Source organism: Salmo salar, chromosome ssa01 (genome assembly GCF_905237065.1).
Source record: "Salmo salar chromosome ssa01, Ssal_v3.1, whole genome shotgun sequence".
Classification (NCBI taxonomy): Eukaryota; Metazoa; Chordata; class Actinopteri; order Salmoniformes; family Salmonidae; genus Salmo; species Salmo salar.
This window is the reverse complement of record NC_059442.1, coordinates 155824320-155940542: the sequence shown is the minus strand read 5'-3', so window position 1 is coordinate 155940542 and position 116223 is coordinate 155824320. Positions and strand designations below refer to the sequence as shown.

General features: G+C 42.8%; 4 protein-coding genes across 7 annotated transcripts; 2 read left to right on the top strand and 2 right to left on the bottom strand.

Moving 5' to 3' along the window:
• Window positions 1-2968: 2968 nt before the first annotated feature.
• Window positions 2969-7236, bottom strand: LOC106569446 (dnaJ homolog subfamily B member 5). Its single transcript, XM_014140807.2, has 4 exons — window positions 6982-7236; window positions 5770-6025; window positions 4752-5320; window positions 2969-3896 (listed from the first exon to the last, which is right to left on the bottom strand). Exons 1-4 carry the CDS (start codon window positions 7078-7080, stop codon window positions 3663-3665), a joined length of 1158 nt encoding a protein of 385 aa, XP_013996282.1. The 5' UTR covers window positions 7081-7236; the 3' UTR covers window positions 2969-3662.
• A 7445-nt stretch (window positions 7237-14681) lies between these two features.
• LOC106569451 (urea transporter 2) lies at window positions 14682-30014 on the bottom strand. The gene is made up of 10 exons (XM_014140818.2): window positions 29844-30014; window positions 28401-28553; window positions 27902-28091; window positions 27293-27421; window positions 20278-20407; window positions 17725-17790; window positions 17163-17310; window positions 16507-16641; window positions 16360-16409; window positions 14682-15908 (listed from the first exon to the last, which is right to left on the bottom strand). The coding sequence occupies exons 2-10, from the start codon at window positions 28525-28527 to the stop codon at window positions 15660-15662; spliced, it is 1224 nt and encodes a 407-aa protein (XP_013996293.2). The 5' UTR covers window positions 28528-28553; window positions 29844-30014; the 3' UTR covers window positions 14682-15659.
• Window positions 30015-48962: 18948 nt separating this feature from the next.
• Window positions 48963-78932, top strand: LOC106569472 (KN motif and ankyrin repeat domain-containing protein 1). Of its 3 annotated transcripts, XM_014140853.2 has the most exons (14): window positions 48963-49251; window positions 65876-65994; window positions 66145-66269; window positions 67273-68108; window positions 68400-70308; window positions 70468-70629; window positions 71135-71243; window positions 74817-74981; window positions 75154-75241; window positions 76856-77075; window positions 77423-77565; window positions 77732-77932; window positions 78042-78140; window positions 78270-78932. In XM_014140853.2, the coding sequence occupies exons 3-14, from the start codon at window positions 66233-66235 to the stop codon at window positions 78330-78332; spliced, it is 4032 nt and encodes a 1343-aa protein (XP_013996328.2). In that variant the 5' UTR covers window positions 48963-49251; window positions 65876-65994; window positions 66145-66232; the 3' UTR covers window positions 78333-78932. The 3 variants fall into 3 exon arrangements, with proteins under 3 accessions (XP_013996328.2, XP_013996347.2, XP_045548672.1); XM_014140872.2 differs by lacking the exon at window positions 65876-65994; XM_045692716.1 differs by lacking the exons at window positions 48963-49251; window positions 65876-65994; window positions 66145-66269 and adding an exon at window positions 66321-66669.
• Window positions 78933-93825: 14893 nt separating this feature from the next.
• LOC106569485 (probable global transcription activator SNF2L2) lies at window positions 93826-104944 on the top strand. 2 transcript variants are annotated; one of them, XM_014140885.2, is made up of 8 exons: window positions 93826-94021; window positions 94114-94209; window positions 98340-98465; window positions 101200-101426; window positions 101846-101951; window positions 103496-103597; window positions 103760-103898; window positions 104189-104944. In XM_014140885.2, exons 1-8 carry the CDS (start codon window positions 93992-93994, stop codon window positions 104326-104328), a joined length of 966 nt encoding a protein of 321 aa, XP_013996360.2. In that variant the 5' UTR covers window positions 93826-93991; the 3' UTR covers window positions 104329-104944. The 2 variants fall into 2 exon arrangements, with proteins under 2 accessions (XP_013996360.2, XP_013996356.2); XM_014140881.2 differs by having other exon boundaries at window positions 93830-94021; window positions 101197-101426.
• The last annotated feature ends 11279 nt before the right edge of the window (window positions 104945-116223 follow it).

Sequence of the window (116223 nt, the reverse complement as noted above, 5' to 3'; positions counted from 1 at the left end):
TTTTCTGCCTTGTTTAAAAGTAATGCTGTCCATAGTGCAGGGGCGGAAATCCCGGGGGGGGGACACGACCCCCCCATCCTGGGAAAAATATGATTTGTCCCCCCCAATATATCACTGAAACATAACTATGTAATTTAAATTATATTAATAATACGCAATGAAAGCAATTGTGCTGATTATAGACACTTAATAGCGCGTTTTTAAGTTTCAAAAGATTTGCCTCACAATGGTTTGATCCACTGCCAGTTCCTTAGTTGGCAAGGTAACAGAGAGGTCGTATCCACTGTCTGAAAGACACTCAATGAACGTGACTGACGTGAGGTTAATCCAGTCAATCGCGCACACACACTAGCTGAATATGCAGAGCTAGCGCGCAAATATTAACTATTAAGCTAGCTAGTACCTATTCCATTTATGTGGCCTTGTCAAAGATGGAATCTTTGCTATCGTCAATTTATTCCAAGATCAGCATGCAGATGATGTAAGTTAGTGCTTCAAAGTCCCTGTGATAACGTTAGCGATAAACTGGAGTCAAAACTGAACAGAACTACACTCTCTTCTACCATTGTCTTAAATATATTTAATGGTCTCGTTGCAAAAGCTAAATTGTCGCAAGGGAACTTTTATTTATTTATTTTATTTCACCTTTATTTAACCCGGGTAGCAAAGATTATAGCAAACACCACTGAAACGGAATTGGTGCTCGCTAGCTTTGCAAATTCAGCTATTGTTGGAAGCCAGCCAATATGAATCAAACTATTAAAATTACAAAAGGTTGCAGCATATGTTGTGTAAATGGTGAACTCATACAGCTGTCAACTCTTGTAATTTTAATCCGTTTCACATTTGCTAGCTACCTTTTAGATCGGAGCCCAAATAGAATGATAAAAGATAAGATGATAGAAGCCCATCTCCTACTGTAAATAACCTACACACTGTGTGTGTGTGTAGCCAGCCAGCCAGGTAGAAAAATGGCAGAAAAATAAAAGACGGACATCAGAGTATTTTTCAGTACACCAAAACACAAAGTAAGAACCCTAGTAGCCTAATATCTCAAAGACTAGTTGATAAAATGTTCATAAGAAAGAAATGAAATTCTAATGGAAATGTTTCACAATGATGTCATTAGGCAGAGCAGGCAACAGATGGCACACAGACAGCAGAGTTGGGGACAGATATGCAGGGACAGACTGGCAGAGACAGGGAGTCTCAGGTAAGTTTGTTGAGTCTTTGTTTGGCAACATTATGAAAGGTTCTCAATTTTTTGGACTTGTAAAATAGGAACATAATTGGAAAATGCCATGGATACCCCCACTCTCAACTTAAACTGGTGACTGAACTAAGATTTGTTAAAGGCAATGGTATTGCTGTTGTGATTAGTTGTGTAGTTTTGGGTACCGTTAGTTACGAGTACGGCAAACACCTTATTTCTTTGGTTCCTCAATATACATTTACCATATTACAATGTAGGCTATGTTTTACAGCACTACTTTTGGTGTCCCCCTCAGGAATTGCTCTTGAGAAAATTTCATGTAATTGTCCCCTCCAAAGTTGATATCAGATTTTCGCCCCTGCCATAGTGCCATCTGTTTTTCAATATTCTACTCCAAATTTAAACAACTGAGTTAAAGCTTAAAAATGTTTCCTCCCCAAAGAAGGAAAGAGGGAAGGAAGGATTACATTCTTGCAAAAGGGGCTGCATCTCAATAGTGTAGGTCGCTTCCTCTCTGAAAGAGTTGAATAGGAAAATAAATATGCCCATACATAGTAGTACACATTGCATTAACCTATCCTGTGTTTAGAGCAGATGAAAAGAGAGGAGTTCAGGAAAGGAAGCTATTTTAGCGTATTGGGATGCACCTAGGGGCCCTAGAATGTGGTATCTGATGATTCCTTTTAGCATCTCTCTTACTAGCATTTTACACTGGGTGGCAGTAGTTAGCTCAGCTAGGGTGGATTGTAATGGTGCAGCACAGTACTGCTCAAAACCTACTGCAACCACTGAGGATCTGCAACAGTTTACCACAGTAATCTTTACTCAAGTACTTACATTGTATACTCTATTGCCCTTTCTAGCACGATATACACTTATTCCAGAAAGCACACCAGATACACCCTGGCATTATGTGGCTGAGCGATGAGGAGAAACAAATGTTTTTTGCAGAATATTTAGGTAAATCCTGGAATAAAAGAAAAAGGGCTACCTATAATTAATAGTAAAAATATTTAGCTTCTATGTGGTAAATGGCACGTGTGTATATAGATTGTGTATAGGCTTGTCTCCCATATGAATCTTCTCTTTGTGCCAGACTGGGTTCAAATGCCTTCTGTTTATTTTTTTCTGTATTTATCTGTATGTATGTATGTATGTATTTTTACTGCTCTATGGATATAATTATTGTTTGGATAACCTTATTTACTATTATGTATAGATTTTATGTTTTCACTCTTTATGCGATGTGCACTGCAGAGAACACCGGAAGAAGAATTATTATTTAATTACCACAGTGAATTATTGTAATGTTTGTTTGTGTCAATTAATCCCATAAGGGATGGGTTGCCAATTGGTGATTTGACACAAAAATGAAATTTCATTAATTCATTCACTTTTTATTTTTGGGTCAACCGCTTGATCTGCACTTGGATGTAGTCAGATAGCTCTCAGGCCTCATTGGTCTTCCATGTTTTTGTGGGAGGAGACTTTGTCTTGCCCAAGAGGTCTCTCCAACTCCTGCATCCATATTCAGATTTTTTGTGTTCAGCATTCCTATGAGGTTTATCTAATTTACTGTATTATACCTTTTCCTGTCTTCATAGTTCCACATCTTGTAGGCCGATTATCCATGTCCACCTAACATTTGGGAACGTTTTCATATTGCCTGTGGCAATATGGACATGCTCTGCATGAATTGTCATTCATGACCGCTGCTGCACATTTTATACGATAATCAAACACCAACACCATGAGTTAAAATTCTGGTATTTTCATTTATTTTACATGCTTTTCTTTGTGTCCATTTGTCAATTTAGAATAATACATTAACATCTGGTATAAGTTAAAGCACATATATACACAAACATTTCAAATGATTCAGTTGAACATTTGACAGAGGAATCTCTTTTAGAGACAAAGTTATAAATATTTTTGTACACAAGTACACTCTTGTACACAAGTACATATTTGTTATTGTAATAAATCAATGTAAAGGTGCAGTCATATGAAAACCATACAACCATAGCCTACAAGTGGTAGAATCATTTTGTCACGTGACTATCAACTACCTCAGGTTTCTGTAATAAGTCAAATGACTCGATTGGAATACCAAGTTCCTGATATAGGCAAGCAGTATACACAGTAACAGTACCTATTCCCTTTTCCTTCAAGAGAAAGTCAGTAGATGTGCCCAGACACTCAGGAGTCAATTTGCCAGTTAAACTGTAAACCTTTCTACTTGTGGCATTGTATCTGTTAAATATGCTTATGAAAAGTGCCTATAATCAAAAAAGCTTCCATCTGACCCTCTCCGGTGCCCTCTGCCATTGTCTCTAAACCGAGCACAGGGAGAAGCTGTGCTGGATTGACATAGCACCTGGCAAGGCTGTGATTTTATTGGCTCAAACAGTAGGTCGTTAGCACGATAGCATGCTAGGACCTTAACCCATTAGCACCCAGCGAGGCTGTGTTTGATGATCTCTTTGGACTGGGGAGGGATCCTGTCAGGGAAGACCACCTGGAACTCCACCACCAGGTCGCCACGTGTGGAGGGGGTCTTGGCGTGGGGCAGGCCCTCGCCCCTTAGCCGCCGGATGCCGCCGGGCTTGATGACGTCACTGCACGGCAGCGGCATCGTCCTGTTGTCCAGGGTGGGGACGTTGACTGTGCATCCACATAGAGCCTGGAAGGAAACAGAGAGGAAGATCGGATTTGTTAGTTTTCCGGTTCCTTGTTTTATGTTGAGAGCCTTTGGTTACATAATACAGTACATGCAGCAGACGCCATACCAAAATTAGCTGCAGTTGGTACTTCTGAATGAATGTATGAAACTCTTACCTAACCATGGCAATTTTCCAAGTGAATGTGTTATATCACAGACTTGAATGTGGAGCATTTGCCCCAAAAAGACAATGCTTTGCTCTGTTATGCAACGATAAGTGTTACAAATATCATACCGGTAATCTTGTCTCTATTCTGGCTGTGTGTGTGGGTGTCGGTACTCAACAGAGTGACTGAGTGGGGCCATGGGAAGATGGAGAGGAGCTCTTTGAAGAGGCTGCCATGTCTGTGAACGCTCTCATGCTAATCTGAGGAGCGTAGGACGTGGGAGTGAGTGATTGCGAGCCAGAGAGAGAGGGTGAGAGGAAGCTAAAGGCTGGCAGAGGAGTCAGTGAGGGAGCGAAGTGAAAGCACTGTAAGGGGGCGGCCGACACAGAGGCTATATTTAGCTACAGCTGCTGCTGCTCTCTGCAGGGTGCACTGCACTGTGTGTTTGTGGGGGTCTGTGAGCTGAGCTAAGGACAAGGTTGGGGCAGTGGTGGGTTAGCTGTGAGGGGCTCTGAATAGAACAGAATCTATTCTACAGCCACCAATTTGAGCCATTGTCCAAAGTATGGGAGTGGCATACTTCAGCCGTGCCTTGAAACTTCATGTAAACCTACCTAAACTAAAAGTATGGCAGTGCTGTAATTCTGCTAAGAATTACTGTGTTATATTCCCAAATAAATGTAGGGTTGACACACAAACACAAACTTACTTCTTTGAGGGTGATCTTGGCTGTATACACAATGTGGGACCCATCCCTCTTGTAGTGGGGGTGTTTCTTGTCCTTGAGAACGAAGGCCACGTCGGCGGGTATGTTGTTGGGCGTCTCGTCGCCCTCTCTGGGGAAGGTGATCTTGGTACCTTCCTTCCACCCCTTCTTTACCACCACGTTCAGGACCTTGTCCTCGGTGCGCAGGCTGCGGCCGTCCGGGTTGAGACGGCGCCGCGTGATCTTCATGTGCTTGGTGCAGCCATGGAACACCTCTTCCAGGGTCACCAGGAGGTCGTGCACCACCGCCATGCCCTGCAGACGCCGACGCCCGCGCCGAAGCTTCTCGCCAGTGGGGCCATAGTTACTGTGGTAACCGCCGACGTGGCTGAAGGTGAAGCGGCTGAAGGGGTTGAAGAGCTCCTCCTCGCCGTCGGGCCCGAAGAAGATGTCGAAGTGGTCGGAGCCTTGGAAGAAGGAGGAGAATGTGGCATGGGCGTCACCGTGGTAACTGTACTGATGGGTGTTGTTCTCCTTGCCTGCCATGGACACTCCGCCTCCGTTCTTAAGACCTAAGACGCAAAAGGAAAGAAGACAGTTAGTACAGTTTACCCAGACAGAAGATGTGTGATCTTCCATCTTGTCCAATCTTCTATTCTACTTCCACTCTGAGACAAAGTTCTTACTCATGTATATTTGGCTTAACACTTCTGGAGGGCTTACAAAATTTACATTTGTCAATTTTTTCAGTTTGAGGAAACATTTTCTTGGTGGATGGCTGAATAATTTATCAGCCTGCGGTTGTCTACACCGCACATGTTGGGCTGGCTCTCTGGTGGACCAGGTGCTGCAGATTTTTTGCTAGATGCAACAGCAATTGGCAAAGGTACTGCTGCTTACCATCAACCATACAACAATGCATCTGCCTGTGCTATAGTAACTACTTCTACTCAACTGACAAAGGCAAAGGGCCCTACAAGGCTACTGCTGGTTAAATGACAAGGGAAGGAAAGGCTCTCACCTTCTTCTCCAAACTGATCATAGATGACTCTCTTCTTGGGGTCGGTCAGTATCTCGTAAGCTTCTGCGATCTCCTTGAACTTGTCTGCGGCGTCAGCGGCACTGTTCTTGTCGGGGTGAAACTTTAGGGCCATCTTCCTGTATCCCTTCTTGATCTCATCTTCGTTGGAGTCTGTCTCGACGCCCAGGACCTTGTAGAAATCCTTCCCCATAGGCTTGATGGACATAACAGGCACCTCTTGGTCCTTTTGGTTCTCCTGGAGAAACAGGATGAGAGAAGTAACACGTTAGATCTCTATAGCCTACAGATGTCAACCCCCTTATAAAAGGACAAATGCCTGACTGAATTACACCCACCAATAGATCCACTTTGTCTAAAAGTCAGGTTTGAACTGTGCCTCAATGAAAAGATATGAAACCAGAGTTGGATAAGATGTGGTAGAAAGAGAACTATTTCCCTGGCCTGTGGGTTCTAAACCCTCCTTATAGTGCTCTCATTGCCATGCACATGATAATGCATTGCTAAGCATCCGGCATCTTTATGACACCCAGCAGGTGTGACATTCAACAGTTGATTGAGAATGACCAAGACAAATAGCACTGAGTCACCAATGATTATCAGGAAAGCCTACTGTGCTAGTTTGTACCAATATCAGAAGATGCATACTTGGAAATGTCAGTGTTTTGAATACAAATGACCACAATATCAATGTATTCTTTAATATTGCATTCAGCCCATGAAAACGGTGTTATGTTAAAACTAGCCCATGGCAAATGCAATTATGTCCATTTCAGTCTTACCGACTAAAATGCAGATATATATCTGCTCACCTATAATACAGACAATGTGAATATAGGGGGAGCTCGTGTGTATGAGCATGGTGAAGCAGATTGCAGCTCCTACCGCAGATCCTGGATGCACCCTGATTGTCTCAACTAGGCTACACTGTCTGCAGGATACTGGAGAACCCATTGCTCCCATACAAGTTGAACAGGCTATAGTTTGAAAGGAACATTCACTATTTGACATAAATCACTATGCTTAATCTCAAAGACCATTCTCAGCAATTAGCAAAATCTTTGAACTCACTGTCTTTTTAACGACACAACCATAAGGCACAATTAATGACTATATGCGTAAAATGAGCATTGATATAATTCATTACAATCAGTAAATTACTGAAATGAATACAATTGTAAAAATATAACTTACCCCTGATGAAGAGCCCGAGCTGTCATTCCTGTTCATAACGCGGACCTTGCACTTGACATTTTTGGTTTTCACTCCAAACTGTGTCCAGATCAGAACCATAGTGTTCGCTTATTGAGGAGCTGTCCGCTGTTCTGTGGTGCTGAACGTTTCTTAGCTGTTTTAGCTGTGCTTGAGCTGTTGGTTGACTGAACCGCTGACTGCAGACTGTGCTATATACTGCCGCGGCAGCCCTTTACTATACACTCACCACCCACGCAGCGTGACTGAGCTTTCCCAAAACCCGCCCATTTTCCTACGCACAAGAGGGAATACCGTGCCTACCGATTTCTCCTCGAGACCATTGGTGTTCGCAGCATTATCACGCGGATGTAACAGCCCCCTTCTCCTTCTTGAGGCTCGTTTCCGGAATTCTGAGCAGAAGCTGATGGAACAGTCACGACCAGTGAGGTGAATCCTCAGAGCTGTCGAGGGTTGCCGACTGAAGACTGACTGACAGATAGACATCCCTCGAGGCTATGTAACCCCCCTGACATGGACCATTGGATTGAACAATCCCTTGAAGCTATTTGATCAGAGAAATTCATCTTTATTGTTTTCTAGTCAAGTACTAATTTATATGACTATATATACTCTGAAGCTCAGTTGGTAGAGGATTGCGCTTGCAACGCCAGGATAGTGCGTTCGATTCCCAGGACCCCCCTTATTTAAAATGTGTGCATGCATGACTGTAAATCCCTTAAAATAAAAGTGTCTGCTAACTGGTTTATATTATTAAATTGAATAGGGGAACAGATAAGGACATACGATCCCAGTATGGTGACATCATGCATTCTCAATGTACTTCATAATAACAAAGTGTTTATTTTAGGTTCTGTAGGATGCTCCTCTGGTTGTTAGATATCTGGTTAGATTAGATGTGCTTCATATGAACAAAGTATAGAATAGAAATGAACTGATGATAGATTCAAAGAAACCATTTGAGTATCCTGCAAGACTTATTTTGTGTTGTTTCGTCTAGCAGTATGAATTGTATAACGTGGACATCCAGTACAGTTGAAGTAAGGACCTGTGTTGTTGTGTACAGCAGTATATGGTTATGGAACAAAAAGCGGACATACATGGCCATGTTTCCTCTTCTATGATGCTCACCACAGCCAATGGGAGAGATGGATTCTCCATCTTCCAGTGGAGTCTCCCATTCACTCCAACAGGAAATGGAGACAAATTTGGTCTGAACATGGGGAGTCAGGAGCGTCACTGACTGGCTGGATTGGAGCTCTTCTACAGCAGAGAGAGGGATGGTTCTAGAATGTAATGAATTAGGACATTCTGTTCTATTCACAGTATTCTCACTCTCCCATCCGCCCACGGGAACATTGGGACTGGTGGAAATCAGAGTTCGCTGTCTCTCTCGCCTTTTTTTCTCTCCTCGAATAGAAAATCACAGTTATTAATGTGTCGTGTCACACTGAGACTAAGGCTGGAGGGGGCGGCAGGGGGGACGGCTCACGTGCCAAAGTGTACCAATAATACACACAGACAAGCGTGCAGAATGGGCACACTCGCATGCGGTCACACTTCAGTACTTTATTTGAATCTAATTAAGCATTGTCATTGTCACATGCTAGGGGCTGTATTGTCACTGGTCTATTTATGGACTATGGAGCCGACTACAAAAGCTATCACACACAAAAATACATTGTTGTACAATACAGAATTGTTGTACAACTTTATTCTTGTCTATGTGATTTGCCTGAGGGCTGATACACTACATGTCCAAAAGTATGTGGACAACCATTCAAATTTGTGGATTCTGCTATTTCAGCCACACCCGTTGCTGACAGGAGTAGAAAATTGAGCATACAGCTATGCAATCTCCATAGACAAACATTGGCTGTAGAATAGCCTTACTGAAGAGCTCAGTGACTTTCAACGTGGCACAGACATAGGAATGCTACCTGTCCAACAAGTCAGTTGGTCAAATTTCTGCCCTGCTAGAGTTGCCCCGGTCAACTGTAAGTGCTGTTATTGTCAAGTGTAAACGTCTAGGAGCAACAACGGCTCAGTCGCGAAGTGGTAGGCCATGCAAGCTCAGAGAATGGGACCGCTGAGTGCTGAAGATCCTAAAAATCATCTGTCCTTGGTTGCAACACTCTACCGAGTTCCAAACTGCCTCTGGAAACAACATCAGCACAATAACTGTTTGTTGGGAGCTTCATGAAATGGGTTTCCATGGCCGAGCAGTTGCACACAAGCCTAAGATCACCATGTGCAATGCCAAGCGTTGGCTGGAGTGGTGTAAAGCTTTGGACTTTGGACTCTGGAGCAGTGGAAACGCATTCTCTGGAGTGATGAATCATGCTTCACCATCTGGCAGACAGACAGACGAATCTGAGTTTGGAGGATGCCAGGAGAACGCTACCTGCCCGAATGCATAGTGCCAACTGTAAAGTTTGGTGGAGGAGGAATAATAGTCTGAGGCTGTTTTTCATGGTTCGGGCTAGGACCCTTAGTTCCAGAGATGGGAAATCTTAACGCTACAGCATACAATGACATTCCAACTTTGTGGCAACAGTTTGGGGAAGGTCCTTTCCTGTTTCAGCATGACAATGCCCCTGTGCACAAAGCAAGGTCTATAAAGAAATGGTTTGTTGAGATCGGTGTGGAAGAACTTGACTGGCCTGCACAGAGCCCTCACCTCAACCCCATCAAAACATTTGGGATGAATTGGAACACCGACTGCGAGCCAGGCCTAATCTCCCAACATCAGTGCCCGACCTCAATGTTCTTGTGTCTGAATGGAAGTAAGTCCCTGCAGCAATGTTCAAACATCGAGTGGAAAGCCTTCCCAGAAGAGTGGAGGCTGTTATAGCAGCAGAGTGGGGACCAACTCCCTATTAATGCCCATGAGTTTGGAATGAAATGTTTGACAAGCAGCTGTCCACATACTTTTGGCCATGTGGTGTATATTGTGTTCAAATACTACTGAGGCAAGGCACCTGTAAGCAGTTTCAAAGAATCACTATTTTCAGATTTAGTCTCTTATATTTACAATTCAAAATGTTTAACAATTGTAATCAATATGACTAAATAGTCATGCATTGCGTCAGTGCTCTTCAGGGTTTTTGCTTCCTGTGTAGGCCTCCTCTTGCATAAATGTTTTTTCCCAGTGATTTTGGCTTCACTTGACACGACCACTGTGGTGCTGAAATCTCAGATTGCTGCTATTTGCCTGTTGTTTACATCAGAGTTGTTGTGGACTGAGTCACTACAGCACTCTTTGCTGTGGCACCCAAAATGATATGTATAACTCCTATTACATTTTTCGAAAATGTCTGACTTATACAGTGCCTTCAGAAAGTACTCAGACCCCTTCACCTTTTCCACATTTTGTTACGTTACAGCCTTATTCTAAAATTGATTAAATCGTTTTTTTCTCATCAATCTACTCACAATACCCCATAATGATAAAGCAAAAACAGTTTTATTTTATTTTTGCAAATGTAAATAAAAAATGTATATACACTGCTCAAAAAAATAAAGGCAACACTAAAATAACACATCCTAGATCTGAATGAATGAAATAATCTTATTAAATACTTTTTTCTTTACATAGTTGAATGTGTTGACAACAAAATCACCCAAAAATAATCAATGGAAATCCAATTTATCAACCCATGGAGGTCTGGATTTGGAGTCACACTCAAAATTAAAGTGGAAAACCACACTACAGGCTGATCCAACTTTGATGTAATGTCCTTAAAACAAGTCAAAATGAGGCTCAGTAGTGTGTGTGGCCTCCACGTGCCTGTATGACCTCCCTACAATGCCTGGGCATGCTCCTGATGAGGTGGCGGATGGTCTCCTGAGGGATCTCCTCCCAGACCTGGACTAAAGCATCCGCCAACTCCTGGACAGTCTGTGGTGCAACGTGGCGTTGGTGGATGGAGCGAGACATGATGTCCCAGATGTGCTCAATTGGATTCAGGTGTGGGGAACGGGCGGGCCATTCCATAGCATCAATGCCTTCCTCTTGCAGGAACTGCTGACACACTCCAGCCACATGAGGTCTAGCATTGTCTTGCATTAGGAGGAACCCAGGGCCAACCGCACCAGCATATGGTCTCACAAGGGGTCTGAGGATCTCATCTTGGTACCTAATGGCAGTCAGGCTACCTCTGGCGAGCACATGGAGGGCTGTGCGGCCCCCCAAAGAAATGCCACCCCACACCATGACTGACCCACCGCCAAACCGGTCATGCTGGAGGATGTTGCAGGCAGCAGAATGTTCTCCACGGCGTCTCCAGACTCTGTCACGTCTGTCACATGTGCTCAGTGTGAACCTGCTTTCATCTGTGAAGAGCACAGGGCGCCAGTGGCGAATTTGCCAATCTTGGTGTTCTCTGGCAAATGCCAAACGTCCTGCACGGTGTTAGGCTGTAAGCACAACCCCCACCTGTGGACGTCGGGCCCTCATACCACCCTCATGGAGTCTGTTTCTGACCGTTTGAGCAGACACATGCACATTTGTGGCCTGCTGGAGGTCATTTTGCAGGGCTCTGGCAGTGCTCCTCCTGCTCCTCCTTGCACAAAGGCAGAGGTAGCGGTCCTGCTGCTGGGTTGTTGCCCTCCTACGGCCTCCTCCACGTCTCCTGATGTACTGGCCTGTCTCCTGGTAGCGCCTCCATGCTCTGGACACTACGCTGACAGACACAGCAAACCTTCTTGCCACAGCTCGCATTGATGTGCCATCCTGGATGAGCTGCACTACCTGAGCCACTTGTGTGGGTTGTAGACTCCGTCTCATGCTACCACTAGAGTGAAAGCCCCGCCAGCATTCAAAAGTGACCAAAACATCAGCCAGGAAGCATAGGAACTGAGAAGTGGTCTGTGGTCACCACCTGCAGAACCACTCCTTTATTGGGGGTGTCTTGCTAATTGCCTATAATTTCCACCTGTTGTCTATTCCATTTGCACAACAGCATGTGAAATTTATTGTCAATCAGTGTTGCTTCCTAAGTGGACAGTTTGATTTCACAGAAGTGTGATTGACTTGAAGTTACATTGTGTTGTTTAAATGTTCCATTTATTTTTTTGAGCAGTGTATATAAAAACAACTGAAATATTACATTTACATAAGTGTTCAGACTTGGCTGTGTGCTTAGGGTCGTTGTCCTGTCGGAAGGTGAACCTTCGCCCCAGTCTGAGGTCATGAGCGCTCTGGAGCAGGTTTTCATCAAGGATCTCTCTGTACTTTGCTCCGTTCATCTTTGCCTTGATCCTGACTAGTCTCCCAATCCCTCCCGCTGAAAAACATCCCCACAGTATGATGCTGCCACCATCATGCTTCACCGTAGGGATGGTGCCAGGTTTCCTCCAGACGTGAGGCTTGGCATTCAGGCTAAAGTGTTCAACCTTGGTTTCATCAGACCAGAGAATCTTGTTTCTCATGGTCTGAGAGTCTTTAGGTGCCTTTTGGCAAAATCCAAGCGGGCTGTCATGTGTCTTTTACTAAGGTGTGGCTTCCATCTGGCCACTCTACCATAAAGGCCTAATTGGTGTAGTGCTGCAGAGATGGTTGTCCTTCTAGAAACTTCTCCCATCTCCACAGAGGAACTCTAGAGCTCTGTCAGAGTGACCATCAGGTTCTTGGTCACCTCCCTGACCAAGGCCCTTCTCCTCCGATTGCTCAGTTTGGCCGGGCAGCCAGTTCTAGGAAGAGTCTTGGGGTTTCCAAACTTCTTCCATTTAAGAATGATGGAGGCCACTGTGTTCTTGGGGATCTTCAATGCTGCACACATTTTTTGGTACCCTTCCCCTGATTGCCTCGACACAATCCTGTCTTGGAGCGCTACGGACAATTTCTTCGACCTGATGACAGGGTTTTTGCTCTGACATGCACTTTCAACTGTGGGACCTTATATAGACAGGTGTGTGCCTTTCCAAATCATGTCCAATCATTTGAATTCACCACAGGTGTTTTTTTTAACCACAGTTTTTTAAATTTTAAATACATTTTCAAAAAAAAAAAAAATGTTTTCGCTTTGTCATTATGGGGTATAGATTGCTGAGGATTTAATTTTTTTAATACATTTTAGAATAAGGCTGTAATGTAACAATGTGGAAAAGTCAAGGGGTCTGAACACTTTCTGAAGGCACTATATACCATGACCCATGGCTAATGAGAAACTGAAAGCATGAATATGAATGACAATATCCCATGAGTTAATCTTTCTTCCTCTGATCAAAGTGTTTGACCTATGACAGATGAACAGATTATGGTGTGTGGCAGTATGTGTGTGGTAAGTGCGATCCTTCACAGTCCAGTCCACCACCTTCCCCCATGTGGGAGTAGTAGGTGCTGCTCAGTCCTTGAGGTGGTGAGTCACATTGTGCTCTCAGCATTCACAAAGGACAGTGCATTCCCAAAGTAAGTGACACTAACCCACCACATCCCTCTTCATCCCACTCACACACTGTCTGTCACAGTCTATTCAGTCACTGAAAGGTTACAGAGCCCAGTGTAATTTAGTGTAGATCAGTAGTGGGTTGATCTGAGTAGAGCAGGGATAGACAACTCTAATCCTGAAGTACCTGTTCATCAGTTAATGTCACTGGGTTTGTTTATCCTAGCCACTGTGCTTCTGCATTGCTTGCTCTTTGGGGTTTTAGGGTGTAGATCTGTAAAGCACTTTGTGACAACTGCTGATGTAAAAAATAAAAATAAAAGGGCTTTATAAAATACATTTGATTTGTAGATTGAGTGCAGAGAGTTTGTCTGGTATTCCGAGTCTAAATCAGTCGCTGAGGTTGGCACGCGTGTGAGAAGTTAAAGCAGGAATCCCTGAGGAATCCGATCAGAATCACCCATCGCTAGAGTGATGGTGTGTTTGGAATAGTCCCCAGGGTTGTTACTAGTTACCACAGCCTCAAATTCAAAATTGGTGGCTCCAATCAAGTTGTAGAAACATCACAAGGATGATCAATGGAAACAGGATGGACCTGAGCTCAGTTTCGAGTCTCATCACAAAGGGTCTGAATACTTATGTAAATAAGGTATTTCTGTTTTTTCTAAAGGCCTGTTTGGCTTTGTCATTATGGGGTATTGTGTGTAGATTGCTGAGGAAAAAATAGATATTTTATCCATTTTAGAATAAGTCTGTAACTTAACAAAATGTGGAAACAGTCATGGGGTCTGAATACTTTCCAAAGGCACTGTAGTAGAAACTCATGAGAAAATTAAATTGCCTAGTTTTTTGGTCTTAATTTAAGGTTAGGCATAAGGTTAGCAGTGTGGTTAAGGTTAGATATAAAATCAGATTTTAAGAAGAGAAATTGTAGAAATAGGCAGGTTTAGCCATAATTATGACTATGTGGCTGTGGTAACTAGTGACGACCAGTTCCCAGAGCTGTTTTAATGAGTGTGGAGGATGTGAGGAAGAAGACTATCAAGAACGTGATTCAGTTCATTTTTAGTCGAGTAATCCTTTTTTTCAATCTCTTCGCCCAACCCCTCATCTTCTTTTTTCTGCTCTATTCCCCTCCCTCTCTCCTGTCTGCTTTTACTCTCACATGTCTGGGAGTGTGACTGTCACTGCAGCTGGACCGTGTGAACGTGTGTCACAGTTTAACACAGACACACTGAGAAAATATATACAGATATACATATGTACCCACGCACGAGCACACACACACACACACACACACACACACACACACACACACACACACACACACACACACACACACAGTATAGTTGCAGTCACTTCCCACCTGATGTTGGGAGGGGACTGGTGAGACAAAGAGAGGATCGTGGACACGTTTCAGAGAATATCTCTTACAAATGTGTCTTCTTCACATCCATCACTGTCCTCTCCAATAATATGAATCTACCTCCGAGTGCAGACGAGGCGAGGTCGTGATGTACAGTACCTGTCTGAAAATAGCCTGGTTTTGCTGGAAGAGCACATAATGAGAGCGCCCTTTAACAACTCACTGGCTGAACTGCTGTGATGATCTACTGCACTGTAAATTCCTCTCCACATCCAAAGAGAACAAATGTATTTCTGTTCAGGTGTGTCCCCCCTCACCTCTCTACTAATCTAATAAATAGAATAAGAAAACTTGTAACAGAAATTGTTTCATATTAACAGCGCTTATTTTGAGATTCCAAAAATGACTCCTTCAGACACAGCAGTAGCATCGGCTTCCTTTGGTGAGTGCTGCCCTCTACTGAGCAATAAAGTTATGACAAATTAGTGGTACAGCCTGAATCAAAGCCCACACGTAAAAAGGTGTACTAGCAAAACACAACTATAAATTCTACAATATAATATTGAGTCCAATGTAAGGATGCTAAAGTTGTTGTAGTCCAGAGACTATTAGGCTCATTGCAAAAATATTTGTAGAATATAGTGAAACTCCAGCCCGGAATCATATTCAGTGTGGATTCCAGGATAGAAAACTGCTTTTCGAAACAGTAGAAGAAGATGAAATTAAGTCAGAGGTTTCTTTGACTGTAAGACAATAGCTTTGATATCCTAGCCAATATGTTTTCAATGTCTCTAACGCCAGAGTTGACTTTACTATAATTTGCTAACATTTTCCTATAATTTTTCCATGGGCTACTAGCATTCACGGAGAGATAGGCTATTCACTTCATGTCCTCAGAATACACACTACTCTACTGACAGGCTGATATGAGGCTTTATCTCTTCTCTCTTCTCCAGCAGTTTCTCCTCTTTACTGATGATCTGCTGATCATCCTGGTGATTTTCTGGTGACCTCTCTTTGTTGTAGCGCCTGTTCTCATCAGGGTACATCACGGCCGACAGAGGCAGTCTGTGTATGGCTCTGATTTCAGTGGTGATGAGGAGGAAGGTGAGGGCGGACAGGCAGAAAGGCCAGGTGCATGCTGGTAGCCCAAACTGAAAACAACAGGTGATATGGTAGAAGTGGAGTTAAGAGATTGTATCAAGCATCTCAGAATAATAATTCTTATTTAGTATCATTTCTGTCTTTTACCTGGCACTCCTACTCAGAAATGCTTGATATGTACGACCCTAGGTATTGTTGATTGTCTACTGGGTGATGTAACAGACTCACTGACACTTCAGAAAATTGCCCTGGTTAGGTAAGAGTGTTTCATACATTAATTCAGAAGTACTGCAACTAATTATGGTATAGGGTCGGCTGCTTGTACTGCATTATGTAACCAAAAGCTCTCAACATAAAAGGAACCGGAACATAAAAATATTCACTCTTTATAGGCTGAAATGCATTTTTGTTTGACTTATTAGACAAGTACAGAGCATTGAAATTAGTGGCAGCAGTACATTAGATATTGACCAAGAATTAAATAAACATGTAAGTACTTACTATGGACATCAGATTTGAAATGGCCAAAGTCATGTACGCACAGAAAAAGGCTGAAAGTAGAAAAACAACAACTGGCTTCATTGAATGGATGGCCATGAAGTAGACTGACAGTACTGAGTAAGGTGAAGGTGTTGTTTCTGGACCTACCACAGGTAATAGCCAGTAGATGACTCTGCCATGTCAGTCCATAGAACACCCCTCCAATAGCGATGCAGGACAGACAACTGTTGTAGCCCCACAGTCCTGAGTAGATGTCCTCACGAGGAGCAGCCAGAACAAGACCTACATCGAACAGGACATACAATACAGCTAGGTCCAGATTTCCCTGCCCATGTGATTTGACCATGAAAAGCTCTGGGCCCTAGTACCTAGTTAAACTCCTGGCCCCAATTATAGCCTGTGATTAAAGAATTGCCAATATATGGCTTACATCTGCATTATTTTGCTTCATGTTGAATTTAACTTCAAAATTGACTAATGAACACGAGAACAATAGCATACTTCCGATGTTTCTAATTCGGTGTACATAAAAAAAAAGTCATGTTCACAACTGTTATGCTCCCCAGTTATTTATTGAGACGCACACATAAGACAGTTTTTTTTAAATAAGTACAGCTCCTATTGTGTTCTGTGATGCAACTTATACTACTCTCGGTTATATCGCTAAAGAGCATGTCCATTGGTATTGATAATGAGTATAGCCATTAAAACCAAACGTGTTTTGTATCCCAATCAGTATTTCCACAGTATGTGCTGGGGTTAGAGGTCAGGTGTACACAATTCTCTGAGAGGAAGTCTCTTACCTGACACTACACCAACAATAGAGCCCAGTACAGCGTGCATGCAGATGGTTGGGGAGGAGAGCAGCAGGGCTATGATGAAGATCCCTCCGGTCCAGGGGCAGTCACAGCCGTACACCTGACCCACGCCAACTGGCACCGCCATCAAGAGCTGCACCAGGAAGTAACCAACAAGCAGGCTATCACCAACCACTGATCCTGGGAAAGATCTATTTCCCTTCCTCACTTTGGGTTAGGATTGGGAGTAAGGTAATATGATCCTAGATCTGTGGTTACTAGTCACTTCTACCTCATGGTAGCTATCACCACTAGCTACCATAATCCTACATCCACTCAATACACTTTTGTTAGAAATCTAATTTCCTGCTCTTGGAAAGTTCAGTGAAATTGTTTATTTGGACTATATCTGTGAGGATTATGTGTTTGACCTATTTTTGTTTCTTAGTTGTTGAAGTGACAGAATCATCTAGAATATGTTGTAGAGGTTGTTTAGAAACACACAAGGTTACAGTGTAGTGACTCGGAGGCTGTCCTAATATGGACACCGTAAAGTGTACTGTCCTACCTGAGGTATGCTTTGTTCTGCCAAGGTGGTGTTCAGATGGAGGGAGGACTTTGGCTGCATTAGCACCTGGGGAAAGCAGAAACTGGGGGTATTAGGATATTGGGAGGTGTGCGTGTGTGTGCGTGGTATGTAAGTGTGTGTGAGTGCATATGTACACTACCGTTCAAAAGTTTGGGGACACTTACAAATGTCCTTGTTTTTGAAAGAAAATCAAAAAAATGTTGTCCATTAATATAACAAAATTGATCAGAAATACAGTGTAGACATTGTTAATGTTGTAAATGACTACTGTAGCTGGAAACGGCTGATAAAAAAAGAAGAAGGAATATCTACATAGGCGTCATTGGCGAAAATCTGATATCAACTTTGGAGGGGACAATTACATGAAATTTTCTCAAGAGCAATTCCTGTGGGGGACACCAAAAGTAGTGCTGTAAAACATAGCCTACATTGTAATATGGTAATTGTATATTGAGGAACCAAAGAAATAAGGTGTTTGCCGTACTCCTAACTACCGGTACCCAAAACTACACAACTAATCACAACAGCAATACCATTGCCTTTAACAAATCTTAGTTCAGTCACCAGTTTAAGTTGAGAGTGGGGGTATCCATGGCATTTTCCAATTATGTTCCTATTTTACAAGTCAAAAAATTGAGAACCTTTCATAATGTTGCCAAACAAAGACTCAACAAACTTACCTGAGACTCCCTGTCTCTGCCAGTCTGTCCCTGCATATCTGTCCCCAACTCTGCTGTCTGTGTGCCATCTGTTGCCTGCTCTGCCTAATGACATCATTGTGAAACATTTCCATTAGAATTTCATTTCTTTCTTATGAACATTTTATCAACTAGTCTTTGAGATATTAGGCTACTAGGGTTCTTACTATGCGTTTTGGTGTATTGAAAAATACTCTGATGTCCGTCTTTTATTTTTCTGCCATTTTTCTACCTGGCTGGCTGGCTGGCTACACACACAGGTTATTTACAGTAGGAGATGGGCTTCTATCATCTTCAATCATTGTATTTGGGCTTCGATCTAAAAGGTAGCTAGCAAATGTGAAACGGATTAAAATGACAAGAGTTGACAGCTGTATGAGTTCACCATTTACACAACATATGCTGCAACCTTTTGTAATTTTAATAGTTTGTTTCATATTGGCTGGCTTCCAACAATAGCTGAATTTGCAAAGCTAGCGAGCACCAATTCAGTTTCAGTGGTGTTAGCTATAATCTTTGCTACCCAGGTTAAATAAAGGTGAAATAAAATAAATATATAAAAGTTCACTTGCGACAATTTAGCTTTTGCAACGAGACCATTAAATATATTTAAGACAATGGTAGAAGAGTGTGTAGTTCTGTTCAGTTTGGATTTCAGTTTATCGCTAACCTTATCACAGGGACTTTGAAGCACTAACTTACATCATCTGCATGCTGATTCCATTTTTGACGACGCCACATAAATGGAATAGGTACTAGCTAGCTTAATAGTTAATATTTGCGCGCTAGCTCTGCATATTCAGCTAGTGTGTGTGCGCGATTGACTGGATTAACCTCACGTCAGTTACGTACATTGAGTGCCTTTCAGACAGTAGATACGACCTCTCTGTTACGGAGCAAGCTAAGGAACTGGCAATGGATCAAACCATTGTGAGGCAAAGGGTGGGGGGGTTGCAATCTTTTGAAACTTAAAAACGCGCTATTAAGTGTCTATAATCAGCACAATTGCTTTCATTGCGTGTTATTAATATTATTTAAATTACATAGTTATGTTTCAGTGATATATTGGGGAGGACAAATCATATTTGTCCCAGGATGGGGGGGTCGTGTCCCCCCCGTGTCCCCCGGGATTTCCGCCCCTGATAGGCGTACAGAGGCCCATTATCAGCAACCATCGCTCCTGTGTTCCAATGGCACGTTGTGTTAGCTAATCCAAGTTTATCATTTTAAAAGGATAATTGATCATTAGAAAACCCTTTTGCAATTATGTTAGCACAGCTGAAAACTGTTGTCCTCATTAAGGAAGCAATGAAACTGGTCTTCTTTAGACTAGTTGAGTATCTGGAGCATCAGCATTTGTGGGTTCGACTACAGACTCAAAATGGCTAGAAACAAAGACCTTTCTTCTGAAACTCATCAGTCTATTCTTGTTCTGAGAAATGAAAGCTATTCCATGTGAGAAATTGCCAAGAAACTGAAGACCTTGTACAACGCTGTGTTCTACTCCGTTCACAGAACAGGGCAAACTGTCTCTAACCAGAATAGAAAGGAGTGGGAGGCCCCGGTGCACAACTGAGCAAGAGGACAAGTACATTAGAGTGTCTAGTTTGAGAAACAGATGCCTCACAAGTCCTCAACTGGCAGCTTCATTAAATAGTGCACGCAAAACACCAGTCTCAACGTCAACAGTGAAGAGGCGACTCTGGGAATGTTATGTTATTTTAAATGGACAATTAAAAAAAAAATCTTTCAAAAACAAGGACATTTGTAAGTGACCCCAAACTTTTGAACGATAGTGTACCTCTGTGTGTACGTGAGTATATTTTGGGCCTACCTCTGGAAAGTAGGGGTGGTTAGACCCCATGGCAGCCATGTGCAAACACACAAGGATGTTGAATGGTAGAGTGAACACAGGGAGGTCCCATTTGCTGAACACTGAGCCCAGGGCACTGGAGACTATGGGACTGCACAGGAACAGGAAGTGAAGAACACACAACAAGAAGCTTGAAATATGATCATAATCAGGTAGAGGAAAAAAGGAAATGGAGGGTTGGATCATTATTTAGAAGTTAGGGTGTTTCAGTTGAATTCAATTTTGGCTTTGTTTCAGCTGGCTGTGAACACATTGGATAATAGTGCAATATTGCATACAGTGTTTTTAAGGAGATATACAAAACAGGTCAGCTGAAACTTTTGAGGCCTACATGGATATACCTTGCTACCATACTCTGCACTGGAGCCTGCACTGGGACATTATCTGAGCAGACACCTGCCTACTGTTGCTTTCATACTTCCACTTGACATTGTGTCTTGGATGTTTTTAGACTACTGCCAAACTTGAACTCCACTTGGTTTAGCCTACTTGGATTTACTCTCTTTGACTCTCCCGTGGCCCGGTGTAGCGCTTGCCTCCCTCCCATCTTCCACCGGCCTGTACTGGAAACTACAGTCGTGGCCAAAAGTTGAGAATGACACAAATATTAATTTTCACAAAGTCTGCTGCCTCAGTTTGTATGATGGCAATTTGCATATACTCTAGAATGTTATGAAGAGTGATCAGATTAATTGCAATTAATTGCAAAGTCCCTCTTTGCCATGCAAATGAACTGAATCCCCCCAAAACATTTCTACTGCATTTCAGCCCTGCCACAAAAGGACCAGCTGACATCATGTCAGTGATTCTCTCATTAACACAGGTGTGTGTTGATGAGGACAAGGCTGGAGATCACTCTGTCATGCTGATTGAGTTCGAATAACAGACTGGAAGCTTCAAAAGGAGGGTGGTGCTTGGAATCATTTTTCTTCCCCTGTCAACCATGGTTACCTGCAAGGAAACACGTGCCATCATCATTGCTTTGCACAAAAAGGGCTTCCGAGGCAAGGATATTGCTGCCAGTAAGATTGCACCTAAATCAACCATTTATCGGATCATCAAGAACTTCAAGGAGAGTGGTTCAATTGTTGTGAAGAAGGCTTCAGGGCGCCCAATAAAGTCCAGCAAGCGCCAGAACCGTCTCCTAAAGTTGATTCAGCTGCGGTATCGGGGCACCACCAGTACAGAGTTTGCTCAGGAATGGCAACAGGCAGGTGTGAGTGCATCTGCACGCACAGTGAGGCAAAGACTTTTGGAGGATGGCCTGGTGTCAAGAAGGGCAGCAAAGAAGCCACTTCTCTCCGGGAAAAACATCAGGGACAGACTGATATTCTGCAAAAGGTACAGGGATTGCACTGCTGAGGACTGGGGTAAAGTCATTTTCTCTGATGAATCCCCTTTCCGATTGTTTGGGGCATCCGGAAAAAAGCTTGTCCGGAGAAGACAAGGTGAGCGCTACCATCAGTCTTGTGTCATGCCAACAGTAAAGCATCCTGAGACCATTCATGTGTGGGGTTGCTTCTCAGCCAAGGGAGTGGGCTCACTCACAATTTTGCCTAAGAACACAGCCATGAATAAAGAATGGTACCAACACATCCTCCGAGAGCAACTTCTCCCAACCATCCAGGAACAGTTTGGTGACGAACAATGCCTTTTCCAGCTTGATGGAGCACCTTGCCATAAGGCAAAAGTAAGTGGCTCGGGGAACAAAACATCGATATTTTGGGTCCATGGCCAGGAAACTCCCCAGACCTTAATCCCATTGAGAACTTGTGGACAATCCTCAAGAGGCGGGTGGACAAACAAAAACCCACAAATTCTGACAAACTCCAAGCATTGATTATGCAAGAATGGGCTGCCATCAGTCAGGATGTGGCCCAGAAGTTAATTGACAGTATGCCAGCGCGGATTGAGGAGATCTTGAAAAAGAAGGGTCAACACTGCAATTATTGACTCTTTGCATCAACTTCACGTAATTGTCAATAAAAGCCTTTGACACTTATGAAATGCTTGTAATTATACTTCAGTATTCCATAGTAACATCTGACAAAAACATCTAAAGACACTGAGGCAGCAAACTTTGTGGAAATTAATATTTGTGTCATTCTCAAACCTTTTGGCCACGACTGAATATCCCCTCCAATGTGCTTCTCTCCTGGCTATCATACTGGAAACATTGCCTCCGTTGCGTTACTGTTTTGATGGGCCCCAGCATTTAATTGCATTGAGTACAGTGGCTTGCGAAAGTATTCACCCCCATGGCATTTTTCCTATTTTGTTGCCTTACAACCTAGAATTAAATTTTATTTTTGGGGGGGTGTGTATCATTTGATGTACACAACATGCCTACCACTTTGAAGATGCAAAATATTTTTCATTGTGAAACAAACAAGAAATAACACTAAAAAACTGAAAACTTGAGCTTGCATAACTATTCATCCCCCCAAAGTCCATTTTTTGTAGAGCCACCTGTTGCAGAAATTACAGCTGCAAGTCTCTTGGGGTAGGTCTCTATAAGCTTGGCACATCTAGCCACTGGGATTTTTGCCCATTCTTCAAGGAAAAACTGCTCCAGCTCCTTCAAGTTGGATGGGTTCCGCTGGTGTACAGCGATCTTTAAGTCATACCACAGATTCTCAAATGGATTGTGGTCTGGGCTTTGACTAGGCCATTCCAAGACATTTAAAAATATGTTTCCTTTTAAACCGCTTGAGTGTTGCTTTAGCAGTATGCTTAGGGTCCTTGTCCTGCTGGAAGGTGAACCTCAATCCTAGTCTAAAATCTCTTGACAACCCGGCCTTCTATCCAAGACCAATCTACCGAAGCGCAGCTCAGCTCAGAGTAAATATTTATTGCATTTTGCTTTTTCAAATGGGTGGTTATTTAGAATGCATAAGATACTGTATTTACGATAGCATAGCTGCCTACGGCCCGATAGAGACACAAAATATTTTTGTTCCTCAGTCTTCCCGCTCTTTCATTCAAAACCCAACCCCCTTTCTTTGTGTAACCAGCCGTCATATCTGTTCCGTCCGTTAGGGACGTTTTTCTTCATGACATAATTTGTAGTCAATGTATGATCCATTCTGTGTAGATGTAATTATGTGTGATTATTTAGGTATTTAGTAAATAAATAATTAAACCAAATGTTGTATTGCTGATTCAACTTGTTAACCAGGGTTCGTGAACATAACCAAGAATGTACAACTTTCAGATGAGACTGAATAAAGTGACGATTAAATATTGACTGCTACTGGTCTTTAAGAGTTTATTCGGAAGATAACAGCTCTATAAACATTATTTCGTGGTGCCCCGACTTTCTAGTTAATTACATTTTCCTGATTAGCTTAATCAGGTAATTTTAATTACAGAGAAATGATTTTATAGAATAGCATGTCATATCACTTAATCCGGCATAGCCAAAGACACGACACTGCAGAGGCCCCTACTAAACTAGCAAATATACAATTTTGTGTTCAAATTATATAAAAAAAGGTAAATGAGAGCTAACGAAACAGGATTTTATTGAGCTAATCAACACCCTGAAAGGCTCTGAAAAGCAGCCGATTATCTCTGGTCCCGTGCCATCGCTGGTTCAGCAGGCTCTTAGCACTTCATATCTGGCTTAAAAACTACTGCCACTGTTGGCATACATTTTATTGACAATTTCGACACTTTTTGGAAACAAAAAAGTTCTCTACCCAGAGATGATGGACTCCACCCAAACCATCTAAGAGCCTGGACTCTCTCTTCACATTTCAAGGCCGCATTAAGATATTAACTCAGGGACAGACCAAGCCCCGCTCAGGTAATACCTCCCATCCTTTCTAAGTATTATCATCGTACTTTTGTCTAAACTGCCAGGGGTGTATTCATTTGAACTCCACTCTTAGATCTGCTATTGTTAGCTCAAAAGAGAAAGCCCACTGGTCTGCTCACCCAGTGCCTTTAGTTCAAATATGAATTCCATAAACTTGAATACCAACTTGGTTTTCAAATCACGTAGAGGGCTTGGGCTGTTGCACTATAGCAACCAAATCCCATGTAAAGTCAGCTTATAACATTCCATCATTGGTTACTCTGGTATTGGATGCAGCCTTAGGCCCTATGGTGCTAACCTTAAAAAAGTAATTACAATTTCTACTCCTTCCTCTATTACTACTAGGGATAGACCAAATGATGCAGTTCTATGCGATATTATAGTCATACCAATTATAATCAATATCAACCATAAGACAGGGCCTGCAACCGCCTATTGAAGTAACTTCTTTGAGTTGGAGACTCAATGCAACTTTAAAAATCGTAAATGACTTGGGTTGATGCATTTGAACATTGGCAGCTTACTTCATAAACAGGACAACATCATGATCTGGGCTATGCAGACAAATCCAGACATTCTGGTATTGACTGAAACTTGGATCTCTGGGGAGATTCTAGACTCTGATATTAATATTGAGAGTTGTAATGTGTTCAGAGCTGACAGACAGGGTAGAGTTGGTGGAGTGGCCATTCTTATTAAAAATGATTTCTCTATCTCCTAACTGAAATCCATTTTCCTTGCCCAAAAATGTTAGCTACCATCTTTAAGGCTTTGTGTGGGGAAAAATGTATCTGTAACTGTTATAGGGGTCTACCGTCTTTTGTCTTATTTTATTAAATCAGAAGTTATTATCCTGGGTGTCTGCCCAAGACATTAGTGACCATTGCCCAGTTGTTTGTGTTAAAGATGTGAGAATACAAAAATCTAAGCCTCATTTCATCACAAAGAGGAACTTGAAAAACTTCAGTGAACAGGCTTTTTTTTTTTTTTTAACATCTTTTAGTGACCTTGATTTGTATTTCAGCTATCCTTGAACCTGAATTAGCTATGAGACATTTAGCAGATGTCTTCAATAATCATGCTCCCTTCAAAACATTAAGGGTTAAAAGGAGATTGAATGCCTGGTACACTCCGGAATTATCAGAAGTCATTCATAAAAGAGAGGATGCTTGGATCAAGGCCAGGAACACAGGCTTTCAGTGTCTTGCACCAGCGTCTTGCACTGAGATGCAGTGTCTTAGACCACTGCGCCACTACTTCCTCCTCTCTGCCACAACAAAGTTCTTCAGACACTGGCCTCATTACAGGAAAAGAATTACATCATTGATGCATTTAATCAACATTTTATTTCAGCAGGCTCTCTTTGAAACAACTTCTAAGCCTATTCACAATGATATTGGTCTGGATGCTGATTGGGGAAACTTGCTGAATGATCAGAGAAATGATAGTCAAAGCTTTTCTTTTAGGCTATTTACAGAAAAATAAGTAATGGATGCTTTGCTAGCAATAGACAAGAAATCAACAGGGGCTGACCAATTGGATCCTGCCTACTTAACTGTGCAGCACCCATCATTGTTGGCTCAATAACCCACATTTATTAAATATGATCTTAATCATTATCACACCATTTCAAGGCTTCCTTTTCTAGCTAAAATTCCTGAATCCTTGGTAAATGTATAACTTTGCTCTTTATTTATCTGAGAAATATATTTTGAATGTAAACCAATCCGGGTTTAGGCCTGGGCATAGTACTATTACATCAACCACTTTAGTTGTTAATAACACTGTCAATGCTTTAGACACTCAAATGAAATGTGCAGCTTTGTTTGTGGACCTGTCTAAAGCGTTTGATACTGTTGATACTGTTATTGAAGTTGTCTACGAAAGCCCTGAACTCTGACTCTTCATGGTTTCATGATTATATTAGTGCCAGAACTCAGGCCATGGTGATTGATGGGGTTGTCTAAATTTCACTATTTATATAAACACCGTTGGTCAATCTGTTAAAAATGTGACTTTTAAAAAACATAGAGATGAGCTGGCTAAGAAGCTAAGATTTAAAGTTCTTTTTTTCTATAGAAACAGATCGTACCTTTCTCTAAGCAGTAGGAAGTAAATGATTCAGTCAACCTTTGTTCTTACATTTACATTTTAGTCATTTAGCAGACACTCTTATCCAGAGCGACTTACAGTAGTGAATGCATACATTTCATACATTATTTTTTATTTTCTTTGTACTGGCCCCCCGTGGGAATTGAACCCACAACCCTGGCGTTGCACACACCATGCTGGCGTTGCAAACACCATGCTCTACCAACTGAGCCACAGGGAAGGTCCAGGGTTGATATTATTTATGCTGCTACTACTCTTAAACCGTTGGATGCTATCTACCATAGTGCCCTTCATTTTGTTACAGGTGACAGTTTTGATAATCATCACTGTATCACTTTATCAAAAGGTTGGCTGGACTTCGCCAAAGACCTGTAGATCTCTACATTACTCACTTTTTGGCCCTACTTCATTAACTTCCGTCTTATCTAACTTTGCTGTTGAAGTATAGAACTGTACCTAACACGTTCACAGGATTGGTCAACTCTTGAGGTTCCTATAAATAATAATCCACCGAGCTAAGTAAATCTGCATTTCGTTTTTTTGTTACTTATTTTTACCCCTTTTTCTCCCCAATTGGTAGTTAGTCTTGTCCCAAAAAGTATTGATTTAAAGTATTGATTCAAGATTTATTTGTGGAGGTGATTTGTGATGTTTTATCTATCTATATATCTCTATATAGAGTTGAAATGTGTTTGGTAAATAAAGATAGACATGGTTTTAAAAAAGTAGTGGTAATATTTAATTCAGTACAGATATGTGTAGGTGCCTTAACTTACAGTACCCTGTCCCATACCCGGGGTAAGTTGTCCAAAAAAGTGGGCTCCTGCCACAAGCTGCATTTTCAAAACTGGAATGTTTACATGAATTCTGATTATTTCCAGGGATAAACAACATCTGGAAATATATGTAGATATCTTGGTTAGAATACTATATTTCCCTTGATGGAGTGATGCTGAATGATTTAAAAAAATATATATGTCTCAACTTACCCCACTCTCACCTACATTGATCAAAAATACTGAGTACAATCTTACTGTAACATACCATAACATGGACATGAACATATTAGGGAGCAGAAGCCACCAGTACCAGTCCCCTTTGGACGAGAAGACACACATCAGCATTCCAACCAGGGTCCCATTGTAGCCATATAAACCAGCAGATATGGCCCCCCTGAAGCACAGAAAACAAACAAATCAGAAAAGATACAGCTACAAAGAAATACAATGATATTGAGAAATGTTGGGTGCAAAAAATACCAAGAGAGTGGGAGGGAAAGCAAGGTATTGCGAGATAATGATACATCTGGTGTGAGTTTCAGACTGAGACAAACAGACTTCCCCACGTCAACCTCAGTTTGCAGAGCATATTCAAGATTACAACTCCTGAGGGGTATACTACAAACCAAGATCTATGAGTTAGCCAGTTAACTTTGATAAACATCTGGTTCCTTAAGAAATCTATACTTAGATATTTTTTGGTTGTTGAGTTAATTAGACCATGCCCATTTCAAGCTTATTCTTCTAAAAAAGCAAAACACTAACTAATTGATCCTGCTTTGCAGCATACCCCTCTGGCTGTGTGAGACTTTTGCCAGGGATATCCATATTAGGCCTAATTGGAAGTAGATTACTGGTCTTGCCATAGACTTACCTGTTTTGTCTAATCAGGAGTGCAGACAGTGTGGAAGCGAGGGATCCTAGCAGTCCGTTCAGGCCCCACCAGGGGTTCTGCAGCACCAAGCCAAACGTGATGAGCAGCCCACTGAGGGGGTTGTTGACAAACATGACCTGGGCCACCCCACGTAGGACCCAGTCCACCACCTGGACCGCAACAATCTGCCCTGCAGCAGAGCAACAGAGAAAGACAGACAGGCAGTCATTGATTGACCATTGTATCCACTCTCTGAATCAGTCTCTGATTAGAGGGTAAGGATGAAAACCTGGGTCACGTTCAGTGAGAAGTAAATGTTTGAAACAGCGTAAAACAGGGAGCGACTACCTAAACGTGTCTAATAAGAATACAGATTTACATTTCCCGCTACAAAAGTTTTTGCTACAGTGTGCCTTACTTAACATGACCCAGCAGTGCAGGGGACTTTAAGGGCCGGATTTTTATATATTTACTTTATCATATATTGAACATGTCTTACTTTTTATCCATTCTCCATACACACGCATGTCCCCAGTAAGGAGATTGAGTGCTCTGGAGAGATGGGATGTAAGAGTAGCCCCTTTCTCTACAGGCCTCGCCTCCTTCTCCATCGCTGGGGTCGTCATTAGTGGCTTCAATTCCTGCTGGGCAGCTATAATAATACACAGTAGATAACATTCAATCATTAAATGTATCATATCATTACAGTATCTGGCCTAGGCCCAGACTGAGTTTCAGAATGTTCCAAAACAATGTCCTAAGTTATCTGGATATGCTGTCATGACCATATTGTTGATTTACTAACTCCACAGTAGAGCGATAAAAGCTAAATTCCAAACAATTGCAATGTGATACCTTTGGACAGTAATGTTTTTAAGATACTGTGCTGCTATACCATCTGGTTTGCAGTAAATTAGTTGGTTTTGGCTTGATATCTGGAGCATGCTAACAGGGGTCCTACCTACCACTCCCACTGCCTGACCTCAACAATGCTAGCTAATGCTATTCAATAGATACTGCAAATCCACAGTTTGGGTCATTGGCTCTCTGGGTCCATAAACTACATTCAGGGTCAGGACACACACACACACACACACACACACACACACACACACACACACACACACACACACACACACACACACACACACACACACACACACACACACATTATTCCACGTTGAGGTCAGTTTTATTCCTGCTGGATCTTAAATTAGCATAATTATTTTTAGGTCCTCAGTCAAAGGTTAAATCAGAGGTTTGACCCCGTTCCCAGTTCGTCTGGTGCCATTGCAGGTCATGCCCATAACTAATACTGCCCAATTTACTATAAGTTGCATTATCAAATGCTTTGCACATAAAAACATATGTACAGTGAAAAACACTTTCCACAAGCAATATATCCTAGTGTAGCAAAACTTTAAAAGGGGGGCATGACTGAGCAAGTATTACTTAGCAAGTATTACTGAAGTCAAACCCAAATTGAGTGAATCATTATGTTAACCCCTCCTCAAGGAAAGCAACCCCTCCAGTTACAGTATGTAAGGTACAATAAGGTTGGCACATAAACAGCACATAAACAGACATAGTTTAACAAACGTATTCATTCATTATACAACAATAGGAAATGGAAATAGTTCTCCCCAACTCACACCCTGTACAATAATCTAGAGATAAAACACATAAAACAGCCCAATTATGATATAATTATTATATTGTCGGTTCATACAGTAACATGCATTCTCACCTACCTGTCTGAGTTAGTCAAGGTTCTGACAAAAACGAGTCAAGATCATCTTTAAAGCCAATCCCTGAGTGAAAACAGAAAACCTAGAAATCCAGCAATTTGGTTGGATTTGTTTTTATTTGCGATACCCTGCATATAGGAAAATATCATGTAATCTAATTATTCTCACAATTAGAACAAAATACATCCAGTTACCGTAAGTATTCAATGCCTCAAGAAAGATCCATTAACTCAGCATTCCACTACTCTTCTGAGTGTCCTGTTTAAATCAGCAGCTCAGGGACTAGTAGCCTACGCTCCAGTTCAGATCCTCTAGGAATGTTATTCAATTATATGCCCTGCTCTCCCTCTCTCTCCACTCTCATGCCATTCTCTTTCCCCCTCTCGCTGTCCTCTCCCCTCTCCCTGTCCTCTCCCCTCTCCCTGTCCTCTCCCCTCTCGCTGTCCTCTCCCCTCTCCCTGTCCCTTGTTTCTCTACATTCTCTCCCCTGTCTCTCACCACCTTCTCTCCTTACCTTTACCCTGCATTTGGGAGACTTTCCTTCAAAGCAGCTAATCAGGGATCAGAATCCGGAATTGTTCTAAATTCCCTCCGGTTTATTACTACCCCAGTGTGGTGGGCTTTCCTTCTTAACACTTTCAATAGCCGATTCCCAGAGAGTTTAACAATTACAGTATAGAGATTAAGTATTTACCACCATCTTTGGTTAAGGCCGTTCAGGTTTTTTTCCTGTACATGTGACCTGACCAAGGCCATCTCTGGACTCCGGTATAAATAGAGCAGTGAATTGAATTTTTTTAGGTAGTGATTAGAATTTATTATTGACTTATTAAACAAAACAAATTTGGCTGACTCATTTACATGACTTACTATGAAATTCCTAATATGATGTTTTTGCTCATTAAAGGCCAAGTGCAGTCAAAAATGTGATTTTTCTGTGTTTTTATATATATTTCCACACTATGAGGTAGGAAAAATCATGTGAAATTGTGATAATTATGATAATGCTTTTTTAGTGTAGGAACTTTTTGAAAACACTGCCTGGAATTTCAGCCTGTTTTGGTGGGATGGAGTTTTGGCCTGCCTTGTGATGTCTAGACCTGTTAGGTGGTGTGTTAGACCAATAAGAAATAGTCTGCCAATTACATCCTAGTTTTCAGTTTTCCCCTCCCCACTTAGACCACTCCCAGACAGTCCTAGAGAAATTCTTACTGGAGAAATTGCTCTTTGCTAAGAAGTGATTTTTGTTTCTTTTTGACCATTTTCATTTAAAACAATCACAGTAAGGTACTTAATTATTACTCATAAATGATTTGATATTGAGATAAAAACAGCTGCATTGGGCCTTTAAACATTTGTTGTTTATTTTATGTATTAGCAGACTTTATGAATCAAATTAAATCAGTTTATTTGTCACGTGCGCCAAACACAACAGGTGTGTAGACATTACAGTGAAATGCTTACTTACAGTCTCTAACCAATAGTGCAAAAAAGGTATTAGGTGAACAATAGGTAAGTAAAGAAATAAAACAACAGTAAAAAGACAGGCTATATACAGTAGCGAGGCTATAAAAGTAGCGAGGCTACATACAGACACCGGTTAGTCAGGCTGATTGAGGTAGTATGTACATGTAGATATGGTTAAAGTGACTATGCATATATGATGAACAGAGAGTAGCAGTAGGGTAAAAAAGGGGTTGGCGGGTGGTGGGTGGTGGGACACAATGCAGATAGCACGGTTAGCCAATGTGCGGGAGCACTGGTTGGTCGGCCCAATTGAGGTAGTATGTACTGTACATGAATGTATAGTTAAAGTGACTATGCATAAATGATAAACAGAGAGTAGCAGCAGCGTAAAAAGAGGGGTTGGGGGGCACACAATGCAAATAGTCCAGGTAGCCATTTGATTACCTGTTCAGGAGTCTTATGGCTTGGGGGTAAAAACTGTTAAGAAGCCTTTTTGTTCTAGACTTGGCACTGCGGTACCGCTTGCCATGCGGTAGTGTGGCTACCGCATGCCTGTTTCACATGGTCAATAATACTAGGTTAACAGGTCAAAATCCTTGTTTCCTTACTTCTCTAAATATACAAAAACATGGTCAAATAAAAACATATCTGGCCACGTGAACTGAGAGACTGGTCGATGAAATTCTTGAGAAACACATGGACTATGTTCTTACAGTAAAGCTGATAAGCAAGAAAAAAACTTGTTACATTTTTTATTTAAAATTCTCTAGTCGATAACATTAAAGAATCAACATGCATTTCAGATATATACGTGTATTCGGAAAGTATTCAGACCCCTTGACTTTTTCCACATTTTTTTTTACATTAAAGCCTTATTCTAAAATGGATTAAATAAAACAAAATCTTCACTAATCTACACACAATACCCCATAATAACAAAGTGAAAACAGGTTTTTAGATTTTTTGGCAAATGTACAAAAAACCTAAAACTGAAATATCTTATTTACATAAGTATTCAGACCCTTTGCTGTAAGACTCGAAATTGAGATCAGATGCATCCTGTTTCCATTGATCATCCTTGCTTCTATAAATTGATTGGAGTCCACCTGTTGTCACAGCTGTCTTCAGGAAAGGACCAAAATGCAGCAGAGCTAGTATTCATCCTTCAATTTAATTGGAAAGAACACTATACAAAAACAAAAAACAAGGAAACTGACAGCCAACAGTCCTGTCAGGTGCAACCACACTAAACAAGAAACAATTACCCACAACCCCAAAGAAAAACACACACTCCTATATAGGACTCCCAATCAAAGGCAACTCAACACACCTGCCTTCAATTGGGAATCCTAATCACCAACACAACCATTCACACACACAAAACCCCTGCCACATCCTGACCAAAACTAATCCAATTGCTCCCTCTGCTGGCCAGGATGTGACACCTGTGGTTAATTAAATTGATTGGACATGATTTGGAAAGGCACACACCTGTCTATATAAGGTCCCACAGTTGACAGTGCATGTCAGAGCAAAAACTAAGTCATGAAGGAATTGTCCGTAGTGTGCTGAAACAGGATTGTGTTGATACACAGATCTGGGGAAGGGTACCAAAACATTTCTGCAGCATTGAAGGTCCCCAAGATCCCGGTGGCCTCCATCATTCTTAAATGGAAGAAGTTTGGAACCACCAAGACTCTTCCTAGTCCTGGCCGCCCAGGACACACTGAGCAATCAGGGGAGAAGGGCCTTGGTCAGGGAAGTGACCAACAACCCAATGGTCATTCTGACATAGCTCTAGAGTTCCTCTGTGGCGATATGAGGATCATCCACAAGGACAACCATCTCTGCAGCACACAACCAATCAGGCCTTTATGGTAGAGTGGCCAGACGGAAGCCACTTCTCAGTAAAATGCACAAAACAGCCCGCTTGGAGTTTGCCAAAAGGCACCTAAAGACTCTCAGACCATGAGAAACAAGATTCACTGGTCTGATGAAACCAAGATTGAACTCTTTGGCCTGAATGCCAAGCGTCATGTCTGGAGGAAAGCACGGTGGTGGCAGCATCATGCTGTGGGGATGTTTTTCAGTGGCAGGGAGACTAGTCAGGATTGAGGGAAAGATGATCGAAGTAAAGTACAGAGAGATCCTTGATGAAAACCTGCTCCAGAGCGCTCATGACCTCAGACTGGGGCGAAGGATCTCTTGTGATGCTGGCCCGCCCGTCCAGCATCACTACTCTGGACAGTTCTGACTTAGAATATGTGGACAACTACAAATACCTAGGTGTCTGGCTAGACTGTAAACTCTCCTTCCAGACTCACATTAAGCATCTCCAATCCAAAATTAAATCTAGAAACGGCTTCCTATTTCGCAACAAAGCATCCTTCACTCATGCTGCCAAACATACCCTCGTAAAACTGACCATCCTACCGATCCTCGACTTCGGCGATGTCATCTATAAAATAGCCTCCAACACTCTACTCAACAAATTGGATGCAGTCAAATCAAATCAAATTTATTTGTCACATACACATGATTAGTAGGTGTTAATGCAAGTGTAGCAAAATGCTTGTGCTTCTAGTTCCGACCATGCAGTAATATCTAACAAGTAATATAACCTAACAATTTCACAACAACTGCCTTATACACACAAGTGTAAAGGAATGAATACGAATATGTACATAAAAATATATAAATGAGTGATGGCCGAACGGCATAGGCAAGATGCAGTAGATGGTATAGGGTACAGTATATACATATAAGATGAGTAATGTAGGGTATGAAAACATATAAAGCGGCATTGTTTAAAGTGGCTAGTGATACATTACATCAAGATGGAAAGATGCAGTAGATGGTATAGAGTACAGTATATACATATGAGATGAGTAATGTAGGGTATGTAAACATTATATAAAGTGGCATTGTTTAAAGTGGCTAGTGATACATTTAATTACATCAAGATGGAAAGATGCAGTAGATGGTATAGAGTACAGTATATACATATGAGATGAGCAATGTAGGGTATGTAAACATTATATAAAGTGGCATTGTTTAAAGTGGCTAGTGATACATTTAATTACATCAAGATGGCAAGATGCAGTAGATGGTATAGCGTACAGTATATACATATGAGATGAGTAATGTAGGGTAAGTAAACATTATATGATATAAAGTGGCTAGTGATAAATTGATTACATCAATTTTTCCATTATTAAAGTGGCTGGAGTTGAGTCAGTATGTTGGTAGCAGCCACTCAATGTTAGTGATGGCTGTTTAACAGTCTGATGGCCTTGAGATAGAAGCTGTTTTTCAGTCTCTCGGTCCCTGCTTTGATGCACCTGTACTGACCTCGTCTTCTAGATGATAGCGGAGTGAACAGGCAGTGGCTCGGGTGGTTGTTGTCCTTGATGATCTTTTTGGCCTTCCTGTGACATCGGGTGGTGTAGGTGTCCTGGAGGGCAGGTACTTTGCACCCGGTGATGCGTTGTGCAGACCTCACTACCCTCTGGAGAGCCTTCCGGTTATGGGAGGAGCAGCTGCCGTACCAGGCGGTGATACAGCCCGACAGGATGCTCTCGATTGTGCATCTGTAAAAGTATGTGCGTGTTTTGGTGACAAGCCGAATTTCTTCAGCCTCCTGAGGATGAAGAGGCGCTGCTGCGCCTTCTTCACCACGCTGTCTGTGTGGGTGGACCATTTCAGTTTGTCCGTGATGTGTACGCCGAGGAACTTAAAACTCTCCACTACTGTCCCGTCAATGTAGACAGGGGGCTGCTACCTCTGCTGTTTCCTGAAGTCCAAGATCATCTCCTTTGTTTTGTTGACATTGAGTGTGAGGTTATTTTCCTGACACCACACTCCGAGGGGCCCTCACCTCCTCCCTGTAGGCCGTCTCGTCGTTGTTGGTAATCAAGCCTACCATTGTAGTGTCGTCTGCAAACAGTCTATCACAGTGCCATCCGTTTTGTCACCAAAGCCCCATATATAGCCCCATATACTACCCACCACTGCGACCTGTACGCTCTCGTTGGCTGGCCCTCGCTTCATACTCGTCGCCAAACCCACTGGCTCCAGGTCATCTACAAGACCCTGCTAGGTAAAGTTCCCCCTTATCCCAGCTCGCTGGTCACCATAGCAGCACCCACGTGTAGCACGCGCTCCAGCATGTATGTCTCTCTGGTCACCCCCAAAGCCAATTCCTCCTTCGGCCGCCTCTCCTTCCAGTTCTCTGCTGCCAATGACTGGAACGAACTACAAAAAATCTCTGAAGCTGGAGACTCATATCTCCCTCACTAGCTTTAAGCACCAGCTGTCAGAGCAGGTCACAGATTACTGCACCTGTACATAGCCCATCTGCAAACAGCCCATACAACTACCTCATCCCCATACTGTATTTACAGTGCCTTGCGAAAGATTTCTGCCCCCTTGAACTTTTAGACCTTTTGCCACATTTCAGGCTTCAAACATAAAGATATAAAACTGTAATTTTTTGTGAAGAATCAACAACAAGTGGGACACAATTATGAAGTGGAACGAAATTTATTGGATATTTCAAACTTTTTTAACAAATAAAAAACAGACAAATTGGCCGTGCAAAATTATTCAGCCCCTTTACTTTCAGTGCAGCAAACTCTCTCCAGAAGTTCAGTGAGGATCTCTGAATGATCCAATGTTGACCTAAATGACTAATGATGATAAATAGAATCAACCTGTGTGTAATCAAGTCTCCGTATAAATGCACCTGCTCTGTGATAGTCTCAGAGGTCCGTTTAAAGCGCAGAGAGCATCATGAAGATCAAGGAACACACCAGGCAGGTCCGAGATACTGTTGTGGAGAAGTTTAAAGCTGGATTTGGATACAAAAATATTTCCCAAGCTTTAAACATCCCAAGGAGCACTGTGCAAGCGATAATATTGAAATGGAAGGAGTATCAGACCACTGCAAATCTACGAAGACCCGGCCGTCCCTCTAAACTTTCAGCTCATACAAGGAGAAGACTGATCAGAGATGCAGCCAAGAGGCCCATGATCACTCTGGATGAACTGCAGAGATCTACAGCTCAGGTGGGAGACTCTGTCCATAGGACAACAATCAGTCGTATACTGCACAAATCTGGCCTTTATGGAAGAGTGGCAAGAAGAAAGCCATTTCTTAAAGATATCCATAAAAAGTGTCGTTTAAAGTTTGCCACTAGCCAACTGGGAGACACACCAAACATGTGGAAGAAGGTGCTCTGGTCAGATGAAACCAAAATCGAACTTTTTGGCAACAATGCAAAACGTTATGTTTGGCGTAAAAGCAACACAGCTCATCACCCTGAACACACCATCACCACTGTCAAACATGGTGGTGGCAGCATCATGGTTTGGGCCTGCTTTTCTTCAGCAGGGGCAGGGAAGATGGTTAAAATTGATGGGAAGATGGATGGAGCCAAATACAGGACCATTCTGGAAGAAAACCTGATGGAGTCTGCAAAAGACCTGAGACTGGGACGGAGATTTGTCTTCCAACATGACGATGATCCAAAACATAAAGCAAAATCTACAATGGAATGGTTCACAAATAAACATATCCAGGTGTTAGAATGGCCAAGTCAAAGTCCAGACCTGAATCCAATCGAGAATCTGTGGAAAGAACTGAAAACTGCTGTTCACAAACGCTCTCCATCCAACCTCACTGAGCTCGAGCTGTTTTGCAAGGAGGAATGGGCAAAAATTTCAGTCTCTCGATGTGCAAAACTGATAGAGACATACCCCAAGCGACTTACAGCTGTAATCGCAGCAAAAGGTGGCGCTACAAAGTATTAACTTAAGGGGGCTGAATAATTTTGCACGCCCAATTTTTCAGCTTTTTATTTGTTAAAAAAGTTTGAAATATCCAATAAATTTTGTTCCACTTCATGATTGTGTCCCACTTGTTGTTGATTCTTCACAAAAAATTACAGTTTTATATCTTTATGTTTGAAGCCTGAAATGTGGCAAAAGGTCGAAAAGTTCAAGGGGGCCGAATACTTCCGCAAGGCACTGTATTTATTTATCTTGTTCCTTTGCACCCCAGGATCTCTACTTGCACATTAATCTTCTGCACATCTACCATTCCAGTGTCTAATTACTATATTGTAATTACTTCGCCACCATGGCCTATTTATTGCCTTACCTCCCTTATCTTACCTCATTTGCACTCACTTTCCTTTTTCTTTTTTTTCTACTGTATTATTAACTGTATGTTTGTTTATTCCATGTGCAACTCTGTGTTGTTGTATGTGTCAAACTGCTGTGCTTTATCTTGGCCAGGTCGCAGTTGTAAATGAGAACTTGTTCTCAACTAGCCTACCTGGTTAAATAAAGGTGAAATAAAATAAAATACGTAATAAATAACACTGTAAAGTCCATGGAGAGTAAGAGCACCTCCTCCCAGCTGCCCACTGCACTGAGGCTAGGAAACACTGTCACCAACGATAAATCTACGATAATCGATAATTTCAGTAAGCATTTTTCCACGGCTGGCCATGCTTTCCACCTGGCTACCCCTACCCCGGCCAACATCTCAGTACCCCCTGCAGCAACTTGTCCAAACCTTCCCCGCTTCTCCTTCACCCAAATCCAGACAGCTGATGTTCTGAAAGAGTTGCAAAATCTGGATCCCTACAAATCAGCTGGGCTAGACAATCTGGACCCTTTCTTTCTAAAATGATCTGCCAAAATTGTTGCTACCCCTATTACTAGCCTATTCAACCTCTCGTTCGTATCGTTTGAGATCGCCAAAGATCAGAAAGCTGCCGCAGTCATCCCCCTCTTCAAAGGGGGAGACACTCTAGACCCAAACTGTTATAGACCTATATCCATCCTGCCCTGCCTTTCTAAAATCTTCGAAAGCTAAGTTAATAAACAGATCACCGACCATTTAGAATCCCACCGTACCTTCTCCACTATGCAATCTGGTTTCCGAGCAGGTCATGGGTGCACCTCAGCCACGCTCAAGGTCCTAAACAATATCATAACCGCCATCGATAAAAGACATTACTGTGCAGCCGTCTTCATCGACGTGGCCAAGGCTTTCGACTCGGTCAATCACCACATTCTTATCGGCAGACTCAATAGCCTTGGTTTCTCAAATGACTGCCTCGCCTGGTTCACCAACTACTTCTCAGATAGAGTTCAGTGTGTCAAATCGGAGGGCCTGTTGTTTGGACCTCTGGCAGTCTCTATTGGGGTGCCACATTGTTCAATTCTCGGGCCGACTCTTTTCTCTGTATATATCAATGATGTAGCTCTTGCTGCTGGTGATTCTCTGATCCACTTCTACGCAGATGACACCATTCTGTATACTTCTGGCCCTTCTTTGGACACTGTGCTAACAAACCTCCAAACGAGCTTCAACAACATATAACACTCCTTCCGTGGCCTCCAACTGCTTTTAAATGCTACTAAAACTAAGTGCATGCTCTTCAACCTATTGCTGCCCACACCCTCCCGCCCGACTTGCATCACTACTCTGGACGGTTTTGACCTAGAATATGTGGACAACTACAAATACCTAGGTGTCTGGTTAGACTGTAAACTCTCCTTCCAGACTCACATTAAGCATCTCCAATCCAAAATGAAATCTAGAATCGGCTTCCTATTTCGCATCAAAACCTCCTTCACTCATGCCGCCAAACATATCCTCGTTAAACTGACTATCCTACCGATCCTTGACTTCGGCGATGTAATTTACAAAATAGCCCGCAACACTGTACTCAGCAAACTGGATGTAGTCTATCACAGTGCCATCCGTTTTATCACCAAAGACCCATATACTACCCTCCACTGCGACCTGTATGCTCTCGTTGGCTGGCCCTCACGACATATCCATCGCCAAACCCACTGGCTCCAGGTCATCTATAAGTCTTTGCTAGGTAAAACCCCACCTTATCTCAGCTCACTGGTCATCATAGCAACACCCACCTGTAGCATGCGCTCCAGCAGGTATATTGCACTGGTCATCCCCAAAGCCAACACTTCCTTTGGCCGCCTTTCCTTCCAGTTCTCTGCTGCCAATGACTGGAACGAATATCAAAAATCTCTGAAGCTGGAGTCTTATACAGTGGGGGAAAAAAGTATTTGATCCCCTGCTGATTTTGTATGTTTGCCCACTTACAAAGAAATGATCAGTCTATAATTTTAATGGTAGGTTTATATGAACAGTGAGAGACAGAATAACAACAAAAAATCCAGAAAAACGCATGTGAAAAATTTTATAAAATGATTTGCATTTTAATAATGAGGGAAATAAATATTTGACCCCTCTGCAAAACATGACTTAGTACTTGGTGGCAAAACCCTTGTTGGCAATCACAGAGGTCAGACGTTTCTTGTAGTTGGCCACCAGGTTTGCACACATCTCAGGAGAGATTTTGTCCCACTCCTCTTTGCAGATCTTCTCCAAGTCATTAAGTTTTCGAGGCTGACGTTTGGCAACTCGAACCTTCAGCTCCCTCCACAAATTTTCTATGGGATTAAGGTCTGGAGACTGGCTAGGCCACTCCAGGACCTTAATGTACTTCTTCTTGAGCCACTCCTTTGTTGCCTTGGCCGGGTGTTTTGGGTCATTGTCATGCTGGAATACCCATCCACGACCCATTTTCAATGCCCTGGCTGAGGGAAGGAGGTTCTCACCCAAGATTTGACAGTACATGGCCCCGTCAAATGATGCAGTGAAGTTGTCCTGTCCCCTTAGCAGAAAAACACCCCCAAAGCATAATGTTTCCACCTCCATGTTTGACGGTGGAGATGGTGTTCTTGGGGTCATAGGCAGCATTCCTCCTCCTCCTCCAAACATGGCGAGTTGAGTTGATGCCAAAGAGCTCCATTTTGGTCTCCTCTGACCACAACACTTTCACCAGTTGTCCTTTGAATCATTCAGATGTTCATTGGCAAACTTCAGACGGGCATGTATATGTATTCTTGAGCAGGGGGACCTTGCGGGCGCTGCAGGATTTCAGTCCTTCACGGCGTAGTGTGTTACCAGTTGTTTTCTTGGTGACTAAGGTCCCAGCTGCCTTGAGATCATTGACAAGATTCTCCCGTGTAGTTCTGGGCTGATTCCTCACAGTTCTCATGATCATTGCAACTCCACGAGGTGAGATCTTGCATGGAGCCCCAGGCTGAGGGATATTGACAGTTCTTTTGTGTTTCTTCCATTTGCGAATAATCCCACCAACTGTTGTCACCTTCTCACCAAGCTGCTTGGCGACGGTCTTGTAGCCCATTCCAGCCTTGTGTAGGTCTACAATCTTGTCCCTGACATCCTTGGAGAGCTCTTTGGTCTTGGTCTTGGCCATGGTGGAGAGTTTGGAATCTGATTGATTGATTGCTTCTGTGGACAGGTGTCTTTTATACAGGTAACAAGCTGCGGTTAGGAGCAGTCCCTTTAAGAGTGTGCTCCTAATCTCAGCTCGTTACCTGTATAAAAGACACCTGGGAGACAGAAATCTTTCTGATTGAGAGGGGGTCAAATACTTATTTCCCTCATTAAAATGCAAATCAATTTATAATATTTTTGACATGTGTTTTTCTTTATATTTGTTGTTGTTATTCTGTCTCTCACTGTTCAAATAAACCTAACATTAAAATTATACACTGATCATTTCTTTGTCAGTGGGCAAACATACAAAATCAGCAGGGGATCAAATACAGTGGGGGAAAAAAGTATCTCCCTTACCAATCACTGTACCTGTACACAGCCAATCTGTAAATAGCACACCTGACTAACTCAACCCCATATTATTACTTACCCTCTTGCTCTTTTGCACCCCAGTATCTCTACTTGCACATCATTTGCACATCTATCACTCCAGTATTAATGCTAAATTGTAATTATTTTCACCTCTAGGGCCTATTTATTCCCTACCTCTGTCATGACGTTGGCCTGTTGGTGAGGTTTATGACTCCCATAAATACCTTTCCCCCGTTCCTCTCTCTTTACTCTACAGAGTGACTCTTGGAAAGCCCTTTGCTAACATAGAGCGTCTGAAAACATCAAAAGGGTGGGGACCAGAACCATATTTCGGTAATCCAACCAGTTCAAAATATGCGTTGGTACTGAAAGAATATGATATCTGATCAGTTGTCATCTGAGACATTATTACTGATGATAGGATAACATAAACTGTATCTTGGAAAGTCTACACATTCTAGTTATCAGATTCACATGGAATTGTTGTGCAATTTAAATGTTTAAATATGAAACTATTTGTGAAAAGATGAAATGTAATTTTAACTTCTAAATGAGAGAATTGGTTTTCATGAGTGAACTAGGCTCAACTGAGTGGCCCCACCCATGTGAACAGATATTGGTTATAAACTATGAAACACGCCCTTCTCTCCACCACTATATAAGCCCTTTACGAAAATTGTACATTTATATCAAACTACAGAACTAAGCCGACTTCAGCGTGAGCTTAAAGTATTGCAACTTGGTATGAACTTTGAACTCTTATTCACTAAAGAAGTGATACCTCCTAGCCGTTTTCTTTTATGACATAATTAGTAATCAATGTATGACCCATCCTGTGTATGTGTAATTCTGTGTGATTGTTAAGGTATTTAGTAAATAAATAATTAAACCAAATGTTGTATTTCTGATTCAACTTGTTAGCCAGAGTTTGTGAAGATAACCAAGAATTCTACGACTTCAGATGAGACTGAATAAGGTGACGATTAAGAATTGACCGCTATTGATGTAAAAGATTACCAGGTCTTTAAGAGTTTATTCGGAAGATAACAGCTCTATAAACATTCTTTCGTGGTGCCCCGACATTCTAGTTAATTACATTTACCTGATTAGTTCAATCAGGTAATATTAATTACAGAGAAATTATTTTATAGAATAGCATGTCATATCACTTAATCCGGCATAGCAAAGACACGACACCTCCCTACTCTTCTAGATTTGCACATACTGTACATACATTTTTCTATTTTTCTTTTCTTTTGTGTTAAATGACTGTACATTTGTTTATGTGTAACTCTGTGTTGTTGTTTTTGTCGCACTGCTTTGCTTTATCTTGGCCAGGTCGCAGTTGTAAATGAGAACTTGTTCTCAACTGGCCTACCTGGTTAAATAAAGTTGAGATTAAAAAAAATAAAAAATGTGACATTTCATTTTTAAATTTTTTTTTAATACATTTGCAAAAATGTGCGTATATTGATGAAAAAAAACACGATTTTATACATTTTAGAATAAGACTAACGTAACAAAATGGTGTAAAAAGTAAAGGGGTCTGAATACTTTCTGAATGTACTGTAAACACCTACTGTATGTCTAAGACTGAAACTAGGTAGGGGAGTTGTCATGCTCATTGTATGAACTGGAAGCATACTCGGACCAACATGCAGCGTGTTCTGGGTTCCACGTATTTTATTTAAGAGAACCGCACAAAACAATAAAGAATAAACGAAACGTGACTAAGTGGTGCACATGCACCAAACACAAAATAATATCCCACAAACACAGGTGGGAAAAACAGCTACATAAATATGATCCCCAATTAGAGACAACGATTACCAGCTGCCTCTAATTGGGAATCATACAAATCACCAACATAGAAATAATAACCTACAGTATAACCCCACATAGAAATAATAAACTAGAATACCCCCCAGTCACGCCCTGACCTACTTCACCATAGAGAAACAATGGCTCTCTATGGTCAGGGCGTGACAGGAGTAGAGTTGATTTGGGAATAATTTATGAAGTCAAGGATCTCCATTGGCCTCAGGTGAGGATTGAGGTCCCTGGGCCAAGACCAGTAGCCGAGCTGATGCGACTCACGTGGTACACCTTGAGGGAGAGTTGTGACACACTAATCTGGACAGGAGTCAGTTTGTTTGCGCTATATTTCAGCAACAATTGGCTTGAGCTTTGATTGGTTCTCTCAGAAATCATTGCATGATTACAGTGCACATGCACTTTCGCTTCAGGTTTCATTTACCCCCAAAATATAAAGTCCAATGTGTTTCCATCGCATTTTAAAGCATATGGATAGTTTTGTTACAAAAACTATTGCATTAAATATGCCTACTCTGGTCTTTTCACATGCGCTCTAGCCAACAGTTCACAGAGTTATTTAAAAAAAAAATGTAACCTTTATTTAAGTAGGCAAGTCAGTTAAAACAAATTCTTAATTACAATGACAGCCTACCCCGGCCAAACCCTAACAACACTGGGCCAATTGTGCGCCGCCCTATGGGACTCCCAATCACGGCCGGTTGTGACACAGCCTGGAATCGAACCAGGGTCTGTAGTGACGCCTCTAGCACTGAGATGCAGTGCCTTAGACCGCTGTGTCACTCGGGAGCCCAAATACAGTGCAGGTAGGCTAATCTACATTATGAGATTATTTTGGATAAGAGCAAGAATATTTGTATATGTCAAATGGCAGTCAAGTGTCAATCATCATGTCACCATGACCCACAATACTTATTGGAAAGGAGCATCAAGCTCATCACTGTGCACTTTCACCACCCTATGATATTCATCATAATTTATTTCATCTGTAGCCTAATAAACTGCATGGTTTCCTAAGTTGTAGCGGGAGGACCACACACCAACACCATATCATCGCATGACTCCAAGTATACTTTAATATGATTGTTATTATATCAATATATTTGCACATAAATGCGTTTCCAGCGCCTTTTCTCACATAATACATTTTACAGACACAAAAAGATCCCACCATTGTTGCATAAAGGTTTTTTTTTTGTTATTGCAAAGAGAAACTCGACAGTATAAAGCATTAACATCATGAAGATGGTTTATTTCCAACATGACAGCGAATACAACCTAGCCGGTTCCAAGCTAAGTCCATCTGTACACGATCAAAGGTAGCACACTTGAATACCCTTGCCAACAACCAATGAGGGCCTATCAATAAAGCTATGCGTATCCAATCAGATACATACTTGCAATATCACGCACTGAACATGTGCATACCATTTTAACCATCGCTGTGTTTGAATACCCATACTAATATACTGTATACTACATACTATAGGTTCATTTTAGTATACTGTAAACGAACGGTATCATTTCAGTTGAGCACACTAGAGATTCGCCTGTCTACCAGAAGTTTATGCTGTTGCTATGCAACCTTTTGCTAGCTTGTTAGCATACAACTGACTAGCTAAACATTTTACGATTTCGGTTGTGTTAGTAAATTCAATCTGGAGTGCCAGAGTGCGCTCTGGGCGCTCGTAAATCCAGAGCATTGTCAGATTGTCCATTCATAAATTCAGAGCGCTTCGCTCTCGGAGCATTCAGAGCGGACACTGGACACTCTTGGCCGAGGAGTAGGGTTGATCCGAGCCTTCAACGGAAGAGCTAACTGGCTAACATTGGCTAGCTACTTCCAGACACAAATGACAGATACCTCACCATTTTACTCGCCCTAGCAGAGCTGGTTAGGCTGTTTTCATGTTATCCAGAGCGTTGGTGACTGTAAATGTGCTGCTGGCAACAATTTAATAACGTTTTTTTTACAACATTTACTGACACCGGCCATATTCAATAGGTGTTGAGTGTTCGTAACTTCAATCAGTTATTCTGCGCGAGAGTGCTATGAAATCCGAGTAGATAGCCAGAATGAACAATGTCCATTGAAACGCACAACAACTATACCACTAAGCAAAGAGTGATGTGAATAATCAAGTCAATAAACATTGGGTAGTTAGTTAGATAGCAGATAGTTAATAATACTGCCTGGCAAATTCGATGTATTAGTAGCCAACTAACGTTAGGTAGCTAGCTAACATACCGGTACCTACTGCTGTAATGCTATGCGAATCGTAAGGATAGCGTAGCTAACAAATTGTCAACCAACATAACGTGTAACGTAACTTACTTGAAACCCTAACCCTTTATTACATTGCTCAACATTTTCTTCATAATTTTTTATAATTAGTTAAAGCAAAGAATTTGTATCCGCTTTCGTCAGACTTTGGCTGCATACTTTCTGCCATTTTCTTCAAATCTGAAAATGTTGTGAAGCCATGCCCATTTTCGGAAGAAATGCATTATGGGCCCTAAAAGCACAGAAATAGTGTCCACTGCATGTACACTTCGTATTTTGGTGAATTTAGTATGATATCCAGGAACTTTCGGCATACCAGCTAAACTCAGCAAAACATGAAAACGTTCTCTCAATGTCAACTGCGTTCATTTTCAGCAAACTTAACATGTGTAAATATTTGTATGAACATAACAAGATTCAACAACTGAGACATAAACTGAACAAGTATCACAGACATGTGACTAACAGAAATGGAATAATGTGTCCCTGAACAAAGGGCGGGTCAAAATCAAAAGTAACAGTCAGTATCTGGTGTGGCCACCAGCTGCATTAAGTACTGCAGTGCATCTCCTCATGGACTGCACCAGATTTGCCAGTTCTTGCTGTGAGATGTTACCCCACTCTTCCACCAAGGCACCTGCAAGTTCCCAGACATTTCTGGGGGGAATGGCCCTAGCCCTCACCCTCCGATCCAACAGGTCCCAGACATGCTCAATGGGATTGAGATCCGGGCTCTTCGCTGGCCATAGCAGAACACTGACATTCCTGTCTTGCAGGAAATCACGCACAGAACGAGCAGTATGGCTGGTGGCATTGTCATGCTGGAGGGTCATGTCAGGATGAGCCTGCAGGAAGGGTACCACATGAGGGAGGAGGATGTCTTCCCTGTAACGCACAGCGTTGAGATTGCCTGCAATGACAACAAGCTCAGTCCGATGATGCTGTGACACACCGCCCCAGACCATGATGGACCCTCCACCTCCAAATCGATCCCGCTCCAGAGTACAGGCCTCGGTGTAACGCTCATTCCTTCGACGATAAACGCGAATCCGACCATCATCCCTGGTGAGACAAAACCGCGACTCGTCACTGAAGAGCAATTTTTGCCAGTCCTGTCTGGTCCAGCAACGGTGGGTTTGTGCCCATAGGTGACGTTGTTGCCGGTGATTTCTGGTGCTCCCCACAGAAAATGTATTCCAACTGGTAATTGGCCTCATAATCCCCACAGAGCATGTATCCCAACCGGTCAGTGGCCTCATACTCCCTACAGAGCATGTATCCCAACCGGTCAGTGGACTCATACTCCCCACAGAGCATGTATCCCAACCGTTAGTGGCCACCTACGTGGGCGCAGACAAGCTCTCCAACTCTTCCCCCAGCTCTTGAGCTGGTCGGCCAGGGCGAGGGAGGAACTGGATGTCTGCTGTGGTGACGGGATACATCCTCTCCACAAACCTGCACAGAATCCCTCTGAGGCAATCAGGTACGGTGAGGTTCGTGGCTGGGTGAGCACTGGCTATTATCAAAGCCAGATTTACTCAGAAATAAACCTTGATGAAGCCCAAGTTCAACATACAACAGATAACTCCAACAACCAGTGACATGGTTATTAATCGAAATTGACTAACAATTTTCACCAAATGTAAATACCAATGTAGCCAAGATACACAAGCGATAGCCTCTGATGGCGGCATACTTCATAGCTATCATCCGACAAAATGACACACTTCTCAACTGAGCTCAGCCATAGGCTGATGTAGCATTCACAGTTACAACTGATACTAGGTGGCACTAAAATACCAATATATGGACACATTTCATCTGAATAATTTGGATACGTGGCTTTCAGATCACAGACATCAGAAATACAACACAATATAACAACGTCAAGGATACATATAGTTAGCTATACATTTTGAAGAAACATGTTATTTATATTCAAATGAAACAAACCAATGCATGGCGCAGTCAGCCAGCTACACTATCAGTAGCTAGCTAGATGCTAACGTGGCTTAAAAACAATGAATCAAAACAAACAAGTAATACATACAGTAGTAGCTATAACACTTGCATACATATTTACAACTAAATAGCAAACACAACATATCACTTCATATCTAGCAAGATATATTAGCTATTTCACCTTTTCAGCAGGTCAGTTTTGAATCTAGGTACATAGCTAGCTAGCAAGCTTTCTCCCCTTTGTGAACGCAAATACGAGGTTCACTCTTGACACTGACACAAAAAGCAATTCCCATTCTTTAAGTTCACAAAGCAAAAGTAAATGTCCAAGATGTGTATAAGTCTGGGTAAAGTATTAATTGGTAATGACAGTGAGGGAGAAGGCAGAGAAGAAGAGGGTTCACTCCAGTCAAAATGTGTCCACACGGGAATACAGACATAAGCAGACCGATAAGCGGTTCGCCTGCCTTCATGCCTTTCGGACAACGTCTCCCATTGTTAGGGCGGAGACAAGACCATCTCCTAATTATATACAGTATCTATGGAGAGGATGTCATGGTGGTTGCTTGAATGTGGTGGTTGCCTCCTCCCGACCGCCTTCCATTTTTTAAGACATTTATTTTCATTGTTAGAGCGGCTACTAGAGTATCTGGTCAGTATAATGGATAATCTGTGGATAAAGCCAATAAAAACCCTTCTGTCTTTTTGCTTTCTAGGCGTCTTCCCCAGTCCCAGCTTCACCGGAGACTGCCGCGGCACTGTCCACTGCCATGTGGTACAGAACGTCAGATCTCGGTATCCAGGTTTTGCCGCAGTACATGGTGCTGAAATCTCCAATTGCTGCCATTTAGTTACCTTGGCCTTTAACTTTTGTGTGGTAGTGATATTTATTGCCTTTATGTTTTGCTATTGACCTACATTCGTTAGCTTTGTGAATGAGGTTAGCCTGATATTATTTCAATAAAGTGCTCCACATTATCCTATAAGAGTGTAAATATAGAAATTGTGAAGGTAATGAAGCAACTTTGGCTGTTGGACTTGGAGATTGGGATACACTTAAAAAACGGTTCTTGAGAGATTCTTTGAAGTGATTAATGGTTCTATAGTAATGGAGGCTGCTGAGGGGAGGATGGCTCATAATAATGGTTGGAACGTAGCGAATGGAATGGCATCAAACACATAGAAACCATGTAGAGGGAGAGGGTTCTTCTTGAAGAGTGTTCTTTGCTATTCGAAAGGACGCAACAACAACAAAAAATTCTAGTGTTGTGGAAAAACAAAAAAAAGTTAGAAGTTTTGAGCTATATGGTTCTATGTTATGTAGCACTATTTCTATTCAAACAGCACTTTTTTGCTGTTTTTCTCTTGCATATAACACAAGCTGACCTAAACTATTTTCATTTGGGGTTGTCTAATTTTGCTGTTCCTTAATCGTCTTGTTGGCTGAGCAAGAATACTTCTACATGAATACAGCGTCAACAAACACTGATACTTGAGCATACTTACAGTACAGGCACAAAGAAAAATGCTATAAGGAAATTAATCCACATGAAACAGTGTCACACGGTAAGAAAATGACAGAGCAGAACAGCCAACATTATTTGGAATGTTTAAATCTTGTCCCTCTCCAAGTGATTTGTCTCAGCCTCTTGACAAATTTGCAAGCTAGATTAATGAATCAATATGAATCAATACATTCTTTACCTGTGAGGTTTTGATACTCAGCATAGCATCACTCACCTACTCAAACAAAAAAAGTTGAAAGTTGTCAAGTAGAATAGTTGTAAAATCTAGAAAACAAGATAAGCCCTGTGTTTAAATGATGTGCTTGTGTGTGTCTAGGGGCCACTGCCCTACAATGATAGGCTATGTTGTCCTAACTCACTCACAGTTCCACATTGTGCCACGCATCTGAAAATAGACACCAAAAGGATGTAGGCTACTTTGCATTTCAGAACCATTCACCAGCGGTTTGAGTCAGCGTTTGAAAAAGCTTCATCAATATTTCATCAATATGGAATCAACCCATTCTCACCATCGACAGAAGCACCTGACGTTCACGAGCGTCGCTCAGCTCTCGGGTGTGCTTTGTTGATAACTTTCTGCGCATGGGCAGTGAAAGGGCCAGTGGATAGTGAAACATTGGGTCGGACAGAATAAATGAATGGCGCACCAAACTGAAGGCCAAAGGAAGTGAAATTGGATGAAAAGTAAATTATGTAGCGTGAATGTTCACGAGAAGTTGTAAAACGAGTTGGATGCACGATTTTAAAAAATACTTTAAACACTTATTCAACAATGGCATGCTAAACGTTTGTACAACTCTCTGATCCAGGTGAGTCGAATTAATTAGCTAATTATTTTAACTTTCATGCATCATGGTAACTTTTACCTCTTGTCTATATATATAAACATTTGTCTGCCATATAAACGTATTGTAGGCTAAGGATTTCGACATAGACCTATGCCAACATGCTGTGCACGTTTTATTGCACCCAACCGACCACTACACTCATGGTAACGAACCGCAGTACATTTGTTTTTACTTGAGATATTCTGAGTTAGGTCGTCAATAGCTCTCCGACGGATGGTCCTAGGATGATGAGTGATATATCTAGTATAAGATGACTCTAGAGGGCAAGGTACAGCCTTTGTATTTACCTATAGTAAGACTATTACCTTACTAACAGAGTCGAAGAAGGCAATATGCTATCTTCTAGCGCTCAGGTGTTTTTAGGGACCGTCGTAAAGGTGCAATATGAATATTACACATACTGCTTCCAGGTGCTGAATGGACTAACATTTTTTATTAGTAACCTCTAACTACTGTGCTATATTTGACCCATTTACAAGGATACTTTTCAAAAGTTTCCTATCCATGTGAAATGGAGATGTAAAACCACATATGAAGTCACTGACCTCGCTCATCCATGTTACAGTACATTCATTAGAATTCCAGTTCACCACTTACCAGATTTTTAGAGGCATATGTCTTGTGATGGGTAGGTCTGGTGCTGTGTGTTCCTTGACATCTCAAATTAAAGGTACACCTTTTATTTATTTTTTGAATATGACTGGGCTTATCACCACTTTAGGGCACCACAATGGTGCTGCCGACAGAGGGCGGCTTGAGAACGTGTATAACAATGGCATGACACAACTGAGTGATGGAGGTGCAACATATGAATAGGGGAAATATTTGTAGAAAATCTAAGAAAGAAATGCTTTCATAATAAAGGTCAGGGAACACACAATTGTCTGTGGATCTGAAGCCATTATAATTACTAATAATCATATACTTTAAAATGTGAATTCTAATGGGAGTATCATGGATTAGGGACATCAGTCACTTTGCTACCAGTGCTTTGAGCTATCTAGGTCATGCAAGTAGGCTACAGTAGGTTGTGTATGAGTTAGAAATGTGACCCAATTCAGGAAACTAGGCGTATGCCGCAAGTCAAGACTTCACAGGAGAGCCGTTTTGAATGTAAAAAAGATTTATTTGTCAAATGCGTTTTTTTTGGTTAGAAATGCCTTCTCAAACATGTGAACGTTCAGGTGCCTTAATAACAAACTTGCATGCCATCTGTAAATATGAATAAAATGGTTAAATTGCGAGCCTTGTTAAGCCACAGAAAAAGTTAGCAACCTTCCCACTAGCCATGATTGGCTGAGAGAATGAGTGGGCTGGACATGCCGAGAGAGGAGTTCGGATTGGTCTGCCATAGATTCTCTTCAGTCTGTGTTGGTAATCCTGTCGAACGCGGCTTTTTCTTAAATGTGTAGTTGAACTGCATAAGTGTTGCTCTCCACTTTCTGTAGGATCAAGTTTTGAAATGAGTGATAGCTAACGAGATGGAGAAAACACCTGTCTCCGGATTACATATTCAAACCCAGGGCAACTGTGGCATGGCATTCCTGACAGGGAGATGTGTCCATGCACGATGATGTATATAGGTGAGATTACATGTTTTCTAATTTTGACAGAAAGTTGCTTCATTTCAAGCTGAAGTGTACTGTTAGATAGCTAACGTTAGCTGGCTGGCTCCCTAGCTGACATTATTATTCATTTCCCAGAGCCGTTTGCTGTTCTAGTTAGAGCCTAAAGTTAGCTAGCTAACATTAAACTTGGTTGGTTAGCTCCCAGCACTGTGGCATTGTTGGCACTGTTCATTGTTGTTTAACTAGCTAAAGTTAGCTGGCCGGCTTGTTAGCTAAAGTGACGTGTGTACAACACCCGTTGAATATGGCCGGTGTCAGTAAACGTCTGCAACAAAACAAAATTAAATTGTTGCCAGCAGAGCTGGTTAGGCTGTTTTCATGTTATCCAGAGGTAACCAAATCATGAGCCAGAGCGTCAAGTGTGTGCTTTGAGAGCAAAACGAGATGGGTGGGGCTAAAGCTTAAGAGGGTGTGAACAATGCTGAATGGGTGTAGACAAAGAAGAGCTCTAAACTAGATAGCAAAACTTTCAAAGATGATTTTATCTAATGTAAAAAAACACAATTTCGAATTTTGCTACATAAGACCGAATCCAACTGGTGAGTCATAAATATCATAGGCCTGTGTTTTTTTTGCTCTATTTTTACATGTCATCGTTTATTTTAAAGGATTGCTATTTTAAAATGTAATTGTTGTGGGAGAAAACATAATTGGTTTAAGATCACTAGATAATTTCAATTGTTAGAAATACGTATGTTTAGCTGATTGCACTTTTAAGACGGTCCCTTAGCCTGGAGCGCATAATATTCACCTATTAAAACCAACTAAAGTCTGTTTTTGAAAACATATGGGGAAGGGAGGGAAAATTCGGTACCTTGCTCTCTATCGTCATCTGATTCTAGGTAAACTCTGCAAAAAAAAGAAACATCCTCTCAATGTCAACTGCGTTTATTTTCAGCAAATTTAACATGTGTAAATATTTGGATGAACATAACTACATTCAACAACTGAGACATAAACTGAACAAGTTCCACAGACGTGATTGAAATTGAATAATGTGTCTGAACAAAGGGCGGGGGGTCAAAAGTAACAATCAGTATCTGGTGTGGCCACCAGCTGCATTAAGTACTGCAGTGCATCTCCTCATGGACTGCACCGGCTTTGCCAGTTCTTGCTGTGAGATGTTACCCCACTCTTCCACCAAGGCACCTGCAAGTTCCCAGACATTTCTGGGGGGAATGGCCCTAGCCCTCACCCTCCGATCCAACAGGTCCCAGACGTGGTCAATGGGATTGAGATCCGGGCTCTTCGCTGGCCATGGCAGAACACTGACATTCCTGTCTTGCAGGAAATCACGCACAGAACGAGCAATATGGCTGGTGGCATTGTCATGCTGAAGGGTCATGTCAGGATGAGCCTGCAGGAAGAGTATCACATGAGGGAGGAGAATGTCTTCCCTGTAACGCACAGCGTTGAGATTGCCTGCAATGACAACAAGCTCAGTCCGATGATGCTGTAACACACCGCCCCAGACCATGACGGATCCCCCAAATCGATCCCGCTCCAGAGTACAGGCCTCGGTGTAACGCTCATTCCTTCGACGATAAACGCAAATCCGACCATCATCCCCGGTGAGACAAAACCGCGACTCATCAGTGAAGAGCACTTTTTGCCAGTCCTGTCTTGTCCAGCGACGGTGGGTTTGTGCCCATAGGCGACGATGTTGCCGGTGATGTCTGGTGAGGACCTGCCTTACAACAGGCCTACAGTCCAGCTTCTCTCAGCCTATTGCGGACAGTCTGAGCACTGATGGAGGGATTGTGCGTTCCTGGTGTAACTCGGGCAGTTGTTGCCATCCTGTACCTGTCGCGCAGGTGTGATGTTCGGATGTACCGATCCTGTGCAGGTGTTACACGTGGTCTTCCACTGCGAGGACGATCAGCTGTCTGTCCTGTCTCCCTGTAGCGCTGTCTTAGATGTCTCACAGTACGGACATTGCAATTTATTGCCCTGGCCACATCAGCAGTCCTCATGCCTCCTTGCAGCATGCCTAAGGCACTTTCAGATGAGCAGGGACCCTGGGCGTCTTTCTTTTGGTGTTTTTCAGAGTCAGTAGAAAGGCCTCTTTAGTGTCCTATGTTTTCATAATTGTGACCTTAATTGCCTACCGTTGAAAGCTGTTAGTGTCTTAACGACCGTTCCACAGGTGCATGTTCATTAATTGTTTATGGTTCATTGAACAAGCATGGGAAACTGTGTTTTAAACCCTTTACAATGAAGATCTGTGAAGTTATTTGGATTTTTACGAATTATCTTTGAAAGACAGGGTCCTGAACAAGGGAATTTTCTTTTTTGCTGTGTTTATATCATTCTAGGACCTTCTGTCGAAGAGAGAAGTCAGAATATCAAACCAATAAAAAAAATGTTTTTACTTTGGCCTGAAACTTTACAAAAGTATTCTTCCCCAATTATGCTATTCTCCTATTTCTATTTTTTATTGGACCAGTGAATCATACCTCAATCTACGTCACTGCAAGCCATGCATATTCATTTAGTGTTTGGACTGAGCGGCTGAGAATGATGGCTGTGATGGGCTATTATGGTCTAAAAAGGTTTGATCGATGGATGGATAGAGAAGATAAGAAATAGGACTATTCTGTACCAGTCCCCCAAATCCAGGTAATCCATAGATCTGGCAAAATTGTTCCTGGTTGTAATTTGTACCAAGTAGAGATAATCTCACACATCAAAGCATTCATGCACTGGTCTGGTTAGAGATTTCTGAGAAACCATAGTGTAGAAGTATTTTGTAGGACTTTAATTGGACATTTAGTCTTGAGAAATGTATTTTGTTTTAAACAATGTGAAATCATTCCTCTTTGCATTTAGCAAGGCTTAAGTGGGATTACTTCCAGGGCTGGGACTTTGACATCCAGTCACATATGCATGGTTTATAGTTACACGCTTTCTGACAACCAGGTCTCCTTTACAGTGTCTCTTATCTGTGTCAGGAGCTCGTTCATTTTGGATCACAGTGAAAGATTAGACTGTAGTCAGGAAGTTTCAACATTGTTTCAGTCACAAGGAAATTAAAACGACTTGGAGAGCAGCTCAGAAACATTCAGGATCCACTGTCCTAGAGTGCTGTGTAGAGTTCTAAAGGCTTGGTGTGTGTGTGTGGTGTTGGTTGTTCAGCCTCCTCAGCTCAGTGTCTGTTATAAAGGCCCACTCAGAGAAAGGCCCTCTCAGGTTTCTGCCCTCACAGCAGAGACTGGGCCAGGGAGGGATCACCTTGGCAACAGGGCTTCCGTGTCTACCAGTGTGCTGAATGGGAACATCCTCGCTGAGGGAGAGCGAGATAAAATAGGTGCTGGAGGTCTTTTCTCAGGACATTATCAGCATGAAGCCTTGTCCTTGTTCTCTGCCATTTCCTCCCCCTCTTTCCTCTGTCATTTGTCCCTCTCTCATTCAGTTTGTTCGTCCTTCTTTTCATCCCATTCCCTATAACTTCTTTTCAACTTCGTTTCGCCTCGTACCTAAGAACAGCCCTTAGCCGTGCTATATTGGCAAATATACCACACCACCTCAGACCTTATTGCTTAAATGTACCACGGCTAAGGGCTGTTCTTATGCAGGACGAGAAGTGTAGTGCCTGGATACAGCACCCAGTTTATAATATATTGGTTATTATAAACTGGTTACCAACATTAATAGAACAATAAACAAGTATCTATGCATCATACCCGTGATATATTGTCAAGACTCAAACTTGAATTCATGTTCCAGCTGTGTGGTGCCCACCAAAGCCTCCCTCCCAGTACATTCTATGCTTGCTTCGAGGCAGACCAGATTCTTTCGCTCTCCAAGGCTGACGTGAGGAAAACTCTCCAAAAGTGAATACTCACAAAGCCGCCGTCCCAGATGGCATCCCTGGTCGTGTCCTCAGTGTTCTGACAAGCTTGCAGACATCTTCTCTGAGATCTTCAACCTGTCCCAGGCTGTAGTCCTCACCTGCTTCAAGGAGACCATCGTCACAGTGCCCAAGGAAAAACAAGGTGACATGCCCAAATGACCCGGACATCATGAAGTGCTTCGAGAGGCTGGTCATGGCCCACATCAAGGCTTGCATGGCAGGCACACTGGACAACTCCAATTTGACTACCGTTCCAACAGATCCATGGAAAATTCCCATCGCTATTCACACAGCAGTAACGCATATGGACAAGAGAAACACCTATGTGAGAATGCTGTTCATTGACTACAGTTCAGCATTCAACAGTATTGTTCCCACCAAGCTCAGATCCCTGGGTCCGGACACCACCCTCTGCAACAACTGGATCCTGGACTTTCTGACTGGCAGACCACAGGCTGTGAGGATTGGCAACAACATCTCATCCACACTGACTCTTACCACAGGGGCCCCCCAGGGGTGTGTCCTCTGCCCTCTGCTGTGCTTCCTGTTCACACACGACAGCGTGGCTTTGCACAAAACCAACTCAATCATCAAGTTTGCTGATGACGCCAAGGTTGTAAGGCCTGATAACCAACAACAACGAATCAGCCTATAGGGTGGAGGGAAGTGAACTGGCATTGTGGTGCCAGGACACAAACTTTGCCCTCGACGTCAGAAAAACGAAATAATTGATTGTTACACAGGAGCGAACATGCCACGATCGAACATCAACAGGACTGCAGTATAGAGAGTCAGCAGTTTTGAGTTAATCTGCGTCCACATCACTGAGGACTTGACATGAACCAACAACACCACCACTATTGTCAAGAGGGCGCAACAGCGTCTTCTTCCTAAGGCAACTGAAGAAATTCTCTCCAAATAATACAGCTGCACCATCAAGAGCATCCTGGCTGGTTGCATCATGGCCTGGTGTGAGAATTGCTCCGTCCACGACTGCAAGGCCCCCCAGCAGGTGGTGAAGATGGCCCAGTACATCACTGGTACAGTGCTCCCACCCCTCCAGGACATCTACTGGAAACGGTGCCTGAGGAAGGCCCACAGCAAAATCAAGGAACCCACACACCAGCCACGAGCTGTTCACTCCCTTAACGTCGGGCAGACGCTATCGGAATATGAGGTCTGATACCAACAGGTTCAGAACCTGATTCTATCTACAAACCATCACACTGCTGAAGACGAACTGGACTGACCAACTGCTCTGATTCTCCGGACCTTACCGCACTCACGCACGCACGCAGACACACATACAGTACCAGTCAGAAGTTTGGACACACCTACACATTCAAGGGTTTTTCTTAATTTTTTACTATTTTCTACATTCTAGAATAATAGTGAAGACATGAAAACTATGAAAAATCTAATCAAACTTTATTTGTCACATGCGCCGAATACAACATGTATGGTGGGAACATTACTGTGAAATGCTTACTTACAAGCCCTTAACAGTGCAGTTCAAGAAAAAGTTAAAATATTTACCAAATAAACTAACTCAATAAAATAACAATAACGAGGCTATATACAGGGGGTACCGGTACAGAAGTACAGGTTAGTCGAGGTAATTTGTACATGCAGGTAGGGGTGAAGTGCATAGATAATAAACGGCATGTAGCAGCAGTGTAAATCATTTATTTTTAAATGGGGGGGTCGTCGCTGTAAATAGTCGGTGGGCATTTGATTAATTGTTCAGTAGTCTTATGGGTTGGGGGGTAGAAGCAGTTAAGGAGCCTTTTGGTCCTAAACTTAGCGCTCCGATACTGCTTGTCGTGCGGTAGCTGAGAGAACTGTCTATGACTTGGATTAGAGGTCGACCGATTAATCGGAATGGCCGATTTAATCAGGGCCGATTTCAAGTTTTCATAACAATCGTAATCGGTATTTTTGGCCACCAATTTTCCTATTTCTATTTTATTTTTTAAATATTTTATATAAAAATATATATTTTTAAATAATAATCATAATCATTATTATTATATATATATATATTTTTTTTTAGACCTTTATTTAACTAGGCAAGTCAGTTAAGAACACATTCTTATTTTCAATGACGGCTTTGGAACGGTGGGTTAACTGCCTTGTTCAGTGGCAGAACGACAGATTTTTACCTTATCAGCTTGGGGATGCAACCTTATGGTTAACTAGTCCAACGCTCTAACCACCTGCTTTGCACTCCACGAGGAGCCTGCCTGTTACGCGAATGCAGTAAGAAGCCAAGGTAAGTTGCTAGCTAGCATTAAACTTATCTTATAAAAAACAATCAATCAATCATAATCACTAGTTAACTACACATGGTTGATATTACTAGTTTATCTAGCCTGTCCTGCGTTGCATATAATCGATGTGGTGCGCATTCGCGAGAAAGGACTGTCTTTGCTCCGACGTGTACCTAACCATAAACATCAATGCCTTTCTTAAAATCAATACACAAGTATACATTTTTAGACCTGCATATTTAGTTAATATTGCCTGCTAACATGAATTTCTTTTAACTAGGGAAAATGTGTCACTTCTCTTGCAAACAGAGTCAGGGTATATGCAGCAGTTTGGGCCGCCTGGCTCGTTGCGAACTGTGAAGACTTTTCTTCCTAACAAAGACAGCCGACTTTGCCAAACGTGGGGTGATTTAACAAAAGCGCTTTTGCGAAAAAAAGCACAATCGTTGGACTGTCTTTGCTCCGACGTGTACCTAACCATAAACATCAATGCCTTTCTTAAAATCAATACACAGAAGTATATCTTTTTAAACCTGCATATTTAGCTAAAAGAAATTCATGTTAGCAGGCAATATTAACCAGGTGAAATTGTGTCAGTTCTCTTGCGTTCCTTGCACGCAGAGTCAGCGTATATGCAACAGTTTGGGCCGCCTGACTCTTTGCGAACTAATTTGCCAGAATTGTACGTAATTATGACATAACATTTAAGGTTGTGCAATGTAACAGGAACATTTAGACTTATGGATGCCACCCATTAGGTAAAATACGGAACGGTTCCATATTTCACTGAAAGAATAAACGTTTTGTTTCCGGATTCGACCATATTAATGACCTAAGGCTCGTGTTTCTGTGTGTTATTATGTTATAATTAAGTCTATGATTTGATAGAGCAGTCTGACTGAGCGATGGTAGGCAGCAGCACGCTCGTAAGCATTCATTCAAAATAGCACTTTTGTGCGTTTTGCCAGAAGCCCTTCGCAATGCATTGCGCTGTTTATGACTTCAAGCCTATCAACTCCCAAGATTAGGCTGGTGTAACCGATATGAAATGGCTAGCTAGTTAGCCGGGTGCGCGCTAATAGCGTTTCAAATGTCACTCGCTCTGAGACTTGGTGTAGTTGTTTCCCATGCTCTGCATGGGTAACGCTGCGTCGACGGTGGCTGTTGTCTTTGTGTTCCTGGTTCGAGCCCAGGTAGGAGCAAGGAGAGGGACGGAAGCTATACTGTTACACTGGCAATACTAAAGTGCCTATAAGAACATCCAATAGTCAAAGGTATCTGAAATACAAATCGTATAGAGAGTAATAGTCCTATAATAACTACAACCTAAAACTTCTTACCTGGGAATATTGAAGACCCATGTTAAAAGGAACCACCAGCTTTCATATGTTCTCATGTTCTGAGCAAGGAACTTAAACGTTAGCTTTCTTACATGGCACATAATGCACTTTTACTTTCTTCTCCAACACTTTGTTTTTGCATTATTTAAACCAAATTGAACATTTTTCATTATTTATTTGAGGCTAAATTGATTTTATTGATGTATTATATTAAGTTAAAATAAGGGTTCATTCAGTATTGTTGTAATTGTCATTATTACCCCCTCCCCAAAAATCGTCCGATTAATCGGCAGTGGATTTTTTTGACCCGACATTAATCGGTAGCGGTATCGGCGGCGAAAAATCGTAATCGGTCGACCTCTAACTTGGATGTCTCGAGTCTTTGACAATTTTTTGGGGCCTTCCTCTGACACCGCCTAGTGTGTATATAGGTCCTGGATGGCAGGAAGCTTGGCCCCTGTGATGTACTGGGCTGTACGCACTACCCTCTGTAGCGCCTTACGGTCAGATGCCGAGTAGTTACCATACCAGGCGGTGATGCAACCGGCCAGGATGCTTTCGATGGTGTAGCTGTAGAACCTTTTGAGGATCTGGGGACCCATGCTAAATCTTTTGTCTCCTAAGGGTGAAAAGGTGTTGTTGCCCTCTTCATGACTGTCTTGATGTGTTTGGACGATGATAGTTCGTTGGTGATGTGGACACCAAGGAACTGGAACTCTCGACCCGCTCCACTACAGCACCGTTGATGTTCGGCCCGCATTCTGCTGTAGTCCACGATCAGCTCTTTTGTCTTGCTCACATTGAGGGAGAGGTTGTTGTCCTGGCACTACACTGCCAGGTCTCTGACCTCCTTTCTATAGGCTGTCTCATCGTTGTCGGTGATCAGGCCTACCACTGTGATGTCGTCAGCAAACTTAATGATGTTGGAGTTGTGTTTGGCCACGCAGTCGTGGGTGAACAGGGAGTAAACCAGGGGACTAAACACACACCCCTGAGGGGCCCCAGTGTTGAGGATCAGCGTGGCAGTTGTTGTTGCCTACCATTACCACCTGCGGGCGGGCCGTCAGGAAGTCCAGGATCCAGTTGCAGAGGGATGTGTTTAGTCCCAGGGTCTTTAGCTTAGTGATGAGCTTCGTTGGCACTATGGTGTTGAATGCTGAGCTGTAGTCAATGAACAACATTCTCACGTAGGTGTTCCTTTTGCCCCGGTGGGAAAGGGCAGTATGGTGTTCAATTTGATATTGCGTCATCTGTGGATCTGTTGGGGTGGTATGCGAATTGGAGTGGGTGTAGGCGTATATGGGAGGATGCTGTTGCTGTGAGTCATGACCAGCCTTTCAAAGCACTTCATGGGAAAGGGAAAGGGGGATACCTAGTCAGTTGTCCAACTGAAATGTGTCTTCTGCATTTAACCCAACCCCTCTGAATCAGAGAGGTGCGCGGGGCTGCCTTAATCGAAATCCACGTCTTCGGCGCCTGGGGAACAGGGACAGAACGACAGATTTTTACCTTATCAGCTCGGGGATTCAATCCAGCAACCTTCCAGTTAATGGCCCTGGCTACCGACGTGAGTGCTACGGGGAGGTAATCATATAGGCAGGTTGCCTCCGCTTTCTTTGGCACAGGTACTTTGGTGGTCTGCTTGAAATATGTAGGTATTGCGGACTCGGTCAGGGAGAGGTTGAAAATGTCAGTGAAGTCACTTGCCAGTTGGTCCGCGCATGCTTTGAGTACATGTCCTGGTAATCCGTCTGGCCCCGCGGCATTGTGAATGTTGACCTGTTTAAAGGTCTTGCTCACATCGGCTATGGAAAGTGTGATCACACAGTCATCCAGAACAGCTGGTGCTCTCATGCATGCTTCAGTGTTGCTTGCCTCGAAGCGAGCATAAAAGGCATTTAGCTCGTCTGGTAGGCTCGCGTCACTGGGCAGCTCGTGGCTGGGTTTTCCATTGTAGTCCGTAATAGTTTTCAAGCCCTGCTTGTTTGATGGTTCGTCTGAGGGCATAGCAGGATTTCTTATAGCGTCCGGATTAGTGTCTCACTCCTTGAATGCGGCAGCTCTAGCCTTTTGCTCGATGCGGATGTTGCCTGTAATCCATGGCTTCTGGTTGGCATATGTATACACTGTCACTGTGGGGACGACATCGTCGATGCACTTATTGATGAAGCCGATGATTGAGGTGGTATATTTCTCAATGCCATTTGATGAATCCCGGAATATATTCCAGTCTGTGCTAGCAAAACAGTCCTGTAGAGAAGCATCCATGTCTTCTGACCACTTCCGTATTGAGCGAGTCACTAGTACTTCCTGCTTTAGTTTTTGCTTGTAAGCAGGAATCAGGAGGATAGAATTATGGTCAGATTTGCCAAATGGACAGCGGCGGAGAGCTTTGTATGCATCTCTGTGTGTGGCGTAAAGGTGGTGTCATGACGTTGGCCTCTTTGAGTACAGCGAGGACAGTTGACCCCCTCCCCCCCTTTGCACCATCCCCCAACCTATCTTCCCCCACCCAGTCCCTGTGTGAAGGAGTGGTAAAATTCCAGGAGAGTCTCTGGCCACATGGCCCATAGAGAGACACAGGAAATTCTTCCAACTCACAGAATTGGGGAGCCAAGCGACATTTGTGTTCTGGAGAAGGTATGGAAGATTGGTGAAGAATCCAGCTACGAACTGGTCCGCTTGGTACAATTTTGTGATACTCAGAAGAGACAATATAGCCATATTACCATAAAACTGTTTAGATAATAGCCTCAGCTTGAGACTTGCATCCACATGGTTGTATAGAATGTATTAATAAGGATAAAGCTATTTGTAATACATTGAGATGCTATGTACTGATGTTAATGTGATAAGCTTGGTACAGAAATCCAATTCTAACTCAGTCATCGGCACGCCCCCCAGGGACACAGACAGGACCAGGCGTCATTTGACAAGCCTGTTCTATGGTCACTATAAAACACACCCTGATTTACATTTCTAACAGACCAGGCCTCCACTCCATTGCGAGAAGTTGGCCAATAGGTTTGACCATCCAACCCATCTACTGAAAGTGAACCATACCACGTGGTTAACTTTTAGACTATTGATACCGACAGAATAAGAACAAGTCTTTGATACTAATTATTAGTCTGCAGCTAAGTAAATTATATCATTGAACGCGAAGACCAACGAAACATCCATTCTATGACGACATTAATGAATGTCGCTTTGAAAGATCCATTCTAACCGAGAGAGAGAGAACTCTCCAACCAAACGACGCTCCAACAAGGATCCCGACGACACACTGAGCGTAAATACATATTGATTGCAATTGTTCTCAAATGAGTGAGCGTTCATGTGCAAAGGATTAGCATGTCAATTGTTAATATTAATGAACTTTGTGTCCTCAGCTGACCGTTTATGACCCTTTGTTAACAAGACACCAGCCATGCCTGTTTAGACCACTAGGGCACATTACTCTACCAATTCTTTGTGATGATAATTACTGTTTGTATACTTTCTGTGAATTAATTAGTTTAGTAAATAAATTATTTTAAGACAATTGATGTATGGATGACTCTTAGTAAAGACTGGGTTCGTGCAGATACAACAATTTACGACGTTTGGAATGAGACTGGACGCGAGGTAAAATACACCATTTAAACCAGAAGATAATCGGCCTATACTATAATAGAATATAATATAGGAAAGTTATATTAGGAAAATTATAACTTTGTAATCTGACTATTTTCCTTGGTGCCCCGATCTCCTAGTTAATTACAATTAAACGATGAATCAGTTTGATCGCGTGATAATAATTACAGGGAGTTAATTGATAAACGTGTCTTCAGTTTAATGGTACCCCAAAGACACGACAGTGGTCTAGAATGTTTTTCCCCCTCTGGTTGCACATGTGACATGCAGGTAGAAATTAGGGGAAAATGGATTTAACGTCCCCGGCCATTAGGAGCTCTGCTTCTGGATGAGCATTTTTTCGTTTGCTTATGGCCTTATACAGCTGGTTGAGTGTGGTCTTAGTGCCAGCATCGGTTTGTGGTGGTAAATAGACAGCTACGAATAATATAACTGAGAACTCTCTTGATAGATAGTGTGGTCTACAGCTTATCATAAGGCACTCTACCACAAGGAAGCAATACTTAGAGACTTCATTAAAATTTAACACCGTGCACCAGCTGTTGTTGACAAATAGATGCACACCCCCGCCCCTCATCTTACCAGACATAGCTTCTCTGTCCTGTTGGTGCATGGACAATCCCGCTATATTATCCATGTCTTTCTGCTACGACTCGGTGAAACATAAGATGTTACAGTTTTTAATGTCCTGTTGGTAGTATAATCTTGATCGTAGGTCATCCATTTTATTTTCCAATGATTGCACGTTGGTCAATAGAACTGGTGGCAGTGGGGGTTTACTCACTCACCTACGAATTCTCAGAAGGCAGCCAGATCTCCGCCCCCTTTGTCTCTGTCTTTTCTTCACGCTGTTAGGTTCTAATTCTTAGAGTAGAAAAAACTCAACGGACACTATGAAAGCTTAAACAAGTTTAATTCTTCCCAGAGGGTCAATACAGCTGCATTCAGACAAAGATATTTTTTTCTTTTTTTTTCTTACCAATTTCATGGTATACAATTGTTAGTAGTTACTGTCTTGTCTCATCGCTACAACTCCCGCACTTTTTTGTTATTACATGATTCCATTTGTTATTTCATAGTTTTGATGTCTTCACTATTATTCTCCCTTGTAGAAAATAGTAAAAATAAAGAAAATCCGTTGAATCAGTAGGTGTGTCCAAACGTTTGACTGGTACTGTGTGTGTACACTATTCTACTGAGCCGTTTACTTAAGTTCGTATTCTTATCTTTTATTATTTCTTATTGTTCCATTGTCGAAGGAACCTGCAAGTAAGCATTTCGTTGGACAGTGTATACCATGTGTATCCTGTACATATGACTAATAAAATGCTCAGCTTTCAACACCATATTTCCCACAAAGCTCATTACTAAGCTGAGGACCCTGGGATTAAACGCATCCCTCTGCAACTGGATTCTGGACTTACTGACGTGCCGCCCCCAGGTGGTAAGGCTTGGCAACAACATCTGCCACGCTGATCCTCTACACTAGGGCCCCTCAGGGGTGCGTGCTTAGTCCCCTCCTGTACTCCCTGTTTACCCACAACTGCGTGGCCAAGCACAACTCCAACACCATTAAGTTTGCTGACATCACAACAGTGGTAGGCCTGATCACCGACAATGATGAGACAGCCTATAGGGAGAAGGTCAGAGGCCTGGCACTGTGATGCCAGGACAACAACCTCTCCCTCAACATGAGCTAGACGAAGGAGATGATCGTGGACGACAAGAAAAGGAGGGCCGAACAGGCCCCTATTAACATCGATGGGGCTGTAGTGGAGCGGGTCGAGATTTCCAGTTCCTTGGTGTCCACATCACCAACAAACTATCATTGTCCAAACACACCAAAACAGTCTTGAATAAGGCAGGACAACACATTTTCCCCCTCAGGAGACTGAAAAGATTTGGCATTGTTCTCCAGATCCTCAAAGTTATATAGCTTCACCATCGAGAGCATCCTGGCCGGTTGCAACACCACCTCGTATGGCAACTGCTCAGCATCCGAACGTAAGGCACTACAGAGGGTAGTGCGTACGGCCCAGTACACCACTGGGGCCAAACTTCCTTTCATCCAGTACATAATATACTAGGCGATGTCAGAGGAAGGCCCAAAACATTGTCAAAGACTCCAGTCACCCTAGTCATAGACTGTTCTCTCCGCTACGGCACTGCAAGCGGTATTGGAGCCTTTGTTTTTACACTGTCGCTACTCGCTGTTTTTTTATCTATGCATAGTCATTTTACCCCTACCTACATGTACAAATGACCTCGCCTAACCTGTACCCCAGCACATTGACTCAGTACCGGTACCCCCTGTATTTAGCCGTGTTATTTTTTTTTTTACTTTAGTTTGTTTTGTAAATATTTTCTTAACTCTATTTTTTGAACTGCAAAGTTGGATATGGGCTTGTAAGTAACCATTTCATGGTGTTGTATTCGGCGCATGTGACAAATCAAATTTGATTTTGATTTGACACACGGCTGAAATGCTGTTTCAGCCAATCAGCATCCAGGACCCAAACTACTCAGTTTATAATGAAGTATAGAACACCAAGTTTGTTCTTTCTTCTCTCTGAAGTTACACAGCCAGCTCCATAATTGACCTCTGGCATGCTTGTGAGTTTTTCTGTATTGTTTTATCTTCTCTGAGTACAATGTCCCAAACTCCCAGTTGTCTGCTGAGGAAAATCTGAACCAAATTGCATTCACTGACTTCATCCAAGAGGATGTCTTTAAGTAATGGACCCAGTACAAACAGCCATATATCCACATTCTGCCTCCTCACCTAACAATGGCAGGACATGTGAACCTCTAAATAAATATAAGCTGTTGATGAGTGTGTTCTTCAGGCCACCTTGCCCTGATGGAGGTGGCTTGGATTGGGTCAGTAAGACTTGGCTCAGCATGGCAAGTCTCTGACTGCCCCGCCCTGGATGTTCTCAGTTTGGCCCTGCATCATGGACTCTTCTCCATATCTGTCTACTCTGTGTGACAAAATAGTCTGATTTGGGCTTGAATGTTTTTTTCTCATTTTCATGATTGGCCAAATCGAATGTTTCCAATTCTGCTCAGCTCCTACCAACATCTTCTTCTCCAAGCCCTACAGATGGCAGTGCAGTGTAGGTTGGGTCGAGGCAGGCTGCTGCTGCATTTTATTTCTGCCTTGGCTCTGAGCTGGAGCCAATGGTGGCTTCTCACCACCATCTAACAGTCCTAACCAGAGTCCTCAAATAGATGGGCTTTTTATGGGGCAGAGTGGAGCGTTTCCAACCAAAATCAACCCTCCCTGCCAGCTTCACCCCATACATAAACGAGCAGTGATTTGAATGGGAAAATAATGACTTCGAACTGCCTGACAGAATTTTTGTCATACTTTTAATTTTAGAGTTGTGAAGTGTAGTTCACAAGTCTCAATGCCAAACATGTCCCTCCTTACCTGCTTCAGATTGGCATGTGCTGATTAAGTGCTAGGCTGCATGCATTCCTCACAGTCCTAAGCGTGTGTGTGTGTGTGTGTTCAGAGTCCACCCATAGAAATAGAATTCGAACACCATTATGTATTGAGTTGACACTACTGTTGTCTGCAGCACTACACATGTACCTGGACAGTGTCAGAAGTTGACAGTAGGAATTGGCTGGATTAGAAAGGTGTGTGAGAGAGCAGGTTCATAGGACAGAACTCTGGGCTGTGTCCCAAATAGCACCCTATTCCCTGCATAGGGCGTAGAGACTTGCTGTGAGGATCAGCCTTTTTTATAAGAGAACCCCTTCCTAGTAGAAATGTTCCTTCAATGAAATTACATTACTCTCTAAGAAGATAATGGTCTGTCTTAATCACTGTTGTGTGCTTCTTCCTTACAGGAAAAGGGATACAGTATTATAATGCTGGTGCCAAAAGCATACTAGTGCAGTAAGAACTGTTTGATTCTAAGGATCGGTGTTCAGCTTTGTTACATCTCTGCAGAATTATCCCTCATACAGTACGTCTCATTTGGTATTTAGTTACATATGTGTAAGCACTGTTGATCTGTTATTGCCAGCTTGTGTGTGTGTGTGTGTGTGAGAGAAAAGGAGAATATATGCTTTATATTCTTCCAAGATGTTATAAGATATTTCTGTCTATTTGACAGTCTTCAAGATGCACATTAGGTCTTGAGCTGGACTTCACACATGGATGGACCCAGAACCATTTCTTTGCCATAAGGATCAACTGTACCAATGGCTCAAGACACACACATTTACAGAAATGGCCAAGGTATTGTACAATTGTTGTTTCTGTCCTTACCTAATATGCATAGTTAGTCAATATCCTTATGTAAGTGAGCAGCTGAAATATTTGTAAAAGGAGCGAGTTTATAGAATGAATGCCAAGAAAATGGTTGGGCAATATAATTACTTGCACAGTAATTATAGAGTTCAGTTGGTCCAGTCTAAGTAGAGAGGCTTACTGATTGGAGGGTTCTGTCAGCCAATGACGTTCCATTCTGTGTTGGTATAGTCTACTCTTGGCCGATCTCATTTTGCCTCATTGGAGAGACTGGAGAGGATATTGTCAGAAAAGTTAGGAGAGGCAACAATCTTAATACAGGGAGGAGAGAACATGGACAACAATACCGTGTAGGCCTACTGGATTGAGGATGACGTGTAACATTTAGGTAAGGTTGATGCCACTCAGTACTGTTAAATTTGAAAAAATACTTTGCCATTGAACTTGTATCTTCCTTTATTTGCCAAACAAATTTGAGAAACATACGTGCAAATATTCTTGGTTAGAGTTAGCCAAATATGTCTAAATCTATATGTCTAATCTATATTCTAAAGAAATATCTCTAAAGAATCTTGATGCAGACAATGAATGAATTAATAAATACATTGATTCAAATTGAATGCTTTTAGTTCTAGGTCATCGGACGACAAATCAAATACTGGTATGTCTAGGCCTATTGCATTCAAAATCTTTATTGCAAACTAACAGTAGTTCTACATGATACAGTTTGACAACTTTGTCTTCTTCATTTAACTGAATCATGATTTCTACCCTATGTTTGATACCAGGGAGAGCTCTCAGGAATCTGATCATTTCCACATTCCTGCCTGCTGTCTTTCATTTCCTCATACCAACCAACCCAATGTTTTTTAAATATTTCTTCATGAATTCATAAGCCATAACATAACTTCCTGCTTTCTTCTCCTCTGGTCCTGATGGTAGGACATGTACAATTGAACAATAGTCATTTTCTTTAACTCTCTTCTACCAGGTAACAGAGGAAGGTCAGTCAGTGCTACTGAGGCGACCGCCCCCTACTGTCTGGAGACGCCTTACGGCTACCAGCTGGACCTGGACTTCCTCAAGTACGTGGACGACATCCAGAACGGCTCCACCATTAATAGGCTGAGGAGGAAGCCCCTCAGGGTGACCAACAGCAGGGCAGAAGCGCAAAGTGGCACCACACCCAGCCAATCATGGACCTCATCGGAATCCCTGTCCTCGGCGAGTAGTGGTGACACGCGGGTGAGTCAGTCTGCCATGTCGACCGGTAACCGAGGGAAACCCCCTCTTCCTCCACCCCACAGTACCTCTACCACCAGCAGCACCACCCCGTCTAGTCAAGAGGGGTCCTCCGTCCCTTTGAAACCCCAAGAGGGGAAGCCTGCTCCGGCCGTCCGCTCCCTGAACACCCCCAGGTTCAACCCTCTAGTGGAGAAGACCCTGGTGGAGACCCGTTGGCGCTTGGAGCAGGAGAAAACCTCCAGCACCACCCCAGCCCAGCCCCACCCTGAGCCCCATCCCCGCCGGCGCCTAGCCAGCTTCGGGGGAGTGGGCTCCAGTGGCTCCCTGTCCGCCTTCACCGGCTGGGGTTCCTACAACCAGAACAACAGCGGAAACGTCAACAAGCCCCATGCTGAAGGTGAGCTTTCCCTGCCCCTATCCCTCCACCATGGCTCTTCCCTGGGCAGCGGAGGGTCCCTGAGACCCAGCCCCCAGAGCTCTGGCAGGGACACCCCAGTCACGGGCCTCAGCCCCCTGCACCTGCAGCATGTCAGGGACCAGATGTTGATGGCTATCCAGAGGCTGAAGGAGCTGGAGGAACAGGTCAGCACTGAATTAAATAGAACACTAGAATGGACATTGGCATCAGGTCTAAAATGTTAGCCATCTTGGTCAGGGAATCTTTCATTCTAGAAACTGACTTAATGTGCTAAAATAAAGTATAAAAAGCTATTGTGTGTTTTAATCCCAGTATCAATTTATATTAAATAAGAAATTGTTCACAAACCATGTTAAAAAATATCAGTATAATGATTTTGTAGATAGTGTGCAAGTATATGTTAGCTAGCTAGCTAGCCAGTTTTAGTTAGCTGATTTTAATGTATCTCTATACAGGTGAGGAGCATCCCTGTTCTACAGGTGAAGATCTCTGTCCTCCAGGAGGAGAAGAGACAGCTGGTCTCTCGGATGAAGAACCAGGACCAAGAAGAGCTGAGTGACGTGTTCCGGAAGAGAGCCCACAGCATGGGCAGCGCCGGTCGGTTCCGGGTTGGGAAGGCCTCCGAACTCTTAGGGAAACCTGAAGATGGGCTGGAGAACAAGGCAGAGCACAACAGTGCCTCCTCTGGCCTGAAGGAGTTCCAGCAGCTGACTGCTGAGATGGAGGCTTTGGAGAGGAACATCAAGGGCGGTCGCCTGCAAGCACGGCATGGCCTCAACCAGAACACATTATGCAGCAACTGCAGAGCTCACAAATCAGTATCCGTCAGCATTGATGAAGACTTGGATGCCATCTTAGATGTCAGGTCCTCAAAACAACACAGGGACATCGCCGTGAAGACCAAGCCCACAGACACACGATGCGTAGCAACGGGTGTAACTGAGGCCCACCTCGTTGTCACCGCGGATAAGGGGTCGGAGCTAGATGCCCAGCAGAGAATCATAGAAGCTCTGAAGGAGAGGGTATGTCAGTTGGAGGCAGAGGTAAAGGAGTCCACCCTGCAGACGGAGATGGGCAGGCTGAAGCTGGAGCTACAGGCTGCCGGGGCCAGGAACAAGGCTGATAAAGGCTCCACCGCCAGGCCATCCACCCACAGCACCTCCACAGCCACGGAGGCCCTGGAGGCCAGGCCCAAGACCCAGACCAGGAGCCTGGGGGTGGGCAACCACACAGAGGTCCAGGATGCCTCGGCTGGAGGTAGACTGGAGGTGGAGGGGTGGAGCTGTAGTGTTGGAGTGTCCTGTAGGCCGGAGCTGAAGAGTGTGAGCTCAGGACCAGAGGTACCGATGACTTGGTGGGTGGTCAGAGAGAGAGTGGGGACCCGGGACCAATGTGTTGGGAGACAGGTGGTGATGTTCACCCAAGGTGTGGGGACAGGGGTGAGGGTGTGTGAGGCAGGAGTGAACACAGATCTCACCATGGAGAGTTTGGCTGCAGCGAGAAGATGGGGGATGAGGGAGTGTCAGTTGGTGTCGGTGGGGAGCGGGGACTGTACGGTCGACGACGTGATGAGTGCTGTAAAGGAGGTCGGCATGGAAACCGACCCTCCAGTCAGACGGGTGGATTCAGGTGTCATGGTGTCACCTCAGACGGTCTCCCAGCGCACCAACACATCACCAACACTCAGCTCGGTCACCCGTTTCACAAACACCTGCCGCTCGTTCAACACCAACTCCAGCACCAACACCGTGCTCAACACCCAGGAGAAACACACCAACACCACACACACTATCACCCGGAACATCGCTGTTGGCAACAGCAGGGTCCTAGAGCTAATCCAGGCCGTTGCTAAGACCTGCTCCGTCGGCATTGGAACGACCGTGCCATGGGGAGGAAACGCAGAACAACCAACCCAAACCAATGCGGCTGTCGCCAAGGCAACAACCAGAGACGCTGGGGTCGGGATGACTAACGTGAACGACAACTTCTTGGTTGGACTGAAGACCCGGAACATCGCCTGTGGTCCTTCCTGTCTCCCCGACCCCACCAAGACCAGGAGTATTGGGATCGGGGTGGGTGAGGGGCGCATACGGGACCTTGCAGGACCACCATCACTGACACAGACATCCCATTCTCACCAGGCCCAGGGGCAATCCCAGTTAGAGCCTGGTCTGGACCACTACATAGAGAAGATGCAGTGTCTGCTGATGGAGCAGCAGGGCCTGCTGACTGAGAGCTACAGTGAGCTGGGAGAGGTGTTCATCCAGCCTGCGTCAGACACCACCACTCTCATCATGTCACCCATCAACTCTGCCATGACACAGGGAGGCACGGAGGACCGGCCAATACCCTCACAATCCACAGGTATGGATATAGTCTGTCTAGTCTTTACACTCACAGTTCGTGTCTGCAGTGGGTATTTACTAGGAATAATTGTTTTGTATCATGGACATTTTTCTTTATACACAATAATCCAGTGAGTGATTTCTTCCTCTCTCCTTTCTCTCCGTCTCCCTTGTATAGATTGTGTACAGTCCCAGTCCATTGCAGGGCCCGGCCAGTTCACTAACACCTCACCTCAGAGAAACACAGAAAGGTCAGGGGTCAGCCAGCATGTCACCAAGGAGTCAGAGGTCAAGCAAAAGATACTACGCATAGAACACCAAACTTCCTCTGCATTGCACGGTGTGTTTGTTTTTTTGGTATGTGTCTGTTTGTGTGTGCATGTAAGGGGCTGAATGCAGTTGTATCCCAGTGGTGCCTTTTTAAATAGTTCCATAATGTTGATGGGTTGAGAGCGGGAGAAAAATAGAAACTAAAGGAGCATTCTGCTGGCAGACCGCTCCCTAGAAGAAGCCTGGCCTCTTTGAACCAGTAGAACCATGGAGGAGGAAATAGCTCTTTCTCTGGTTTGGCATTGGCTCTGGAAGACCTACTATTGAAATATTTGGGCTCATGCTGGGTTTGGGAAAGCACACATCTCTCACTACACAGCGGTCTGTGGCTGACAGGCTGGAGCTGAAATTGTATGTCTATGTATGAGTGTTTGTATATGTGAGAGAGTTTGTACTCTCTTTAGAAAGTACGAGGCGAAGTAGACATTCAATAAGTTAACAAAATCCTCAGAACTTCACAACAAGTGGTTCACAACAATCAAATTAGAATTCATTGGGAAACATTAACGCTCCAGGTCAGCCCACGAACGCCAACATGCTGAGGTCCATCATGAAGAAACAAGATGGTGACCGAGGCTACACTGGAACCAGGAAGAGCCTGAAGTTTGTGGGTGTGACCACAGGGTGAGGGTCTGATAAACAGTACCAGTCAAAAGTTCGGCACACCTACTCATTCAAGGTTTTTTTTCTTTATTTTGACTATTTTCTACATTGTAGAATAATAGTGAAGACATCAAAACTATGAAATAACACATGGAATCATGTAGTAACCAAATTATTTTTTAAATAAAATGAATATATTTTAGATTCTTCAAAGTAGCCACCCTTTGCCTTGACAGCTTTGCACACACTTGGGATTATCTCAACCAGCTTCACCTGGAATGCTTTTCCAACAGTCTTGAAGGAGTTCCCACATATGCTGAGCACTTGGCTTTTCCTTCACTCTGCGGTCCAACTCATCCCAAACCATCTCAATTGGGTTGAGGTCGGGTCATTGTGGAGGCCAGGTCATCTGATGCAGCACTCCATCATTCTTCTTGGTCAAATAGACCTTACACAGCCTGAAGGTGAGTTGGATCATTGTCCTGTTGAAAAATAAATGATAGGCCATTTCATCTGGTTTGCGCTTAATGGGACTATCGCTGCACAATGCTGTGGTAGCCATGCTGGTTAAGTGTGCCTTGAATTCTAAGTAAATCAACAACAGTATCACCAGCAAAGCATCATAACACCACCTCCTCCATACTTCACGGTGGGAACCACACATGCAAAGGTCATCCGTTCACCTACACTGTGTCTCACAAAGACACGGCGGTTGGAACATAAAATCTCAAATTTGGTTTCCACCGGTCTAATGTTCATTGCTTGTGTTTCTTGGCCCAAGCAAGTCTCTTCTTATTGGTGTGCTTTAGTAGTGGTTTCTTTGCAGCAATTTGACCACGAAGGCCTGATTCAGGCAGTCTCCTCTGAACAGTTGATGTTGCGATGTGTCTGTTACTTAAACTCTGTGAAGCATTATTTTGGGCTGCAATTTTGGAGGTGCAGTTAACTCTAATGAACTTGTCCTCTGCAGCAGAGAACTCTAGGTCTTCCTTTCCTGTGGCGGTCTTCATGAGAGCCAGTTTCATCATAGCACTTGATGGTTTTTGTGACTGCACTTTAAGAAACTTCCGTAACTGACTTTCATGTCTTGAAATAATGATGGACTGTCATTTCTCTTTGCTTATTTGAGCTGTTCATGCCATAATATGGACTTGGTCTTTTGCCAAATAGGGCTATCTTTTGTATACCAACTCTACCTTGTCACAACACAACTGATTGGCTCAAACACATTAAGAAGGAAAGAAATTCCACAAATGAACTTTTAACAAGGCACACCTATTAATTCAAATGCATTCCAGGTGACTACCTTATGAAGCTGGTTGAGAGAATGCAAAGCTGTCAAGGCAAAGTGTGGCTTATTTGAAGAATCAAACATCTAAAATATATTTTGATTTGTTTAACAGTTTTTGGTTATTACATGATTCAATATGTGTTATGTCATAGTGTTGATGTCTTCACTATTATTCTACAATGTAGAAAATAGTAAAAATAAAGAAAAACCCTTGAATGAGTAGGTGTGTCCAAACTATGGACTGGAACTATGTATGTTATGTACAGTGAGGGGGAAAAAAGTATTTGATCCCCTGCTGATTTTGTACGTTTGCCCACTGACAAAGTAATGATCAGTCTATAATTTTAATGGTAGGTTTATTTGAACAGTGAGAGACAGAATAACATCAAAAAATTCAGAAAAACGCATGTCAAAAATGTTATAAATTGATTTGCATTTTAATGAGGGAAATAAGTATTTGACCCCCTCTCAATCAGAAAGATTTCTGGCTCCCAGGTGTCTTTTATACAGGTAACGAGCTGAGATTAGGAGCACACTCTTAAAGGGAGTGCTCCTAATCTGTTTGTTACCTGTATAAAAGACACCTGTCCACAGACGCAATAAATCCATCAGATTCCAAACTCGCCGCCAAGACCAAAGAGCTCTCCAAGGATGTCAGGGACAAGATTGTAGACATACACAAGGCTGGAATGGGCTACAAGACCATCACCAAGCAGCTTTGTGAGAAGGTGACAACAGTTGGTGCGATTATTCGCAAATGGAAGAAACACAAAATAACTTGTTGGCAATCACAGAGGTCAGATGTTTCTTGTAATTGGCCACCAGGTTTGCACACATCTCAGGAGGGATTTTGTCCCACTCCTCTTTGCAGATCTTCTCCAAGTCATTAAGTTTTCGAGGCTGACGTTTGGCAACTCGAACCTTCAGCTCCCTCCACAAATTTTCTGTGGGATTAAGGTCTGGAGACTGGCTAGGCCACTCCAGGACCTTAATGTACTTCTTCTTGAGCCACTCCTTTGTTGCCTTGGCCGTGTGTTTTGGGTCATTGTCATGCTGGAATACCCATCCACGACCCATTTTCAATGCCCTGGCTGAGGGAAGGAGGTTCTCACCCAAGATTTGACAGTACATGGCCCCGTCCAGCTTTCCTTTTGATGCGGTGAAGTTGTCCTGTCCCCTTAGCAGAAAAACACCCCCACAGCATAATGTTTCCACCTCCATGTTTGACGGTGGGGATGGTGTTCTTGGGGTCATAGGCAGCATTCCTCCTCCTCCAAACACGGCGAGTTGAGTTGATGCCAAAGAGCTCCATTTTGGTCTCATCTGACCACAACACTTTCACAACACATCTGACCACAACAGTTGTCCTCTGAATCATTCAGATGTTCATTGGCAAACTTCAGACGGGCATGTATATGTGCTTTCTTGAGCAGGGGGATCTTGCGGGCGCTGCAGGATTTCAGTCCTTCACGGCGTAGTGTGTTACCAATTGTTTTCTTGGTGACTAAGGTCCCAGCTGCCTTGAGATCATTGACAAGATCCTCCCGTGTAGTTCTGGGCTGATTCCTCACCATTCTCATGATCATTGCAACTCCACGAGGTGAGATCTTGCATGGAGCCTCAGGCCGAGGGATATTGACAGTTCTTTTGTGTTTCTTCCATTTGCGAATAATCCCACCAACTGTTGTCACCTTCTCACCAAGCTGCTTGGCGATGGTCTTGTAGCCCATTCCAGCCTTGTGTAGGTCTACAATTTTGCCCCTGACCTCTTGGAGAGCTCTTTGGTCTTGGCCATGGTGGAGAGTTTGGAATCTGATTGATTGATTGCTTCTGTGGACAGGTGTCTTTTATACAGGTAACAAACTGAGATTAGGAGCACTCCCTTTATGAGTGTGCTCCTAATCTTAGCTCGTTACCTGTATAAAAGACACCTGGGAGCCAGAAATCTTTCTAATTGAGAGGGGGTCAAATACTTATTTCCCTCATTAAAATGCAAATCAATTTAAAACATTTTTGACCTGCATTTTTCTGGATTTTTTTGTTGTTGTTATTCTGTCTCTCACTGTTCAAATAAACCTACCATTAAAATGATAGACTGATAATTTCTTTGTCAGTGGGCAAACGTACAAAATCAGCAGGGGATCAAATACTTTTTTCCTTCACTCTATCATGTTTCACTGGTTAAAATCATCTCAGTTCTGTGTGTTGGCTGCAGGTTCAAGTCTACATATCATGGGTTAAACATATTTAATTTGTGTAAGCTATGGCCTAGTAGAGGAAATAACTGAGTGTGTTGGCTGCAGGTGTGAGTCCATGTCCACTAGTGAACCATCCAGCTCTGAAGAAGAGGAGAAGAACGGGAACGGGAGGGAGGTCTGTGGCCTCCAGGATCGGAGCCGAATGGGCGGGAACAAAGGGGTGGACAACAGAGAATGTAGTGGCCATGGGAGGACCGAGATACAGGAGAGGTGAATACGGTAGTGGTTTTAGGGAATGTACTTCACTTAGGCTCATCTCTCCTCGGGGAGCATCAGCCATCAATAACTTTGCATCGCACTCTTGGAATTATTCTCCAGCTTGTTCAGGGTATATAGTTATTGTGCAATTAGTGTATCAAATAACTAGGTCCTCTCCCTACAGTTTTCAGTTGAGTGAGAAGATGCTGTCTGCTTGCCATGCACTGAAGACCCATCTGAGTGACGACCAGATTTTATCCAGCAGAGAACTGGTGAGTACTGCTAAACAGAGGCCAGTGGCACAAGTAGACTGAATGGAAGTGTGTGTGTATGTATGAATGTGTGTTTGTTTGTTTGTCTGTTAACAAGAATGTATGGGAATGGTCATGAACATTACTGGTTAATGACTACAATTGTGACTTTAGGAGCTATCTAATTGCCTGTGTCCCTTTTGATTCATCATACAAGAATTTATGAAACCATATAAATGTTGGCACGAGGTCAACTCGATGTCTTGGAATCTAAACTAGAGGAAACAATATTTCATTTGTGACATGTATAACTGAGGAATGTGCCGACTCCTGTAATTTTCTGCCCTCTGGTAGTGTTTCTGGGCAGGGACTTCAAGGCCTGGTTGTGTATGAGTTACAGAGACACCCTCTCTGTCTGTGTTCCAGCCAGACAACAACATGTAGCTCTGTCTTGGTTTATATCCTTTACGCCTCTTGAAACCTAACTGACTCTGACGCCACCATATGTGTTCCACATCATCTGCTTTTTATCTTGTCATAGTGACTGGTTGAGTGATAGAAAACAGAAGGAGAAAGAAGAGCAGGGGTGTAATCATTAGTCCAAACAGTTTCAAAATGGAACATTTTGCAACAAAAATTTCTACTGGACAAATTCAGGTACTGTTGGTCCCTCCCCCATTTTGTTCTGGTTGCTTCCGTTTAAGAAACATTTTGCAACAGAGTTGGTATAATGAATACATCCCAGGGGAGAAAGAAGAGCAGGGATGGAGAGTTTGAGAGAGAGAGAATCTTATTCACACAGTGTTCTGATATGGTAGCATAGGGCTGTTCAATTCTGGTTCTGAAGAGCAAAAACACTTCTGGTTTTGGTTTCTTCCTGGTAGTTAATTGTACTCACCAGGTGTCCCAGGTCTGAATTATTCCCATATTACAAGAAGAGGATGAGAACCAGAAGTGTTTCGGCCCTCCAGGACCGACAATGAACTGCCCTGTGCTAGACCCACCATGTGATATCCTTGACCACTTTTCCTAGTCCTAACCATACCTAATGTTCTGAACACCACTCAAAATGCCCTGGGCACTAGTCCCCTGTAATAGTTACTTTTGTGGTGAGAGGGAAGTTGTGGATGATCTGTAACTGCCATCAGCAGTCAGTCAGTCTCCTCCCTAAGGAAGAGGGTTTGGTGAGGTCAAAGGAACTGAAGTATTGGCTGATTATGTTTATTTTCATTCAGTAATGTCCCTATAATTACAACATGTCTCTGGTAATTCACTGTTCAAATTGCTCTGCACACACTGCATGATGGAGGGTTGCTAAATTGCAGTACTGTGTGTTCGTCCTGACTGACAACAACGCCTGTTTTTGCTTTTTCCAAATTAAAAACACGAAGGCTTGACAGTGTGACTTTGTGTTTGGCTGCATTTGTTTTAGCTCACCCTGGTGTGCGGGGTTTGGACATTTAGACCATGCCATTGGTTCTTAAGTGAAATCTCTGCCTGTCCAGACAAGCTATTACAAATTCACCTAATGAAGGTCTCTACTAGGAGTGTGTGTATGTCATAAATGTTTGTGTGCCCATACATGTGTTGGTTGACGTCCTGCTTAGAATGTATTATCCTGTGTCCCACCCTCAGCGGTCCTGCCTGAACATGCTGCAGCACGAGTGGTTCCGTGTGTCCAGTCAGAAGTCAGCTGCTCCGGCTGTGGTGGGGGACTATTTAACGGCGTTCCGGTCAGTTTCTCCAGCCGTGCTGAGACACGTAGCCAACATGGCGGACGGTAACGGTAACACAGCACTCCACTACAGCGTGTCCCACTCCAACTTCACCGTCGTAAAGAGGATGCTGCTGGCAGGTACTGATTCTGACTCAGACCTGAACCTGACTTCTATTTGAACCTCTCACTCATATGATGTTCTGTTGAGTACATTAATCTAAAATGTGTTCTTTCAGGGTATAGAAAAGTTTGTGGTGGTCATGTGAGGAGAAATGTGTATATTTTGGGATGTGAGCACTCAGTTTGTTTGGTTGACCTGACAAAGCAGCGAATTTGGAGCTTTAACAGTGTGCGGGCCTTCTTGTTCTATACTTTCAGAGTATCCCCGCAATCTGGTCAGAGGGTTTTAACTGAGCTACCCGTAGTGTTATTTTTAATTCTGTGCCATTGATTTGTCACCTTTCCTCTTTTGGCCTCCATTCAAGATGTGTGTAACGTGAACCAGCAGAACAAGGCAGGATATACCCCCATCATGCTGGCTGCCCTGGCTGCTGTGGAGGCCCCAGAGGACATGGAGGTGGTAGAGGAGCTCTTCAGTAAAGGAGATGTTAATGCCAAGGCCAGCCAGGTATGTGGAGGGACAGAGTCGGGGGGGGTTAAGCTTTGACAAGTTAAGTCAGCTTGTCTGGTCACTGGCTGAGTGTGTCGTCTTCAAGCTCCCGAGTGGCCATCTCTTTGAGTCCATCTTTCTGTCTCTGACCTCTTACTGCTGACCTCTAACCCTTGACCCCCAGGCTGGTCAGACAGCCCTGATGCTGGCAGTGAGCCACGGCAGGATGGACATGGTGCGGGCCCTCCTGGCCAAGGGGGCAGAGGTCAACCTTCAGGATGATGAGGGCTCTACAGCGCTAATGTGTGCCAGCGAACACGGCCACGCTGAGATAGTCAGGCTGCTGCTGGCCAAGCCAGGCTGTAACGCCACCCTGAGTGATAGCGTGAGTTACTGTGTGTGTGTTTGTCACTCACCGTAGCAGACTATCACTGTGTTAGTGTCTCTGTTTGTCTGATTCACTGTTTGTGCCCTGTTTGTCTGTGTGTATGCAGGATGAGAGCACGGCCCTGTCCATAGCTCTTGAGACTGGACATAAAGACATAGCAGTGCTGCTCTATGCCCATGTCAACTTCTCCAAATGCCAGGCAGGGGTTCGTAACACGCAATATCTATAGATCGGGTCCCTCAGTTCGTTTTTATATACCTATTCTATAAAATGATGTACATCTGTTCCATACCAACTAATCGTGTGTGTGTGTGCATCCACCCTCTTTCCATAGGGAACCCCTCGTCTCGGTAGAAATACACCCCCCAGTTCCGCTGGAAGAGCCGTCTTTGAATGAAACTACCCGCAAACCTCCACCCTCGCTGCTACACATAGACATATGCTTAGTGTATGGAATAATTTGTGATGGTTCTATGTGGCCCTTATAAAGGGTTTATGAAGGCTTCAAAGTTGATGTTCGTTTTAAAGCGGGACCAAGATGATGCCCTCGTATCCAAGCACTCAACAAGCGATCTGAGACCACAATTGTAAATCTTAGCCTAGTGAAACGAATGAGCGATGTAGTCTATATGGACTGCCTCTTCTCTTGTCCAGGTTGACAGCTTGAAACTTAGAGGTTGCTAGGCAAATCACTCTCCTACAGTAATTATATCCCCACTACCTGTGGCCTTTCTGTGTAGGAGTTTAATTTATTACATTTTAGTCTCTAGATTGAGTACATTGCATATACATGCAGATCATTTCATTCTATGCCCTCAAACACCAATATATGGAAGATATTTTTTATGTGATTGTCATTGTATATATGATATATTTAAGCCCATTGGAAGTACAGTTATGCATTTACAATTAGTATATTAGGGTTAAATATTTCATTGTTAGTATAGTGCTCTGTCCCTTATGCTTTTAAATAATACAATAAACTGAAGTACCTCAATATTTTACATGTGATTTTTACCCTTTCTAAATAAACAGGACAGACAGTTGATATTTGTACCTGGTGCCACCTGCTGGGACTTTCTGGTTGAACAGCTTCAGAACATCACTGTTTGAGAAACAGAACTATGTAATGTTTCCTCCTTGTGGTGCTGTGGTGAATTAATTTATTTGATTTATTTCACCTTTATTTAACCAGGTAGGCAAGTTGAGAACAAGTTCTCATTTACAACTGCGACCTGGCCAAGATAAAGCAAAGCAGTTCGACACATACAACAACACAGAGTTACACATGGAGTAAAACAAACATACAATACAAAAACAAGTCTATATACAATGTGAGCAAATGAGGTGAGATAAGGGAGGTAAAGGCAATAAAAAGGCCATGGTGGCGAAGTAAATACAATATAGCAATTAAAACACTGGAATGGTAGATTTGCAGTGGATGAATGTGCAAAGTAGAAATACTGGGCTGCAAAGGAGCAAAATAAATAAATAAATGGTTATCATGAGAACGCAACAGGAAAATATTTCTACATTGTTAAAAACCAACACATACCGCTGATGCCAGGGAGTATCAGGTGAATTCTACATGCCGGAAAGGTTTAGTTTTAGCAATACAAAAGCCTTCTCAAATTCTGCTTCCTTTGTCCTAGAGAGGCTGCATATTTTATCTTCTGTTTGCTCTTCTGTTCACCTTGGTCCGAGGGTGAGGAATTAGTGCTAGCAACAGGATTCATTTGTAAATGTCATCACAGTATTTCTCTGACTCACTCAGTAGGGCCTCACAGAAGTTTTTACAGCAGTATTGTCTGCAACAAACCATTCATCTGGGGCCCTCACCTCTAAATGGTTGTTGTCTGGTTTGTTTTCTTTCCTTCAGAAGCTAACAGAGAGCGAGGGCCACTCCGATTGTAGAAATTTTACTTGAGGTAAGAGGATGCAAGTCTAATTTTAGCGCAAACCCCATCTCCCTCTCCCCCACCTCCAGAATTGACGGCCTGCCCCCATTAGAACTTATGTTCTGTTCTTGCTGTTCTCCAAATGCTGAGAAATGTCACCTTAACAGTGAAATGTGTCTGAATATTTGGAAGTGAGTGAAGGTGATTAGCAGTTCCCCTCGTTAAAACTGAGGGATTAAATTAGATGAAGCAGATACTTCCCCTCATTCATCTCCATCCTAGGCTGTGTCCCAAATGGCATCCTATTCCCTTTATAGTAGGAAACTAAATAGCCCATAGCTTTCCGGTCAAAAGAAGTGCACTACATTTGTGTGTGTTTGAGAGAGCATGCTTGAGCATGTCCCTCAATTCCATCTTCACATTCATATGCACACACACACACTTGTCAATCTGTTGCTACTCTGTTCTATATTGTACTATTATTATTATTATTATTATTATATCCTGATGCCTAGTCACTTGACCCTGTCTTCATGTACATACAGTGCCTTCAGTGAGTATTCACACCCCTTGACTTTTGCCACATTTTGTTGTTATAAAGTGGGATTAAAATGGATTTAATTTTAAATTGTCATCCATCTACACACAATACTCTGTCAAAGAAAAATGTGAGCATTAAAAATGAATGAAAAATAAAACACTAATGTCTTGATTAGCGAGTCGATACATGTTAGAAACACCATTGGCAGCGATTACAGCTTGGAGTCTTTTTGGGGAAGTCTAAGCTTTGCACACCTTGATCAAATTGTATTTGTCAGACCTTACCTTGAAATGCTTACTTACAAGCCCTTAACTTTATTTGTTTTAAACCTGCATTGTTGGTTAAGAAAATATTTACGAAATTAACTACAGTAAAAAAGAAAATAACACAATAAATAAACAATGAGGCTATATACAGGGGGTACTGGTACTGAGTCAGTGTGCGAGGGTACAGGTTAGTTGAGGTAATTTGTACATGTAGGTGGGGGTAAAGTGACAAGGCTTTGATAATAAACAGCGAGTAGCAGCAGTGTAAAAACAAAGGGGGGGGGGGTCAATGCAAATAGTCCGGGTGGCCATTTGATTAATTGTTCAGCAGTCGTATGGCTTTGGTGAAGAAGCTGTTAAGGAACCTTTTGGACCTAGACTTGGCACTCCGGTACCGCTTGTCTTGCGGTAGCAAAAAGAACAGTCTATGGCTTGGGTGACTGGACTCTTAGACAATTCTTTGGGTCTTCCTCTGACTCTGCATAGTATATAGGTCCTGGATGGCAGGAAGCTTTGCCCCAGTGATGTACTGGGCGCTTTATGGTCTGATGCCGTAAGTTGCCACACCAGGCGGTGATGCACCCATTCAGGATGCTCTTGATGGTGTAGCTGTAGAACTTTATGAGGATCTGGGGACCCATGCCAAATCTTTTAAGTATCCCGAGGGGGAAAAGGCATTGTCATGCCCTCTTAATTACTTTCTTGGTGTGTTTGGACCATGATAGATTGTTGGTGAATGGGGGAGTGTTTGGCCCTCCTTTTCCTGTAGTCCATGAGCTTCTTCTTTTGTTTTGCTCATGTTGAGGGAGAGGTTGTTGTCCTGGCACCACACTGCCAGATCTCTGACCTCCTCCCTATACAGTCATGGCCAAAAGTTTTGAGAATGACACAAATATACATTTTCACAAAGTCTGCTGCCTCAATTTGTATGATTGCAATGTGCATATACTCCAGAATGTTATGAAGAGTGATCAGATGAATTGCAATTAATTGCAAAGTCCCTCTTTGCCATGCAAATTAACTGAATCCACAAAAAAACATTTCCACTGCATTTCAGCCCTGCCACAAAATGACCAGCTGACATCATGTTAGTGATTCTCTCGTTAACACAGGTGTGAGTGTTGATGAGGACATGGCTGGAGATCACTCTGTCATGCTGATTGAGTTCGAATAACAGACTGGAAGCCTCAAAAGGAGGGTGGTGCTTGGAATCATTGTTATTCCTCTGTCAACCATGGTTACCTGCAAGGAAACACGTGCCCTCATCATTGCTTTTCACAAAAAGGGCTTCAGAGGCAAGGATATTTCTGCCAGTAAGATTGAGGTTCAATTGTTGTGAAGAAGGCTTCAGGGCGCCCAAGAAAGTCCAGCAAGCGCCAGAACCGTCTCCTAAAGTTGATTCAGCTGCGGGATCGGGGCACCACCAGTACAGAGCTTGCTCAGGGATGGCAGCAGGCAGGTGTGAGTGCATCTGCACGCACAGTGAGGCAAAGACTTTTGGAGGATGGCCTGGTGTCAAGAAGGGCAGCAAAGAAGCCACTTCTCTCTGGAAAAACATCAGGGATAGACTGTTTCTGCAAAAGGTACAGGGATTGGACTGCTGAGGACTGGGGTAAAGTGATTTTCTCTGATGAATCCCCTTTCCGATTGTTTGGGGCATCTGGAAAAAAGCTTGTCCGGAGAAGACAAGGTGAGCACTACCATCAGTTCTGTGTCATGCCAACAGTAAAGCATCCTGAGACCATTCATGTGTGGGGTTGCTTCTCAGCCAAGGGAGTGGGCTCACTCACAATTTTGCCTAAGAACACAGCCATGAATAAAGAATGGTACCAACACATCCTCCGAGAGCATCTTCTCCCAACCATCCAGGAACAGTTTGGTGACGAACAATGCCTTTTCCAGCATGATGGAGCACCTTGCCATAAGTCAAAAGTGATAACTAAGTGGCTCGGGGAACAAAACATCGATATTTTGGGTCCATGGCCAGGAAACTCCCCAGACCTTAATCCCATTGAGAACTTGTGGTCAATCCTCAAGAGGCGGGTGGACACGCAAAAACCCACAAATTCTGACAAACTCCAAGCATTGATTATGCAAGAATGGGCTGCCATCAGTCAGGATGTGGCCCAGAAGTTAATTGACAGCATGCCAGGGCGGATTGAGGAGATCTTGAAAAAGAAGGGTCAACACTGCAAATATTGACTCTTTGCATCAACTTCATGTAATTGTCATTAAAAGCCTTTGACACGTATGAAATGCTTGTAATTATACGTCAGTATTCCATAGTAACATCTGACAAAAATATCTAAAGACCCTGAAGCAGCAAACTTTGTGGAAATTAATATTTGTGTCATTCTCAAACCTTTTGGCCACAACTGTAGGCTGTCTCATTGTTGCCGGTGATCAGGCCTACCACCGTTGTGTCATCAGCAAACTTAATGTTGGAGTTGTGCTTGGCCACGCAGGCATGGGTGAACGGGGTACAGGAGGGGACTAAGCCCGCACCCCTGTGGGGGCCCCCGTGTTGAGGATCAGTGAGGCAGATGTGTTGTTCCCTACCCTTACCACCTTGGGGCAGCCCATCAGGAAGTCCATGATCCAGTTGCAGAGGGAGGTGTTTAGTCACAGGGCCCTTAGCTTAGTGATGAGCTTTGTGGGCACTATGGTGTTGAACGCTGAGCTGTAGTCAGTGAACAGCATTCTCACATAGGAGTTCCTTTTGTCCAGGTGGGAAAGGGCAGTGTGGAGTGCGATTGAGATTGCGTCTTCTGTGGATCTGTTGGGGCGGGGGAGGGTGGGTGGGTTAGTGAATTGGAGTGGGTCTAGGGTTTACGGGATGATGTGAGCCGTAACCAGCCTTTCAAAGCACTTCATGGCTACCAACGTGAGTGCTACGGAGCGGTAATCATTTAGGCAGGTTACCTTCGCTTTCTTGGTCACAGGGACTATGGTGGTCTGCTTGAAACATGTCGGTATTACAGACTCGGTCAGGAAGAGGTTGAAAATGTCAGTGAAGACACTTGCAAGTTGGTCAGCGTATGCTCGGAGTCCACATCCTGGTAATCCGTCTGGCCCCGCGGTCTTGTGAATGATGACCTGTTTTAAAGAACTTGCTCACATTGGCTATGGAGAGCGTGATCACACAGTCATCCGGAACAGCTGGTGCTCTCATGCATACTTCGGTGTTGCTTGCCTCGACATGAGCATAAAAGGCATTTATCGCATCTGGTACGCTTGCGTCACTGGGCAGCTCGCGGCTGGGTTTCCCTTCGTAGTCCGCAATAGGTTGCGAGCCCTGCCACATCCAACGAGCGTCAGAGCTGGTGTAGTAGGATTCAATCTTAGTCCTGTGTTGACTCTTTGCCAGTTTGATGGTTCGTTTGAGGGCATAGTGGGATTTCTTATGTGTCCGGATTAGTGTCCCGCTCCTTGAAAGCGGCAGATCTAGCCTTTAGCTCAATGCGGATGTTGCCTGTAATCCATTGCTTCTGGTTGAGATATGTACGTACGGTCACTGTGGTGACAACGTTGTCGATGCACTTATTGATGAAGCCGGTGACTGAGGTTGTATATTCCTCAATGCCATTGGATGAGTCCCGCAACATATTCCAGTCTGTGCTAGCAAAACAGTTCTGTAGCGATTGTACAATATTTGCCCATATTTTCTAAATTCTTCAAACTCTGTCAAGGTGGTTGTTGATCATTGCTAAACAGCCATTTTCAAGTCTTGCCATATTTTCTAATCGATTTTAAGTCAAAACTATAACTAGGCCACTTGGGAACATTCAATGTCGTCTTGGTTAGCAACTCCAGTGTAGATTTGGTCTTGTGATTTAGGTTTATTGTCCTGCTGAAAGGTGAATTTGTCTCCCAGTGTCTGTTGGCAAGTAGAATGACCAGGTTTTCCTGTAGGATTTTAACTGTGCTTAGCTGTATTCCATTTTATTTTAATCCTAAAAAACTCCATAGTCCTTGCCGATGACAAGCATACCCATAAAATGACGCAGCTACCACCATGCTTGAAAATATGAAGAGCGGTAGTCAGTGATGTGTCAAGGGCTATTTGACCAAGGAGAGTGATGGAGTGCTGCCTCACATGACCTGGTCTCCACAATCACCTGACCTCAACCCAATTGAGAGGGTTTGGAATGAGTTGGACCACAGAGTGAAGGAAAAGCAGCCAACAATTGCTCAGCATATGCGGGAACTCCTTCAAGACTGTTGGAAAAGCATTCCAGGTGAAGCTGGTTGAGAGGGCCAAGTGTGTAAAGCTGTCAAGGCAAAGGGTGGCTACTTTGAAGAATATCAAATATACTTGTTACACTTTTTTGGTTACTACATGATTCCATATGTTATTTCATATTTTTGATTAGCTAACGTTCTTGATTCTAGTTACTAAGATAAATAAAACATCTCAAATTAGCTACTTTAAACTTCCTTGAGGTATTTTTTTAACAGCTTCACATTTTGTTACTCCAGTTGTCAGTTTGATCACAAACCATTTACCCACTCATTGTGGCGCCCAAATAAAAAAATTACAGTTGGAACTCAACAGCAGAAAATACTTGATTATTGTTGCTAGGCTACCAGTTACAGTGATTTTAGTTTGTGCGCACATTTACGCAGAGTGAATATAAAAATTATAGCTAGTGTATGAAAGAATGACATGGATTTAATATTTGTGAAATTATTGAGCATGTCCTCAAATAAGCATCAGAAACTGTCCTTATTTAGCATATCAAAAAGCAAATCAAGATCCTGATATGGACCTCAGGCAAGCTCATATGAATTGTATGTGCTGAGAAAATATACTATGTAGGCCTACTGTATTTGTCATCATAGGCCTATGTGGACATCTTATTTTCTCTATCTCAGAATATCTAATGAGTCAATATCCGGCCATATCATGTATGATATCCTGAAGGAAAGATTTTTGCATAAAATATGTATTTCATATTTGTCATTATTGAGCACGGGCGGAAAACTCAAATGCATCTGATATCGCCCTTATTTTCACCATATCAAAAAGCATATCAAGATCCTGATATGGACCTCAGCCAAGACAAACATAGGCCTATCTGGAATTAATATAGCTTAACATATTGAATGCTGAGAAAACACATATGTGATGTTGTAAACAGTCAGTATTTGTCAACATGAAGAGAGAAAATAGGATGTCTCAGGATATTGAATGAGTCCATATCCGGCCATAGGAAATGTCCATGTGTGATATTCGGAGTAATCCAAATATCATATACACTGAGTATACCAAACATCGGAACAGCCTGAATTCGTTGGGGCATGGAGTGTGGATTTAACAAGTGCCATCAATAAGGGATCATCGCTCTCACCTGGTATGTCTTTGTCATGGAAAGAGCAGGTGTTGTTAATGTTTTGTTCACTCTGTATGTCTGAAAGACGTGCATATACACAAAACTAAAAAAATGCATGTTTGTTTTCTCTAGAATATCAAAAACGTGTCATTGACTATGTTGTCCCTCAGCAATCTGGAATGCAGGCAGACATATGGAGAGAGATAGAGAGAGAGCCTGTTTTGCTCTCTATTTACATTTCTTAGGCAACAGGCTGGATAACTTCTGTACTCCTTCCCTTTTGTTCCCTCCTCCGTCCTTCCATCCAAGTTAGAAGATTCCTGCAAAAGAAGAGAATCAAGAATTGAATAAGGCAGTTGAGAGTTGTAACGTTAGAATGAGTGTTGAGGGGGAGCAGGGACAGGCAAAATGTATCGTACTGTCAAATACCAAATACACAAAAATACAACGATCCCTGATGAATCAAGAATCAAGATCCCTGATGAATCTGTCCCTACTGCAGTATGGAGTGTTGACCGCTCTGTCCCAACTGCAGTATGGAGTGTTGACTGATACGCTCGAGCAAGCAGCCTGTGCACAGAGATCTACTGCTGAGTGTGAAGCACAGATTCAAATCCTAGTTTTAGCTGGAACTGATATGCCAACCTCCTTATTTAGATACTGAAATTAAAATAAGATTACTGCACGCTTTATGTTAATTGCTTAAAGGGAAAATATAGTAGTCATATTTTCACGGTCAAATTCAGGTGCTATAATTTTGGACTAATTATTGATGGAAATAAATGCGATTAAAATAGGGTTTTGTAAATCCTGGTGGATTATAGTAAGATTTTGAAATGAAAGACAGGCCTACGTGTTATTTAGTTAGTCATAATTTAGTTAATTTAGTTTAGTTAGTTGGTCATAACAACATTCAGTGGAACATACAAAATATGCAGCCGACACACACAGCAAGACGTAGTAAAAGTGAAAGCATTTATAACATCAGAGATTCTCTAAATTAGGGACCATCTTTGATAGCTATAGGACCGCAGAGACTGTCACACATTTTGGCTTTTAATGATCTAGCAAATTCGATGACTTGGAAGTGAACTATATCAACTTTCTTTGGTATTACATCACCTGCCGAATATAAACCTCAAATGGCCCTACTCCTGAAAAAGTTAAGTGGGACAGATAAGCTGAAGTTGACTCAGCCCGAGTACCATTAGCCGAAGCCCATAGTAATATGATTCTGCCGGACTTGGGAAGAGCTCGGCCGGCATGAAACCCCGCTGAGTCCCCTGAGTCTCAAACGGAATAGGCCCGAGCCCAGCGTGTTGACTGGGTACAGTATGCCACGAGACCCAAAGCCGCTTTGGTGCATTCTGCCAGCTGTTGTTTGCCAAGTGTGCTAAGCTGAAACATGCAAAACCTGCTGAAAAAATAACATTACCCCAATTTTAATAACTGTAATGATGTCTTATGTGCAAACACTATGCACATGTTTATATAGATTGGTGTTTACTAATTGAGTAGCATTTCGATAACTGGTCAGTAGTTCAATCAGATTTAAATCAAAAACTAGATATCAAAGCAAATAAGATGTATTTTTCATGATGTCAAAAGACTTCATGAAAAGTACATATTTTAATCAAATCAAATTGTACTTGTCACATGCACCTAATACAGGTGTAGACAGGTGTAGACCTTACAGAAAAATTCTTACTAACAAGCCCTTAACCAACAATGCAGTTTATAAAAAAAAGGGAAAAAAAGCAAGGGCTAAGAATAACAAATAATTAAAATGAAAAGCAGCATAAAAAAAACAATAGCAGGGTTATATACAGGGGGTACCGATACAGAGTCAATGTGCGGGGGCACCGGTGTCGAGGTAATTGAGGTACATGTAGGTAGAGTTATTAAAGTGACCATTTGTATTTTTATTTGCTTCAACTTTATTTAACCAGGTAGGCCAGTTGAGAACAAGTTCTCATTTACAACTGTGACCTGGCCAAGATAAAGCAAAGCAGTGCGACAAAAACAACACAGAGTTACACATAAACAAAGGTACAGTCAATAACCCAATATAAAAAATCTATGAACAGTGTGTGCAAATGTAGAAGAGTAGGGAGGTAGGCAATAAATAGGCCATAGAGGTGAAATAATTAAAATTTAGCATTAACACTGTAGCGATAGATGTGCAGATGATGACGTGTAAGTAGAAATACTGGGGTGCAAAAGAGCAATAAGATAAACAACAATATGGGGATGAGGTAGTTGGGTGTGCTATTTACAGATTGGCTGTGTACAGGTACAGTGATCGGTAAGCTGCTCTGACAGCTGAAGTTAGAGAAGGAGATATAAGTCTCCAGCATCAGTGATTTTTGCAATTCGTTCCAGTCATTGGCAGCAGAGAACTGGAAGGAAAGGCGACCAAAGGAAGTGTTGGCTTTGGGGATGACCAGTGAAATATACCTGCTGGAGCGCGTGCTACGGGTGGGTGTTGCTATGGTGACCAGTGAGCTGAGATAAGGCGGCGCTTTACCTAGCAAAGACTTATAGATGACCTAGAGCCAGTGGGTTAGGCGACAAATCTGTAGAAAGGGCCAGCCAACGAGAGCATACAGGTCGCAGTGGTGGGTAGTATAAGGGGCTTTAGTGACGGTGAGAGACTTGTTTCTGGAAAGGTGGATTTTTAAAAGTAGAAGCTCTAATTGTTTGGGCACAGACCTGGATAGTATGACAGAACTCTGCAGGCTCTCTCTGCAGTAGATTGCAACTCCGCCCCCTTTGGCAGTTCTATCTTGTCGGAAAATGTTGCAGTTGGGGATGGAAATATCAGGATTTTTGGTGGCCTTCCTAAGCCAGGATTCAGACCCGGCTAAGACATCCGGGTTGGCGGAGTGTGCTAAAGCAGTGAATAAAACAAACTTAGGGAGGAGGCTTCTAATGTTAACATGCATGAAACCAAGGCTTTTACGGTTACAGAAGTCAACAAGTGAGAGCGGCTGGGGAATGGGAGTGGTGCTGGGGCTGCAGGGCCTGGGCTAATCTCTACATCACCAGAGGAACAGAGGATGAGTAGGATAAGGGTACGGCTAAAGGCTATAAGAACTGGTTGTCTAGTGCATTCGGGAAAAGGGAGTAAAATTAGCAGATTTCTGGCTGTGGAATAATAGATTCAAGGCATAATGTACAGACAAGTGTATGGTAAGATGTGAGTACAGTGGAGGTAAGCCTAGGCATTGAGTGACGATGAGAGAGGTTTTGTCTCTAGAGGCACCAGTTAAGCCAGGTGAGGTCAGCGCATGTGTGGGGGGTGGAACAAAAGGGCTATCTAAGGCATATTGGGCAGGGCTGGGGGCTCTGAAATAAGACAATAATCACTAACCAAAACAGCAATAGAGAAGGCATATTGACATTAGGGAGAGGCATGTGTAGCCGAGTGATCATAGGGTCCAATGAGTAGCAATAGATGAGTCAGGGAGCTGATTCAGTTGTCGCTACTACGCTAGGCGAGCTGGAGACACGGCGATTCAGACAGCTAGCGGGCCGGTGCTAGCAGATGGGCCTCCGGCGACGTCGCAACGGAAGAGCCTGTTGAAACCACCTCGGACGATTACATCAACAGACCAGTCGTGATTCGGCGGGGCTCTGTGTCTGCAGTAAAGGGTTCAGGACAATTGGCAAAAGAGGTATTGTAGCTCAAGAATTGGCTGGTGGACCTCTTCGGCAAGCCGGAAGATGGGCCTAGCTCGAGGCTAGCTCAAGGCCAACTGGTGCTTTCTTCGGGACAGAGACATTAGCCAGGAGTAACCACTCGGATTCTAGCTAGCTAGCTGCGATGATCCGGTGTAAAGGTTCAGAGCTTGCGGTAGGAATCCGGAGATGTGGAAGAGAAAAAGCAGTCAGATATGCTCTGGGTTGATATCGCGCTGTGCAGACTGGCAGGTATCGACTGAGCTGAGGCTTGCTGGTGTCCGATTTAACGGTGAAGACAGCTAGCAGTGGCTAACTGACTACTAGCTAGTAGCTAGTTCGCTGGCTAGCTTCTGATGGGGGTTCCGGTTCTAATGTATGAAAATAGCAGATCCGTACCACATTGGGTGAGGCGGGTTGCAGAAGAGTATATTCAGTCCGTAGATGGAAAGTGAGATTAAAATATATATGAAATTTAAACAACAAAAAAAACGAGGAAGAAAATTATATTTATATAGGACAAGACGGGACAAGAGAAAACACACATCCGACTGCTACGCCATCTTGGAACGAAGAAATGCATAGATAATAACAGTGTAGCAGCAGCGTAGAAGGGGGGGGCTTTGCAAATAGTCTGTGTAGCCATTTGATTAGATGTTCAGGAGTCTTATGGCTTGGGGGTAGACGCTGTTTAGAAACCTCTTTGACATAGACTTGGCACTCCAGTACCGCTTGCTGTGCGGTAGCAGACAGAACAGTCTATGACTAGGGTGGCTGGAGTCTTTGACAATTTTTAGGGCCTTCCTCTCACACCGCCTGGTATAGAGGTCCTGAATGGCAGGAAGCTTGGACCCAGTGATTTACTGGGCCGTTCACACTACCCTCTGTAATGCCTTGTGGTCGGAGGCCGAGCAGTTGCCACACCAGGCAGTGATTCAACCAGTCAGGATGCTCTCGATGGTGCAGTTGTAAAGCCTTTTGAGGATCTAAAGACCCATGCCAAATCTTTTCAGTCTCCTGAGGGGGAATAGGTTTTGTCGTGCCCTCTTCACGACTGTCTTTGTGTGCTTGGACCATGTTAGTTTGTTGGTGATGTGGACGCCAAGGAACTTGAAGCTCTCAACCTGCTCCACTACAGCCCCATCGATGAGGATGGGGGCGTGCTCGGTCCTCCTTTTCCTGTACTCCACAATCATCTCCTTTGTCTTGATCACGTTAAGGGAGAGGTTGTTGTCCTTGCACCACACGGTCTGGTCTATGACCTCCTCTCTATAGGCTGTTTCATTGTTGTCGGTGATTAGGCCTACCACTGTTGTGCCATCAGCAAACTTAATCATGGTGTTGGAGTCGTGCATGGCCGTGCAGTCATGACGGAACAGCGAGTACAGGAGGGGACTGAGCACGCACCCCTGAGGGGCCCCCGTGTTGAGGATCAGGATGGCGGATGTGTTGTTACCTACCCTTACCACCTGGGGGCGGTCCGTCAGGAAGTCCAGGATACAGTTGCAGAGGGTGGTGTTTAGTCCCAGGGTCCTTAGCTTAGTGATGAGCTTTGAGGGCACTATGGTGTTGAACGCTAAGCTGTAGTCAATGAACAGCGTTCTCACATAGGTGTTCCTTTTGTCCAGCTATGAAAGGGCAGTGTGGAGTGCAATAGAGATTGCATCATCTGTGGATGATGCAAATTGGAGTCGGTCTAGGGTTTCTGGGATAATGGTGTTGATGTGATCCATTACCAGCCTTTCAAAGCATTTCATGGCTACAGATGTGAGTGCTATGGGTCGGTAGTCATTTCGGCAGGTTACCTTCACTTTCTTGGGCACAGGGACTATGGTGGTCTGCTTAAAACATGTTGGTATTACAAACTCAGACAGGAAGAGGTTGAAAATGTCAGTGAAGACACATGCCAGTTGGTCAGCGCATGCTCGGAGTACATGTCCTGGTAATCCATTTGGCCCTGCGGCCTTGTGAGTTTTGACCTGTTTAAAGGTGTTACTCACATTGGCTGCGGAGAGCGTGATCACGCATTTGTCCGGAACAGCTGATGCTCTCATGCATGTTTCAGTGTTATTTGCCTCAAAGCGAGCATAGAAGTTATTTAGCTTGTCTGGTAGGCTCGTGTCAATGGGCAGCTCTCGGCTGTGCTTCCCTTTATAGTCTGTAATAGTTTGCAAGCCCTGCCACATCCGACGAGTGTTGGACCGGTGTAGTACGATTCAATCTTAGTCCTGTATTGACGCATTGTCTGTTTGATGGTTCGTCGGAGGGCATAGCAGGATTTTTTAAAGCTTCCGGGTTAGAGTCCTGCTCCTTGAAAGCGGCAGCTCTACTCTTTAGCTCAGTGCGAATGTTGCCGGTAATCCATGGCTTCTGGTTGGGGTATGTATGTACAGTCGCTGTGGGGACGACATCCTCAATGCACTTATTGATAAAGCCAGTGACTGATGTGGTGTTCTCCTCATGCCATCGGAAGAATCCCGGAACATATTCCAGTCTGTACTAGCAAAACAGTCCTGTAGTTTAGCATTAGCTTCATCTGACCATCTTTTATAGTCACTGGTGCTTCCTGCTTTAATATTTGCTTGTAAGCAGGAAACAGGAGGATCAAATTATGGTCAGATTTGCCAAATGGAGGGCGAGGAAGAGCTTTCTACATGTCTCTGTGTGTGGAGTAAAGGTGGTCTAGAATTTTCTTCCGTCTGGTTGCACATTTAACATGCTGATTGAAATTAGGAAAACTGATTAAACTTTCCCTGCATTAAAGTCCCGGCCACTAGGAGTGCCGCCTCTGGATGAGCGTTTTCCTGTTTGATTATGGCGGTATACAGCTCATTGAGTGTGGTTTTAGTGCCAGCATTGGTCCTTGGTGGTATGTAGACAGTTACGAAAAATACAGATGAAAACTCTCTAGGTAGATAGTGTGGTCTACAGCGTATCATGAGATACTCTACCTCAGGCGAGCAAAACCTCAAGACTTCCTTAGATATCGTGCACCAGCTGTTGTTTACATATATGCATAGGCCCTCGCCCTGTGTCTTACCAGAGGCTGCTGTTCTATCCTGCCGATAGAGTGCATTACCCGCCAGCTGTATGTTCTTAATGTCACCGTTCAGCTACGACTCGGTGAAACATAAGATTTTACAGTTTTTAATGTCCCGTTGGTAGGATATGGCTGCTTTCAGTTCATCCCATTTATTTTACAGCGATTGAACGTTAGCTAGCAGGACGGAAGGCAAAGGCAGATTAACCACTCGTCACCTGATCCTCACAAGGCACCCTGTTCTTTTTCCGCAAAATCCTAACAATGGATTCCTTCTCCAGCGAATGACATGGATCTGGGTCTGGTCGGGTATCTGTAGTACATCCCTCCCGTCCGACTCATTGAAGAAAATCTTTGTCTAATCTGAGATGAGCAATCGCAGTTCTGATGTCCAGAAACTGTTTTCGGTCATAAGAGACAGTAGCAGCAACATTATGTACAAAACAAGTTACGAACAATGCGAAAAAACAAACAAAATAGCATGGTTGGTTAAGAGCCGATAAGATGGCAGCCATCCCCTCCGGCGCCATCTTTAATCCTTTAATCCACAATCTGGTTGTAAAACGTTCCGACCAGATTTCAACCAGCAAAATACGTCTTTATCACATCGTATGCCAACTGGGAAGTAACTCCATTCTTATGTATTTTATTCCTCTCATGTTGCTATTTTTATTATATTTTTTAACTCTGCATCATTGGGAATGGTTTGTAATAAGCAAGCAGTAAAGTCTATACCCGTTGTATTTGGCACATGTGACAAATATAATTTGATGATTAGATTTTTGTGTGATTCCCCAAGTCAGTGATGGAATACAGAAGCATAACTGCCTTTGAGGTCCACCATCAAAATGTGCTGTTGCTATGGTAACAAGCAGCAGCAGAAATTATGTTTTGAGCAAGTAGTGTTCTTGGGGGAGATGAAAATAAAATTATATTTCTGTCTCAATGGAATGAACATGTCTAGACACTGTTACTCATACATCCAAATCAATATTTGCAAATAAAATCAACTCTTCACAACATTGATTTGATATCGATCGTCTCGCTCACATCAAAAGTCCAACCAAGAGGTTTTTCTTTTTCCTATTTAATCGCCCCTGTTGCCATGGTGAGGGCAGGACCATGAGGGATTATTACCACAAAAAATGTAATTTCAAGATGGAGCAATAATAAGACCATTAGCCTGAAGTGGCGTATTGGCCAAATGATGTCATGTTCTATGCAGGACAGACACAGACAGTATGCCTGAACATGGCTGGAATAGCAGAAAATACCTGGGACAGGAGACTCGAGGACAATGAGTAGGATGAAGATCATGCTGAAAAATGTAAGTAAAACTGTAATCAAGCAAGTCCAATTCAAATATTAATCTTTCCATTAGAACATGTCTGACATACTTTGCTGAATTCATATCAACAGGTCCCTGGTCAAGGTCTTTCAGAATGCTTCATTGCCTCTGTTCGGACAGCCTCTGATCAACTACTACCTTGCGAGCATTCTGCCAATGGCCACAAGGTAATTTCAGTTTTATGTAAATGGTTCACCAACCCTAGATTTTATTTATTTGTTGTTGTTGATACTTTTGCATAAAGGATTGGCAGAAATTACAACCTACAATATAATAATACCATAAAGATCAATGTTTAAAATAAACTACAAAACATTTTTATTTTAATTAAATACATTTCAAAATGCAGGTACTGTATTTTGCATTTTAAAATACAGAAATACATTTGCAAGTAGTCTGCCCGAACAGCAACAACATTCTCACCATCGGTTACAAAAACTTCTTACTTGCTATAACTGTGTTTTGTTGTTATTTAGCTACGCCAGATGAATGCACTTACTGTAAGTCATTCTGGATAAGAGTGTCTGCTAAATGACTGAAATGTGAAAGTGAACATACCAAAATGAACCACAAAGCACACTGGGTATTATAATTGGCCGTGTTACAGGGTAGAGCTCATTACAATAATACTCAGCATGCTTTGCATTTGTCAATTTTTACTTATAAACTCAGCAAAAAAAGAAATGTCAACTGCATTTATTTTCAGCAAACTTAACATGTGTAAATATTTGTATTAACATAAGATTCAACAACTGAGACATAAACTAAACAAGTTCCACAGACATGTGACTAACAGAAATTGAATAATGTGTCCCTGAACAAACGGGGGTCAAAAGTAAAAAGTAACGTCAGTATCTGATATGGCCACCAGCTGCATTAAGTACTGCAGTGCATCTCCTCCTCATGGACTGCACCAGATTTGCCAGTTCTTGTTGTGAGATGTTACCCCACTCTTCCACCAAGACACCTGCAAGTCCCTGGACATTTCTGGGGGGAATGGCCCTAGCCCTCACCCTCCGATCCAACTGGTCCCAGACGTGCTCAATGGGATTGAGATCCGGGCTCTTCGCTGGCCATGGCAGAACACTAACATTCCTGTCTTGCAGGAAATCCCGCACAGAACGAGCAGTATGGCTGGTGGCATTGTCATGCTGGAGGGTCATGTCAGGATGAGCCTGCAGGACGGGTACCACATGAGGGAGGAGGATGTCTTCCCTGTAACGCACAGCATTGAGATTGCCTGCAATGACAACAAGCTCATTCCGATGATGCTGTGACACACCGCCCCAGACCATGACGGACCCTCCTCCTCTAAACTGATCCCGCTCCAGAGTACAGGCCTCGGTGTAATGCTCATTCCTTCGACAATAAACGCAAATCCGACCATCACCCCTGGTGAAACAAAACCGCGACTCGTCAGTGAAGAGCACTTTTTGCCAGTCCTGTCTGATCACGCGACGGTGTTTTTTGTTGTTGCCCTGGCCACATCTGCAGTCTTCATGCTACAGACCAAACTGCTACAGACCTATATCTATCCTACCCTGTCTTTCTAAGGTCTTCGAAAGCCAAGTTAACAAACAGATTACCGACCATTTCGAATCCCACCGTACCTTCTCCGCTATGCAATCTGGTTTCAGAGTTGGTCATGGGTGCACCTCAGCCACGCTGAAGGTCCTAAACAACATAATAACCGCCATCGATAAGAGACATTACTGTGCAGCCGTATTCATCGACCTGGCCAAGGCTTTAGACTGTCAATCACCACATTCTTATTGGTAGACTCGACAGCATTGGTTTCTCAAATGATTGCCTCACATGGTTTACCAACTACTTCTCTGATAGAGTTCAGTGTGTCAAATCAGAGGGCCTGTTGTCCGGACCTCTGGCAGTCTCTATAGGTGTGCCACAGGGTTCAATTCTCAGGCTGACTCTCTTCTCTTTATACATCAATGATGTTGCTCTTGCTGCTGGTGATTCTCTGATCCACCTCTATGCAGACGACACCATTCTGTATACGTCTGGCCCCTCTTTGGACACTGTGTTAACAAACCTCCAGACAAGCTTCAATGCCATACAACTCTCCTTCTGTGGCCTCCAACTGCTCTTAAACGCAGGTAAAACTAAATGCATGCTATTCAATCGATCACTGCCCGCATCCTGCACTCATGCTGCCAAACATACCCTCGTAAAACTGACCATCCTACCGATCTTCGACTTCAGTGATGTCATCTAGAAAATAGCCTCCAACACTCTACTCAAGAAACTGGATGCAGTCTATCACAGTGCCATCCGTTTTGTCACCAAAGCCCCATACACTACCCACCATTGCGACCTGTACGCTGTCGTTGGTTGGCCCTCGCTTCATACTCGTTGCCAAACCCACTGGCTACAGGTTATCTACAAGTCTCTGCTAGGTAAAGCCCCGCCTTATCTCAGCTCATTGGTCACCATAGCAGCACCCACTCGTAGCACGCGCTCCAGCAGGTATATCTCACTGGTCACCCCCAAAGCCAATTCTTCCTTCGGCCGCCTCTCCTTCCAGTTCTCTGCTGCCAAAGACTGGAACGAACTGCAAAAATCTCTGAAGCTGGAGACTCATATCTCCCTCACTAGCTTTAAGCACCAGCTGTCCGAGCAGCTCACAGATCACTGCACCTGTACATAGCCCATCTGTAAACAGCCCATCTACCTACCTCATCCCCATACTGTATTTATTTATTTATCTTGCTCCTTTGCACCCCAGTATCTCTACTTGCACATTCATCTTCTGCACATCTACCATTCCAGTGTTTAATTGCTATATTGTAATTACTTCACCACCATGGTCTATTTATTGCCTTAACTTACCTCATTTGCACTCACTGTATATAGACTTTTTGTTTTCTTTTGTTCTACTGTATTATTGACTGTATGTTTTGTTTATTCCATATGTAACTCTGTTGTTGTATGTGTCGAATTGCTATGCTTTATCTTGGCCAGTTCGCAGTTGCAAATGAGAACTTGTTCTCAACTAGCCTACCTGGTTAAATAAAGGTCAAATAAATAAATACATTTGACAAAAATGCCTCCTTGCAGCATGCCTAAGGCATATTCACGCAGATGAGCAGGGACCCTGGGCATCTTTCTTTTGGTGTTTTTCAGAGTCAGTAGAAAGGCCTATTTAGTGTCCTAATTTTTCATAACTGTGACCTTAATTGCCTACCGTCTGTAAGCTGTTTGTGTCTTAATGACCGTTCCACGTGTGCATGTTCATTAATTGTTTATGGTTTATTGAACAAGCATGACAAACAGTGTTTAAACCCTTTACAATGAAACATTTGGGGATTTTTACGAATTATCTTTGAAAGACAGGGTCCTGAGCAAGGGACGTTTATTTTTTTTGAGTTGACATTTATATTTAGTTTATTTAGCAGATGCTCTTATCACACCATAGTGCAATCAGACTTTTGATACCAATAAAGGGTGAAAAGGGGCCACAAAATTGTGAAACACAAAAAATAAAATGTATATATATATATATAACAGAAAAGTAATTTGTATTTTGAAATACATATTTTAGCTCTCGAATGCATCTTTTTAGAAAATACATTGGAGTGTAGTTCAGCCCAGTGCAATACAAATGACAAAATACTCAGACGTAATTGAAATACATATTCAAATACATGTAACATAAATACTGCCCATCTCTGGTTGGCATCAGGTTACCTAGTGGAGTCCCGCAGAGGAATCAAAGCTTCAGAATGTCTGGAATGAATTGTGTCCACACACACACACACACACGACATGACCTAAAACCTTGAATTACCACCAGCATGACATCATCGTGGCAGCACTGAGCTTGAATAATTTGTGTTCAGACTGAGCCGTGTGTGTGTAACATGCATATTATAGACCACCCCTCCCCCGACTACACACTCAGCCTCCACACAGAGTCTAATCCCCACATGCTGAAACGTAATGCAAAAATCGTTCATGAAAAAAAAAATGGACCCGATAACTTTAACAGGATCGGGGGGAAAAAAAGCGTCTGGCAACAGTCGATATTAAAACATGCAGAGGCAGACGAGCTTGGGGCCTTACTGAGAGGAATGAGACTGCAGCAGAGGGGAGAGGAGAGGGAGAGCTGCCTACTGCAGCCTGCCTGCCACACAGAGTCAGAGACAGATGACTACTACTATTATCACATGTTATTTTCCCCCGCTCAGCTACCCGTTGATTTGTGTATGAAAACCTAGCGCTTTTCTTTTACTCCTGCATGCTTGCCCCCCTTCTGGGTTTCTGCTTTTCGAGTGATCAGCTGATGAAGAGGCTAGCAGCTCGCCGCTATGCTGGCTTGCTAATTCTCTCCCCTCCAGCTGCAGCCGCAGCCCATCCAGCTACAACCCATTCTGATCCACGGAGTCAGACTGCAGACTGCAGCCAGGTAAATATTTGTCCTTCCTTCTTTCATTGTCTTCCTTCATTCGCCCTCGCTTCCTCTCTTTATTCTGAGGATAGGATTCAGCCAGGCTGCATCGCACAGACCGGCACAGAGGGAGAGAGGGAGACAGGAGAGAGAGAGAGCGTGTGTGTGAGTGTCTGTCTGTCTGTGTAAGTGTGTGCAGTGTCTGTGTGAGCGGGAGAGGAAGTGAGTGTGTAGGTGTGAGCTGTAACAGATGAGGGGGTATCGTCTGCCAGTCGAGGAGGGGAAGGAAGAGGCAGGCTTGTTTGGTGATGATGGTACAAGCATAGAGCAACAAACACACACACACACACACACACACACACACACACACACACACACACACACACACACACACACACACACACACACACACACACACACACACACACACACACACACACACGGGGTGTTCAGCTGTTTTATCCGTCTTTTAGGATTACTCTGTATCCCATTGCATTCCACTGTAGCCCTGTAGAGAAGGCTTTATAATGATAACCTTAAAGCTGACCGATTATCCGCATGTCTTTTGTTGTCCTTTTTACTGTTCTTGTTGCACTCGATCATTCTCTTTTGTTCATGCTTTTCTCGCTTTCACTGTGTGTGTGTGTGTGTGTGTGTGCACATGTTTATTAGTGTACGTGTGTGGAAGTGTACATGCATATTCCACCGTTGGTAATGTCATACAGATCCTTCGTCATTGATGATGGTTATTAGGCCACTTTCGATATGGTCCCCCAGGGTGTGTTTGTCTGTGTGTGTCTGTGCTTATGGTGAGAGGGAGGGGGTTGACTGATCGCATAGGCATTCATTAGCACAGATTACATATGTTTGAATATACAGTTACATGCACTTTCATCTGTTTCCTTGTAGATATTCACATTCTAATACAATATAATATGATGTGGGTGTGCACTATTTTGGCTGCATTTCCGTATGGTTCATACATCAATATTCCGTTCAGATTGGAGTGCATTCCTCAGTCTCTGCTGAATGTGAACACATATTCACACCCTCTCTCTTTCTCTCCCCCTTTCTGTCTCCCTCTCTCTCTCCCTCTCCCTTCCAGCCTGGACAAGTAATGCTGCATGCATACGTCTACGCTTTAATTGCCTTTGTGTAAAATACAGCAGTTGCTTGCTGCAGACATTTGCAGCTATGAGAGATTAAAATAAGATAGACACCACCATGGTGCATTTCCACTGGGGATTTACCCCATTGTTTTGGCTCAGGCTTTAGTGTTTCCACCTCCATGGCCTGGCTCCTTGGCCATGGCCTCAGTGGACCTGCTTTAACTTGGGGCCAAGGCAAGGCCGCTGGGGCTTTTTCGGGCAGCATTTACATAACATTGGCTATCTGCGAACATGGGTATACATCTTCCACAGTTAACACCTTCTCACAAAGCAACTGACCTGTAGTTAACCCTTTTTTTTAGGCACTAAAGTACCTCCATATATACTTACATTCATTTTTGAAAACTGGTACCAGTCTTGTGAGGCTTGTGGGTGTCCTAGAGCAAAATATGTACGTGTTCGTTTGAGTCCCACCTTTCCATGGTGGGGTCATATTAGTGTATAGACCAAACTGATCGGACACTGCAGACAGAAATGAGCAGATCTTCGGTAACGACTTGTAAGGGTCCTATCTTTCCATAGAGGGGTCATATTAGTTTGTAGACCAAACCGTTCAGAGGCTACAGACATTTCCATGAGAATACCGATTTTCGGGATGTCTCCTGGTATAATAAACACAGCAAATTTGGAAGGGGAAGAGCATATGCAAAAAAACATATCTCTAGCGTAAACAGATTGAGTTCTATGGGGATTTTTCGATTATGCTAATGTGATATCTGTGGGGTGCAGACATCAACTCTAGGTTAATTAATTATTTAATAGTGAAATCAATAATCTATGCACATTTAGTTCATTCTTTGAAGTAGTTTTTGGAAGAGGCTGTTGAATTGTTTTTCAAGGTCAAACTTTGACTGTCTAAATCGTTAAGTCATCTAACTGCTAGACTTTCTTCAGAGAGGAGATCAATTGAACAGCTATTTAAGAACCACTAAGCTGTCAGGAGTGTAGCTGACAGGAGTTACAGGGGTCAAATCACTGTCAAGAGCACAGTTGTTTCTTATCCCATCCCCAAACTCATTTCCAAATCCCTCTTTGGTCCTATCGCATTTACATTTTATTGGGCCAATCTTTCTCCTCTTGAATAAGAAGAGAACTTGTACACAACACTGATTAGTGTGTGTAAATTCTCTCTCCACTCAAATATTTGTTAATGTACTGTATATTCCGGGCGGCAGGTAGCCTAGAGGTGGGCGGCAGGTAGCCTAGCGCTTAAGAGCGTTGGGCAAGTAACCGGAAGGTTGCTGGTTCAAATACCTGTGCCGGCAATGTGGAGAAATCTGTTGTTCTGCCCTCGAGCAAGGCAATTAACCCCCAACACCAGCAGCCCCCCGGGCACCGATGACATCGATTAAGACTGAACCTGTTTGATTCATACGGGTTGGGTTAAATGCGAAATAAGTTGTGCAACTGACTCAGTATCCACTTCCAGCAGCTTGTGCATTCCTATATCCATCCTTTGTTTTCTGTGGTTCCCAGGAAGTGTAGATGTTCCTTAAGTAACAGCTAATTGAGATCCAAATAAACAAACAAATCCTCTCCCCTTCTCATCTTCCTCCTCCTTGACCTCCCCCCATGTGGAGGAGAACGGGGCCTTGGAGGACATGGAGGAGGACATCAGCCTAAAGAAACGGAAAGGTGATCACCATGGCGACAAAGACTCTGAGTCCCGAGACTCCGGCCAGGAGGCTGGAGGTGAAAAGGTCAAGAAACGCAGAGGTAGACCTCCGGCAGAGAAACTGCCCCCCAACCCTCCCAAGCTCACCAAGCAGCTTAACACACTGGTGGACATGGTTATCAACTATAAAGACGGGTGAGATTACCAGGGAGAATTGGGGGCGCTGTGGTAATTATGTATTAATGGGTAATGCAATTATATCCACACAGTATTAATTAACTACTTATTAGCGATGTGTAGATATGAAGGGCAATGGTGTTTGATGTCAGACCATGCAGGGAATGGTTAGACATGAATAACTTATATTTTGTGCCTCTATTTCACAGTGTGGGCATTGTGTTGCAGAAATGATGAGACAGAGAGGACCGGCCCTGACTTCTAAAATAGCATGTTTTCTTTCAAATTCTTTAGTTGCACTTGATTAGACTTGCCTGGAACAATGGAACTAAATCTGGCCAATCTGCCACTCCAGGGAGTCTCAAACACTCAACGCATTTGAAACAAAACAAATACTATTGTTGGTTGGTAACAGTGCCTGTGAATACTAATTCTAGGTTGGGCCGTCAGATCAGCAAAGGCTTCGTCCAGCTGCCTTCTAGGAAGGAGGTGCCAGAGTACTACGAGTTGATCCGCAAGCCTGTGGACTTCAGGAGGATCAGGGTAGGCTCTGCGGACCATCTACACTGCATCTATAGGCACTGCACCAACCCACCCAAATCTTCCCACATACCAATTCAGCTCAGCACCAACCCTCAGCCTTTCAGCCTACTGGTGGCTCACCACTAACTCACCAACTGATCTGCTCTTCCCCCAAATCTCCCCACATACCAACTGAACCAAGGCCTGTTAACGCAGTCATAGATGGCAGCGCTAACCTTTCATCTGTCCAACTGTCCTTCCACAACCCTGTGGTTGTCATTAACAAATTAATATACAGCATTTCCCAGCATCATCCGAGCAAACCTTTATGTTGATGTTGAATTCAGGTACTATACTGAACAAAAATATAAACGCAACATGTAAAGTGTTGGTCACATGTTTCATGAGCTGATATAAAATATTCCAGAAATGTTCCATACTCACAAAAAGCTTATTTCTCTCAAATTTGGTGCACAAGTGTTTATTTCCTTATTAGTGAACAGTTCTCATTTTCCAAGATAATCTGACAGGAGTGGCATATCAAGAAGCTGATTAAACAGCATGATCACTACAAAGGTGCACCTTGTGCTTGGGACAATAAAAGGCCACTATAAAATGTACACAATGCCACAGATGTCTCAAGTTTTGAGAGAGCGTGCAATTGGCACGCTAACTGCAGGAATGTCCACCAGAGCTGTTGCCAGAGAATTGAATGACATTTCTCTACCATAAGCTGCCTCCAACCTCGTTTTAGAGAATTTTGCAGTACGTCCAACCGGCCTCACTACTGCAGACCATGTGTATGGAGTTGTGTGGGTGAGTGGTTTGCTGATGTCAACGTTGTGAACAGAGTGCCCCATGGTGGCGGTGTGGTTATGGTATGTGCAGGCATAAGCTACAGACAACGAACACAATTGCATGTTATCTTTGACAAATTGAATGCAAGAGATACCGTGACGAGATTCTGAGGCCCATTGACGTGCCATTCATCCGCCACCATCACCTCATGTATCAGCATGATAATTCACGGCCCCATGTTGCAAGTATCTGTATACAATTCCTGGAAGCTGAAAATGGCCTGCATACTCACCAGACATGTCACCCATTGAGCATGTTTGGGACGCTCTGGATCGACGTGTATGACAGCGTGTTCCAGTTCCCGCCAATATCCAGCAGCATCGCACAGCCACTGAAGAAGAGAGGGACACTATTCCCCAGGCCACAATCAACAGCCTGATCAACTCTATGTGAAGGAGATGTGTTGCGCTGCATGATGCAAATGGTGGTCACACCAGATACTCGCTGGTTTTCTGATCCACGCTCCTACCTTTAAAAAAAAAAAAGGTCTCTGTAACTAACAGATGCATATCAGTATTACCAGTCATATGAAATCCGTAGATTAGGGCCTAATGCATTTATTTCAATTGACTGATTTCCTCATATGAACTGTAACTCAGTAACATCTTTGAAATTGTTGCATGTTGCATTTATATTTTTGTTCAGTATAATGTGCACTGTATTTATGTGAGTGTTCATGTTTTCTGTCCATGTGTGTTTTTTTGTAGGAGCGTGTGCGCAATCACAAGTACCGGAGTGTGGGAGATCTGGAGAAGGACATCATACTGCTGTGTCACAATGCCCAGACCTTCAACTTGGAGGGATCTCAGGTTTGCCTCAGGGATGTGATTTAGGCCCGCTGGAGTTCACACCACTGCCTACCGTTTCTACATGAAATCCACATGCCATGATGCCCCCAGCTCTTGATTGTGAGAGGCTAATTCGGTGGCTAATTTGGTTCATGTTATGTTATATGTGTGTGTTTGCTTTAGATATTTGAGGACTCAATCGTTCTCAAGTCTGTGTTTGAGAGTGCACGACAGAGGATCGTCATTGACAATGAGGAGAAAAAGGACAGCACTGCCATCTGTGACGATGGAGGTCGAGACAATCAGTTTGGTTCATCAGAAGGTGAGAGACCCGGCCGGTGTGATCTCAAAATAAACTGTTTGAATGACACAATCTTTTAAAAACCCAATAGGAAGATCAAGATGATGCAGTTCAGTTAACAATGAGAAGATCATTTTCACTTTTACACACCCAAACCATTGTGAGTCTTATCAAGCATAATTATTTAGATTTTTGAATAGCTTGAAAGGATTTATTTTCTCAAAGATCAATGACAGAACAAACTATTATATGGTTGTCATTATAAACAGGGTATACTATATGTTGTTCCTTTCTCAATCCTCTCTTTTCAGTGAAAACGGTGACAAAGCAGGTGAAACAGAGGATGAAGAAAGAGGAGCGGAGCAGAAAGATGAAGGTCAAGAAGACAGTCTACAGTGATGTAGACAGCGATGAGGATCTGGAGGACAATACAGCTAAAGATGAGGGTTGACCTGGAGGACCAATGCTAGTTAATTTATCCTCTTTCTTTCTCTCCGCTGTCACTGTTTTTGCAATGCAGCTTATTAGTTCTCACCTTGATAAAGATTTGTCTCATCTCAAGTCAAGAAGGCTGCTCAAAGAAAGGAATTTACGTACCTAATGATGTTGGTCCTCGAGTAATTCATGCAGCCTTAAACGTTCATGTCTCTTTACTATTATTTAGCCTTTTTGTTCTTTGGGATTTTATGGTGTTGCTCTCTTGGTCCTCATATGGAAGCTATTGTGTGTATCCTTAATGCTTAACCAGAGGATATCTCCACCCTGTTTTTTCATGAATTGTTTTTGTATTTGAAAATGTTATTACTGTATGTGTGAAATGCCTTCATACGTCTTGGAGCATGATGATGTATTTCTGCTAAGACGGAGACCGCCCTCAGAGAGTGGCGCATGTTGATGACATCAATATATGTTGTGTTACAGGTGTGGGAGATGGCAGAAAATGGTTGGTCAGTTCTTCAATATGACTAGGATGGACACTACTGGATTGTTTCAAATCTCAAAATGTGTGGATTTAAAATGAAATATGATTCTGTAATAAAACTCCAAATGGGAGAATTGTATTTGAACAATATTGTGTGTTCTGAATGACCTGACCATCAACAATGATTTCATACTTAGTTAGCAGATGTAAACAGATAAAGTTGTACTGTTTCAGCTGTAAGTTTTATATTGTATACTCATGGGCTTCTTGTGTTATTTTTCATCTTTTCCAGTTTGGTTTAGAGTGGCAACTGCCAAGTCCCAGGTGACAAATAAGGAGGAAATAGATCTTCCAGCAGGAGACTGAAGGGATTTCTGTTGAGGTATTTTGTGTTTCTCTCTTGGCAAGACTGAAAGTTGTCATCCTATTCCTATAAAGACGGTCGGCCCTTGGCAGAACATTTCAACAACCAATGGGGAGACCGATTCTGGCAAGAAGAAGTACAAGTCGCTGCAGTAGCGCACTAAGATCAATTCTGGCAAGAAGTTTGTGTGCAAGTTGCTACAGTTCTTCTATTCTAATCATGCGTTGTGTAAAAAAAGCAATACATCAGTCAATGTAGCCAGCAGAAACATATTCTATAGCCCACAGACTGATTATATGGATATTCTTGTATTGTTTAAAGTAACTGTCCAGTGAAAATCTCCCTTTTAAAAGTTCATACTTTGTTAAGTCATGCCCAAATAATGTTGTTGACTCATCCTATACTCCTATTGGTGGCCAAAGCATAAATTAGAGAAAAAACACTTACATTTGAGAAAACACACCTCAAACTTGTATCTGAAACAGACTGTACAAAAAAATGCTTACTCTTTCCTGGTAGAATATGATCTCATACTCCTGAGGAGAATGAGCTGGCCAATCAGCGGTCTACCCTCATGAATATTTTTTATGACCACCCACACTATTCCACTGCAGAAAAGCAGCTTTTTAACATACTTAATTACCGTTTTTTGGAAGGAAAACGATTTCACTCACATGTGACCGACCGCCTTCATTCTCTCTTGTGTAACAACATTTGAAATAGTGTTTTTTACAATAGATAAAAGCAGAGACACAGAGCTACAGAATGGTATATCATACACTGCATTTGAGGAACAATGGGAAAGTAATTCTACTTTGAAAGTTGATAAACTTGTAACCTCACTTTTGAGAAAATGGCCTTTGAATGTTTTGGTACCTACTGGAGAACTCTTCTTTGTCTCCACCCATTTAGCATCGTTCACACCCTCTTAAGATTTAGCCCCACCCGTCTCTAAAGGTTGATTCTAGCATTCTGTCCTAACAACAGCAGTCAAGCACCCAAGCTAACTGGCTAACGTTGGCTAGCTTGCTAGCTACTTCCAGACACAAATGAGAGAACAGCTCACTCTGACCATTTTACTCGCCCTAGCAGAGCTAGTTAGGCTGTTTTATGTTATCTACAGCGTTGGTGACTGCAACTGTGCTGCAACTGTAAATTCGTCACTTTTTCTGCGCTCTGGCACTCTCAGATGAGAGTGCTCTGAAATCGGAATAGATAGCCAGAGCTATCAACAGTTGTCGCAGTGACATTCTATTGAAATGGTAGCTAGGTAAAGAATGAACCATCATTCCAACTCAATACGTTACTACCCTGCATGAATATGCAGGTACAGTTGAAGTTGGAAGTTTACATACAGCTGGGCCAAATACGTTTAATCTCAGTGTTTCACAATTCCTGACATATAATCCTAGTAAAAATTCTGTCTTAGGTCAGTTAGGATCACCGCTTTATTTTAAGAATGTGAAATGTCAGAATAATAGTAGAGAGAAGGATTTATTTCAGCTTTTATTTATTTTATCACATTCCCAGTGGGTCAGAAGTTTACATACACTCAATTAGAATTTTTGGTAGCATTGCCTTTACATTTTTTAACTTGGATCAAACATTTCGGGTAGCCTTCCACAAGCTTCCCACAATAAGTTGGGTGAATTTTGGCCCATTCCTCCTGACAGAGCTGGTGTTTCTGAATCAGGTTTGTAAGCCTCCTTGCTTGCACACACTTTTTGAGTTCTGCCCACACATTTTCTATAGGATTGAGGTCAGGGCTTTGTGATGGCAATACCTTGACTTTGTTGTCCTTAAGCCATTTTGCCACAACTTTGGAAGTGTGCTTGGAGTCATTGTCCATTTGGAAGACCCATTTGCGACCAAGCCTTAACTTCCTGACTGATGTCTTGAGATGTTGCTTCAATATATCCACATAATTTTCTTTCCTCATGATGCCATCTATTTTGTGAAGTGCACCAGTCCCTCCTGCAGCAAAGCACCCCCACAACATGATGCTGCCACCCCTGTGCTTCACAGTTGGAATGGTGTTCTTTGGCTTGCAAGCCTCCCCCTTTTTCCTCCAAACATAACGATGGTCATTATGGCCAAACAGTTCTATTTTTGTTTCATCAGACCAGAGGACATTTCTCCAAAAAGTATGATCTTTGTCCCCATGTGCAGTTGCAAACCGTAGTCTGGCTTTTTATGGTGGTTTTGGAGCAGTGGCTTCTTACTTGCTGATTGGCCTGCCAGGTTATGTTGATATAGGACTCGTTTTACTGTGGATATAGATACTTTTGTACCTGTTTCCTCCAGCATCTTCACAAGGTCCTTTGCTGTTGTTCTGGGATTGATTTGCACTTTTCGCTCCGAAGTACGTTAATCTCTAGGAGGCAGAACGCGTCTCCTTCCTGAGCGGTATGACGGCTGCGTGGTCCCATTGTGTTTACACTTGCGTACTATTGTTTGTACAGATGAACGTGGTACCTTCAGGCATTTGGAAATTGCTCCCAAGGATGAACCAGACTTATGGAGATCTACAATTTTTTTCTGAGGTCTTGGCTGATTTCTTTTGATTTTCCCATGGTGTCAAGCAAAGAAGCACTGAGTTTGAAGGTAGGCCTTGAAATACATCCACAGGTACACCTCCAATTATGTCAATTAGCCTATCAGAAGCTTCTAAAGCCATGACATCATTTTCTGGAATTTTTCACACTGTTTATAGGCACAGTCAACTTAATGCATGCAAACCTCTGATCCACTGGAATTGTGATACAGTGAATTTTAATTGAAATTATATGTCTGTAAACAATTATTAGGAAAATTACTTGTGTCATGCACAAAGTAGATGTCCTAACCGACTTACCAATACTATAGTTTGTTAACAAGAAATTTGTGGAGTGGCAGAAAAACGAGTTTTAATGATGCCAACCTAAGTGTATGTAAACTTCTGACTTCAACTGTAGGTAACCAACCAGGTTCAATGTTTGCTAGCTAACATTAGGCTATAACTAGCAAAGAAAATGGCTCTGAGAAACAAATAATATTACTACACAGATCACACATGTAATGTTAGCTAGCTGACCTAACAACAACAGTCAAGCAGCCAAGCTAACTGGCTAACGTTGGATAGCTTGCTAGCTACTTCCAAACACAAATGAGAGAACAACTCACTGTCCATTTTACTTGCCCTATTGAAATGAATACATGCATAGTGGAGTATTTTGTTAAGACATGTATTTAGCTAAAAATTTAACCATAATCCCAATTCATGACGTTACTACCCTGCATGAATCTGCAGGTAGCTAATCAACCAGGTTCAATGTTATCTAGCTAACATTAGGCTATAACTAGCAAAGCAAATGGCTCTGAAATACAAATAATAAGATCATACACGTAACTTTTGCTAGCGAGCCAGCCAGTTAACGTTACCTAGCTAGCAAACTGTACACTTTAACTTGAAATGAAATTGACTTTGTCAAAATTAGAAATGTGTAATATCTGAAAATGTAGCTAGCTAGACTATCTTACATACATCATGGATGGACGCTTCTCTCTGTCATGGATGCCATGGTTTCCCTAATTTGAATATAAAATCAAATCAAAATTGATTGGTCACATACACATGGTTAGCAGATGTTATTGCGAGTGTAGCGAAATGCTTGTGTTTCTTGTTCCGACAGCGTACCAATATCTAACAAGTAATTGAACAATTCCACAACTACCTAATACACACAAATATAAGTAAAGGGATGGAATAAGAATATATACATATAAATATATGGATTAGCAATAATCTAGAGACAGGTGTTTTCTCCATCTCCTTAGTTATCAAACTCTAAACTCTACTCAAACTCAAAACTACAGAATGTGGAGAGCAACACATGCTATTCTACATAAGATGAGTTAGACAGGATTTCCTACACATACTGACCAGCTCAAATAGACAGAAGCGTGCTACATGGCAGACCAATCCAAACTAATTTCTTGGCATGTCCAGCCCACTCATTATCTCAGCCAAGCATGGCTAGTGGGAAGGTTGCTGTCTTGTTCTGTGGCTAAACCAACTAGGCTCGTAATTTAACAATTTTATTCATATTTACAGATGGTATACAAGTTTGTTATTAAGGCACATGAAAGTTCACATGTTCCAGAAGGCATTTCTTTAAAAAAAACGCATTTTGATAAACAAAAAAGTTTATGCTCAAATGGCTGGACAGTTACTTTACTTTTTAGATACAGTAAGGTTTGCTGAGACACAAGGAGAAAGAGGTTATTGTTCACTACTCATTATTGTGCTTATCACTCTTTTGAAAGTAGGATAATGCTGTAGCGATGCACATAGCCACCCGCTACACTTGTATAGTCTCAGCCAGGAGAAGGGAGAAGGTAAGTGAATTGTATCTAGGCTATTATATGCCACTCTCTCCCAGAGCCACTTATGACGTGATGAAAAATGTGTCTGAATTGCTTGCATCACTCTTTCTCTCTGAAACAATTATGAATTCATTATGCAAGGAGTAGATTTTGACATGGTATGGAATCTGAATCTGAATGACTGTATTCTGTTCGGCTTTGTGATATGAAAGTCTGTTTACAACAATGTCGTTTACAGAGTACAATACACATAGAATCAATCAGAAGAGGACTAAAACATATTCAGTCTTAAATTAATTTATTCATAATTCATTTAATTTGAGTGAGCGGTTTTGTTTCAATATCCTAAACCACATTTTCTTTGCACATACTATAGCTCTGAGTAAGTAATGGGTTTAGTGAGTAATTTACCTGAAGAGAGTCTTTTTTTCCAAAAGAATGGCTGCTGGGAAATTCCTTTTCCCCATCAAACAAATGGGTTTGTACCAAAACTCTAGTGCTTAATTACTAATCGACCCCTAGCCTGTATTACTCTGATTCCCGGGTCCACCCGTACATAGACTGTATGCATGCATGATTTTAAGTTGCTTTGGATAAAAATATCTGCTAAATGGCATGTTTTATATTATTGAGGAGGATTGGATAGGTATAAGCATGATTATTGCTTCACCTTGCTTTCTGATTGGCTGGGACCATAGAGATAGATAGAGGACTCATCTTTATATTAGTTCCATTATAGCATCTTTGACAGCATGCGCCATTGAGGCTATCTACATTTTGAAGTAGTCTGTTTTTTTCACGATTGTTATATCAATATGACTCAAACAGGGTCACCAGGAGGGATCAGGCAATGAATTTGGAAGAACACCCAGTTAACTACATAAAGATTGTGGAAGCTCTCAACAGCACTTCCCATGCTAATACTGCCTTTTTGCCACTAGAGGCCTCTATCCTTCTCTATGGACGAGCCTTAGGTGCCTAGGGCTTAGACTTGGTTGTTTCTGGATAAGATCTATAGAAAGACCATAGAAGATGCATCACCCATACTCTCTGTGTCCCCCCTCCCCTCTTTACCAGTAGGTGGTGCAATCGAGCCATTCAGTCCAATCATGTCCCTCAGATCATCACACAATCACAACTTCATTCCCCTGGGACTGCTGTATCTGCTGCTTCTGCTGGTTGCCCTGTCTCACTGAAACTACAGTAACAAATTAAGTAATTCAGTAGGTAGTGACTGAAAGGTTTCTGGTTCGAATCCCCGTGCCGACTAGGTGACTCAACCCTTGTTGTTCTGGATAAGAATGACATAAAATGTAACTAATTGTCTTTACTGGCTGGAGAGAGGGACCTATAGGTCTCAGCGGAAACAGAAAGGAGGAATAACAGCAGAGACTGTGGTCTCCAGGGAAAGGAGTAGTGTGCTCTTAAATCAAACTACAAACTGTCATCTCAAAGTAGGCTATGTATTGTGTACCATAGTAAACCCCCCAAAAATGCTGTGAAACCCATTAGCAAAAGGGCCCTTTTAATTTTATTTCACCTTATTCTACAGAACTCTACCCAGTTCCAAGAAATAACTTTGATGATTGGCTCTGTGTTTGTGTGGCAGTGAACAATAACAGTTGTGCTGTAGTAGCTATAATGCTACTTGGATACCAAACTGCAACTGAGGAAAAATATCCATGCAAGCACTGAAGGTGAGGCCATTAAAATAATTTCCCCAGTAGAGAACCTAACATGCATAAACAACACACACACACACACACACACACACACACACACACACACACACACACACACACACACACACACACACACACACACACACACACACACACACTTTGCTTTACTTCAGCTCTGTGTGCTAAAACAGGTCAACATGAACCCCACTCACATAGATAATGTGATACTGTATCTATGCATAATATTAAAATGCTAATGATTTCAGATGGGGGGCCAGCCAGATATCCATGTGGTTGTGAAATGTAATTGTGCCATAAATACTAAAAGGAATTCGTGAGTTATTAATTTGTAATGCAGGAATTTCAATAGGCATCTGTTTTTCTATACACACAATCATACAGTCCAGGAAGGAGCTACATTAATAAGCAATGGAATGGAGGCCCATTTTAATAAGCCCAATTTTTTTGGTTTCTTTCATTCATTAAAAGGATTTATAACTTTGCCCAACTCCCCAATTTACTGCTCTGTTGTAAATATGCCTATTTGCTCAGTATCTAAATGCTGATGGGTATATTTGATGCTCGGATGCAATGTTTAGCCAGACAAGTTATTTGATTAGCCAGACAAGTTATTAACTAATCAATCTCTAATTGCATTCTTTGTTGGTAGCAGCTGTCTGTGTAATCTCTGTAATGTATTCAGTTTACATTAGAGAGACCAGGACAATGTTTCGCAGTACTGGATATATGCTCAGAATAAGTTTAGAGACACCATTTCTAAAGTTTGTAGGAGGTTGTTATGAGATATCAGATGATGCCATTACTTTCTGTTCTCTTTACATGTTCAGCGATGACCTCTAAGATATTTTTCCTAGAATCATCCTATTACTTCTTTCACCTGAAGTCCACAAATGTCACTACATCAGTTGGTAGAAAATGGTCTTCATTTTATTACCTGTTGAGGAATCCTTTTCTGGTTTGAAATAGAAATGTCATATAAATCATAATAAAAAAAGGGTTTAAGTTATGGTATCCAAAATCTGAATGAATGGAATTCGGGAAATGTGTGTTCACACAGCCGTTTATTCATGCTCTGGGAACTCAGGAACTCAGGACAACCATCTCTGCAACACTCCACCAATCAGGCCTTTATGGTAGAGTGGCTAGATGGAATCCACTCCTAAGTAAAAGGCCAAAAGGCACCTAAAGAACTCTGACCATGAGAAACAAGATTCTCTAGTCTGATGAAACAAAACTGGAACTCTTGCATGAATGTAAAGCGTCACGTCTGGAGGAAACATGGCACCATCCCTACGGTGAAGCATGGTGGTGGCATCATCATGCTGTGGGATGTTGTTTAGCGACAGGGACTGGGAGACTAGTAAGAGAGAAAGATGAACAGAGCAAAGTACAGAGAGATCCTTGATGAAAACCTGCTCCAGAGCGCTCAGGACCTCAGACTGGGGCGAAGGTTCACCTTCCAACAGGACAATTACCCTAAGCACACAGCCAAGACAATGCAGGAGTGGGTTCGGGACAAGGCTCTGAATGTCCTTGAGTGGCCCAGGCAGAGCTTGTACTAGAACCCGATCTTACATCTCTGGAGAGACCTGAAATAGCTCTCCATCCAATCTGACAGAGTTTGAGAGGATCTGTGGAGAAGAATGGGAGAAACTCCCCAAATAGTAGCGTCATACCCAAGAAGACTCGAGGCTGTAATCGCTGCCAAAGGTGCTTCAACAAAGTACTGAGTAAAAGGCCTGAATACTTATGTAAATGTGTTATTTCAGTTTTATACATTTGCAAAAAAAAATCTTTTTTTTTCTTTGTCATTATATGGTGGGGTATTATGTGTATATTGATGAGCAACAATTTTTATGTAATCAATTTTAGAATAAGGCTGTAACGTAACAAAATGTGGAAAAAGGGAAGAGGTCTGAATACTTTTCGAATGCACTGTAAGTCATTTGGGTTTTTCCTCTTTGCATGGCACAGGCAGGCAGGCAGGCAGGCAGGCAGGCAGGCAGGCAGGCAGGCAGGCAGGCAGGCACACTCACTCTTTCTATTTCTCTCTCTACAACTGACATTCTCCTTGGCATTTCTGAAAAACAACTCCTCAGGTTCAATCTCTGTAACCTCAATACACACTCTGACCTCCCTCCAAACACCTGTGAGCCCTGCCCTCCCTCCCTCCTAAGCTGAGATGATTGATATACTGTATAAGACCCCTGGCATGCAAGGTTACGCACTACCTACTCAATGTCCATCTGGACCCTGTAAAACAGCAACTCACAATTTATTTCCTCTGTACTGGCAGGGGAGTAGATAACACAGTCGGACAGTGACAATACCATCGTGAGTGCCAAAACTGGCTGAAAATCCACCTGCTGTGTCACTTTGACAAGCTAGTCATTTTCCAGAAGTTCCTCACCATTCACAGCTCTCTCCTCAGAAATCAGAAGAAACTGTCTGGAACTGAGATAAAAATATATGTTGTGTGAATGAATATTTTCAGCGCTTTTTGGCAGTCCAATTTGTCTTTCATTTGAATGCCCAGATTTATTTTTTGAAAGGCAGAAAAGAAGCCCATTACACATATGAATAACCATGAAAAGAATTGACCTATAAAATGTGCAGGAGAGTAACAGGACCAAGTAGCCTTTCAACTGCACTTAGGCAGACCACTGAATTGATCAACCATTCACTCAGGCATAATAGACCCAAAAGAGTTGCAGAGGAGGTGATTGTGTAACAAGGTCATGTTATTACTCGCTCTTTTGCAGGTTTTATTATATAATTTCTTCTATCTTAGCCAAATTTCCAAATCTGCTTGCATGCACCTCCCTATATCAAGGTGTTTTGGTACTTCCCTTACGCACTACACGTTTCCGCGCACTAACTCTTATTATACCACAGGTCAGTATAATCTACCAGTCTAACTGTCAATCCTGCCCTCTATCCACCATTCATTGTGACAATAGTGGAAGGTGGATTGTTTTTCCAGATCTGCAATAAGCTAACTGTCAATCATACCACACATACAAGCATTCAAAGCTGCATCAATTTTCAATATGAGTCCACAAGAACAAATAGGAATAGCTGATAGGCAGCGGAGAGGCCAGGTGCATCATTGCGCATGAAAGAACAGTGAAGATGGCGCAGTACTGGATGGCTGCCGTTTTGCAAGCTCCGACCCAACTTTGTTATTTTGTTTATTTTTACTATATTTTCACAAAATGAACCACTATTATTTCTTACAACCGACAAGAACTCTTGAACATCAGATCGGCAGTTACTTACCCCAATTCCGGCTTCTACTTTGACTCATCTGTCGTAATCAGACGTGGCAGCTGTAATGCGATGCTACTGGTGGCAGAGAAGTCAGGCGCAGGAGAGCGGAAACTGATTTACAACAGTTGTGTTTAATAAACATTAACCACCATCAACAGAATAATACAAAAAATGGGTCAAACAAAACCCAGTAAATAGCAGCATTACCGTGCACAAGCACTACAACAAAACAATTACGGACAAGGACATGGGGGGAACAGAGGGTTAAATACACAACATGTAATTGATGGAATTGGAACCAGGTGTGATGGAAGACAAGACAAAACCAATGGAAAATGGATTGGCGATGGCTAGAAGGTCGGTGACGTCGACCACCGAACGCCGCCCGAACAAGAAGAGAAACCAACTTTGGCGGAAGTCGTGACAGCAGCTCTGCTTCTAGCTCCTAAACAACTTTGCAGTATTTATTATATATTTGTGTTTTTATTTATTACATTATTAGCCTAGAACGGTTTTTGTGTTATTACAGTGGCTTGCGAAAGTATTCACCCCCTTGGCATTTTTCATATTTTGTTGCCTTACAAATTGGAATTAAAATTGATATTTTGGGGGTGTGTATAATTTGATTTACACAACATGCCTACCACTTTTAAGAAACAAAATATTTTTCATTGTGAAACAAACAAGAAATAATACAAAAAAACGAAAACTTGAGCGTGCATAACTATTCACCCCCCCAAAGTCAATACTGTGTAGAGCCACCTGTTGCAGCAATTACAGCTGCAAGTCTCTTGTGGTATGTCTCTATAAGCTTGGCACATCTAGCCACTGGGATTTTTGCCCATTCTTCAAGGCAATACTGCTCCAGCTCCTTCAAGTTGGATGGGTTCCACTGGTGTACAGCGATCTTTAAGTCATACCACAGATTCTCAATTGGATTGAGGTCTGGGCTTTGACTAGGCCATTCCAAGACATTTAAATGTTTCCCCTTAAACCACTCGAGTGTTGCTTTAGCAGTATGCTTAGGGTCCTTGTCCTGCTGGAAGGTGAACCTCCGTCCCAGTCTCAAATCTCTGGAAGACTGAAACAGGTTTCCCTCAGGAATTTCCCTGTATTTAGCGCCACCCATCATTCCTTCAATTCTGACCAGTTTCCCAGTCCCTAACGATGAAAAACATCCCCACAGCATGATGCTGCCACCACCATGCTTCACTATGGAGATGGTGTTCTCGCGGTGATGAAAGGTGTTGGGTTTGCACCAGAGATAGCGTTTTCCGTGATGGCCAAAAAGCAACATTTTTGTCTCATCTGACCAGAGTACATTCTTCCATATGTTTGGGGAGTCTCCCACATGCCTTTAAGCGAACACCAAACATGTTTACTTATTTTTTTCTTTAAGCAATGGCTTTTTTTCTGGACACTCTTCCGTAAAGCCCAGCTCTGTGGAGTATACAGCTGTAACGGGCGTCGTAAGGATTGGACCAAGGTGCAGCGGGAACATGTATACTCATCTTCTTTATTAAGAAGGAAAAACAAACAAATCACGTATACAAAACAATGAACGCCACTAAAACAGTCCTGTCAGGTGCACAGACACAAAACAGGAAACAACTACCCACAAATCCCATTACAAAAACACCCCTATACATAGGACCTTCAATCAGGGGCAACGAGGAACAACTGCCTCCAATTAAAGGTCAATCCAATGAACTAAACATAGAA

Bases quoted from the DNA above. Each gene is read 5' to 3' on its own strand.
- LOC106569446 (XM_014140807.2), bottom strand. From the start codon at position 7,080: ATGGTTCTGATCTGGACACAGTTTGGAGTGAAAACCAAAAATGTCAAG. The intron at 6,026-6,981 runs GTAAGTTATATT...CTGTTTCTCCAG, and splicing joins GCTCGGGCTCTTCATCAGGG to GAGAACCAAAAGGACCAAGA. The intron at 5,321-5,769 runs GTGAGAGCCTTT...TTTGCGTCTTAG, and splicing joins TGATCAGTTTGGAGAAGAAG to GTCTTAAGAACGGAGGCGGA.
- LOC106569451 (XM_014140818.2), bottom strand. From the start codon at position 28,527: ATGACGACCCCAGCGATGGAGAAGGAGGCGAGGCCTGTAGAGAAAGGG. The intron at 27,422-27,901 runs GTAAGTCTATGG...TCTGTGCTTCAG, and splicing joins CTCCTGATTAGACAAAACAG to GGGGGCCATATCTGCTGGTT. The intron at 17,311-17,724 runs GTAGGACAGTAC...TTCCTGGTGCAG, and splicing joins CAGAACAAAGCATACCTCAG to CTCTTGATGGCGGTGCCAGT.
- LOC106569472 (XM_014140872.2), top strand. From the start codon at position 66,233: ATGGCTCAAGACACACACATTTACAGAAATGGCCAAG. The intron at 77,076-77,422 runs GTACTGATTCTG...CCTCCATTCAAG, and splicing joins AAAGAGGATGCTGCTGGCAG to ATGTGTGTAACGTGAACCAG. The intron at 77,933-78,041 runs GTGAGTTACTGT...GTGTGTATGCAG, and splicing joins ACGCCACCCTGAGTGATAGC to GATGAGAGCACGGCCCTGTC.
- LOC106569485 (XM_014140881.2), top strand. From the start codon at position 93,992: ATGAGTAGGATGAAGATCATGCTGAAAAAT. The intron at 94,022-94,113 runs GTAAGTAAAACT...TCATATCAACAG, and splicing joins TGAAGATCATGCTGAAAAAT to GTCCCTGGTCAAGGTCTTTC. The intron at 101,952-103,495 runs GTAGGCTCTGCG...GTTTTTTTGTAG, and splicing joins TGGACTTCAGGAGGATCAGG to GAGCGTGTGCGCAATCACAA.